This window comes from Manihot esculenta, chromosome 2 (assembly GCF_001659605.2).
Source record: "Manihot esculenta cultivar AM560-2 chromosome 2, M.esculenta_v8, whole genome shotgun sequence".
Classification (NCBI taxonomy): domain Eukaryota; kingdom Viridiplantae; phylum Streptophyta; class Magnoliopsida; order Malpighiales; family Euphorbiaceae; genus Manihot; species Manihot esculenta.
The window spans coordinates 12,887,666-13,008,500 of NC_035162.2; the positions used below are offsets into that span (position 1 = coordinate 12,887,666).

The window sequence follows — 120,835 nt, forward strand, 5'->3', positions numbered from 1 at the left end:
TCAATTTTCAAATCAAATACTTTAAGAATGAGGAAAAAAAGAGAAAAAAGAAAAAGGAATAAAAAAAAAGAGAAAGAGTACAACACTATCATCATTATATGAAGCGATATTTCAATGTAACTACATATTCTCACATCTTGAGAAGCCGATTTGACAGGGAAAGAAGAAGAAGCAGGAAAGCACTGGACAACCAAAACAGGTCCAAATAAAATCATGGACTCGAAATCTAGTGTTTAATCCAAAGAAGAAAATATTCATCTCCTCTCACAGGCCATTTATGGAAGCTCGGCCTGGCCTGGCCTCTATGAACATATAAATCTTTGCCTGCTTTGTTAGTACAAAAAAGAGAAAAGAAAGAAAAATGGGGATGGAACCTAAAATCTTTCGACTTGATTTGATTCTGGTGGGACCAAAATCAAAGCAAGATTTTGTAGAGAACTCGTGGGTTTCCACGCATGAAATTCTTGATAATCATGACCATTATGGGTTGGACTCTAATGTGAAAGAAACCAAAATCCACACCCAATTTAAAGCTACAATCCAAACACGCTTTGTTTTCTTTTCTTTTCTTTTCTTTTCTTTTCTTTCCCTTCCTTTTCACCTTTTGAACTTTTATTTTTTGTGCTCTTTTGATTTTTCACCGTTTGCCCATGTGGAAATTACTTTGCTTCCCTTTGGCTCCACTGATTTGGTCATCAGTAGTTGAATCTATGTAAATTTTTTAGAGTTTTATTAATTTATAAAAAAAACATTATTCTCCATAATATATCTTAGTTGTTTAGTAATTATAACTCGTAATATATCTTAGTTATTTAATAAATTATTTTTAATTATTTATGTATGAAAATATTCTTTTCTTATTAAAAATATTTTCTTTTTATTTGAATGTGATGGAGATTTGATATATAATAAGGTGGCCTAAGCTAAAATGAGACCCAATGATAAATACATTGACTACCAATTGAAGACTTTAAGTTGAAATTGATATATAAACTACAAGAGAGTCAACTATGATAATAAATATTTAAATACAAGTTGAAAGAAAATACGGTGAATGAATTGCAAAAATAAAAAATAGGAGTGGCCCTAAGCTAAGCCAAAAAGATCATGAAATTGCCCTTAATTAAGTAACATTCTTAGCAAGACCAACATTAGATGAAAGACAGAAATAGGACTCATCATTAATACACCTTCATTGTGGAGGGACCATATGTTCATGTCCTGTCCTATGAGCTTATGCCTTCTCAACCAAAAATAATTTATCCTCAAAAGAAATTTATGAATAGAGTTATTATAAGATATATAGACATACCCTCAAAGCCTAAGAAATTTTCTTGCACTTCTCTAAAGCCAATTTAAAAGCAAAGATTGGTAAGGAGACTTGAACAATTGAGTGGGGGCCAGTAGGCAGATCTAGTGAAATCTGACTTGATTTTGGGTGACCTTATTGAGGTAAAAATCAGTCAAGAAAATCTTTGATTTTGAGTGGAGGAAAGGGCCCACTTTGCTTCCCCAAGTCAATATTAACTAAAAACAGCCTTATATTATAACCATAATCTCAGAAACAAAATAGTATTAATTGAAAATAAAAAATTAATAGGGGGATGGGCTAAGAATGGCAAGCTTTGTTTTATTTTTATTTTGCTTGTTTTTTATTTTTTTTTAGGTCTTTGGTGATTTCTTTGAGAGGGATATTTTTCTTCAAATATGATTTTGAAGGTTGGTGATTTTGTTGTAGTTTTTAAGAAATCTTTCATTAATGTAATATGAGTGACTCGAAACTGTATTGATACGTATCAGTTTACACTTCTATAGATTGCGAACATTGAAATCTTATAGACTAATTATGGTTCGTGAGCTATATGGTTGTGGACTTACGGTCTTTCGAGATAAGTCATAGAGAGTAATATAAGTCGTAGTGGTCATCGTTGTAGAGTTAACTTTTTCAATTTGACTCAAACTTTTTTTAATTTAGTCTTTGGTCATGCAAAATGCTGTGAACTATATTGTATTGTTGAAAAAGGAATATGGAAAAAGTAAAATTATTTTTTTTTCAAATTGAAAATCCAATTGATTGTTTGAAAATATATATATATATTTTTTTTAGTTTGATAAAGTAGAATTAGATTGGTTAAATAATTAAATTATGAAAAGTCAGAACATATGTGTTAGTTTTTTATATAATCTAAAGACAAATAGTTGACTTACATTTCTCATACCATCAATAAAAAATTTAATGGAAAAGTCTTTATTTTGATAAAGTTGAAATAAAATGACTAAATTCTTTTAAATATTAAGCAATATATATTTTAATTTTGATATAATTAAAAATAAAAATAATTTATTAAAAAGAGATAGAAAAAATAATTCAATATATATATATATATATATATATCACATGAAAATTTTAATATGTTTGATCTCCATCTGCAAAATTAACATATTCAATTTATTTTAATATAATTGAATTACTTAATCAAGGGGCATTAAGTGGTAATTTAATATTTTTTTCATAAATAAGATTAAAAATTTATATTTTATATATATAATAAATATTCATTAAAAATAATTTATCCACGTAATAAGCCGAACAATTACAAATAAAAAAAAATTGAATGACTTAATTTTCAATAAAAATAAAAAGGAAACTTGATGAGTAATCAAATATGTCAAAATCTACTTTATTGTTAAGGGTGCAAAATCTATTTTCATCTTTTACTGTTTAACTGTTTTGGTAAAGTCCGAGACAAATTGGAATCATTATGTCGTTCAAAACTTTTAAGCTATGCTCTTCGGTTTTTTTCTTTTTTTCTTTTTAAGTGAAAAATGAATCTCAACATTGGCTCATATAAACCAACTATGTTAAGAGGTAATGATCTCATGATTTTTTTTTATACATGTAATAACTTATAAATATTTAGAGAAATTGATGGAATCGAAAGATATAATAGTACTGTGATTGGCTAAATTTATAAAAAAAGAATATAAGGTGATTGACGTCTATGACCGTTATTTCGATTCTCAAATCAATAAATTTAAAAATAGAGCGAGTATAAAAAATTGTTTAAAATTTAATAGTAATTGTATAAGAATTACATATTTTTATTTTTGTGATCATTATCTTTTATATTATAAGAAAATAAAGTTAATTATAGTATTCATTTGATAAAGTATTTTACTGGCTATTTGGTCGGAAATTCGTGAGTAAAGGGTCTTTAAAATTATAGCCGCTGATGATAATTTTTGTGAAAACTTGATATATTCAGGTGAGAATGAATTTTGATAAAGAGCTGAGTTAAGACCAATATATGTCACGGGGTCCCTCTCCCATCTCCCGAGCCCACATAGCCCAGAGCCTAAAGTCCGACCCTCCCGTGATTCATCCCATTGGCCTCACAACCGCCGGGCAGGATTTGTCCCATGACCACACGAGGCCAATGGGATTTGGCCTAATATTCCCCACATAGGAATATTAGGTCGCCTCCCCCACCACTCGTAACGCCGAACTCTTGTGTGGAGAGGTTTTGGGTTCGAGTGGTGGGGGAGGCAATCTAATATTCCTATGTGGGGAATATTAGGCCAAATCTCATTGGCCTCGTGTGGTCATGGGACAAATTCTGCCCGGCGGTTGTAAGGCCAATGGGATGAATCACGGGAGGGTCGGACTGGTATTTTGGAATCCAACATCACCTGATCAAATATTAACTATGTCGCGTTATTCTCGAGTGCCACTGCATAACTGTTTTGGGTTCTCATTGTGTAATATTAGAAATTTATTAATTAGTGATTATATGAAAAAATTTATTACTCAATTTTAAAAAATATATTAAAACGTTCGTAGTGGTATGAAAATCTACTAATTTATATAGAAAAATTAATTAGTAAATTTTTTAATAAATATAATAAACTAATTAATAAATTTTTTTAAATCATAAAAATTAAATAATAAAATATATATGAACTAATTAATAATTTTTTAAAATATTAAAAATATTTTATAAAATTAAAAAATAACTAATATATTTTTTTATAATATAATGATTAAATAATTTTTTTTCAACTATCTATTAATGTTAGTTTATAAATATTTGAAATTTTAATTAATTATATATTTAATTAAAGTGCTAGTTAGTATATTTAGTAGAAATTATCTTATAAGTATACTTATTGATAAATTTACTATAAATTCACTAAATTAACTTATAAGATATAATAAAATATTTGGTTAAATTAACTTATATGCATCAAAATAAAAATAATCTTAGTATATAACGTAAAGCAAATATTTAATAAATGCTTATAAAATTTCTGATTCATTTGGTTATAGGTTTTAGATTTTGTTCAATTAAAATAGTCTTAAAACTATGTAATTGGAGCTATAATAGTTTAGTCTTAAGTATTGAAATTAAATTATACTTTATTTTCTTAAAAATAATTATTATTTAATTTTTATGTAATATAATTTAATTATTAGTTTATATTATTTTGCTTGCATAAAAAATTTACTAATAAATTGATATTTGTGGCTGAATTATTCATAGAGTTATTAACAAATTTTAAATCGGTTAATAAATTTTATTTATAAATTATTGATAAATTTTAAAATTTATTTGTAATATTTTTATATTTTAAATTTAATGATATATAAAATTTTTTATATTTAGAATTATTAATAAATTTTATAATTTTTGAGCATATTCATTAATATTAGTAATGGATCAATATCTATTAATAAAATCTAGCAGTAATATGATGAATTTTTATAATGAAAATATATTGCACCGTAAAATAAATGCAATAGACTCTTTCTTTCTTCTCATTTCCGTTTCTAAAAAACAACCACCATCCATGATGCCGGTGACAATGAAGAGAAGCCAAACTATAATGGACACAAGCAAAAGACACAAAATCCTCATGTTCAGGAATTTGGGCTCACAAATCTCTACATGGTTTGCAATATGCCAAAGGACTTAGAATGGCACAATCATTGTTCATAAAGCCAAATGAATCTCATTCAAACATAAACGCAAACACTTACAAAGCAAATCTATCCGCCTTCAAATCCACATGATGGTCTTTTTGCACAATATATTTTCACATTTCAACTTTAATCTACAAGTTTTTTTTTCAAAATATCATATAAAGACAGTCTTCTGATTTCAGTGAACAATAGTATGAATTTTCTCAAATAATTAATAAAAAATCTTTAGTAGAATTCATTATAATTTTAAATATATTTAAATTTATACAACTGAGAATAAATAAGAATTACTCCCAGATCTATGGCCATCAAATTAAATTAAAATATATTTAATTAAATTAAAAATATAAAATGAAGAAAAGATATCACAAGGTAAAGTGAATGATTAAAAATCACATTATAATTTATTTGGATGACAAAAACGTGATCAAATTAAATTCTAAAATAATTATATTTACATATGAATGATCTAAATGACTATAATGCGTGTATGGAATGTTCAGTCACATTAGAAACATGATAAAATTATATTTAATTATTATACGATTCATAATTTGATAATTTTTTTAAAAAATATAAATATAATTACCATATGCATTTGAGTGGAAGAAATAAAAAGAAAAAACGAAGCAAGCAACATCATTGTAAGAAGACAGAGACGTGATCTGACGGTTCAAGTGCGTCCACGTCAGTTGCATTCTCACTGTACAGAAACAAATGGAGTAAGCAACACGTGGCAGACAAGAAGGGGGACCGACACTCAAGTGTAATAAAAGAGAGAAAAATAAATAAAATCATAGGAATATGAAAATGGTAAAACATAGTGAAAAGGGGACAAATTCGAAATTTGGATGGACACATCAGAGGAGAAGGGGAGAATGGGTCCCTCAAAAGATTGCAATAGGAGTGGGTCCCAGAAGGGGAAGATTTCTAACACATTAATAGTAATATATTTTTTTGGGGGGAGATCCAAGTGGGTCCCAAAAATGGAGCCCATATATTTATTTGATGTCCCCTTGAGTATTATTACAAGAGATTGGTCTGATTGGCTTAGATAGACATTCTACGCACAATGTGGTCCCTAAATTATCCCTTTTCAGTACTCAAAATCTTCATTATTATGTTGCTCTCCTCTGTTACTCTTTTTGCACAAAAAAGGTTCCCCATTTCTCTTATCACCTTTTTTTTTTTTAAATATTTTTGTTATTTTCAATGGCTCACCATACTTGAGTTTCAAGATTTCCTTCTCCTACCGCTTCTGCGACACCCACAGGAATTTTTTTAACTATAAAATAGATATTTATATTTCTTATATTATGAAATTGACAATTTTTTATTTTATTTTATTGTGGAAATCTGGGATAGATCAGTACTTTGAGGTTGGTGAATCTGTGAATGGATTTTACAGTCTTGCAAAGAAGCAGTGATGGACACTGGAATCCATAGCTGAAGACTGTTGGGCCACTTCAAGAATGAAATAAGCGATGGTGTCACAGTTACCGTTATCTGACGTGGCTTTTTATTTTTCTTTTTCTTATATAAAGAAAAAAAAGTATAATAGTAGTTAATGGAGGCATTCCTATTTTTGGATATTTTATTTAAAATATTCATATAATAATTGATAGCTCTCTATACATTTATTTTGTCATTACTGAATAATTTCTTCAATTTTTCGTAGATGTTGAATCTAAATTACTTTAGAATAAGATTATATTAATTATTAATTAATTAATGTTCATCTAGTAATTTTAGAATTATTAGAATGAGATTATACTAATTATGAATGAATAGTAATTTTAGAATTATTTCTAAAACGATAAGATTATGAATTTAAATTTTAATAAAAAATTATATAATAAAAACTTTGAAAAAAAAAATTGGGAAGAGGTCTTTCAAGCAGTCACATCTTACATACTGTTTGCAAGACTTAATTAGGATTGCATGCAAAAGCAAGAGTAATTTTCAAACAAAAATATATATTTAATTACAAATAAATTAATCTAATAATCATAATTAATTAGTAGTTAAATCAGTTAACTATCTTTTTATGTAAAATAATTTTTTAATTCCATTTCAACCAAAATCAACTACTTTTTACACTATCGTGACTAAATGGGAACAAAGATCTCCTCTGATTTTGCTTAGCAATCAAACAAAAAGCAAACCAGGAAAAACAAATAAAAAAGAAATAAGAAAAAGAAACAAAAAAAGAAAGAAAGAAAGAGAAAGAAAAAGAAAGATGAGTGGTTGTACCAACACGGTAGAGAGAATCTAGGGAGAGATCATACCAGGAAAAGAAAAGAAAAGAAAAGAAAAGAAAAGAAAACCCACAGGCACAATCACATCTCCCTTCTTTCCCTGCAATTTAAGCAAAAAAATAAAAATAAAAATCACATCTCTTCTTCTCCTTCTTCTCCTGTAAACCCACAGTTCCTTCTCACCTACTTCATAAAAACCCCACGGAATAACCCCACATCTCTTTCTCTCTCTCTCTCTCTCTCTCTCTCTCTCTCTGTGAATCTTCTGTATAAAAAGGGCTTCCGTGGGTGGTGGGATTAGCAGAAGCTGGTACTGATATATAATTGGGTGGCTCAGTTTTCTTTTTGACCAAATGGGGATGAAATCAGCTTCTGAAGATGAACTTCAACAGGAACAAGAGCAAGAAGAAGCACAGCAAGATCAGCAGCAGCAAGAGCAACATTTTCATGTCTTGGCTGTGGATGATAGTGTTCTTGATAGGAAGCTCTTAGAGAGGCTGCTTAGAGTTTCTTCTTATCAAGGTATATAAGACTTTTGATGTTTTAAGACATATAGTTTTCGAGGTTTCATGTTGTTGGAATCTATTTCTGTATGTTCTTTTATGTTTTTGTTGTTGCAGTGACTTGCGTGGATTCTGGGGATAAAGCTTTAGAATATCTGGGATTGCTTGGAAACCTAGATAATGCGTCTACAGCTTCATCATCATCCTCTTCTTCTTCTTCTTCTTCTTCTCAGTCAACACAACATGAGGTAAGGTCGTCTTCTTGAAACTCCTTTCTCTCTCTCTCTCTCTCTATATACATATATATATATATATCTCCATTTTCTTCTTCTTCTTCTTCTTCCTTCTCCTCTTTTCGCTGAAACCAATCTCTCTGCATGTACGAGTGATTTTCAGCTAACCCAATTTTGCAGATATATCAAAACCTCTAAATTTTCTGCATATGAAAAAGAAACTATGTTTTTATTAATTAAGCTTAAATATGAATCGTAAACTTCTTCCTCTAAACGTATATGAAAAAGAAAAGAAAAGAAAAGAAAAGAAAATTTCTCTAAAAAGATATATATGTTTATTGATGAATATTAAGTGAAAAATATCTGAATGTAGATGTCTTCATATATTAATTAATCCATTAATCTCTCTGGTTCATGGACCACTACACGTCCATTATTAATCTATCAGTGACATGAAGAGCTTCTACATGAAACCTAGATTGATTGAAGAAAGCCATACATATAAAAATTCACAAATTCAAAATTAAATTTTTATATATGGGATTTATTAATATTAACTATAGGAGAAGATTACACAAGTCATATGAAAAAAAGTCACATTTATATGTTAATGATGACGTTTCCCTTTAATCCTGCATATTTTATTTGTCTTGCAAAATATAAGCACAAATCTGAATTAAAGATTTTCCTTGGACCACATATACCCAAAAGTACATTTCTTGCAATTTTTTTTTTCTTACTGAAATTATAATTTATAAATAATATTTTACATTATTTTTTTGGTGCATTGGATAGTGATAAAACTAGGGCAAAAACCCAAAAAAGAGATGGATGCCAGATTTAATTACAACTGGAATTTCGGTTGCTTTATGTGTGGACCAGAAAGATGACTAGTATAGATCATAGTAAAGTGTGTTTATATATATGTTAATGCACATGGAGAGATCCATCTGTTCAAGTCTTTATGAGATTTTTTTTTTCTTGGGAAAATTTGGTTTCTTTCACACCCATAAATTAACATGTTCGACTTTTTGGGTAATGGAATTAAAGGTGAAATTAGATTAGATTACATTCCAAAGGTGCTTGCTTCCCTCTTGTCTTCATCTCTTTGTTACTTTTGTTTGGGAGTTGGTTTTCTTTTAGAGCTATCCACGTTTAATCTTGTGGTAGAAGCTGAGGATCTTTGGATATCAACTGTTCTACTTTTTTTTTTTCATGTCTTTTACCAATTAATTGTTTTTTTACCCTTCTTTTTTGCCCATATAGTATCCCTTAAACATGTCTATTCTTTAAAGATAAGATTTGTGTATAATGATTGAGTCTCGATCTCTTTTGACGTTAAGAGTTGAATATATTTTATTTTTAAGTGAATAATACGATATAAATATAATTTATAAAAAAATTATTTATGGGAATAGTGCAGCATTGTGTTCCCTCTCCAACACGTAATTGTATAGAAATTTTAATATTTTTTTTCTTTTAGCTTATAATTATTAATTAAGACTTCTTTACTTGTGAAATTTCAGGGTATGAAAGTCAATCTCATAATGACAGATTACTGCATGCCTGGAATGAGCGGCTATGATTTGCTCAAAAGAGTTAAGGTAATGTCTCTTGATTAGATATTATTTTTCTTTTGACATGTGCAATGCAAGAAATTAATTAAGAAGCTGGAATTTTCAACTTACAAGACCATCATATACTATTGGATCACATGCAGTGCAAATACTAGCAATTACAACCTCAAATTCTGATAACTCATCATGATTTCTCTTTAAAAAATATTAAATTCAGTTATGACATAGCAGTTATATACAAAATATAAAAATTGAAGGTTGCACAGTTAGACATGTTCCTGAATTCCAAAAACTGACAACAACAATATCATCACCTGGTATATTAATTAATGTATTGTAGAAAATGTTTCGAGGGGACCATAGGACTTGTTTGTCAGAAGAACAAGCCAGGCAAACTTACCTATGTAAAAGGGAGTGTCACAGCTAGATTTTCTCTTCTTTTTTTTTTCTTTTTTTTTTATTTGGATAAATATAACTGCATTTTAAAATCTTATAAATACCGATGAGATGCTTTGTGATTCCATATGTTCAGGGTTCATCTTGGAAAGACGTCCCAGTCGTAGTTATGTCATCAGAAAATATACCTTCTAGAATTAGCATGTAAGCTTCTGAATTAATTAGTTTCTTCCCATTCTTTTTTCATTTGAACCAGAAGAAATAATATGTTTGTGGTGTATAGGTGCTTGGAAGGAGGAGCTGAGGAGTTCCTGTTGAAGCCGCTTCAGTTATCAGACATGGAGAAGCTTCAGCCTCATCTTCTAAAATCCCTTGACCAGTCTTGTGAAGGAATGGACAACAGTGGAAGCACCGCCACCGCCACCGCAAAGAACAGCAGCAGTAATAATATTAGCAAGAGGAAGGCGATATCTCCAGAACCCCCATCAGAAAGAAGACCTAAAATGAAAGGACTAGCTGTTGTATAGATTTAGCTACATATATTTTCTAACTAATATATGCATGGCTTTATTATAAGCTCTGAGTGTGAGCTTTTCTCCCTTCATTTCATAAATATAACTTCTTTAGTACGTTTTCTTATATTATATTATATTATATATATTTTAATTTATTTTTAGAAACTTTTGATACAAATATTTTTTAATGATTGTAAAATTTATTTTCATATGAAATTAAACTTATATATATTAAATATACTCTAAAATAAATTGTTTAAAACAAAAATTAATAAGCAATAATAGATTATATATGTTCACAAGAAACTACTGCACGAACAGATTTAAAATAATAATAATAAATTATTATTTTATATACTTTAATTATAATTATAAATCTAATAATAATTTGAGAATGGTTACATTTCTTTTTCCTATTAATTATAAAACAGCGATTTAATTATTTTTTCATAATGAATAAAAAGTTTGACTATAATTATGATTTTATTAATATAAAATAAATTTTAAATTAAAGTATAGAGAGATTTACTATTCAGTTCCTTGATATTATCATTATTAACAAGGTAATTCTTATATTTTCAGAAATCCATTAAAACGTACTTATCATTTATCTTCGTCAACAAAATAGTCCTTACATTTTATTTTCTGTTAAAAATAGATAAAACAATGAGAGAAAAATTTTAAAATTCAATTTTATTTTCAAATAAAATTTTTTATTTAATCCATGGATATTGCCATTATTAATAAATCAGTCTCTATATTTTTCAAAATCTACTAAAATATTTTTATTTTTAAATTGAATAATACAGAAGAACTATTTCGTTAATTTATTGATAATGAAAATACTAAAAAACTAAATAATAAATCTCTTTAAAATATATTATTATACATATTAAAAAATAAAAATATATTATTATACATATTAAAAAATTAAATTTTTTTTCAGTTTTAAATTATTGTTAAATTGTTACCTTAATAGTATTAAGATAATAATTTTATAAACATCGTAAAAACACCATTGTTTAAACCTAAACTATCATAGTAATTAAATATAATAAAATTCTTTTAGATATGAGGCTCCATGATCGTCTCCTTCTATGTAAATGCATTGTACAAGACTAATTCACTACAATGGAGAGTGGAAACAAGCCAATTAGAAAGCGTTCTGTCATTTAAAAGAGATAAAGCTTTGTTGAATTAAATGATATTTTTCATAAATATTGTTAAACGAAAGTTCCATTATGATGTTTATGATAAAAAAAAAATGGAATACTTTTTGCAATATTTATGAAAAAAATGTCATTATAATTCTTTATAGTAACATTTGGCGTGACATTTTCATTATAATTTAAAATTATTACACCATCTTTTTTATTGTGTTACTAAAATATATAATGGGTATTAATAGATATTATTGCAATATTTTTATTTATTTTTTCATTTATTATAAATATTTTAATAAATTAATAATGGAGTTTCATTTGAGGTTTTGTTGGAGAAGCTTCTTGACAAGCTCACAAGAAATCTTGAATCTGATTGAGAGTATGGATGTTCATGAATTGGTTTTTTTATGAGTATATCATTTTATTTAACTTTTGAGAATATATAATTACGCTAGATTTAAATTATAAAAATAATATATATTTTTAGTTTGGATTAGTTTTAAATTTTATATATTTAATATCTGTTATTTGAATGTTTATATAAATAATTAATATATATTTTTTATATATTATTAAATAAATAAATTTTAAATATTTTATTATAATTTATTAAAATATAAATTTTATTCGAATTCGTAACCTTTCTGCTCCTTACCCATTAAAAATACAATAAGACAACTAAACTATCCGCTATTAGAAACTTAGTTTTAGAAAATACAATGGTTTATATTTTTCAAATATGCCATAAACACCATCAAAGCAATGAAATTACAATTGGGGTAATTTGGATGATGGGGTTAAGAGAAGAGAGAATTTCTTTCCAGTAATATTAGACCATAGAATTTTATTTAAAATTTCATATTTTGATTCTATTCATGTTTAGCTTCATAAAATTAAATTTGCGAAATTAAAATTCATTTTTTAATAGAATATATAGAATACAAGATTAAATATTTTAAAATATAAAAAAGAAAGAAAGAACCAGCAGACAAGGAGACCCTAACTATTTTCAAAGGAGAAAGGATGAGTGGAAAGAGAAGCAGCAGTCTTCTAGAAGTCCTTTTAAGAAAATATATATATATATATATATATGGCACTTGATGATTTGTGTTTTAAATACATTAATAATTTAATTCACGAATTTTTAAATAATGTTTGTCCTATTTAGTTTGTAATTGTAAATTATATATATTTTTTTGTCAGACTTGAAAACAATATTTGAGTTTTCATTTTTTTATTTTCTATTCAAAGAATAAAAAATGTTTTACTTTTTTTCGATAATTTCAATTATTGAATAGTATTACTGTTATAATTATTATTGGATAAATATTTTTGCATCAATTAAAATATACTAAAATTAATTCAATATATATACATACATTAAAATTCCAAGTGAAAACAGAATTTAATATCATCATGAAAATATCAAAGTAAAATATAAACATAAAATAATTTTGACCTACCAACCACAAATTCCTATAGGGACTCCCGGATGGGTGGTGAAAATCTCAAGTCTTCAATTGACAACCAAATACCATTAGCTTCTTGAGTTGGACATTTCGTCTTTCCCTTAAATTTTGGTTGAAAGTTTCCAATTGATTGGAGAAGAACACCCAACACCATCAACGGCCAGCCCCCAATATAATTTAGCTACTAGAAGAACGGGGCATCCAATCTTCCCATTCATTTTGGTGGAAACTTTGTGCCATTCCCATTCAATAAATTTTGCCCCAAAGACGGCCACAGGACGCCAGGGTAAGCATGATAGATGAAGAAATCAAAGAGCTAAAAAAACGCAGCGTATCAAATACGATGGTTTCAAGCACTGACTATCCACATAAAAAATGTCTGCTCAATCTGTAGATAGTACGAAATCAAGAAAATTCATGTAAAATCCAGTAATATTTTCGAGGAAAACTCGTTTAACTTTTACACGATTTACTGTTTATTTTCTTTTCCTAATCATTGCAGGGTCTAAGAAAGCTAATATTTTTTTTAATACTCTGACAAGTGTTTTTCGTACACTAAGCCCACAATTTGATACAAGCTTTAGAGCTCATCCTTTGCCTGTTCCTTCTCCGACTCTTCCTGGGAGATGTTATCCTTACTCCGATTCTTTTCAATGAAATCAATGATATCTTCTTTCGTCCTATTCCCGTCATACTGCACCACATTTCCACTTGCTGACCTGAAGTACACAGTGGGGTATCCCTTCACGTCGAAAGTATCATTTGGTACATCGTTTGCAGTTGCATCCTAAATAGTGTCAAAAAAAGGAAAAATGAAATGCTTGTCAGGCATGTATCTTTCATAAAGCAATATGAAGACATGAAAAACTTCATCCAAACTCTCATAGTGCAAATTTACATAACTGACAACATCACATACCGTGTATGCATTAGCCAAATCATAAAGAGCAAATCATGTTTAATTATGGACAACACAATGCAAACAAATCTTCGGCTGATAATATCAACTGCTATGAGTTAAAAGGAATATACATGCTTTATTAATTCCTTATGAGTCATATACCTAAACTTAAACCCCTAACCCCCAAAACCAAAGAGATAATCTCTACCTACAAGGAAAGACCCAGAACTTCATACCCAATCCTATCCTATCCATATGTACATTAATTTCAAGTGACCACCAAGAAAAAATGGCGTACCCAATTACCAATGTTAGTTTATACTCCAACTAATAACGGTTCACTTACTTTTCTTTTCCTTTTTTCATCAGTATCAAATTACATGCCACTTTCTCTTTTACAATATAGTTAAAAAGTTTGACTGCTTAAACAAGAACTAATTATCCATCACTAATTACCTCTCCCTCACACTTTTGATGTAAGAATACAACATAACACCTGTTTGACAATGCTAATTACAAAAGCATAATGCTGCTGTATGGCATATATACACGATAACTAGAAATAAAATCTCAGACATTAGAAACCTCACAAATGGGGGCAACATCAGCTAACTGTTACTGTTACAGATTTCACCAACTTTCCTTCTCAAATGAACATTTCATCCTTTACCTTTTTAGTTTTAACCCAAGTATACTTACCTTTCACACTATCATAGAACTATAACTTGAAATTGTCATCTAAAAAAGCTTATATTACTATTTGACGTTCAGTAAATCACTGTTGCTCAAGCAAGTCAAATCACCTTATACTTTTCTAAGGAAAAAAAATAATATAAATACTTCTTAACCAGGGAGAGGGAGAAAAACTCACAAACTTTGCAATGACAACATGGGGATCATTTTGGTAAGAGATAGCAACTTCTTCCAAGATTGGAGCCAGGTTTTTGCAGTGTCCACACCAGGGAGCATAGAACTCTAGAAGAACTGCAGATTAAGACATGTCAGCATAAGTAAATGAAATGCTGACAATCTATGCAAGCAAGGAATTCTGTGGATGCCAGCCTTATCACATGTATTAAGAAAGATACTTTTTTTTTATTAACTTTTTAATTATACCCGTCTCAAAAACAATAAATTTTATTAAATACTAATAGATGTTTTGAGAGGTTTCTTGGAATTAAGATAAAAATAAATAGAGTTATAATAATCAATTTATATGTTATTACATTGTAAAAAAAAAAGTGGACAATAATTTTAGGTCAATAAAAAAGGGAAAGATGGACAAAAATTATGAGATGGAGGGGATAAAATTTGAGTATTTAATGCCCAAGTGTTTAAACATGATGCTGAAAGCCATGAGAAACTGTTGGAAAGGTACGCAGGATATTCAGTCAAATTTAATGAGGACAAGTTAATTAATAAGCTACAAAATAATTGGTCATACAAACCATTTTTTCCAGAGTTCAAAACCATGTCCTGGAGACTATCAGCAACAACAACTTTCACAGGCTCATTATTAACTTCAGGGATAGGTTCAGATTTCTTGTATGGCAGCAATTTACCTTCCTGCATAGGTATAAGAATGTTCCAAATGAAAAGAAAAAAGTAAAAAAGTTAATCCATCCACCAATTTACCATTCAAAATTAATAGAGCAACCATCTGATAAAAATATCAGAATATTTTTACCTTGTATTCCTTAACCCAAGGAGCAATATGATCAGGCTCCAGGTTTGCCTTCAGGTACTTCTGTCCATCATTAGTTTGTATGACGATGAGAGGCACTTGGTCCTCTTTGAGTCCAAAATACTGCTCATCCAAACCAAACAGATACTTTATGAGTTAACATAAATTTTGAGCAACATGCTCCAAAATGAGCCAGCAAGCTGGAGATCTACTGACCTGGAAGGCACCTTGACTAGCCTCTACATCTCCCAACAAAAAGAGCATGCCATTCCCTCTGTATTGCTGGGCAGTTTCATGATACTTTATTTTGAAAGAATCTGAAGCTTCACTGCTGAAGTTCGTAAACAACATAGCCTGCAATTTCAAAGTAATTATTTCTTGATGATCCACAATATTTGCAGGCTAGATAAGTAAGGCAACACAAGCACTGATACTAGTGGCAACTAGGAAGCTTCTGGTCTAAGTAGCTATTAAATAAAACCTTCTGCACAAACTACTCCGAAGAATAAAAAAAGGTGGAAAGGGATGCAAAGCAAAATCTGGAGCGAAAGGAACAATGTAACCCCTTCCAAAAAAGTTTTCTCATACATTCATGTTTTACATTGCATACGATATAAATGTGCAGGAGACCACAGCCTTGTTATCTTTGAATGAAATTCATCAGATTCAAAGGAAGTATGAAACAGAAAATACCAATTCTGCATTTGGATAGCACACACAAAAATTAATGACATAATTTGCAGAAACATGGTTGCAAAACCAATCTCACTTGTCTACCTTAGCATCAGGACTGTTGAAAAATTTGATAACATAAGGATGATTACTGGGGTCAGTGTTAAAGATAGTGACAATGGGCAAGCTAGATTCTTCTACAAACTTTTCTAGCGCATCCACATTAAAGTCCTGCAAGCATGTAGAATTGTTAGAATAACTTATTCTAAATTGCCATAAAGAATAAACTAAAACTGTGGTACAAACACAAACACAGCCTCATCATAGCAGAAAAGTATTGTAATACCTGAAAATCAACAAACAGTTCATCGAATGGCTTGAACAGCCTAACAAGGGGTCCAGTGACAGATGAATCCCCACTAGGAAGGTGTTTAGCATCCAAGGTATGACCAAACTCATAGTCAGAGCGCAATTTATCTGCAACAGCCATAAAGTTTTCGAACTCCTGTCCAGAGAACTTAGGGAACAGCCCAACCTGCAACAAAGTTCACTAGATATAAACAACAGGAAAATTAGAGATTGTGGGTGAGATAGGGAGAGAGCTAGCACAATGTACATACAATAAATATCTTCTTGTCACCAATGAAACTACTAGCATCTTCTCTTGATTTTATTTCAGAAGAAGCAGGGCCACTTTGTTTCTTCAAATACTCAACAATGCCATCTGCTTCACGAGGGCCTTTGTACTCTTGAATTGACTTCCCTCCATTTCTCAAAATTTTGAGAGTTGGGAATCCCTTAATCTCATATTGTGTTGCAAGATCTTTATTCACCTCCTCATTTGCATCAATTTTGGCCAAAACAATTGGAGGGTCATGGCTATGCAGTATGGATGCAGCTTTTTCATACTGCAAATTGAAGTAATTGTGGTTGTCAGCATGCATGTATAAATAATAACTATCATCCCAGACTTAACTATGTTCAGATTCTAGTCAAAATTTTCATTACCTCAGGAGCTAGCTTCTTGCAGTGCCCACACCTGCAAGAAAAAAAAAATGAACAGAATTCATCCTCGGCTCACTTTTTCTATAGGAAATTAAATGCGCATCACATTTCAATGTATAACAGCCAAAATATAAAATTTTTGAAAAGGTTGTAACACAATGTTAAACATGCAATATTGACAAAAAAAAAACCTGCATTTAATGCATCAGACAATTCTTAAAAGTTTTTTTTTACAACTTTAGTATCATAGTTCATCTACTGCAATTTTCTTGATATATAATGTGACTGATAGTTGATTCGTGTAAATAATACATTTTTCCTGATAGTAAATTAATTGCTCTCAAGATGCTCCGACTAAAACTTAGACCAAATTGAGCTCATTTTGACTTTCAGAAAACGTTAAATAGCTATTATATCAATAGAACTTAATCACAGCAAGAAGATAACAATCAATATAACGTTGTCCCTTTTGTCCAATATTGTTAAAATAAAACAGACAAGTCAGCAACATTCCCATCACAACGTGTAGTGTTAGTCGTTGAGATGGTGGCAAGCACAGGGAGAGTAGCAAGGTACACTGTTGGTCCATAAGCAGGGTTAGTTACAATGGCGGGATATCGCTATTGAGTTTAAAATAACTAAGAAACTCGGACTGTATGGTTTGTCATGGATCAAAACCCTTTAAATATCCTACAGAAAAAGAGAATATTCCACATAAATAGCCTCAATCGATTCCTTTCGTTTGATTCATAGCATAACTTAAAGCTACTACAAAAAGCTTCATCTCCAGGTATAGATCGAAATTTCAGGATCCCAATCGACTGGCAAGTCAACATAGTAATATAATAAAAAATGTAATCGCTTGATGCGAATACAACATATAATCTACCAACTCTAGTTTCAAATATAGAACCAAAAAAAAAAAACAATTTTAATGCACAACCAGATGGAAACATACCAAGTAAGAGCTGAATAAGAAAAAAACTAAAATCAAACCAGGGGGGCCAAAAAAAAAGAAGAAGAGATATCACATAGGATTAAGTTCAATGGATCATATTATAATATTGAACTAATTTAAAAGATAAAACATAGAAAAAATATAAGATCGAAATTACATACCAAGGAGCGTAGAATTCGACGACGATGAAATCGTGCTTGCTAACAGTATCAGTGAAATTGGAGTGATCCAGTGTCAAAACGAACTCCTTCTCTTCACTCTCCCCAGCTGAGATCGCTGCAATTAGAGAACAAAATAACAAGCAAAACCAAACAGAACCCCTAGATGAAGCCATTGCTGTCGCAAACAAAAAAGAGAGAGAAGAGAGCGCGCTCTAATCTTATTCACTCTGATTTTGAATCTGAGAGTTTATGTTACATTGAGAGTGTGTCTCTTTATGGACAGATAAGAGTAGGGAGAAAACGAGACAAACATTGTTCTCACACGTGACGCCGCGTGGAGATAGTATTTCTAAGACACATCTTCTAAAGTAAGCTTACAACCTATATTTGCTCTACATGTGGTGGTAAATCCACGTGGAGTTTTTTCATTGGGTCAGTCTAGTCACGCGTGTTATTTTGGTAAATGGCAGTTTCTAAGGCAATAGTGACTTTCTGGGTTCTTTATCTTTCCACCTCCTAGAGTTTTGATGCGGCTGCGGCCGCTGGTTCTACAAAGAGCACGACATCGTAGTCGTGCGCAGAATATACTTGTGATGGAGAAACGAATCATATTTTGACACGTCAATATCAACTGCCACTTCATCGACATGAGGCTCTTTATTATCACCGTAAACACTTAAATTGTAATTAATTAAATGTATAAAAAATCATAATAATTAAATATAAATTAATTATAAGTAATTAAATATAAAAAATCTAAAAAATAATATAATATAATAATTTTGATAATAAATTTTGAAGTGGATAACAATATTATTATTTAAATTAATTGAATTTTGAGATATACAAAAAGACTAAAAAATAAAAAATTTGAGATATCATTAGAATAACACATTTAAATATTAAGTAATTCTTACAAGAATATAAAACAATAAATTAGATTTTATAAAGTTAATAGATAATAAATGATTTTAATTATTAACAAGTAAATTTAAAATTTAAATTAAATATTAGATAATTTTGAAAAATGATATAAATAATAATTTTGATAAACATAAAATTATTAGTTAAAGTGTGGTTCCTTTAATTATTAATTATGATATTTAATTTTAAAATAAAAAATATTTTTATTATTTAAATTAATTTAAAGTTACTAAATTAATATTTGAATTTTAATGTATGCATTAGTAGTAAAAATCAAATTTTGATATAAAATTATTAAAATAAATTCTAATTTTGACAATATTAAATTGCTAGAATAAAATGATAAAGTGATCGTATAGCTCGTTTATATGATAATGAAAATTCAATTTTTAATTAAAAAATTAACAGAATTGTCATAATATTAATTATACTATTAATAAGAAGTTTATTTATAATATTAGAAGTATAAGATAATAAAGTGATTATCAAAATTTTAACAATCAATTTATTTTTTAATGTTACCGATCTTAATATTATATACATATATATATATATATATATATATAAATTTAATAATTTTGGTGATATTAAATTATTATATAATAAACTTTTCTTTTAATTACTAACAATTATATAATTATAAAGTGCACTCATATAATAATGATAATTTAATTTTTAAATAAAAGTAATAAAATAATAAAATAATCGTCATAATTTTAAACTATTAGATAAGAAGTTCCAATTTATAAGACGATAAAGTAATTATCACAAATTTATAAATCTGCTAACAATTTCAATATTATTTAGCCATTTTATATATTTATATATATATTCGAGATAATTATTAAAAATTAATAATTTTATAATATTAAATTGTTAGATGTTAAATTTATTTTTTTTAAAATATAGAATAATGAAGTAATTATAATTACAAAACAAATAATTAAAAAAAATTAAAAGTGATTAAAAGTTTCACCTTTATTAAAGGTCAATTATAAAAAAAAGTAGTTTATATGAATAAAAAAGTTTATTTTTTCTACGTTATATTGAATTTCAATATACTCTCGTTTTAGTTTATTTATTATATTTTTGGTATGATAAAAAAAGAATTGAAAAAAATGATCAGCCATTACCCATGCTGCAAAAGATGAGATAGAAAAATTGAGGTGAATGATAATTTTGGCAGCTACTTCGATATTTAAGTCATTAAATTATCAGAGAAAGAGTGTGTGTATTTTAAATTTTTTATATACTTTATTTTTATATTTTAAGAAAATGGATTAGCCGGTAAATTTATTGTCCGACTAATACTAATTAGTGAATAAAAAATATGCGATTATAAACGTAATGAAAAATCAGTTGAATATTATCTTTTAATTACCTTAACGGTGATTTATATGTCAAAGAAGGTTATCAATTAATGAGAGAGTGAATTTTTTATAATTTTAAATACCGACTATTATGATAATCTTATTTATCCATACTACCTAATTCATGAATCTGACTTGAACGTCAGAGAATTTCCACCGGGGCATCCCCAGTAGAACCTTAACATCATATTTATATTGATATTTATATTTTATGAGCTTGTATTATATTTTAATACCTTTCATTAAAATACTTTAAAATACCTTTCCTTCTTTCAAAATATCACCTTTTTTTAATAAAAATAAACTCATTTTTTTTATTTTTTATGTGTAATAAATTATAAATAATTTGGATGTGGTAATTTATTTAATAATTTATCAATATATTTATATTTAATACATATAAAAATTAAAATTCATCCCTTTTAAAAATAATTTGATATTACAAGTGGAAGACACATTAAAAAAATAGTAATCAGAATTTATTGTTTTGTACTAATTATATTTTCTTAACCATACTCGCACAAAACGATTTTTGTAATTTTAGTGTAAATATGTAAAGATTGATTACATGCATTCTATTTATATGTAAAACGATATCTATCGTTTAATAATTTTTATTTATTTTTTATTATTTTAAAATTATTTATTTTTTATATTATAATAATATATAAATTAATTTTATATTATTTTCAAAATAATTTCTCATTATTTTTTAAAAAAAATTTAATATTCAAAATGTTTTTTAAAGTTTAATATATTTATAATTAATATAATTTAAAAATTAATAAAAATATTTTTCATATAAATAAAAAATTATAAAATGAAAAAAATATAATATATTAATAAATATCATTAAAACTATAAAAGTGAGACTAAAAAATTAACTTTTTATATAAATATTAAAATTTTAAATTAAATCGATTATTGAATAGTGCTTCCGGACGCTTTCGATGATTTCTATAGATGGCTAATTTAATCTTCTGTCTTCGGATATTCTTCTCCTTTGTATCTAAAAATAATATTATAATATGATAATAATGGACTATGATTAAAAATAAATAATGGACTGTTTGCCAAACTTTGGAGTTGTTAGATTTGAAGAAAGAAAAGTGAAATGTGTAGAAGAGTGAGTGATTTTGATCGCTATGTTTTGGCACTATCCTTTTTTTTTTTAAATAAAATTATTTGAAAGAAAAAAATTAATTGAATATTATATAATCATGCATTATATATTTTTATAATCTTTAAATAAAAAAAATTGAATTTCATTACAAACAGGAAAATTAAAAAAAAAATTGATTTATAAAATTTCATTACAATTTCTAATAAATTGACATGCTGGAATTAAATTTTTAGAAAAATATAAATGATTTATAAAATTAAAAAATTAAATATTTAAATTGATTATTTAACCAATATTAAGTAGACACATGGCATTTGATTGAATAAATTCATAATACAATATTGAAATATCTAATTCCAGTGATTGCATGCCACATGGCAATTAAAGAATTTATTTTAAGTAAATTATTTTATTTCTTTATCAATAAAAGCTTGCCATAAGAAAAATGTTTATCATCTACTAAGATTTGATATCCTATTTTAAAAATTAAAGCATTTAGTTTCCAAAATTTAATTTTCTTAAAATCAAAAGTCTGTCTATTAAATTAAAAATAATAACAAAAAGTTTTTCTCAAATTTAATTTGATAATAAATATATTTAAATAAATATAAAAAGTCTCAATCCTACTCACTTCATCCCCATTAAAAAAAAACAATCATAAGGATTAACATTTTCCTTGTTCCTCTTTCTATTTCCTTTCCCTCTTCCATTCCCAACACAATGAATTGCAACAACTTGAGTTCAGTGAATTTACATTTGAAATCTCATTCCTTCTTCTCTATCTTCTTCAACTAGTGCGACCCAAAGCTATTATTGACGACCCATTTGTGTAGAACAGCTAGGGAGCTTAAAGCAGAGCGATGTGGGCAATCTAGGAAGGATAGTGTTGCCAAAGATACAAGCAGAAACCCATTTTCCAAAACTAGAGGCAAGAGACGAGATTTATGTTGCGATGAATGAAAGATATAGGGACTTCTCATATTTGGGCCATGCGTTCTAGATTAGAGCTTAAAACCATATCTTAGCTCCAAAACTCTCTCCCAAATATAGTGTAAATACAGAGATTTTGTCATAGCAAAGGGACTTTATAGTCATATATCAGATGTCAACTGTGGCAAATATTTGATCTGAGGGGTGAAGGTAAGGCAACCAGGAGATCAAAATCAAAATTAAAGAACAAGTCAGGAAAATCACAGAAGAAGCTTCATGCAACTTCTCCTGCCTACACCCATTAATCAAGCTCAAACAGTAAACCAAAGAAACAAAACAGTCACCTTGTTTCTCCTTCATGCAATCCATTCTTTGAATATGGACAGAAAAGGCTCTCTGCCACTTATTGGAAGCCTGCTTCTTTCTCTCGTTACTTGGTTAGCTCCATGGAAACCTGAGCAAGTGGGTTTAGCTAGAAAAATCGGTGGGTTTTTTTTTTTTGGGTCGAAGATTAGATCCATTAAAAAATCGGTGGTTGAGTCTACTTACGATGGATTCATGGCTTACGAGCAGCTCTTGAAGACAGATGATATCGCTGGTGCTAGAGAAGTGAAATGCAAACCTTTCCCGGCTAGATGATTCTACAATTGCAGAGGCTTTCTTGTTTTCAAGGCTTGGCCATTTGTTTTGTGTTGTTTCTGTGCTTCTAGGCTTCATGCATGGATTTGCAGGAAAAGAAATTGTCAAATAAACGAAAGATGCAAAATATATGGAGGCCTCTCTATATCATTATCCAATACTTTGATTCAAAATTTGTTAGTTTCCTAAACTGATCAGTCTAAATAAACTCAGTTGAAATCCTCCTCCAAACTCAGTCCAGTTTACATCAAATACAACCATCACCCACCAATCAACCAATAAAAGAATTTCTGTACAAAATTCCTAATATCTACCCGGCTTATGGGAAAACCATATTACAAAGAAAAGCATATTTGAACTTGCCCACCACAGTTTGCATTCTTCATTGCTTCTTTAAGCAATTCCACTATCTCATCTCCTTAAAGCTGCTCTCCATTCTTTCTGATACTCGTTTCTATAGGCTTTTGATCCCATTTCATCTCTACTGAGCAACGCAGGGTCCTTCCAAGAATAGTTTCCCAGATAAACTCGTCAACTATAAGCCTCCAGCATTTTCAAGCCTAACTTGCTCATGAGCTTTCAAAACCTCTGAAGTGAAGTTGCCCAAAGCCTCAAAAATTGGGACCAAACCTTCTTGTAAACTACCTGAAGCTGCATCATGAACTAGTTTCTTAGCTTCCTTGTGCCTAGTTCTCTCTTCTTCTAATTTCTTCCTCATTGAATCCAAATCCACCTTCAGATCATCTAGGGGTGAAACCCCGCTTTCTGAAGGAACCTTTGACATAGCTTTATCTGACGATGCTTCCTGTTCCTGCATGATCCTTCCCCTCTCCATGCGTAAGGTCTTTAGACGTTTCTCAAAATCCTTTGTGAGGTACTCTGCTTTGATCCTCTGTCGCTGCTCCTCGTCTTGTCGTTCCCATAATTGATGTAAGCTTGAAGCAAAGTTGAGCATTGCATTTTCCACCCCCTTCTCGGAAATCCTAACCATTGCCTGATACCAATCATTGCAAACTACAAAAATAGCTGGTGCACCCATTCTGCTTGGGGAGAAAGGTGCAATTCCATCAGCAGTTTCTTCAGGTTCAATGATAAGGCACCTTAATAACCACTCGTTTAATGATTCCACGTATGACTTTTGGGTGTTAATCCAATTATTAAAGCAGGTGCACCAATTAATTAGCTCTGTTTCAAGTTCAAGAGTAGCTCTCAAACCAGAATCTCTTTGCAAACCAGTATTTGCCTTGAGCGAGCGAGCTTTGCTCTCCATGATAGCTTGGAACTGTTTCTGGTGACATCTGAGCATGGACTTCCACATTCTTATCAATCTGTAAATAAGAAGGGTATTGCTTTTATACCAAAAAAAAAGAAAAAAAGAAACAGGCTTTAAAAAAAAATTGACATTAAAAAGTTATACATGCTCCATTCACCATGTCAAATTAAAGAAACCTAAATCCTAGCAAGAATTGAACCATTCACTGGCTAGCATTTTGGGGAGAAAAGGGTTAGCTTAAAGCCCAACTAAGAAGAGTATATATTTTACAATCATTGGTGAAAGAATTCTCTAATCTTTGGATATCAAAATTACCAGAAGTCGGTTGAAGCACTAATGACGATGTCATGTCATTGTAGACAAGAATGATAAAAGGAATTTAAGCATGAAAACTATTCAATCACCAGAAAAACAATATTCAGTCACCAATTTCAATGCCACCATTGAAGCTAGAGAATGAAATTTTATTTAACCAAAGAACATGAGGGAACCGTGGTGCAGCAATGCTAATGATTCCTGATATAAGTGTCTCCATATAAATGCAGCTTTGAGCTTAAATTTACAATATTCAAGTCCCACAAAGCACCAATATTTGGAAAATGAGTAAAGAGGTCAAATTGCAAGAGGGAGGATGCAGCCTCCTGCAGGCCCTAAGAAAAATCTAGGTTTTTTCTAGCCAATGCAGAAAAAAATGCACTTATCGTTGTGTGCGCGGGGCAATTCTCTAGCGATATGCATGTCTTCTGAGACAGCAGATAATAATTGCATGATGTAAGTTGCAAAATCAAATAGCCAAACAGCTAACAGACCAAGGAACACAGCAGTTGCATACCCATGGATTAATTCAGAGATTTGAGGCTGCAATTCTTCATCTCTCAACTTGTGTATCTTGCTAGATATGGCATCAACAGTTCTTATAGTAACATTGATTTTTGTCAGCAACTTCCTTATTGAAGCCTGGGCAGCATCAATTTTACTAGATTCAGCTCCATGTTCATCTAAACTTCTTAACCTTTTGCACTGTTTTTCATAGTCAATTCGTAGCCTTTCTTCATCCTAAAATCAGCAGAAACACCTAGACATAGTAAGGAAGACGGTACAGGAATTAAAAGACATATAAAAGCACTTGAAATCTCAAACAATATTTTACCACATCGGAGGAAGCATAAAAATTAACCTTTCAGTCTTCTTTTGCACAAAAATTCATTTTTCCACTCTCAAATAGTCATAACAGCCATATGGAAAAGAAAAAAGTAAGCATCTCCAAATTCCAAAAACTTCACAAAAATTTCATGTTGAAAAGAACAGGAGCAAGGAAGTTGATATTTCCATATCAAATGTCTGAATAAGGAAATGTGTCCATCACATTTTTTAAGGAATCTTTTTTCCTTAGCAGGCACTGGCATTAACTTAATAACTAAATGAATATTAATGCACAAGAAAATAAGAAACTAAGACATTATTTTTAATGGTTTCATACCTTAACTTCCTTGTACAGCTTTTTCTCCCATGCATAAAGTTTATCTAGCGTAGATGATAGGTTTCTAGCCTTCATATCAAAATCATTTCCAGGATCCCCGGTGTATGCTTTTGCAATTTTCATTGCCCTAGGAGAGATTTGTACCGATGGCCTGGTTGGAGGATGTGATGACACCAGATACAGAATCCGGGAAAATATCACTGCACAGAGGCATTCCACTATTATTAATGTGGCAATACAAAATTTATTGTCGAAGAGGATGGAACTATCATAAAAATAAATGAAAAAAAAAATCCTATCGTCCTAATAACAAAGTTCTCCAGTAAAAGACCATCTTTTTTTGTTGGAAAGGAAATGTCAAGCTGACAAACTCAATATTTGAAGTTATTCAACATTGATAGATGAGTGATCTTCAAGGGAACAAGATATTGAGGAGCATTACGTGCTTCTTATTTTATTTGCATTCAATATCAAATTCATCAACAGAACTAGAATAACAAACCCCAAAAACACTTTTGAGGAAATAACTATGAAGCAGTCACGAAAATTTCTCAAAAATGATTATATAAGATGATAATGAGATAAAATAGTTAAGATGCTACCTCCTAGCAAGGTGGTTCTTCGCTGGTAAGGCAATCTGTCAACCTCAAGCAATGAGGCAACCTCCTTCCCATAACTAGAGGCAATCTCAAACTCGTCCCTGATTTCCTTCACCACTTCTTCGAGATCCCTAGTGCCATGAACGGACAATGTAGTTAAGCTACTAGGTTTTGAAGACTCAATATCCACTGTTGATGCCTCCTCAACTTCAAAGCTCACTCCTTTCTTTCTTACAGAGTCCTCTTCAGGACTCTTAGAAGAAATAATACTGTCAGGGCTACGAAATGTATCAGGACTAGTACTGCTCTTGATTTCTTTACCCTTAACTGAGTCCACACTCTCACTGCTGCTTCCAACTGGCACTGATTTAGAGGTACCTTCTCCATAATTCTTTTTACTCCCTTCCTCGTGTAACTTGAATTTGCCATTCACGTCCATGTGCTCTTTCGCTTTCTTCTTTTCTTTGTGAACCTCTTTTATCACTTCTTGCTCTGTTTCCTCTTCCAAATCTGGTATACCTTCCCTTTCTCTCACCTCCTTCGAATCCGGACTGCTCGTGGTCGAACCGTACCCGTACCTTCCCGCAGAGAAATAAGCTGGAAGCCCACCAGTATCGTTATCGTACGTGTCGAATACATTGAGAAAGTCCCAAGTCGACACTCTCGGCGGTGATGGGGGCGCCGGTGGCGGCCTCTCCGGACTTGGATCCTTCTGGGGAGAACCCATCACCGGGTACCCGAAATACCCGCCATTTCCATAATAACTCGAGTACCCATTTACCGTTGGATCCTCATACACCACCGTCTTCGCCGGAGTGGCAGACCTCTTCATGTAATACATGTTAGGATACGGATTGGAGAACGGATACGGGTATGGGTATGGATACGGATACGAATTATCATCAGGATAATTGTATCCCCAATTCCCTTGAGGAGGATAATCATTAAAATTGTAAGAAGTGGAAGGCACTTCTCGTTGCTGCAAAACTTCTTCCTCCTCAGGGGTATCGTGGATGTGGATGTGGCCCGAATCAGAGTTCAAGTCCGAACCAGATGATGATAAATGCAAATGTGAATCTTCAATCTCCGCATCCTCTTTGTTTTTGCCCTTATTATGAGTACTATCTTCCACAGAATGCGAAATCGATGTCGATGAGGAAGAGATTTTGGATTTTTGCTTCGATTTTCCTTCTCGGGACGGTAATGTCAGAACAGGAGACCCAGGAGACGAAGAAGAAGCAGTCACGAGTTCCTCATCAACAAATCTCCGAATTGCCTCACCAACATCCTTCAGCGAGTGAAAATACAAGACGTGAGCGGCAGCAAGAGCGTAGCGGTGGTCAGATGCGGCCCTGATAAGTTCTTTTCGCTCTCTGCAACGAGTTACCAGCGGCAAATCATCGACCTTGGATCCTCCACAGCCCATATCATAACCCTAAAGGAACCAAACAAGAAGAAGCCCAAAAGAGTCAACTGAAAGAGAAATGGCGTAGCTTTCATGGTGATGATGTTGGTTTGAACGCCTGAGAATACAAATTGAGAGGAAGAGCATCGTGAGTAACGACAGATCCAAGCGAAGATTATCTGTTGCAATAACGTGATGGGTATACGAAGAAATTGGTGAGAAGCAGAATTTTGAACTTAAATTAAATATTAGAGAACCTTGACATGACTAGAACAGAGTTATCATCATGCATGTAGTACAGAGCACAGGCAGGTGAAAAAATTGAACACGCATAGTAATAAAACAGAGAGAAGACAGAGAATTCGTGCATAAAAGAGAGAGGGGGAAAGAAATCTGACCGTTGAGATTGGTGAGATTGAGAGGGGACCGTCCATGCAAGGAGAGAGAGAGTGAAAATTTGATGAAACTGAGACGTGAGAATTCGAATTTATTGGCTAGCAGTATAATAATGGAGGGTGCATAGAGATGCGTGAAGGGGACGAAGATCTATGAGCAGAGAGAAGGGGGAGGGAGGGAGGAGTTGGGTTTCCTGAGACCTGACCTCTTCTTCTATGCAGAGAATTCAGAGTTTGCAGGGAAAGAAGGAAGGCTCGTGGAACCCCGCATCGGCGACGGACACTGTATTATTACTGCTGCTGGAAAATAAATCTCTTTTGGTAATAAGTCATAGCCGTAATGATAAGAAATTAATATATGTATTTATTGTACAGTCTAATATTAATTTATTTTCCAAATTTCATTTTAAAATAAATTTCGGTTTCATTTTACTGTGTTTTATTTATTTTCATCCTATGTCTAAAATTAATTTAATTTAAAATAAATATATATAAAAAATATTATGTAATTTTATTAATTTTACATTTAAATAAAATACTATTTTTAATATTACTAAATAGTATAATTTTTAAATGTTATTAAAAAATATTAACATAAAATTCATATTAAATAATAATACAAATTAAATTATATATTTTAAAATAAATAAATTATTTATTAATTATTTATATATTTTTTAAAATATTAATTAATAATTATATTTTATTAAGTATATTATTATTTTTAATAACATATAAAAATTATTATTATTTATAAATAGTGTATTATAATAAAATATTATTTTATAATATAAATTGAATTACAAATAATAAAGTGAGGTGAAAATTATAATTTTTTTTTATTTTTCCCTTAATTTAACAATATTATTTAGTAAATTATTTTTTCTGTTTACCTGTTACAAATTTTATCTCTTTTTTTTATAGTAATCTGTTTATTAGTTTAATTAATATATACTTTCATGTAAATTAAGGATTAAATTTTTAATTTTGAAAATAATTTAAAATATAAATTATTTAATATAAATATTATTGTAATACATAATAATAATAATTATTATAAATTTATTTTTATGAAATGGATAGGGATGAGCATTCGGTTAGTTCGGTTCAAATTCGAATCGAATTAAATAAATCGGAAATCGAAATGTTAGTATTTATGAAAATCGAACTGAATCAATTTTGGTAAAAAATCGAATTGAATCGAATCAGTTTAATTCATTTCGATTCGATTTGATCGATTTTGATTTTTAATAATTTTTTTATTTTTTACACTTTATTTTTAGTATTTTAAAATTTAATTAAAATATTTTAATTTTAATATAATTTAATTTCTTTATATTATTGAAAATAATATATTATTATCACTAATCGGTTCGGTTCGGTTCAATTTTTTTAATTTTTTTCTGATCAAAACTAAATCAAACTCAAATAATTAAAATTTCTAAAATTAAAAATCAAACCAAATCAAATTGAATAAAAAATCAAATTAAAATTTTAAATTAATTCAATTCGTTCCACTTTCTCAGTTTGAAGTTACGTGGTCTGTTATGTGAGTAATGCTAATTTCAGAGGTCTACATTATTGCTGTCATTCATTCAATTCATTTATATTTTCTTATTGCATCTCCTCATTTCATAAATTATTGCTTTTTTTTCCCCCTCATCATATGTTGCCACTTATCAAATACCCTCTCCTATCATATTTGTACAAACTTTTATTTTTTAAAAATTATTATTCTAGTTTATCTACTACTCCATTCATCTTTATCTTTTCTTTTTTTTATATATTATATATATATATATAAAAGATTAATAGCCTTTTTTTTCCCAGTGTTTGTATTAAATTTATTGAAAATAAAAAACTATAAAATAATCATGAATTAAATATTTAAATTTTGAATTAATACTAAAATGAGCACAAATTTCAATTAATATCCTTGCATGTGCTATGCATTAACTATAAAACACAGGTCTCAAGGTCAAGTGCCATTCTTATAATAATAATAATAATAATAAAAGAAAAGAAACATATGGAAGAAGGGTGGGTGGGTGGGTTGTTAATTGTCAAGCGAGAGGGACACTTTTTTGGGATAGACAAATCGCTCAACTTTCAACATATAGTCCAATTAAAAGATTTTCTATTTGTATTTCAAAAAATATTATTTTTTGAATTTTTTAAAATAATTATTATTAAAAAAATATTTAAAATAATTTGAAAAAGTTGTTCATTTTAACTTTTATATTTGGAATATATTAAATTTATTTTTATATTTTTTACATTATAATAAATATATTTAATATTGTTCTTATTCAATAATTTTTATTCATTTACTTTTTTTATATATATATTGAAAAATATGATGTTTTATTAACTTTTTAATTATATCTATTATAAATATATTAAATTTTATTAAATATAAAAAAATATTTTTAAAATTTTGTAAAAATAATATAAAATTAAATAAAATTATAATAATTTTAAGATAAATAAAAATTATAAAATGAAAAAAATTGAATTTCTTAACGTCTTCCATAATAATATTAAACAATACTGATATATCTTTATATTAGAGAAGTATAGTTTTTTCTCAGGCAATAAAACTCAATTTCACAATTGATTCAGCTAAATATTATAAAAACACAAAAAAAAAATAGATATTTTAACATTCTACAATTTATTTGAAAAAATATAAAAATTACAATTTAGTTTCTTCATTTCTGCGTTTTTAGCTATCCACTATTTATTATTTTTATTACTTAATCGATTTGCATTCATTTTTAGTATAAAAATAACCATCAATTCAATTTATCAATCAATCTTGTCATAAAACTAAATATTAAAATCAACAATACTAATAAAACATTCACCAATAAAATCATTTTCTCGAAAATAATTTAATATAACATACTACGTATCATATATTATTATTATATAATAAAATTATAATAATTCATATTTTTTAATTATTTAAATTTCACCCATAAAAAAAATCATAATAATCAATATTGAAATAAGATAAAACTCATCTTCATATATTTACTGTATCACTATCTAAAAAAGTTATTGAAAACTTATAGACTTCTTTATTAAATACTTAAAAAAAATATTTAAAAAATTAAATAATAATTTATACAAGGACTATATATAACTGTTCATCTAGAACTTTCGTTCTTCGCATTTCTGTTGTGCATTTTAAAATAAATTGATTCAATTTATTTATTTTGAATTTAATTTTTCATTTTATATTTTATTGTCGATAGCAGAAGCAATGGGCGGGGATGATTCTGACCAACCACTTGGCCATGCAGGATGAGTTCTCCAATTGCCAACCCAATCATCTTCACACACATGTATATAATTATTGTCTGCTTAATATATTTAATAAAAATTAATAGGAAAATATATATATATTTAAATGAAAAAATTGTCTCTATTGAAGCCTCTGAAATGCACCGTCAGAAGAAAGAACCATGGGCGAGAAGTGTTTGGGAGCATCCACCGAAACAATTGCCTACCAAACAGCGAGAAGAACCTCTTTACCAATATTACTGACCAAGCGAAATAAACTTTGATAAAACAGAGATGAATTCAGAGAGACGAAGAAACAATCCAAATATTTAAGAAGAATAGAAAGCAATAAACACAAATGTCTCCTATGAAAAACAACTAGAGCAATAGAATGAGCAATTGAGAATGTATACCGTAGCAGTCTTAATCTCCTGTAGTCATGGAAGGACTACATGATATTTTTAATTGTCATAATATTTTTAATTATAATAGCAAAACATGTAAATTTTATTTAAAATAAAATCTCCTTTTTTATGTATTTTTTTTTCAAATTTAGTTGTCATAAATGCAATGATAATTTTGATATTATTAAGCTAATCCTCTTACAAAGGCATATGGGGGATGTATACGAATATATTATATTAATTATTTCAAAGCTACTGCTTCTTATTTAAAAAATGCAAAGTTAATTAGATGAATTGACAATTTCAATATCAGCAGGAATGACTCATGACCACGTGCTGTCCCGTGCTCCGTCAAGCATCAGAATATTTCTCATGATTGCACCTACTTTCGATTGGGTTCCTCTGTCGGAAGGAATTTTTTTTTTTTTAATCTGCATAGTAATACATTGTAGGGCTGCAACCACATCAAGATTTATAAAATTGAGGTACTTCCGGAGGGCTAACTACAATCTAATCAGATTTTAAAATATTTTTTAAATACAATTTGATAATTATATCAGCCGTTTTATTGTCCATCCGATATCTAAATTTAAAATACAGATCACCTCATTGAAAATGTAAAAATCAAATAGCTGCAATAATAGTGGCGAAAAAATCACATTAATTAATGCTGTAAATATGATACCTGAGTCCATGACATAAATAATTGATCGAAAATATTGAGCTAAATCTAATAAAAAAGTTTCAAGGACCGCACAAGTCTCCGCAGCTAATGGAAAATCATTCCAAATACATATAGCTACTCCATCTATTAAAATATCATTACTATTGCGAATTACCATAGAAATAGTAGTCGGAGAAAATTAACTTTTCCAGACAGTATTAGTGTTATATTTCAAAGTTCCGTGAGGAGGAAGTAACCAAATTTCATTTTGAAATTGGTACGGAAAGTTGCGTGATAAAAAAGTAGCAAAAATTCTAAAAATGTTTAAGCTCCAAAATGCTAAGATTAATGCGAGATGGAGTAGTTAAAGGATCTAAAAATATAAATTCAAAAACTCCCTTATTTCGTACCTTCCATATATATCACAAAGTAAGAGAAAAAAGCTGCATAATAGCATTACAATATGACTTTGCCTTAAATTGATCCCGAAAGTTTTTCACCAAACAGAAAAACTCAAAAAACCGACAAGCACAGGTTTATAGGTACAAAGACTCAAAAACCATATAGCTCTAGCATGGGGGCAAAAAAAGAGAGTATGTTTTAGCGTTTCAATATGTGGAAGATAAAAGGGACACATAAGAGAAGTTTGAATGTCGTGTAAAACTAAATTATGTATTACAAAAACTATATTATGAAGTAAACACAAGATAAAAACTTTAAGTTTAGAATAAACCTACAGAATTCGTGTCTTTTTCCAAATCGACTTTAAAATGATAGTTGAAGAGGAAGGGAGCAAGATAGAAGCCAAGGTATACGATTATTTGGTAAGATACATGTAGTCTGATTTAACAGTATAATGTCCATTCTGCTTAAAGTGCCAAACCAAGAAATCTGAAGTGTCAGTGGAATTGGGAGAATAGCCCTAGCATGATATAAAGGAAAAAGGTGATGCACTAGCTGATGATTCCAGTCCAAACCACTCTGATCTACTAAATCTGCTAATAAATTAATATGAAGAGGGCAATGAAACGGCCTGACCATACGAAAATTAGGTACACCATGAATTTATGGATCTCACCAAATAAGGGTAATAAAACCATTTCTAATATTTATTCGGACGCCTTTCTTATGCACATCCCTACTAGCCAATATTTCTTGACAAATCTAAAAACATCGCTTCTTGACTCGTACATTCCATATAGAAGAGCGATAAAAGTATATACCTTTAAGAAGTTGAGCCCATAAGTTGGATGAACTTTGGAGTAAGTGTCAACATTGTTTAACTAGACATGCAAGATTAAAATTTTTAAAATTCTTGAATCCCATACCTCCATAAAATTTAGATAAACAAAATCGTTATCAGTTAAGTCAATGCATTTTCTGACTCTCTTCATTATCTCCCCACTAGAAGTTAGCTAAAATGCTATTTAATTTAGTACATAACTATTTACGGTATCTAAAAAGAGTCATAAAATATGAAAGGATAAATGTAAGAATTAATTGAATCAAAACAGCTCGACCAGCATGAAATAAAAGTTTTTATTTTTAAACTTGAGTTTTAGAACGAATATAATTCTCAATCCAATGCAAGGTCTATTATTCAGATCTGTCCAATCATTAGGTAAAGATTTAGTGACGGTAGGATGGGAAATTCTACGCTACATTCACCTAGGTATTTAGGACTGTTGTAAAAATAAAGCTACCTCGAAAGTTTCTCTTATCCCATATGTAGGATGGGAAATTCTACCCTATATTTGTAAAAAATAGAAAACTAAAAGCCACATATCAAACGTGCATCACCCTCTTCTTTTAACCCTATATTTGTGAATTTTTTTTATCAAAGATATAATTCATAAAAGAAACTTTCGAGGGCTAACACCAAAATTTATTAATTAATTTTGTTATGAATTTTAATAATTAAATATTATAAATAATTTTAAATACTTTTTATATGAAACGATTAATTGATGAAATTTTTTATAAAATTGATAAATTAATTAATGAATTTTTTAAATTATAAAAATTAAATAGTAAAATATTTAAAAATTAAAATTAATTAATTGATTTTTAAAAATTATTAAAATATTTTATTGTATTTTTGAATATTAACAAATTCATTAATGAGAGCATAGAAAGTAGCATTCTCATAGAAAGTAGTATATTTTCGTACTGTTATATACAGTTTTTCGGCAAGACAGACAGAGACCTCTTACGTAGGATCGACTTATCCGATCTGGCAGGAAGGCGAGAAACAATTAAATATTAGGACCCACCGTTGGCCGCCACGTCTTTTTCATGCCTGATCACGTCTAGTAATTTTGTTTTATAAATTTGTTTTACCTTTGCATATGGTTAGGAGCGGCCTGCTCAATCTAGAATCCACCAATGTATGGCTTTGCCATTTTAAAATGGAATATATATATATTAATCGATAATTTTATCAATTTTTCAATTTAAATATATACTTTATTACATATTTTTTAAATTTTTATATTAAAATAGCATTCATAATATAAATTTTAAGTTGGTACAGAATTTAAAAGTTATCATTATTTGTCAATGCATTAATTTTATATAAAATTAATTACATATTTTAAATTAAATTATAAAATTTAAAGTAAAAAATTAATAAAATTATAATATTTCTTTTTAAATTGAGATGGTTATGATCACTTTTTTTCATTGAATTGATGGCTGATTGGACCTAAAAATTTAATCCGATTTAAATTACAATTAAAAAAAAAAAGCAATTCCAGGTTAAAATTCCTTTTAGGTCATTATGTTTTTAGTTCTGATATAAATTAATTATTATAATATTAATTTCCACTTAGATTAAACCTCAGTATTATATAGAAAAATCTCGTTATGTAAATAAATTAAAAATTAAAAAAAAATCACAAAATGGAAAAAAAATAAAAATAATTTGAATAAAATACTTTATTTTATTGAAAAACAAAGGGAAATGAGATTATTATTGGTAAAACAACCGACATTTATTCCAAAATAAAAATATGTAATGAAAAATATTTAAAAAAATATTTGAATTTAAAAATCTCCTTTATATATAAATTTATTAATATATTTTATTTTTATTTTTAAATAATAAATAGTTTAATCTTTACATTCTCATTCTGATAATAAAATAATTATTATAATAAAATTTATCTTGTTTAAAAAATTATAACAAATTTTCTGTTAATTAATTATAAAGTAAAAAAATTCAAATTTAGATGACTAAATTATTCATAAGAGCAGGAGAAAACTACAAATTAATGACTGCTTTTTTTTTTAAAAAAAATAAAAGTATTTATTCTGTTAATAAATTAATCCTTTTCATAAATTTACGGTTGCTCAACCGTGAGATGGAGCGGTTAGTGGTGACGTTGACGTGGAAATTCTCCAGACATGGAATACCCACCAACCTAAAATTAACGCTACTTTCTTTTTTCTTTTTAATTATTTATTTAGTTATGTGATACAATGAATCAATTAGTTATTTTTTAAAAAATATATATATTAAAATATTTTTATAATTTTAAAAAATTTATTAAAGTCTCCTAATATTAATTTGCAACATTATTATTGTTATTACTTTTAGCATTAAAAGTTAGAAAAAAAATAAAACTGTAATTATGGAATTGAAATTAAAATTATAATAATTAATTATTTTTTTATTAAAATTAATTAAGAAGAAACTATAAATGGGTTTCGGGTTTGGTCTTCGGAAAGAAAAAAAAAACGACGGTAGGCAAAAGTTTGTGGTTGGTAGTAAGTTAATTTCTTGCGATTTGGATTTTCCTAGGAATCGTATAGCAGAAAATGTGGACAAATCTCAACCGCGTTGTCCAACCAGCAACACCTAAATCAAAAAGGCTAGTGGGAGCTTGACAAAGAAATTTTCCCAGGAAACAAACAAAAAGAGAAATGGTTCTAATAAATTAAACTCGTGTATGGAATTTCAAATTCGTTACGTATATATATTTTCTTAATTTGGAGATTGAAAATTGGGTTTGAAATTTTGATCCATGAAGAAACGCGTGGAAGATGGTTGCCCTTATTTTATTTTATTTATTGTGGTTTAGATAAGTTAAGATTTAAACAAATGTTGGAAGGCTTGTGTTTGTCAATGTCGGCTATTGGAACTCATTAAGACATGTTCCTACTTAGGATACAAAAGCTTGGAGGTGTGGGGATGCTTCACATTGAGACCTATTTATGCATTTTTTAATTAAAATAATAATAATAATAAGGGAAAATTACTTTTTAGTTCTAATATTTAACGTAATCAATACTTTTATCCCTCTATTTTGGCGACCCAACACTTAAGTCCCTCACTTTTTTTTCTGTCCAAATTCGTAGTCTTTCCGTCCAAAATAGCCGTTTGAGACACTTGAATTGATAAAATTAACCCTCACTAAAAATTCCGCTCTTCTTATTTTTCTTCCTACCCTTTCTGCAACTTTTTCTTCTTCTTATTCTTTGAAAACATGAAAGAGAAAAAAAATAGGAAGAGAAAAAAAATAGGAATTTCACATTTGGAAAAAATTATCACCTCTCACCTTTGACTTTTTGACCAAATGGTTTAAATGTACGGAAGGACTACGAATTTGGACGGAAGAGAAAACGAGAGATTTAAGTGTTGGGTCGCCAAAATAGAGAGACAGAAGTGTTAATTACGTTAAATTTCAGAGACTAAAAAGTAATTTTTCCTAATAATAATAATAATAATAATAATGTATTTTTTATCTATGAATCCCATTAGTTCAATATTGTGCATGTGCCTCAAGTTGAAGGTATTTTGAGGAAAAAAAATTACAAGATTGATACTCATTTTTTCTTTATTTTAAATTATCCACCACTTAATTTCTTTTTTAAATAATAATTAATTTATTTATTAAACTATTCATATAATCCTATTTAATATGCATTAAAAAGTAATTTCATTAATTCTAACAATAATTTTACAAGATTGATTGTTTAATTTTTTTAATAGAATAATATGAGTAGATAGCGTATAAGAAAAAAATTTAAATTTTTATTATTTTAATTGTATTTTTATTATTTATATGAAATAAGTAAATTTATTTTTTTTGGGCTAAGGTAGTAATGTAATTGTATATAATAATGAAAAGTGGTTAAATTTATTAAGGTGATCTGAATTTTAGGGAGGAAAGAAGCTATTCTTATTTTGTAATTTAAAATGTAAACGAGTTTTTCAATAAAGAAATTATTAAAAATTTCATTTTATAATTTTTATATGCATATGAAGAAAAATATATGTCTTTGTTAAGTATAGATTTTAAATTTTTAATATTTGTTTAATACTTTTATAAAATAAAAATATAAAATTTAAATAAACATAGTATAATTTGAGATGAATTTACCCAAATTTTACCATGAGCAATATTACTATTATTTTTCACTAGTGCAGTCCTTTAGAGAAAGTTGTATTTCCAAGTGCCTTTGGAAAAGTGATGGGGGATTTTGATCCTAATCCATCATGCTTTGAATTATGATAGCTTCCTTTCATCAAACAAATTTAATTAACTTTCAGCAAAAATGTCAAATTAAAAACATAAACTTTTTACCTTGCTCATCTATTGCTAGACAGTACCCTGTCTAAGCAAGATTTACAAAATTCTCCTCCTAACACTTTCTATTATTATTATTATTATTATTAAAAAAGCTTGAATTCAAACTTTAATTATCAAACACCTTTAAAATTTAAAAGAGAGTATTTTGTCCTTAATAAATTTATGGAATTCAAATTCGGCATATTGTATATAAAAAAAAGTTGATGGAATGTTTGAAGGCTATATTGAAATATTTAGAAAATTAAGGTTAATCTCTTTCCTACTGAAGTAGCCAGCTCATATAATGATGGAAGAAGAGGATGAACCCTATGCATATATCTAAAAGGAAATCTGATATTGCTTACATCAGAAAAAGGGTGATGATAAAAGAATAAAGAGATGAGCAGTAAGTATTATATAAATGTGATACATGAAACAAAAGGCTTCCAATGCAATGATGCTTCCATGGAAGCTATAATTAAGAAAGCAACACATGACCCATGTGCATCAAGAAATGGCAGCAGAATTATGATTGTCTTCTTTATTTCTTTTTCAGTTTAGGGGAAGCAAAGTTCAGAACTTTTCTAGCTCTTTTATGTCATCTTCTCAAGGAAATCTGCCCACTTTGACCAAGCTCTGTGGATTCTTCTTCTCACCCTCTTTATGGATTCAACAACCAAAGCAAACTTCTTACCCATATGGAGATGCTTTTACTGTTGCTCTTTTACTGATGTAAAAATGTGATCAAAATTTGTTCTTTTTTGTTTTGGAGTATAATTACATGTTTAATTAGCTTCAAACCTTTCATTTGGTAATTAAAATATTAATCTTTTGTATTCGAGATGTTTGCAATTAAGCAATCAAAGATAATTTGCTAACTTCAAATGGAAGTAATCTGTGTTGTATTTTTAGATAATCTGGCTCCATATACCTCCTATAAGTTTATGGATTTAGTATTAACGTTAATGATCGCGTATTATTAGTTCGCTTCTTTAATCATGATTTTCTCAATGTGATTGGTTCTTTTGCTTTCCATACTAGTTGCAATTAGTCTTTATCTTCTTTTTATTCGTCTTTATTTCAGTCTAAAAGTGGATTTGTCATTTGTTGATATGTAGATAGCAGAAATGTCAAAAGGTGCTTTTAGATATCCCCACAAAAACCTTAAAAAGTGCAGAGTTTCTTGGGTATTTTGGCACCGAGTGACATCAGAGGGAGGACCTAGGCGGCCACGCTTGTGGGTGCGGGGGCCCCAAGCACCCCCTCCCCCTCCCCGCATTTTTTGAAAGTTTAAATATTACCATCGACTTTAAAAGGGTCACGTAAATACATCCTTGCTTCTGTTTTCAACAAGATTGAAAATGCTGTTGCGTTTGGAAAGAAATAAGTCATTGATCCAGCGGACTTGTTTTTGAGGAATGCAAGTAATTGTCATTTGAAGATAATAGAAGGTGAAAGAAATCGTGCCAAGAAGCAGCTTAAGGGAAAAGTACGTTGAAGGATTGAATTAATCATCCTTCATGCAACATCTATGTGCACAGTTATAGAATTTTTTTTCTTAATCAATCTATGTTTAATTGTCAAAAGAAATAATATTTGTCGATGGTTACCAACCTAGGTTTAAAAATCTCTTTCCAACTTAGACTCTGTTTTTTTAAAATAATTTATACGAAAAATAAAATATTTTTCAATAATATATTTATTTTTTATTATCTAATTTTAATTTAAAAAATAAAATATATTGACCCATAGAGATTTTTATAAAATTTTTAAAATATAGAAAATGGCTTTTTTTTAAATGATTTTTTTTCCTGGAAAATATTTATTGTTGACTAATTTTTTTAATGCCCCAAATTTTTTTAACTGGAAGATAGACTCCAAAACTCTGCTAAAACTAATCCCGCCCAGCACATGTCCTACATATACTTGATGCTTATGCTAGAAAATAAGAAAAATTTTGCGGTCACAATGCCATCGGGAGTTAACTTACTATGACCACGCTACTCATATGAACATATTAATGCACTCCAACACCTAATGGAGTGCATAGGTATTACGTGCTGAATGCTAAATGGAAATGAAAATTACAGAATTGGGTTGTCCATCAACAAAGTAATATTTCTTCCTTCGACACATTCAGATCATATCAATAGGAACAATTAAGACATGCGACAATTTCATAACATCAAATAAAATTTTAGGAGTGGGACTCAAAGCTGTATCATTTTGGCTCATAGGTTCACCGTGAGCTGTACTGTTTGAGTAGTTTAACCCTCCAGGATAGGCAACAAAACTTTTTTCGAACAGGCAACAAGAAATGGAAAGAAATCAAACTTAACAAAGAAAAAAAAAAGAAGCAATCATGATGTTGTTGACCCAAAGGTTTCATTAACGGTACAACTTCCCAGAATACACAGGAAGTTTCAAAATGGAATATTTCAATCAATGGACAGTACAAAAAGATTTAGTTAGCCTGCAAACCTACTTTGAGAAGCGGCTATATTGTCCATGTAATTTAGCATAGATCAACAGCATTAGGTTAATTCAAGATCATGAAATTAATGCATAGCAGTTGCTATATGAGCCCAGATACCAATGGATTGATTCTATAGACGATTAAGATGGCTGCTGTTGCTTTCTAAATTTGAATGAGACCTTCCACTCATTCACATGCATTGGTGTTACTATTTGCTCACCATATTTTAACATATACATTAAAAAACACTGCTATTTCTTGATGATCTTCCAAGAAAATAGAAACTTAATTTCCAAGAAGGGATGTCAATAATGCCAAAACAGCAATCACTATCATGATATTTAGAAAATAGTTAGACTTTAAAGGCTTATCTGGGCTTCCACCAACCGCTTCATACTCTGCCCGGATCTTCTGCTTCATAGCCTCTGACAGTTCTCTCTGCAATTCAAACAGGCAATACTTATTGAATTTTTTTCCCTTTCTCCTTCAGTTAGAATTCCAAGGTTTAGATGTTAATAAATAGGTTTTGCATATAGCTTCATCCTATATTATTAAAGATAGGGCACTAGAAAACAAGATGCTTGTTTATTAATCCTGCAGCAAATCATGAAAAGTGGAAAAATGAACAATTTTTGTTAAAATGTAATTTCATCAATAAACATTTTCATGCAACCAAGAAAAGTAAGGAATTCTGATAATTAATGAGAAAAAAAATGAAACAGCTTATAGCTAACAACCTTTCCAGTTGAGTAGTTCGCTGCCACAAATTTCTCTCCTGCAACTCCATCTAACAAAATACCCTGATTATCAAATTCAGATACAAAAATTGTTAATTCAAGTAACCCACTTTTCCCCAATCTACAATCTTTGACAACTCAATATGCTAATGGAGTTTCCAATAAGTGAAATAAAAGGAAAGCCAAAATATAATAGGTTTGGGCATGTGTACAAACCTAAGCTATATGTAGTAAGGACCTGTTAGGCCAAAACCAACATAGAAAGAATAGCAAGGTATACACTGACAGGTACTATGTCATCAATCAAAGGCTACACAGCCTGAGAATTATTCGAATCAGCCATAATAATCTCACAATTTTTTAAGTACAAGAATTGGTGTTTTTTATAGTTGCGGTTCTCCAGGACCCTCCAAAAATTTCCAAGGCAATGGCATTAATCATCAGAAGATAAAGTCAGTCTGAACTATAGAGTTCCAAAAAAAAAATCTAGCATCAAAACACAAGTCATGATATGTATAACAGACCTGGGGAGGATCAAATTTGGCACCAAGGTTGCTGAGCTTGGCATGGGCTGCAGCGTAATCTTTGAAGAATGCTTCCTGATCATCAGCATATTTCTCAGCATATACCTGCAAATTTTCAATTGATTAGCTACAACCTTGTTCTACATCTCTCAGTCATCTTCCTTGCACACATATTTAATTGACCTTGAAAGAAGGATCTTCAAAGAGAACAGCATCAGTTGGCAACACAAGTAGATCTTCATCCTTTCTTTCTTTGATATCCTGTATGGAAAAATTAAATTCAAGACACAAGAATCTTACCATCACTTCTCATAAATTTCTTCTTACAATATAAAATGTGAGCTCTGAATTCAAACCCTGAAGTAGGAATTATCAAACTTCAGCCATTCTGCTGTCCAGGATTGTCCTCCTGGAGCTCCCGGTCCATTTTTCTGTCATGCAAGAAATGAAATGTGAATCTCTTACTCTTGTTGCTAACATTGAAATTTATTACTAGTTATTCATTTTTCATGCTATACTTGATACATTCCACAGCAAGAAACAAAAGGGCCTTGATAGGAATCGCAAAAGCAAACTGAAATATAGACATATAATTGTCCATGCACATAAATGTCAACAGACAGAGATGCTACAGATCATACACAGAAACACTTGAATCTAGAGTATAGAAGGGCAGCAAGTGTGTGCGCATGTGTAACAGGTAATTGAAGTGGTAAAAGAATTTTAGCATGTAAATTTGCAATTCACTTTTTTCTTATGATAATTACAACCAGTTATGTATTAGAAGAATTGCAGAAGCCAGATAGTTTAACATACACCAATAGTTTGACATACACCAATTCTTGGACTTCTCAAGGCATGGAAGTCAATCCAATAGTAAAGTTTTGACCACCTAAATCCTTAAGAAGTTACGCTTTCTAAATTTTTGGAGGTAGTGTTGCTCACTTTACCCAACAATCAGTCGTACAATAAAACAAAGAAGACAATTTTTATGGTTCTAGTGAGCCAAAAAGAAGAGTGTGCAAAAGCATGCTAGTACGCATCCGTCATTGAGAGACAAAGGAAGAGAAGAAGTGATTAGCTCTAATAGCTGCTAAGAGAATATTTTGTATATCATATGATAAATAAAACATAAAAGTTGCATATTGATTACTAACCATTTGCAAATACTCCAATCCTAGGTTGAAGATTTTTTACATCAATTTTGTTATGCATAATGGACAGACGAAATCCATTCTTCAACAAAGTCCAAATTTTGAAGAAGTCTATCAGCTAAGATTATATTTTATAACTATCAAAATGATCAGCAGATTGTGGCTCAGTACCGTATACTTTGTCTCTGGTTTTCCCCAACCACTGCGATCAGGTCTGGACCTTCCCAGCGTATGCGCACCAGATAATGCAACTATTTCCTAAAAATAAAAGAGTTCAATAAGCAGCAGATGCTTATCAAAATAGCGTCAGTAGTAAAGTGTGTGTGCAATTAAGGTTACCTGGTCATTTAAGCCCATTCTGTAGAAAATTTCTTGCAAATGATCTGCAGGGTTAGGGGGCCCAGCACCTGAGCATTATAATAATATTTCAAAATCAGTCACAAGTTTGAAACAGGAGTTATCCACAGGCAGCCTCTGATAAACAAGAGGAAACTAGCAAAAAGCAAAACCGTACTAATCTGAAAAAGATCATGAGATCCAATAGACTAAAATTTGTTTATTTCAAGTTTCAACTATGCAATTTTCATGATGAAATTCAAAAACTCTTGAGAAATCTACTAAGCAATGCAGTGGGTGCATGAGTGCAAATGTTTATCCTACAATAAGTGAAAAAGGAGCTACAGATACAAAAATAAACAAATAAAAATAGCACAACCTAATATTAGTACACAAAAAGCATACTTAACTGAGAAATGACTGGCTGCTAATAAGATGGCATAACTCTTATTTTAATTCTTCGATTACCAAATTGGCTTAATATTTCTAAAGAAAAATCGGCATCTAATGCCTTTGATTATTTACAAATATATCAAAGACGCTTCTTAGAGATACAAGGGACCATCCAGAACTCCAAAACAGAAAGCAGAACACATGCTAAAATAGTCCAATCAAGTATTTGCTGGAGTTTAGGCATTTCAGTCATAGAACGGAGATATCTTCCTCTGACTCTTCCTGCTTCCCCCCCCCCCCCCCCCGCCCCCCCAACTTTCTCTCTGGCTTGCTCTCTCTCTCTCTCTCTCTCTCTCTCTCTCTCTCTTCTCCCCATAATCCATATATATAGACAGTTAAAATAGTCCAATCATATATTTGCTGGAGTTCAAGCATTTCAATCACAGAATGCAAATATCTGCCTCTCAACTCTTTCTCTCTCTCTCTCTCTCTCTCTCGCCATATTTATAGATAGCTAGATATTTTATTTAGGTCATCAAGTGCACCAGCCAGATTTTACAAGTTTCTGCATCTTATAAAGAAGGCAACATGATTTTTTTGTTACACGAGTAACACAACAATGCAAAATTAATTCACTCACTAGGAAGCCTCCCCTCCTCAGGACACTCTTCAGGAGCTGAAACATCCACCCTTCCATACTTCATGGGGATTTTGGGGCCACCAGCTTCCTAAAATTGCAAGTGTAAAATCAATACATTATTTTGAAAATCTGAGTGAAACATCGTAACAGTTCCATATTAAGCAAAATAAAGACCTCTATAGCAGTAGCACTGGCCAACTGGAATAAATCTGCATATGTCACACCAGAGTACTTGTCTTTAATAGGCTGAAGAAGGTTCAATGCGTTCACCAAGCCTGAAATGCTAGTTCATTACAAACAAGCCTTATAAACTAAACCGACTTATGCATAATGGTAAAAAGAAATGACCTGCATTGGCTCCATGTTTCAACTCAATTTCAAATCTGAGACTTCCATTGGCTCCGCCTCTCTTTGGCCACTCCTCTATGTTCTTGTTATATGTACCAGCATCATGCCATCCCAGTCGAACCTATAATTGTAAAAAGAAAATAGTATTGATATCAGCGGACTGAGGTAACAAACTACAAATGAGCCAACTATACATAACTTCACCTACATTTGCATTATCAATACAAGGAAAACTTCACTTTCCAATCATCGCAAGTAAAATTGCAATTTTAACTGACATAAAGTAACATAATTATCAACAAGATTATAAGAGGCACATTCAACAAGCAGATCAAATCATTAGCTATTCTACAAACACAAGAAGGAAAAACGTAGAATTTAAGAGCATACCTATACACATAGTTACAAAAGAAAATACCAGAATAGGATGGCAAAACTTAGACTTGAGAAGCTCTTTGATATCCTCTCTCGCACTCTTCAGCTGAGCAAGATCCGACGCTGCAGCCACCGTGCTCATTGACGATGCCCTCTACACTTCACAACAAACCAAAAAACCACCGGATAAACAACCTCAACTAAAACCAAGCATAACATGTAAAAATAAACAGACAGAGGCTGGGACCTGATTTAAGAAGAAATGAGGTGCGAGAGGAGAAGTTAGAAGACATTTGAGAGGAGCAAATGAATAAGAAGAAGAAGAGGAGAGAGATAGAGGAGAGAGCGAGGAAGAAGATGCAGGTGAGGAAAGGGAGATTCGAGCTCTATAAGTGGAGGGGAAGAGACGAGAAGAGGCAGCGCCAGCGAGCGAAGCCATTGTTGGCGATGGCGTAAGCGTCAAGTGTGACGGGCAGCGTGCCATTTGTGATTTGCGATTGCACTTTTATTTTTTCCCTCTTGTTTCGGATTAGTGGCCCTCCCCCCGAGCAGCGGCACGCGCTCGCGTTGTTGCTTTTGTGTGTTTGCTTGTTTGGGAATTGGGTTGGGGTTATACATTTCCTGTTTCTGCTGCCTCTATCTTCCAAATGGCATCTTTTTTCTTGTTTTTTCCTTTCTCCTGTTTTGTGTCAAAAATTGAATGCCTTTGAGTTTGTTATTTTTTTTTTCCTGATGAATTGGATTTCTTCCAAACTTTTTTCTTTATAATTTATTTATTAGTTAATTATTACACAACTCATTAAAAATATATTGTATAAAATTACTTTTTCTTTAGAAGTGGTATGGCCATAAGCAATTGTTTTGAAACAATGTGAATTGGTTTGAAACTATGTGAATTGTTTTATAGTCTCCCATGTTGTACTTTATTTTTTCAATTACTATGAACAATCATGGAAACATTGAATTTCATTTAGAAAAATAAAAAAAATTACATTTTCAATTGCACCACTTATATATGGAACACACAATAAGCTTAACTAATCCTTGAGGTAAACGAACCAGCTCAGGACACGTGGCAAACTAGTGTAACCATTTAACTAACTTTGCCGCCAAGTTTATTCTCTGCTCTTCCTTGCTTAACATGCGCTTAACTAGTCCAGAAAATCTTTTATGCAAAACAAAAACAAAAACTTGATTCAGTTGTTTTCTAATACTAATTAAAATCCTTCTACATAAGTAGTAGTCTTGTACAAATAATTTAAAGGGCCATTTCACTGTATAGAAGTCCATTTTATGTTTAGCATGATATACAAATTAGTAGTAAGATTTATTTTTGATCAACACAGTTTAATTAATAATGTATAAATTTTAATATAAATATTTAATATCACTAATTTCAACCAACCTACTGAACGTTTTTATACTCGTGAATATATATATATATATATATATATATATATATTAAATTTGCACTCCAAAACTTAACCTGGTGGAAAGTGCATCCTAGCAGTACCTTGAGATCTAAGGTTCGACTCTCTACCCCTATTTCAAAAAAAAAAATATATATATATTAAATTTTAAATTATAATAAAAAATAATTGAAAGAATTTAAGTATAAATAATAATAAAAATTTTAAAATTTAAACCTGTTATGTGATATATTAATTTTAATTATTTAATATTTTAATGTTATTTTTAATAAATAAATAAATTTATTATTAAAATTATTTAAAATTTTATTATTATATTTAGTAAATTAGATAATATTGTAATTTATTTTTAATAAAGAGTAAATTATGATTCTAATGTTTATGAATTTTATTCAAATTTATTAAAATTAATTGAGAGGTAAAATAAATTATATATTTTTTAAATTAAAAATATTATCTAATAATTAAATATTATTAAAATTAAAATTTATTATTATAATAAAATTTAAAATTAATAATACAAGAAATTTATCTCACTTTTTAATATTATAAATATTCTTTACGTACTATTCACTTTTGTATCAATTCCTCATTAAAAATATTATTTTTTTATTATTTTTATATAATATATTAATTTGATAAATATTAAAATTTAATATTTTATTATTGTAATAAATTCTTACTAATTATTTTAAGAAAACCCATAAAAAAATAAAAAAATAAAAAATTTAATTTAATTTATTAGATAACATTTAAATTTATTTAAAAAATTATTTATTAATTTTCAATATAAATTTATAAATAAAATGCTGAATAAAATTATTCTCGACTATCACTAAAAAATAAAATAAAATTTTAATGATAATAATTAAAGTGATGAAAATATTCTGAACTGTGTCAATCTGTAAAGGAAAAAGAATGAGGTAATTTGGCATATATAGGCAGCCATTATGACGTTCAAGTCAGTAAACTATTAGAGAAGGCGAGTGTAATAAATTATTTTGAGTTTAGAATGAATGAGTGTGTAAGGATGCATACTTTGATCTCTGTACATATTTACTTTTATACTATAAAAAGATAGAGTTAATTATCGAATCTCCTGAAAATCCCATTGGTATCGGCTAGTAGATAAGAGATCCTGTGATTATAGGCATGATGAGGATCTGCTAGATTATATCCTCTAATAGTAACTTTGTTCCATAAAGGTTTTGACCAGCTCAGAAGGGAGAGAGTCTTGGCGGAGTACCGAATGTTACAGTGTTCTGGTCTTCAACTACATGTCAGCTTATCAGACTACGTAAACTGTTCTATGATGACAACTTATAGTTTACTTTGGACGATTGTTATGTCGTATCAGAGGTCCTCCCACTAATATTCAACTCTTCAAATTCGAAAATTAAACTTATCTTCATGATCTTAGACACGCGGCATGCTCGGATTGACTCTTCATACCCACGTCTCTTCACCTGTTTCTGGACATAAATGATGATTGTCTTGCTTCTTGAGCCGTATTTACACAAGCCGCCGAAACAACCTGTATAAAAACCATTCTTCTTCTCGGATTACCACTTTTACTCTCAACTACTCTTTGTTCTTTGAAAAAGACTCGATCACCTAGTCTCCTACTCTTGCATTCTCTTAAGGTAATTTCTATTTCTTTTCGACACTTCCTAAGATGAACATCTATTGTCATCCTTTTCTGGCGGAAGCTCCACTTTAGATTCCTCTTCCGATAGCCCCATCCACACACCTGCTTCTATCGTTCTGCTAAGGGCAATTCACGATAACGACAGTCTCTTGTGAACCATATTTCATCTGTGTTAATAGAAAAGGATGTAGATCGCCTATATTATCATTACCAGATTTCCCAAGAACTTTTCTAGTTCATGCTCTAAACCCGCGCATTTGTGTGGACGACCAAATCCTTGTGGAGGATACCATTATGGTTTATGAAGAGCAACTGAAGGCAAGTCTTCAATTTTCGATAGACCCATTTTTCATTGAAGCCTCTATTTTCATAAGTTTACAGTTGCCCAACTGCATCCCAATAGTTAGAGGATTCTGGTAGCTTTTTACTTCCTCTATTTCAATAACAATATTGAACCAAGTGTTGCGCTCTTCTCCCAATTGTACCAATAAGGTACCCGAAAGAATGAAGAATTCTTGTTCTTCAGCAGGAAAAAGCGCCAGACTCTTTTTGGTCGGATACACTCGTCCTTGAAACATTGAAAAAACAAGTTCTTTATTTTGTGCCACAGGGTATCCGGGGGTTTTAGGCGGCTCCAGACTGGCGAGAGTCTACATGTGAAGCTCAGGAAGGATGGGGTCCAGCCACGGCGGGACGAGGAAGAGGCTTTGGACTTTCTCCAGAGGATGGCCTCGACCTAGAGGGTAGACATCAACGTGGCGGTGAGGAACACCATTTTGTCTTGGCAAAGTCAATACCAGGCAGAACAAGCTCGAGCCCCTCAATTGCCCAATCTTGAAAACCCTCAGGAAAGTGCTCCCTACACTACCAAGCAGGGTATTTTTCCTTTCCAATTTTGTTATCCTTTAAACTATCTTACTTACTCACTTTGCTCTATGCAAGTATGGCTAGTAAAGGGAAGAACAAGTTCGCTGAAGCGGTACGTGCTGCTTGTAAAAGCAAAGCTGTTGCTAGAACATCTGGCCCACCTCCTATACGGGCTCGCCGAGTAGAGGAGATCATTAGGCTTCCTCCTCCCCCTCCACCTGCAACTGAGGAACCAGCCCCCCACTCAACCCGAGTTTTTTCAAGGGGAACTCCTTCTCTAGCCCCTATCCAAATTAAGCCCTTGCAAGAAGAGGCTGGAACTAAGGCCATATGGCCTCGGGGCATTCAAAACCTAGCGATGGCACTAACTTGGACAACCTTGCTTCTGAAGGAACCCCGACTGTCAATCCTCATAATTAAGAATGCCCTAAGGCTTGGATATCATCATCACTTGAACACGATTGAGACAGATGATCTCTACGACAACATCATCCACTCTGCAATGGAGAGTGCCTTGTGCGCATACATGGCCAAGGAAAGGGACAAGGCTTTGAGGCAAGAGTTTGGGGCACAGGAGATGGACAAAAACCACCTCTAAGAGGAGTGCTTGAGACTAAAGGTTCGGGCCACGGAGGTAGAGAGTATGATGAAAAAGACCTTAGAGTCTGGAGATAAACTCCAGGTAGACCTTGATGAGGCTCACGCTGCAAAAGCCACAGTTGAGGCTCGTGCCAAGACTGCTGAGGATCAAGTGGTCGATCTTCAACGGTAAGTCCAGGTGATGCAGTCTCAAGCTCAAGAAAACTGGGCCACTACAGACAGGGTAGCTGAACTAGAGGCTGAGATTCAGGAGATGGTGGCCCGGGGCAGGGAGATATTTGTCCAAGGTCAAGACTCTACAAAGAAGGAGCTTACCAGGCGATTTCCTGCGGAAGACTTCTCCTGGATTGACGACATCTTCCCAGATGAGGAGGAGGAAGATAAGGATGGGTAGGATGAAGAGAGCCCAGCTAAAGGGAATCCCTCTAACCCGACTTCCGATGAGAATGTAATAACTATAGCTGATACTGTAATAAAAGCTCGGGAGCATGCGACTGATGATGTCCCTCCTGCCTAGTAATATTTCTTTTTAATGAAAAAGTTTTTCTTCCATCTTGTCTTTATCTTTACCAAGTATTTGTAGAGTCATTACTTGACCAAGAATAAATATAACCAAAACTCTCTCCAGTTATTTTCACAGATCAATCTTCAAATAAAACTTAAATAACTTGGATAATTACATTAATAGGACTAATACCCAGTCATGATCCTGGCAGACACTCGCCTCGTGGAGGAGCTCAACAATGGGATGGATGAGTTTCGTGATAAAGTGCAAGGTGTCCTCAATGCCACCATGGATAAGTTGGCTAGTGAATTTAAGAAGCAATTCTACTAATCAGACCAAATTTAGATCCATTTATCATGTTGTTATTAATGTTAATTTACACATTTTCTGCCTAATTCTATGGTTTTAATCTTATTTTGTAGAAAACGGAGTAAAGAGGTAATTTGATGAAAATGCTCTTAAAACTGCCTAAAAGAGGATAAAGGAGAACAAGCATGGTTTGCCCAAACCAAGTTACAACTAAAGTGAAGATAAATAAAGAAAGTGCAGACAACAAAGTAATTTGAAATTCAAATTTTAAATCTTCAAGAAGTCTTTCCCTTATTAAAAATGTGAAGACACCTCAACATTCAATTTAGCTTATTCAAGAAGCAAAATCTCAAGAAGATGCACTTGCCTCCCAAGAATTCAAAATTCAAAATTCAAAAGAGGACATTTAAAATTCAAAATTCAAAAGCCATCACAAGGAAACCTAGGGCAACACTTTCAACTATAAAAGATCACAAGGAGCTGCACGCCATCCCTTTTTCTCCAAGCTTCGGATTGCAAGCTGCACGCCTCTCTAAAGTTAAGCCGACGGTTCCTCTTCTTCTTCTCTTTCTTTTATTTTGTGTTTTGTTTCAGTCATGAGTGGCTGATGTTAGGAAATCCCGAGATTATTGCAACCCAAAGGCGCAGCGAAAAAATAAAATTTCTCTGATTTCCTTTTCCAGAATCCGAGTGCTTCGTTTAATTCTAAAGATGGATATGAGACTAACCTGTTAATCTCGTTGAGAAGATACAATGTTGGACTGATGGTGCTGCTTTTTCAAACGAACACCCTCTATGGTATCCACACGAACGTCTTCTATTCTTCTAGAGTGCTAGCTCTCTCAAAGATGGATAGATTATGTGCTCCACAATCTGCAGCTATTAGACTGAGTTTTTTTTTTCAAAACATCGTCGTCAACCCCCATAATTCGTAGTAGGAGTATTTATATATTTCAGTCTTTTGTTTTCCACCAACTCTTTTCCTAAAAGAGTTGTGCTCAGAATCCACTATCACAATCTCGCAGATACTCAAATATCTTATGTGATAGAGTCCTTTATCTACAACACTTACAGATAGACTGCAGATCTTTTAAATATTATTATCTCATAATAATAAATAATTAATAATAATAGCACTTTATTATTATTATTAATTATATTAATGGGCTTTGGGCTTTTAGCCCATTAATATGACATAGCACATCAACAACGTTCTTTTGTGTGTGACCCAATAGGCTCACATTAATTGGCAATAGGCCCAGTCCCACAAGACCCATAAGTTATAAGTGGCCTCTAGCAAGACATTATGACTACCCAACTAATATGAGGATCAATAGTCCAATAAAGCCTAATAAATAGAACATGAATTAATCCCTTTGTCACACGATATCTAGTTTGAACATAAGTCATGGTCAATGTCAAACTTATAATGTTCAAACTTATGATTTCTCGATCTCTAAGTAGACTGATAAATTCAAATGATATTGATCACACTATCAATTCATTTGAGCACGGCCATGCATTTCTCAGTCTCACTTATCGAGGGGCCCAGAAGATATCTCTCTCATAGAGAGGGACAAATCCTATCTTGATTGTTCATTATCTTCTACATAATTTCTATTATGCTCAATCATAACTTTTATGATTGTCCAATTAAAGACATCGTTTGGTTATGTCAAAACATAATAGTCCTTACGTTGGAAACTATGACAATCTCAAGTCAAAGGATTAAGACATAACTACTTTGAGATTCACTTATGACAATGACCCATATAGTGATCTCAATGCGGGTCCATTCAATACTTTGTTCTCTAACAAGTATTTATGATTATTGAATTATATCAACATATACATAATCATCTCATGATTATCAATCAATAATCATACCAATTATATTTTATTATTATCAACATAATAATAAGTAACCAGGGATGATAATCATTATTATGTAACATGCAAACAAATAATAATGATAAAAATCTCTTTTATTAATAACCAAAATGACATACAAAAAGGTCCAAGATAATGGCTTAGGGCATATACACTAACAGCTGAAACCTCTTTTTTCTAGTTGAAGATTAGGTGAAACTTTGGTTGTTTTATGGATTGGGAGATATGAACATATTATGTTTATCCTTTGTTTATCAATATTTATGCAATTTCATGCTTAATTCCATTGTTGTTTTGTTATTTAGATCAATAGGGCCCATTGATTCTTGATTGCAAAGTAATAATTTGTTAGTTTGGATAGTTTTAAGTCCGTAATTGCTTGGATTATTCAAACACAAGTAACTCTTGGTGTAAAAACTAAGGAAATTGCATGATTTAGCAATATCACTATACGTTTGGGTAGCTAGAATTAGGTCTCTCTATTTCTTAATGCAATTAACAGTTGTTAGATGCCAAAGGTCCAAAGACGTTCCTTGGCAACTTGTTAATTAGTAATTAATTAGATGACGTTTCCTAATTGATTTATGCTTAAGGAGGGATACGGTGGTGAGAAGCGTCTTCCACCTCCATAACTAATTTATTGAATCAAATAAAGGAATCTTTGTGTCAATGATCAATCCCAACAACTGAAGTGGATCCAATTCTTCAACTAGAGCTTTTCTCATATTTGAATATTCTTTACTTTGATTATTTGCTTTCCTTTAGAGCTTTCAATTCTACTTCAATTCATCAATCTCAAAACCTCCATTTTATTTTACTTTCAGTTTCTTTACTTGGTCTTGATAAGGAAAATAGATAAGTATTAATTCACTGTGGATTCGATCCTTTTACCACTATGGAAGAGAAGACCATGGAGATTGAAGGTGCAAAGTTGTCTTGGATGCGCGATGAAGGCAACGTGAGATTGAGTGGGAGAGTGTGTTACCCTTTAATTTTGAGCTCTCGCAAGTCCAAAGGAAGTCATCTTTAAAGTTATCCTTGATCGAATGAAAAATAGAAAGTTAAAACCAATCGACTATTGTGGAGGCCAATAGGAGTATTGGATTTAGAAAATTTGGCAAGAAAAGTAAATTTATAGCAATTTGGCAAGAAAAGTAAATTTATAGCAATTAGGACTGGTGATATCATTTCCAAAATTGGTTGCGGGTATTGTTTTGAGTTTAAAAGTTTTATAAAATGATAATTTAGATATGATTTTTTAAAATAAAGTTGTTTCAAAAATAAAAATCCAAACGGAACCAATGCGCAAAAATTGAATCAAATTAAAATTAAAATATTAAATAATTAAATGGAAACCGCAAAATAAAATTGTCATTATTTATGCACATTCCATTTAGGGTGAAGAGAGCAAACAGTCTCCTCTGCCCTGTTCACAGAAACTAAAGGCCGGTTGGGCAGAGGGGAAAGCTGAAAAATAGAGAAAGGGAGGACTGAAAAATAGAGAAAAGGAAGAGGAGGTACAACAACCACATAAAAGTCCTTTTATTTCCCTCTCATTCAAATATAATATTATAAGTCTAAAACATATTCTCTCTTTTAAATTAAGGTTTTCGTACAATTTAATTGATTTATTTTTTAATAATTTATTTTATTTAAAATAAAAAATTTAATTCTTTTTATATTAAATGTTGCTGAAACCAAAATGATGATGCGGCTTGAATGGAACTCTGTTGTGATTGGTTAATCCTATAACGTAGAGGAAGCGAGGTGGTGTGTGCTCACGACAGTCACTTCAATATTCAAATCAGTAAACTGGAGAAAATAGTGATTGAAGAACTTGAGAGTATTTGCGCAAAAAAATTACGTATCTTTATTTCTGTAATCGTTTCCCATATACACTGTAAAAAAGTGAGGATAAATATAACATTTTCTTGATAATTTGACAATAATGTAGCCAACTCGTTGGTAAGGAATTTTTATCGACTAATTGATCGGGAATCCCATGATCATAGGAGTGAAGAGGATTTGCTGGATTGTAGCTGTTAACAATAACTTTTTTATGGAGTCTCGCCTGAAGTTGAGAGGGCAAGTCTGTTCAACCTGAGGTCGATCTGTCCTGAAACCGACTTGAAGTGCCCGGATCTTCCTTTCTACAGGTGGGATCATGCATTGGTTTATCAAATTCTTGCCATATGACACTGTCTTATGGTGACAGTTTACTGCTTATTTTGAGTGATTATTATATAACATTAGAGGTCCTCCTGCTGGTTTTCGATTCTTTAGATTCGAATGTGACATTTGTCTTCATAATCTGGAGCATGTGACTTGTTTGTCCGGGCTGAGCATATGATGTCCTTACTTTCTTCTTACTTGCCCTGTCGACCAATCAAATCCAAGATCTTGTCTAGGAAAAATTGATCCAAGTGATATAGTAATGCATTGACGAGTTTCTAGGCTCTCTCTAGCACCACCCAGCCTTGGGGATCATTCGGGCATTTTTCAGCCCTATCGATCTTTCGGGCATTCTTTGGCCTTAACGGACTTCCAGACATTTTCCAGCCCTTGCAAGCTCCTTGGCCTTTTCCAGCCCTAGCAGGCTTCCGTACATTTTACAACCCTGATGGGCTTCCAAATATTTTCTAGCCCTTGCGAGCTCCTTTCGCTTGAGCTTTCGGATATTTTTCTAGCCCTGACAAGCTTTCACGTATTTTTATGTTCTGATGAGCTTCTAATCATTTTCTAGTCCTTGCGAGCTCCTTGCCCTTTTCTAGTCCTACCGAGCTTCCGGGTATTTTTTTCGTCTTGATGAGTTTCTGAGCATTTTCTAGCCCTTGCGAGCTCCTTTCGCTCTAGCTTCTGCTCATTTTTTCAGCCCTGATGAGCTTTTACGCATTTTTCAGCCTTGACAAACTTCCGGGCATTTTTTTAGGCCTTGGGAGCTCTTTGGCCTTTTCCAGTCTTAACGGGCTTCCATGCATTTTTTTAGCCCTGACGAGAGCTTTCACACATTTTTAAGCCCTAATGAGCTTCCTGACATTTTCTAATCCTTGCGAGCTCTTTAACCTTTTCCAGCCCTATCGAGCTTCGGGATATTTTACAGCCTTGACAAGCTTTCAACCATTTTTCTAACCCTTAAGAGCTTCTTGGCCTTTTCTAGCCTTAACAGGCTTCTGTGCGTTTTTCTAGCCCGACCCTGAGTATTCTCTAGCCTGTGTGAGCTCCTTGGCTTTTTTCAATCCTAACGGGCTTTCAGTCGACCTGGTGTATTCCCACCTTTTGGCTTGGATATGAAATACCTTTAGAAATATCTTGTGAAGTGGGGCTAACACCCGGTCGGTCGGCTTGGTGCATTTTCGCCTTGTGGTCTAGCATGAAATGTCTTAGAATCTTTTTGTGAAGTGGGGCTAGCACACAGTGGTCAGCCTGGTATAACTTATCTTATGGCCTGTCATGAGATGCGTTGATTAGTGGGTCTAATACTCGGTCTTCTAGCCTGACAGATTCTCGACTTATGACTTTATTTTAATGGAACCTAGTGGATTCCTGACTTATGGCCTTGAAACCTTTGTTTAGTGGTCCAATGCTCAGATGGCTTGACAATTGCCTTATGACCTTTGTTTTAGTAGGTCTAACGCTCGAATGGTCTGGCGATTGCCTTATGGTCTTTTATGTGTTTATTTTTGTTTTCGCGGTCCAATGCCCAGATTATGACCTGGTCGAAGTTGTCTTTGGCTTAATATGAGATGTCTTGTTAAGTAGGACTAACACCCGAACATTCTTGTAGCCTTTTATGAATTTGTTTATGTTTTCACGTTTCAATGCCCGGATTATGGCCTGACTGAAGTTGCCTTATGGCCTAGCATGAGATATCTTATTATGCGGGACTAATGCCCGGATGACCTTATAGCCTTTTGTGAATTTGTTTATGTTTTCATGATCCAACGCTTGGATTACAGCCTGATTAAAGTTGCCTTGTGACCTGCAAATGAGATGCCTTATTATGCGGGACTAACGCTCGAATGGCTTTGTGGCCTTTTAGTGGGACTAACACTCGGATAGCCTAGCAGAACTCGTCTTGTGGCAATTGTTTTTATCTCCACACTTTCATCCATCCAACGTTTCTATTTTTTCTATCAAAAAAGAAACTTGAAGAATGCATCCTAATTTTATAATATTTCCATAAATCACAAACATTTTTCTAAGAATAAAATAAAAGGCTCGGTCATCTGACTTGATCAATTTCAAAACTCGGAGTTTGATCCAAAAGCTGAACATCTGTGACACTCTCCTTATTGCTATCCCTATTAACACTCGGTCCTCCTACAATTTCATGAATAATCCCCACAGGTTCACTGTCAGGGGTGGTTTCTGGAATTGTTATCTCGAGCTCAGACCTCCTATTTTTTCTACTCTTTCTGATGAACTTCCAAAGTGTGCCATTTCTTATTAATCTCTCGATCCCGTCTTTCAGCTGCCGACACTCCTTCGTTGTATGTCCGTAGTCTTCATAAAAATGATGATACTTGGTCTTATATCGCCTTTTAGCTTTTTTAGGATTGAGTTTAGGAGGCCATCTAACTTCCTTGTTATTTTTCCTGATCTATACCAAAATATCTGTCTGTGAGTCATTCAGTAGGTTATAATTCTTATACTTACCTCTGTCATTCCTTCATTGGGAGACTAAGTAACTTTTGTAGTCTCCCTCATATACTTACTTCTTCGGCTTTTGGCTCATCTTTTTATCTCCTTCTCGTCCTTCCTGGCACCTTTGAGCAATCCATTTCAGCTTCCAGCCAGAGTCCTTTGGAATATCGTCTGATAGCTCCTTTTTCTCGAACCTGTCCTTCCCTTCGGACTGCATCTAGATTACCTCTGTCCCAATTTTTGAAGTATCTTCGGAGACTTCCTTTTTATAACTAACTTGAAACACCCAGATCTTCCTTTTTATAAATAAGACTGTATATTAATTTATTAGATTTTTACTATATAATTTTGTGGACAATCCACTTTCTATTTTAAATAATTGTGGTGTTGTATTAATATTAAAAAAAACTTATTTAAGAAAAATTAAAATCTTGTATGTTTTTATAAAAAATATCTTAATTTTTTATTTTAAAATAATCATTGCCAAAAAAGATTATAAATTATTTTTATAGCAAGGCAAACATTATCCAAGTATCCGAAAAGGAGAACTGGAGTTGACTACTCCAATAGCTGTCGTTTGTATTAGCATCAGCATCGCGTGAAAAAGCTTTGCTATGTCTCGGAGACGTCAAAAGCACGAAAGTGCAAAACAGGTTACACCTGGCGTCGCTGATTGTAGCGTTGCACCGTTGCACGGCTGTACGTCGTTACATATGTGAGGACGACACTGCCCACCTCTCAGTTCCTTTCCCTTTCTTTCTCTAACGTCTATAGCGTTTTTCTCAATTCTGCCATTTCCCTTCCCTTCAAATCCATCCTATCTAATCACTCTAATCCATTTCTATCCAAACAGCTCCTTTTATCCAATGCTAAAAGGCCACTACACTACAAAACGTCCAGCCATCTAATCGAACGTACGCCAGCAACAAAAACACCATTTTCTCAATATCTCTCGCTCTCCCTCTCTCTGTATATATCTACAGTATACGGTTACAGTCGTTTTTATCGAATTTGAGGTAGTGAAATGGCTGGGAGCGAGGAGGAGAAGACTGTGTTCGATATGGAAGCAGCAAGTGCTTTGGTGAAGGAGCTGAGAGACACTTGTGCTTCGGGTAAGACTCGGAGCTATGAATGGAGAGTCACTCAGTTGAAATGTCTGGTAAAATTGTGTGACGAGAATGAAAAAGAGATCGCCGACGCGCTTCGCCAGGATCTTTCCAAGCCTGAATTCGAATCCATCGTTTATGAGGTCACTATCTCACCGATACTGCATATATACGTAGATTTTTGTTTTCTTCTTTTTAATATACGTTTTGAAATTCTCCTTCTTCTTCTAGCTATGCTGTGTAGTTGTTTTTGTTGGTCAATAGCTGTCAGGAGTGAAATATGATTGTATTTCAGTGACCAAGATGATTGATGTAAAGAATTTAACCTTTTTTTTTTAATTTCTTTTGGTGTTTAATTTGAGTACTGGAAATTGACTCTTTGTAGCTTAACAATTAATGAAAATCTTCGGCTGCCTGGTTTGGTTGGATTTCCAATCCTGTCGCCTCTGCTTGGTTATGACATAATTCCTTTACATTCTTTTAGTTTGATTTAATACGTTTACTTTTGAATTGGATAACATTTTGATCATCTTTTTGTTCAATTTCATGTGAATATTAATGTGTTCTGACGTGGTACTGTTGAGGAATAATTAAAATTGTGTTCTACGGGTGCTTGGTCGTCTCAAGTCTTCACTTGCAGAGGGTTGGGAGAAACAATACTGGCATTTATTAACTTGTCCAGGAATAGGCTTCGCTTCTGCCTCAGTGATTCTTGGTACATGTGGCCAAATAGTTGACATGCAGGTCCCTGGCGTTTTAGTTTATTGCCATAGCCAATGTCAATGCGTGGGGTATGTGTGGAAAATACATGAGCAAAGAATTTTCCCGTAGGAAACTTCAATTTTGCATGAATATGATAGGTCACTCTCCTACTATTCCAATCTTTGGTTTGGAAATCATTTTATAATTTAATTTCAAATGGGAATTTATATTTGCTGTAGTAAAATACTGATCATTAATTGTAAAGTTAATTTGTCAGATTGCATGAACAAGGCCAATCGTGTTTACTATTAAGGAAGGATCTGAAACTCTTTCCCTCTCCTTTTTACTATTACTATTTTAATCTCCTATTTAACTGGGTTACAATTCTCTAATTAGATGAATATCCTTTGTAACTCTTTTTCTTATCATGAACATGCTAACAAACTTGAAATTGAAATTTGCTGTGGAAGTTATTGAGACTTATTTGTAGCTGGTCAATGCATAATTTTGGAGCTAGTAACTAGGAAAGAGAATGTCTTTCTTTTTTCTTTTTTTGGTGATGGGAAAGTAATATATTTTTAAATAGTAATGCTAGTTAGTAGAATGACCTTAAAGGAAAGCCCTTATGGAAACATGGGGATTCCAGATATTCAAAATTGTAAAAAAAAAAAATAATTATGAAAAATAAGGGGTTACAGTGGGAGAAAAAACAGAGGAAATCGTTGATTTCTTTGAATTGGCGAAGAATTTAGTTTTAACACCTACCATATTCATCATGAACATAGAGTCAGTTGTTACATCTTTGAAAATTGAACGAATGTCTCAACCAGATGTTTGTGGTTTGCATTTGTTAATTGTAGAGGCTTGCACTTGGTTTGCTATTTACAAGTTCTCTTAGATTTTCTGATGTATTGACACCTTGTGCAATTCAATGTTGTTTCTTTTAGTTTATACAGTTGCAATCGCAATTAAATTTTGAGCTCGGTCCTAGGGTCCACTGTTACCAATTGAGATTGCAAAACTTACTGAACATTCTCAACTGGAGTATTTGATAACATGTAAGCTGGCGTTCAAGCACTCATGGTATATATTGGTAGGATAGCCATTCTTGTTTTCTGATATAATTCTTTGGTGAGCAAACTTAACTGATGTCGTGTAGTGTGCATGCATTCTTGTGTGCTTGCGTCTGTGTATGTTTTTATAAATTTGTTGTGCAGATAGCAATGCTGAAGAACTCATGCAGAGTGGCGCTTAAGGAACTGAAACATTGGATTGTGCCAGAAAAGGTAGAGCTTTTCTCGGTTCCCCATCATCCATATCCTCTTTAAATAGTTTCCCACTGTGAATACTGTCATTATGTTATCATCCTTACGGTCATTGCAGGCTTCAATTAAATTCTGGTTTTATTGTAGGCAAATACCCCATTGGCCGTTTTTCCTGCATCGGCTGGAATTTTGTCAGAACCTTTAGGTGTTGTATTGATAATTTCTGCATGGAATTATCCTTTTTGTACGTTGATATCCTGTGACTATTTTCTATATGTTATTTCCTCCATTCTTATAGATATATATATTTTATTAAAAGTTATAATACTGAAATCTCATTGTCGCTTTTGTAGTGTTGTCGCTTGATCCTCTTGTTGGAGCTATTGCAGCTGGTAATGCTATGGTCTTAAAACCATCAGAAATTGCTCCAGCCACATCCTCATTGCTTGCAAAATTAGTTATGAAATATTTGGATAACTCTTCCATAAGGGTTATTGAGGGGTCTGTTGCTGAAACTTCGGCCTTGCTGGAGCAAAAGTGGGACAAAATATTTTATACAGGTTCTTACTCATTAGTTTATTATTTTATACAGGTTCTTACTCGTTAATTTATTTATCTTACCATTGTGATATAATTCAAAGTCGTTGAATTATTATTTTATAGATAATAACATTCAAGAGCTTTTTTTTTTTCTAAATAGGTGAATTTGAGAAAAATATTTCCATACCAGAGGGCAGAGAAAAAATGTTACCCACGTGAGGGTGAGTTGGCCATGGTGGTAAGTCAAGGGCCAACTCGCCTTCAAAGAAAGCTACTTGGACAAAATTCTGCTCCTTACATGTATTTGGTGATAAAATTCATGACTTGTTGTTTGATAGAGTAAGGAATGTCAAACACACAAACAATCAAAAACACTTAAGAGAAAGCACCAGTGAAGGGAACCTTGTATTACTGATGACAATTGCTCAACAAGGTCAAGAGAAATATACTTTCTCCCCAGCAGAGAAAATACTCTGCTTCCTAATAAACAAAAAGTAATTACAGGTTTTTCTCATGGTCCCCTACCCTTCTCAGTTATATATATATATATATAAGAAGTTGAGGTGCCTTCTTCCCAGGTTTTCTGCATTCTGGTGTAATGGAATTCCTGCCAGCTCATGCAATTCCATTTTTGATCTTCTAGAAAATACTTTCCACATATCCTTGACTTTCTCTTCTGCACTCGGCCCTTTCTTGCTACCTGCTCCACGGCGCATGCTCTTATCAATATTTTTTGTTGGTCAGGTCCATGAATTTAAACGAGTATTATCTGATAATGATGCAGTCGGCTATTAAGCTCATAGCCGGAGCTGTTAAAGTTGTGGTTGGGAATATAATCCATGACTTGACTGCGTTAGGTAACCACTTGAAGAGGACCACCAGCACCAGAAGCACATTAACAAATGATGTTACTTAAAATAAATAATAAAAAAAAACACAAAAATAAATGAAGTAAAACAATGGGAAAAAAAAAGAAGAAGAAATGAGATTGGAGAGATGGGGGCGACTATCCAAAGGCAAAGCTTGAAATACGCAAAATTAGATGTCGTAAAATGTTATACTATACCCAAAAAAGGTATTGATAATGATCATAATCTTAGCTTAAGTAAGTGAGGTTTAAGCAGTTTGAGTGGAATTTGAGAGAATGATCGGAGTAACTGAACATGCAAACCATGGAAAACAAAGTAGAAAAACGTGAAAAACATTGCTGCCCTCACTTGCCTTTTATTTGCATTATTGACTTGACCGCGGTTACATTTACTTAGAAGTAAATAATAGTTGTTACCCTTACGTAATGGCCATTGCATTAGCGGCTAATTTCCTGCCTTTAAATAGTAGTGGTAAAGGTAATGGCTTTTGAGAAAACCTAAATATAATGGCTGTTGCTTGCATAGTAGTCGTTATTTAAGACCATGATATTGAACTTGTCTGATGGTTTTCTTACTTCAGCCTTCATTCAGTGAACAATTGAACAAATTTTACTTGACTTGCAGGCAATGGCAGAGTGGCACGTATCGTGATGACTGCTGCTGCAAAGCACTTGACACCAGTTCTTTTGGAGCTTGGGGGAAAATCTCCTGTTGTCATTGATGCAGGCATCAATATACAGGCAAGAGATCTTCTCTTTGTTCCATGCATGCATGTGCTTTGATCAATAATCAGCATCTTGTTATGTTCTTTTAATTATGGCACCATAACTAATTTTCATGTGTTTCTGAGACATTTTTAATCTTTATCTCCAAGGTTGCAACTAGGCGGATAATTGCAGGAAAGTGGGGATGTAACAATGGACAAGCATGCATTTCTCCTGATTACATTATAACAACAAAGGATTATGCTTCAAAACTCGTAAAGTGGATTGCCATTAAAATATCATTCCAATTTTTTTGCTTTTCATTTTCTCCCAAGTTTATGTTCAATTAGTTTATATTTAATTCCTTTTCTCATCCAGGTGGATACCCTTAAAATAGAATTGGAGAGGTTTTATGGGAAGAATCCGTTGGAATCAAAAGGCTTGTCCCGAATTGTGAATTCCAACCATTTTGCTCGATTGACTAAGCTCCTGGATGAGGATAAGGTTTCTGGTAAGATTGTCTACGGAGGTGAAAGAGACAAAGAAAACCTGTAAGTTCTATGGAGTATCTGGACATTTCTCGGTTCATGGTTTTGCTGGATGCAATGTTCTTCTCATCTATAAATGCTTCTTTCTCTCAATGGCAGGAAAATTGCTCCCACCATCTTGCTGGATGTCCCACTGGACTCTTTGATAATGAATGAGGAGATATTTGGTCCCTTGCTTCCTATTATCTTGGTAACAACCAATACATCCACTTCAGTTAACTTTCTGTGTCTGTGTTCTTTGTTGGGTTGCAATTATAGAGAAAATGATACTTGCTCCATTCTACAAAGATAGACCTATAGTTATTTTCACATGGATTAAAAAAATATATTTAATATATATAAAGCAATAAATTTTATATTAGAAAGCTAATCAATAAATTACTGTCTCAAAAAGAAAGTGATTTATAATTTGGGGTGAATGAAAAGGGGAAAAAAGCTTATTTTTGTGGGATAGAGGGAGCATTTAAACCAAAACTCCTGGAACTTTGGTGCAGTAGGTTCTCTTCACATCAGGCACAAGTGATGCCAAAATAATGGTACTTACAAAATCCTAAAAATAGAAGTATCATTTCATTTCAGGAATTTTCTGCTGCTATTTTTCTGGCAAGCAGTGATTATTTTTTTCATAGAAATTTGTTCCATGGCCTTTCACTGATTTCGTATATATGACAACGTATAGTTATGATTTTTTATTTATTTATTTATTTTTCTTTTGGTTTGGAACAGGTCAACAAAATCGAAGAGAGTTTTGATTTGATAAACGCAGGATCAAAGCCACTTGCAGCTTATTTATTCACCAATAACAAGAAACTCAAGGAACATTTTGTGATGTCCGTCTCTGCCGGGGGTATAGTCATCAATGACACTACAGTGCATGTAATTATTCGTTCTTGATCTTGTAGCAGCTAGCTGCACACATATGCATGCATGTATAACATTCATAATTTATATATGCACATTACATGGTTGTGGCTTACACAAAGTTGAGATAATACATATTACCATGATATAAATTTTGCGTACACGTTCTCATTTTGGCTGTTGAGTCATTATTCAAGTGCATTCAATGGTTTGATTGGGGTTCGGTGAATAATTTGTGCGGAAACTTGTTCTTAGTTTGGGAGTTCTTTGGGAAGATAAAACTATGCTGGTGGAAGCCTACAATACATTTTACTCGTTGTGGAAAAACAATGTCAGTGTAAAAAAACTGACTAGAATCACATGAATGCAAGAGCAGTAAGTGTCAGTGAGAGTAGTAGATGCCTTTGAGAAGGAAAATAGTTACTATCCAAAAAGTAAATTTTGAAAAATTAGGGTAATTTATTATTTAGTTCACATGTTATATTATAATTAACGCTTTGGTTATTATATTTTGGAGAATAGATTATTCAGTCTATTAGTTTTGCTTCCTCACACACTTAGGTACTTCCATCTATTTTAGCATTTACTATCTAGAGAAAAAAGATTGAGACTGTAAATAATCTCAAAACTGAGAAATGGAATTGTAAATAATTGCAATATCCATAGATTAAATAGTGATTACCTTGAGGAACTAAATCGTTTATTTCCCAAAATACTAATAGCCAAAATGGGCAGGAGTAAAGTGTATAACAGAAGCAAAAGCGAGGGACTAAATTATCTACTTCCCAAAATACATAGGACGAAGTGTTAATAATAGTTATGGAAACATGGATTGAAGTGTTAATAACGGAACATGGAGTAAATAGTAAATTACCCTGGAATAACATAGCATTCATTTTGCATTGATAGTGGTGGTAAGCAATACATGATTCTTATTCTAATCGACAAGCAGCTAGATTTCTTGTACTCAAACAGATGCCTTATTCCTACAAATTAAAGGCAGGAGATGAAATATTCTAAACATTTCCACATGCAATTGCTAGTTGCCTGATAACCTGAGTCAGCATTGTATAGCATATTGCCCCTTACTTATTGAAAGTTGTAATGGTTGAAGGTTTTATTGCAGATTTATGTACTTATTCATGTTGGGCTAACATGGACATTCATTTAGGTTTTTTCCCAAGCTCCATCTATCATGCTTTTATAGTCCAATACATACGTGCAATGTGTCCTTGTAATTTGCAGATTTAATACCACAAATTTTAATACTGGTTAATATCTGAACATAATATGTACTTGATGCAGCTTGCAGTTCATACCCTACCATTTGGAGGTGTTGGGGAGAGTGGAATGGGTGCATACCATGGAAAGTTTTCTTTTGATGCTTTTAGCCATAAGAAAGCAGTCTTATATCGAGGCTTTGCTGGTGATGTAGCTATAAGGTATCCGCCATATACCCCTGGGAAGCTAAGAATAATGAAGGCTTTAATAGTTAGTGGTAAACGGAACATTATCCGAGCAGTGCTTGGCTGGGGTAAGGTTTGAGAAGAATATGTACTTGTCCTTTATTTAAGTTTAAGATAATCAATGTGTGTAAATTATATTTCTTGTACAATTTACATCGGATCAAAGATTGATCAGCTGCAACAAGGGCAATGGAGTGGAATGTGGCGCAAGTATTTGATATCTTTGTGAGTGCTGGTTCTGTGTAGAAATTTGAGATTATATAGACCTATGTTATTTTGTTTTAGCTTTGAAATTGGATTCCCCATTGCCCAACATGGAAGAGAAATCCAAAGAAGGAGCATTTTGTGATTCATTCTGATAATACCTTGGGAATTATGCTTCTAATTATGCAGTAATGTTCTGTATTTGAGTGCTTTAAGTGCTATGAAAAGAGAATTGCAAGCACAAAACAGAGGAAATTCCTTCAGAAAACTGAAAAAAGGATTCAAGAAGAATCCTCTAAAATACTAAGAATATCAGATCGCTGTTCATCTGTTAGTTCTGTTGGGAAATCAACAAGGAAGGTGACTTTTAAATTTCCTCTCTTTCCGTGCTGTTTTGTAATTGGCATACCTTCTCCTTGGATGATCTTCTCATATCCAGGGTAAATAATATCATCAATCATCAAAGGCATGTTCTCACCACCCAGCAAAGGGATTGAAATTTCACAGCCTGTGAGAGCTTTGAATAAGGGGATTTCTATTATTATCTTCAAGTCATCTCCTTCTCTCCGAAATAGAGGATGCTTTTTCTCAGCAATAACAAAAGTTATGTCAGCTGGGCAAGTTCCAGGTCTCTCGTTTCCCATTCCTTCAAATGTGATCTTTGTTCTTTTTTTCCATCCTGGCTTCACTTCTATCATCAGTATTTCCTCTTCTTGGATTGTTTTCCTGTCAAAACCCCAAAAACACATGGCTTGATATTAAAAGAAAAGGCAAAGTTAAAAAAAAGTGCTATGTGGTTTCTAAGTTAAATTTATATCAAAGTGGTACGACACTACAATTTTCATCAGAAAATATAATATAATTGTATATAAAACTTAACATACAATTTTTTTTTTATTTTCACTTAGTATATGTGGTTCAATATACAACAGTCATCTTAAATTATTACTATTTATTAATGGTTTACAGTGCGATTACATTGAAATATACTTTTGATAAAAATTGAACCATTAAACTTAAAAATAAAAAATTATAAAATAAGAAATCAATGAAATCATGTACTTTCTTTATACTTTTCCCATAAAAAAACATTCTCAATTATTTCATACTTTTCTTATTTAGAACCAACAATTTTACAAAAATTTTATTCTATTGATGTTTTTCTTTTTCTTTTTTTTTTTTTTTTAATCAATTCTCATGTTTAGTATGAAATTTTTATTTTAATTCTATAACAAAACTTTGAATTCTTTTGTAACAAATGAATTTTTCGAAACGTACCCTGTTCTTGTGAGGACATCTCTCGTAACCTTGATCTTCTTGGTGCATCCATAACACAACTCCTCCAGGGTGCATTCGAGGTTCTTCTGAACTGCCGGAGGTTTCATCACCCCTCTTGAATTTGAAAACGTGATAGGCGTAGTGCTTCTCCTGTTTGGCTCTCTGAAAAGAGGTGAAGTGTAGCGATAATTGGACTCGCTCCTCGACTTGCTCCCGCTTTTGTATAGAAAAAATGGCGTTGGCGAGGGGCTCCTTCGGCTCCGATTTCTCGATAAAGGAGAAGACATACGAGGATTGCAGTTATCCATGGTTGATTGTATTCTTGTAAAATCCTCTAGGACATGCAGGGTCGTTGCCTCTCAAACTATCAGCATTGCATCTGAAGTTCTGACTCCATTAATCGTTTCCTCCTCTTCTTCCTCGCCAAGGTACTGCAAGATGGAGGTAAGTGTGTTTATATTTTTAAATTTCTAGAACTGGTCTCCTTGTGGTTATGACAAGTTCGAGATTCTTATCTCAGGAGTCTATGGGGCGATGTGATGATTTTCAAGGGGATTTTATTGCAACGCCATCTTCAGATTGCTGGAAGATAAAGTTTAGAGAAATATATAATGCTGAGAGTTTTATTCTTGTGCTCAGAAATGGAGGCACCAGTAGGTAAGCCGAGAAAGTGAGGATGATCTAGCATATGACAGAGAGAGAATAGATGATTTGAAGGAGCGACTATAACCACAAGAATTCATGGCAAGCCGAATATGGAGGGTTTGCTAACGTCTTTTATTAGCAGAATTCGTTACCAGAAGATGGAAGGATTAAAGTTAAACCTTATACTTAAGAACAGAACCAGGATTCGACATTGTCAAAAAAAAAGAGAACAAGGATTCAACACCTTTTACATTACTGAAAAATAACTTTTAAAAAAGTTACTTTTAAGTTTTGAATTATGTAAAATTAATACACGTCTTCTTAATTTTAGATCGTTTAGTTTCTGTATTTTAACTATTTTTTATCCAATTTCTCATTAATAATCTTTGTAAGGACTAAAATACTTTTTAAATATATTATTTTTAAATTTTTGATTTATATTAAAATTAATAATTATATCCTTCAACTTTCTAAAAATATATAATTTAGTTTCTGATATTTTAATTATATTAAATTGGAAAAAATAAACATTTTAAGGAGAAACTTTCAGTTTAACGTATTAAAATATAAAGTTTTAAAAATAAAAAATATACATGTTAATTTTAATATATTTTAAAAACTTAAAAAGTAATATTCTACAAAAAAAGAAAAGGAAAGTTTTAAAAATAAAAAATATACATGTTTATTTTAATATATTTTAAAAACTTAAAAGTAATATTCTAAAAAAAAAAAAAGAAAAAAACTGTTTCTCTCGCAATTTGATCGATCCAAAACTCTAAATGCTAATTTTTTTAATGAAGACCTTTTTATTTTTGGCTCAATTAAAATTAAATTAAAAAGTGACTCATTTAAAGAGCTCAAAATCAGAGTGTACGATATTACTCAGCTAATAAGATAAGGGTAATTTACGATTTAGTCCCTGGATATTACTATTATTAACAAGTCAGTCCCTGTATTTTTAGAAACCTATTAAAACGTCCTTATGTTTTATTTCCGTCAACGAAATAGTCCTTCCGTCCTATTTTCCGTTAAAATTAGATAAAGGAGGAGAGAGAAAATTTTTAAAATCCAATTTTACCCTCAAATAAAATCATTTATTTAGTCCTTGTATATTACAATTATTAACAAGTTAGTCCTTATATTTTCAAAAATCTATTAAAATATTTTTATCTTTTTTCATATCTATTAAAACGTCCTTATCGTTTTTTTATGTCAACTAAATAGTCCCTATCTTTTATCAGATCTATTAAAACGTCCTTATCGTTTCTTTTTGTCAACGAAATAGTCCCTATCTTTTCTTTTGTCCTCCGACGAAGAAGAAGAAGAAGAAGGAGAAGAAGAAGAAGAAGAAGAAGAAGAAGGAGAAGAAGAAGAAGAAGAAGAAGGAGGAGAAGAAGAAGAAGAAGAAGAAGAAGAAGAAGAAGAAGAAGAAGAAGGAGAAACTCAATAAAAATATAATGACCAAATTGTAAATAAATAAAGCTAAAGGAATTTTAAGGAGTGAAACTCTCCCTTACAAAGAGACTGATATTTTTGCATGGTGAAAATAATAGGAAGGTGATGGGTATTAATAGGCTACCATCACCTCCATGAATGTGCCTATTAATTTTTCTATAATTAAAATTACAAGAAAATTCGTAATATATATCTCAAAATTACAAGTTTCCCCAATGTCTATTTTTCACGTTAAAATTTGTCAAAAATTCATTTTTTTCAAAAATTGGTTGTCGGTGGGCATAACTATTGTGCTGGTAGGCCTACCATGGAGGTCTGCGCGCGCAGCGGTGTCCCTGATAGGCCTACTACAGAGGCCAACGCGCATGCCTGACAGCCACTCGATTCATGCACACGCACGTTCCCTGCACGTCCTAGCTCACTCGCGCATCTGTTGCACACCTCGTAGCCCAGCTGCCAAACGAGGTTCATCTAGGCCTCTTTGTAGGCCTGTCACGCCCCAACATCTACTTGCGTGTTAACCAGCCCCTTCTACCACAATTGCTACCACCGTGTGCCCAATTTTAATAGAATTGTTTGCCTCACAAAAAATTGTCAAGTCAAGCATCTCTCCTACAACCAGTATCTGAATTCGGTGAAATTGCTTTCGTCACAAAAATTATCACGTCCACCGTCTTTGTCAAGCACCCCTCCTATAACCAGTATCTAATTTCGGTGAAATTGCTTCCGTCACAAAAATTATCACGTTCACCGCCCTTGCAACCAGCTGTACTCATTTTCTGCAGAATTGCTTCTCTCACACAAAAAGTTGCTAAGTTCACCACTATTGCTACCGCCAACATTCGATTTCAGCAGTGTTGATTCCCTTTCAAAAATTTTCAAGATCCCAATTATCACTAACTGCTTTTCTTGTAAAAATTGCTAAGTCCACCATCCCTGCTTCTTTGAAAAAAAACTATTGAATGTAATTAATTTAAAATTTTAGTTTAATTTTTTATTTATTTCGATTTAATTTTTAATTTTAAAAATTTTAATTATTTCAATTTGATTTAATTTTGATAAAAAAATTAAATCGAACCGACAATAATAATATATTATTTTTTTATAATATAAAAAAATTAAATCATAATTAATGTTGAAATATTTTAATTAAATTTTAAAATAATGTAAAAAATAAAAAGTCTAATCAATTAAATTAAATTGTATCGAATTGAATCTGACTGATTTGATTCGGTTCAATTTTTTATTTAAAATCGATTCAATTTTTATAAATACTAAAATTTCAAATTTTAATTTATTCGATTTGATTTTAAACTGGACCGGTTGAATCCTCCCTCTGCCCTTCTACCTCCAATGCTCAATTTTAACAAAACTGCTTTCCTAATAAAAATTGCTAAATCATCCATTTTTGACGGAATTACTTAGCTCACAAAAATTACTGAGTCAATCACCCTTGCTAGCACAAGTCCACCACCTCCTCCTATCACATTTGCCAAAAAAATATATTTAAAGATATTTTGATAATTTTAAAAATTAGATAAAAGGATTTCCTTTTAATAGAGTTAAAATGTAATGATGAACCCACCGTTAAATAATTTATAACTATTCAGAAAACTCACTCCACTATTAAAATATCTATATTTATATGAAAGTTAAAATTAAAATTATTAAATCTTTACCTTTTACATAATAGGATTAGGTTGGCGTACACAGTAATTTACGTAATATTAATATTTTTTTTCTTTTCCCCAATCACATATGCACAAACTCTCCTCGTGTATGCACATATATATACACACATATTTCATTTTTCCCTCTATCTCATCTCGCTCCCCTCCCAGTCCTTCAGGTGAACTCCAGCACTATTTTTCTTTATTTCCTCTTTTTCTTTTTTTATAAATTTCTTTTATCTTTTTTAATTTTCGAAATTCCTTTTTTTTTTTTGGGTCGATTCTATTGTTATTGCTGCTGAATTCCATTCTGGTTTCTTGTTTCTCTGGTTTCTAAAGTAATAATTTTGTTTCGTAATCTGTCTTCATTTTCTTGGAGTAATTGCCTTCTCTTCATATACATTAATCGATTTTGTTTGTGTAATGGAAGATTAGTTTGTAATAATTCACATATACTGCAATCTTTCTCAAGTACTCCCTGACTCTTAAGTTGCTAGAGTCAAATAGAAGCCAAGATTTGATTTTGGCTAACAGAAGATTGTCTTTCTTGTAGATAATTAGAGTATTAGTTGTTAATTTTATGAAATCTCAATGCTTGTAGATATGAGAGACCAATGTGCATGCTAAGGTATTACAATAAAATGGAATGCTTGCCATTAGAGAGCTTGTAGTACTCCTGTTTTTATTGTTGCATCTCTTTCGTTATTGTGTCCATAACGAATGTTTTGGTTAAGGCATGTTCTATCTTCATTGACATTTTAAGTTTCATTGTGGGAAGAAGTGTTTCTTTAGAGGCAAAACCCATATGAAAGCTCAGTTTGATCCTTGCAAAATGATCCCTCTTCATTGCAGAATAGGTTGGTGATACAATGAGCCGGCCAACTACGGGCAGAAAAAATAAAAGATACAGACAAGGGGCAGTGTTAATTTTACTTCTGAAATAATGAGGTAACAACGCTTGTCTTTCTTGTAGATTAAATTTTTTTTTTTCTGCTTCATATGTATGCTCTCTTATGTATTATTTTGCTTTTCGTTGCCCTTTGTATAGGAAAATTCATGCAACTGGTGAAATAACCATTGATGATGTAAATTAATTGCACATGATCCTGAAGCCACTTGTCAAGGCTGCCGTGTGAACAATATAGATAATTTGTGAGTTGATTCCACCACTCAATGGTAGTTGGAGATCTGGATTATGGCAGAAAATTTCAGATATTGAGCAAGCCCTTGGTCCAGATCCATGCAAAGATCTTCATGATTCTGTTGATTCACCTGCTGGCCTCACAAATCTGGGAGCAACATGCTATACAGACAGCATGCTTCAATGTCTTTACATCATTAACTATTTCCGAGAAGGGGATCAGCTCACTTGGATTTTTGCACAGTTGCATTCTAGTAAAATGGTTTTATTGGTTCAGCTCCATTTATAAAGACACTGGAATTGGATAATGGACTTCAGCAGGATAGCCATGTCCTTGATGTTACTTCTTTCCTTGCTTGAACCTAAGCCATTCTAAAGTTTTCACAGTGAGAACTGTCATTTAAGATCTCTCCAATGCTAATACAACCCCCAATTTTCTCTCCTTGAGACCTTTAAACAAGAATTTTGCTGTTTGCTAGTAGTTCAGTTTTCTCATATCGACTGTCAACTTTGAATGTTCATTAGAAGATGCAGTCAAATATTAACTTAATTTGACTGGTGTTTCTAAATTCTGCTAGATCTGTGAATACTGCATAGGTGAACGAGAAAGTTGTAACTTGATGTAGAAACTTGCTAGTCCAATGAGGATATAAATGTATCTCTTATACATGTTAAGGAAGCTCCAAGATCAATCTAGAAGCATCTGAGACTGCTTCTGACCCTGATCAATGGGCCTCCAAACACTTTCGAAATACCGGCTATAGGACTTCATTAAAGTATTTCTGGTACTACATCAATATAGCAGCTAAAAATGAAGACATGGGAATCACTTGGGTATTCTACATTAAGCAAATGCATACTTAAATATCTTGATATTGATATTCAATGAATGATTATGTATAAATTAATGTGTGATTGCCATTGTTACATTCATCAGATATATCATGTAGCCTTCTGGAATTCTGTTCCTCCCCTGGTACCTGCAAGGAGGCTGTCTCTGTAGTTTGAATTCTTGACCTCTAGGTCACTGTGAAGGCAATATATTGTAGCCTTCAGGCCCTTGTTTAGCAATAATGCTATTTCTGCATGTGAATTCCTAGCTTCTAGGTGATAATGGTGTTACAATTGCACTGAGGTTCACACTCACCATACAAGAATGATGTGCAGCCTAAGTTCAATGAGCGTTTGAAATTCTCTTTGATAAGCTGCAGTTTCATTTGGATTTATGTCTGCATCTCCAAATGATATTTTGATATATTCTGTCATTGCATTTCCAAAATTAACTTTGTACCCTCCGGTGTTTAATGTCGGTCATCCTACTGATACTACAAAGGTTCTAGCTCTAGGATAATTGATCAGGAATTTGCTACTCGTCAGAATTTTTGGTAACCAAACATAAAAGAGCATTAAAATAAATGGTAATTTTTACTCAATATGCAAGCCATGGGATGTAGTTCTTAGACTAGCAATGGTTAAACGGCATTTTTAAGTGTCATTTAAATCTCAAGAACCTGAATAATTTCAGTTGAGTGTACCGTTAATTGTTGGAGATTTGCCCACCATGAAGGCATTAGTAGGCTGGTTGCTTAACCTGTCCTGTATTGGGAAGTCAATGAAATTTTGGAAAGCACGTGCTAGAATGATGGAATCCAAGAAAACACCCTATCATTTGTGCTCTCTCTCTCTCTCTATCTCTCCCTCTATCTCTCCCTTTTATCTCTGCATTTGTGTTTGATCCTGCATGTGTTTGTAAATCAGATGTGCGTGCATTCAACTTGACCAAGTGGCAGACATCTAAAATGTGGCTTTTACTTTCTGTTGGCATAATTTATGTAATACCCGGCTAGACTCCGGTATCGGAATTCCTACCGTCCGGTGGAATCCCGGATGTCGGAAACCTCTAGAAGGGTAAAAGTATGTTTTTATGATATGTTTTCATGTTTTTAATAATTTTAAGTATGTTTTTAAATGAATTTTTGCATGAAAAGTCCTTGGAGGAAAACTCAGGTTCGGCGCCGAAAGTCAAGTTCGGCCGCCGAACATGCATGCGTTTTGGAGGCACGTTAGGCCCCGAAAGCATGAGTGAGGGCAGTCCAGGTTCGGCCGCCGAATCTCAAGTTCGGCCGCCGAACATGGCATGCATGCGGAGGCAAGTTCGGCCCCCGAACGTGGTCTGGCCAGCCACTATAAAAGGGGCACTTAGCCGAAATGGGCGAGCTTTCTCCCATTTTCGGCCACAGCTAGCTTCCGACCTCCCTCTCCCAAATCTAGTGTTCTTCCTTCAAATCCCCACCATTTTTTTTGAGTTTTAAGCTTGCATTGAAGGTTTTGAACTTTTGAAACAAGTTTTGGAGCTTTGGGAACTCAGGAGCTCATTTTCGTGGATCTCCAAGTTTAGGTCGTCTCCCTCTCGATCTTCAAGAGGTAAGAGCCGATCTTAAGCTCCTTATATGTTTTAAGTAAGTTTTAAGTTGTTTTATGGGGTAGAAATGCATGTTAGGCTTTAAGTTGAGTTTATGGGTTTTGATGATGATTTGAGCAATGTATGTTAATTTTGTGTGTTTGAAGTGTTGTAGTTGGGGTATATGATAGTTTGAGACCCCTAGGTGTGATATATGGTGTTTATGCATGTTTTAGAACAAGTTTATGCATGATTTGAGGTTTTGGGAGGCAAGGGGTTCATGTGAACCAAGTTTCTGCCCTTCTGGCAGAAACCAGGTTCGGCCGCCGAAGGGAGTTTCGGCCGCCGAACCCCCTTGTGGAGGCAGCATTCGGCTGCCGAAGCTTGCCCCCGAAAGAAGACTTTCGGATCTGTCTGGGAGGTTCGGCCGCCGAAGGTGCCGCCGAACCTGCCTGACTTTCGGCTCTGGAGGGACTTTCGGCCGCCGAACCTGCCGCCGAAAGTGCCCTGTTCAGCCATTTCTTGCATGTTTTTATGTGATGATTTCATGATGTTATAGGGGGTTTTTGGGGAGTATATTAGAGTTATGTTTATGTATGTTTGGTCCCTCATTGGAGTCCACCTGTGTAGGTTCGGACCCGAGGAACCGAGGACCCCAGCAGTGAGCCAGCTGCTACAGAGTTTGTCAGAGCTAGCCAGAGGTGAGTGGAATAAACTTTAAGTTTTAAAATAAACGAAATATGAATTTTGAGCATGATCCATGCATCATGAATGCCATGAGATATAGTAGGTTGCTTGCATTAGTATTCACGAATATGTTGCATTGCATTTATGATGTTGATGTGGATTGGTTATTGGATGACCCTTTAGTCCTCATATGATATGATGATGCTACGGAATGAGATATGGTATGGAAGTCCAGGTTGTACCCATTCTACGTCCCTGGCACGATGTAAGAGGAAGTCCAGGTTGTACCCATTCTACGTCCCTGGCACAGTTGGACTGTATGATATGTTATGTTAAGAGAAAGACCGGTTGTACCCATTCTACGTCCCGGCACAGTTGGACTATGTAGAGGACTATTGGTGACAATACCATCCGAGATGTGATTTGTTGTGATGTGTTGCATTACATAATGGCATGAAATTTTAATATATGTTTTCTCTATTCTGCTCACTGGGCTTTGTAGCTCACCCCTCTCCCCTAACCCCAGATGTGCAGGTACAGGGTAGACCAGGAGGTTAGCCAGAGTTTTGAAGTATGTGTATGTAATAATTAGATGGTGGACATGACAATTGTAATATGATGTAATGTAAGAGATTTCAGTATATTATAGTTATATTATGTGTAATGATATTGATGATTAGATATTGTGCTTGACATTATGTATTGAGGTATCCCTTTTATTACATGATCAAAATGTTTTATAATGTTATGGAGCCAACTCATCTCATGATGTATTTGCCCATTGAGGCATTGTTGAGGTCCCACAGAGGGATCATAATTATGATTATGACTATGTACAGTATATGTTCAGGTTGAGTTGGATGTTTGAAAGAAAAGTTTTAAATTTTTATGTATTTTCTTGATCATGTAGGGGATTAAACAGGTTTACAGGTTATATGTCAGGCTTGCTACGGGTCCCGGCGGCCTTAAGTCGACCCGGATCCTAGCGTCGGTAGCGGTCCGATTTTTGGGTCGTTACAATTTATGTGCAAATGCTGTTAATGTGCATTTAGTTTGAAATTTTAGTAGCACGTTTTGATGAAGGGAAGGTGTAGGCTGGGGGTATTTCCTCTTGTACTGTTGGAGAACTTGGTCACTAGTCCTCTCAATAGTATTTCAAGTAAACTTCATAGAAGGTCTTCTTAGATAGACAGAGGATATGTTTCTCACAGCTTTTTTATACAGATTTATTTAAATCTGCACTGTTGGTACTGGATGCAATCTTTGTGATGTTCACAATGTTTTAGATTTATGGATTCTTTATCTTGTAATGGTTATTTTAGTATCTGATGTTGAGTGGTATCCATATTGGTGGTTCCCCACGCAATTTTTCTTCGTCCAAAAAGCAAAAACCATTTTTAAGGTTCCCTGCACTGAGGCAGCTGTTTATTTGTAATGATTTTTCTGATCTAAATGTTCAACAGATGAGCTTGCTGATCAGAAAATGACTGCACAGTATGCTGAGGAAGAGTTCCAGAGAACTCTTCTGACTGCAAATATTTTCTCACAAGTTGTTTAAGATGTATGCTGAAACTAGAAGTCTTCATCTCAGTTACCAGTTTGTACGGATTATGGGACAGGAAACAACTTCAATTGTTTGACCTGCCTATCGGAGGTAATTTATTTCATACGCCAAGTTCTATTATGTTATTTTAATTGACAGATAATGCTTTGGTCTTTAAATATGAAATGGTTTGCTAATTTATTTGACTATCAGTAAATATCTGGTTACTATAGTCATACTAGACGTGCTGGGGTAATGATTCAACTAAATGCTGAATCTGAGTCACCACTTTCTTTTGGAAAGTGATGTGCTCTATTGTAATTGCTACTTTCCTTTTTTCTTTTTACCCTTTATTATGAAAATAAAATTTTAAATTAATTCATGATAGTTTGAAAAATTATCTGCTGGATCATATGTCCAACTAAAATGCTGAATCTAAATCACCGCTTTCTTTTGGTAAGTGATGTAAGTCATTGTAATTGCTTTTTTCTTTTTATCCTTTTTACCCATTATTGTGAAAATAATACTTCAAATCAGTTCATGACAGTTTGAAAATTATGTGCTGGATCCTGTGTCCATTCTTTATTTTTTGTTTTTAAAAAGAAAATGTAGTTAGATTTCTGTCATAATAGTTGCTGTTGCTTAGCATGCTAGAAGGCCTTGCAGCTGTGCCTTTCTGCACATGTATAATCCATAGAAACACATGTATTTTTCTTTTTTGGTGAAAAAACACAAATATTTCACTGTACATGAAAAGGATAGGTCATCTGAAATGTTTTCCATTTGCATAGCATTTTCGTAGGCTATGCACCAAATATCCTTTCTCTTTAGGTGAACGGTGAAGAGTTTCTTCTTTCGTCATGCTAATTGCAATATAACTTAATGTTTGTAATAATCTTATTGTTGAAGATAAAATGGATGGTAGTCCCTGCAAATTATCAACCACTGTGATTGCATAACTTAAGTACTTGCTAAATCTTATTTTGTTTGCTATTTAAAGTATATACAGTCTCCACTTTCTCTTGATGTTCTTCGCTGCAAAACTTCTTAGGCATTTCATCGATGGGTATTTTATCATTTCCTTGTGCAGAACCAGCAGTTGGGCCTAGTGTTTTTGGCATTCTGCTTTGTGAAAGGGTGGTCCAGTACTAATGTAGTGCTCCCAAAGTATTTTATAACATTGGTGTTTAGATATGTATTGCCTCATTCTGCACTACTGCCCAACACTTAAAAAGGAAATGAAAAACACAGCATGAGCTGGTTCCATGCTGTGCCACATTTCAGTTGCCTAGTTCTTCTGTGGTCCTCGCTAGTTTTGCTAGAATCATGCCTAGGGACGTGTCGTCCATTTATTCATTGGATAATGGAGCGAAAATACTGTATTGCTTCGGATCTTGCCAAGGGTGATTAAAAAAAGCCTACGAATTTAATAAAGAAAAATCTCCCTCGGAGTTCCCAGCCCTCCAGGGACTTGGTACTGCGCATATGATTCAGGACCAGGTGAATTCGTAGAAGATCAACACCTGAAGTGGTAAATGCCTAGCTATTTGGTAATGGTTTTAAGCGATTTTTCCTGCCGACGATCAGTTATATTGAAATGACAAAGTGAAAGGACAGAAATTTATCATTATTACTGCAAAAACAAAAAAAAAATAAAGGAAAGAAAGAGATTTGTCATTATTTTATTGCAAAGATGATTTTGACCAAGAGCAAACTTTCTTTGTGAATGAGCCGACGACTGGGATGGGAGCTCAAATAAAGCGGCCGCTAGCCACCAATTCTGAAATTTGATCTAAAACTGCCAATTTATTGATTTTCGCGAAGTCAGAACTGAAGTACATAGCAGTCGAGTACAGCAATAATGAGCAAGTAGCATCTGCAATTTTGAGCAAAAAGGCTTAGAATTTTGCAAAAAGTTGGTTGGCTGCTGTACTCCTTATTTCCATCAGTACGTTGGATTGATAGTAATTGTTAATAATTGAAAGAAAGTTTCTTGGATTGGTTCTTGTTAGATCCAGCGTTTTCGGGAATTTTGAGCTCCCCTGAACCACCGATCCCAGCTGATATTCGTCGGTCCTTTGCTCCTACAAATCCAACACCACTCATCAAATTCCTCACCTGTAACCATAAAACAAATGCGTATTGATAAAACGAGTACGCTTACAGTGGAAGCAATGGATCCGGAATCGACTCAACGCTTGAAATGAGCCTGCAGAGCATATCGTATCACATCATATCAATATTCCTCGGCAAGAAAAAAATAAAACACACAGAAGGAGGCGAGGTTGAATTGCTCTACATTACTCACTCTTTACAGACAATGGAGGCTTCTCCTAACTCATCGAGTTGGTCAAGCTCCTCCTGCCAATTTCGATTAACACAACATTTTTTTAGTGATGGCTAATTGGCGCAAAATAGAAGAGGATGAAAATTAACCTGGAGAAAATTGATTTGGTTTTGGAGATTAGAGATTGCAGCTGCCATCCGATGCTTCCCTAAGAAACCGTTAGACTGTGTTTTAGGAAGAAGAGTTGATGGTGATGGCGTGTGCTGATCTTCCCGTCTTGGCTTAGCCGGCGACGATAGTGGATCATCCATTGGTGCTGAGTCTTGTTCCATGAAGAAGATGTCAAAGAACGGGAAAAGAGAAGAGGCAGTTATAGGTAAGCAGAAATGAATGAATGATTGAAGAGAGTGGACCAAGTGTAGAGAAATTATGAAGGGGTGGTGTGGGGAGAGGATTGGGCTGGGATTGTGTGTAAAGTGTAAACTATAAACGAAAAATGATAAAGAGAAGGACACAGTCAAAAGAGAGAAAACAACACATTAAAAGCAATGAATTGAATAGAATAGAATATAGGAGAGAAATAGAGAAGTGGACAAGACAGGCTGTGGGATTTGGGATAAAATAGGGACCCATCACCTTCTGCCCAATTCCGCCGCTCGCACTAAATGGTCCACTGCACATTCTCTGCCTCTGTTTTGTTGCATCCTTGTATGAGAGTAAAAAAAATTTAAGAAAAAAGAAGGATGAGAAATGATATATATATATATATATATATATATATATATATATATATATTAATTTGAAAAGACCGAACAGATGAAATGATACAAGTTATTTTTTATAGTTATAAATTTAAATATTGAATATAATATATTTTTAAAATTTAAAAGAGTTTTAATAGATTTTAATATAAATATAAATTAATCGAATTAATGCACTCTAAATATTATATGATTTAAAAAATTTATCCTTCATATTCAAACGAAATAGAAAAACAAATTATCATCCTTTATCTCCTTTCCTTTCTAATAAAGTTTCCAAATATAACACAAATTTTAGTACCATCATAAAGTGTTTTAATTCTTTTTTTTCATTTCCATGTCTACATTTATACCCTTCAAAATATTTTAATTCATTCTTTAAAATAATTTGACAAAAATATTAATAATCATAAAATTTATATATTAATAAATTATTTATTTGAAATTTAATTGATGAAATATACTTAAAAATATATAAATGAACTAAAACATTTAACAAAATCATAAAATTAACATTTTTATATATTTTTAAAATTATAAGCAGCAATTTATTAATAATGAAAAAAATTGAAATTCACCCATCCTAAAAGAGGCTTGAGGCATATGTAGTAGTGTTTTATGAATTTTTTTTAATACGTTTAAATATAGGTAAAATGTTTAAATAAGTGTCGAATTTTTTTCATAAAAATCTAAATAAGATTAATTTTACTTTTTTTTCTTTAAAAAAAAACTAAGTTGTACTTTAATTCCATATAAATTTTAGTCTAATTAACTAATATTTTTTAATTTTAAAGATTAAAAGTATTTACTATGTTCAAATAAAATAAATGCTAAAATAGAAGAACTAAATAAAAACAGTAAATAAATTTTAACATTTAAATTTTATTTAAAAATATTTTATTAGAGTGGCACTTATTTAGATTTCAGGATTTTCATTTTGAAATGTCAAATTGAACAAGTTGATTAGCTTATTTCGATTTTTCCTTTCAATGCATGGGAATGCTTTTGGAGTAAATTTCATTTTTGCCTTTTAATTTTGTTTACTGATGTTTAAGTTTTCGACGCACAAACGACTGATAAGCTTTGGTCACGTCTCAAATCATGTACTGAGACTTGGCCTCCATGCTGAAGTAACATGGGTTCTTTTTGGGCACATCATGGATACATAGCCTATCAAAAAAATTTCATTCTTTTAAGAATTAATTTTAATATTTAAAAATTATATAATAATATAACTATAATAAGGAACATAAAAAATATACATTATTATATTATTCTATAATATTAAAATAAATAATAATTTATTATTAAATAAATTATGTGCCCGGGCTAATTTGATTTAAATATCAAAATTTATGGGTGAGATGTGAGATTGGTCGAATTTTGTTGCATTTCTTAGTCAGGGAGTTTGGGCTTCAGTTAACATAAAAGGTTTAGGGGTTTGGGCTTGATGTGATCTTCTAGGAAGCCCAATAGTTTAGGGTTGAAAAACATCAAAATCCGATTTCGTAGTTTCGGGAATTGGATTGGGGAGGAGGATGAATGCTAGTATAGCAACCCCAAAATTGTGAAGGAGCAAATGGCGAAGCAAATGATGCGGTGTTTGATATCAATTCCACGCATTTCTAGAGCGCTGTCTCCTCCTCCTGCCGCTTACCTTACTCTCCGAGCTCAGAGAAGCTTAGCCACTGACACTGCTGATACTTTTAGCGATGGTCGTATGATGCAGAAGAAGAAGAAGCAGCAGAAGAGTGAGGAAAAGAAGAAAGCAGAGTTGCTGGCAGTAAAGAGGAAGAAGGAGAAGAGGAGAACTCGTTCTGAGAAAGAATTTGGCTCCACCATTTCCTTCGAGTTTCACAGTAATGAAAATCATATCCCTGTTATGCTTGGTGAAGTTGTTGACGTTTTTTCCTCAGTGTACCTCCGTTCTTTCGTGGATTGTACTCTTGGAGCTGCCGGCCATTCCTCCGCCGTCAGTACTTTTTCTCTGAAACCTGATAATAAAATTTTTATATTGCTTTGTACTAATTTGTGGGTTATGTTTTTGATACTCAAATGTCAATTAACAGATAATCCAGGCTCATCCTGAGTTGGAAAATTATGTGGGGATGGATGTTGATCCAGTTGCACATGCCAAGGCTCGAGCTTGCATTGATGCTCTTTTGCACTCTCATTCTCACTTGAAAGCACAAACATTTATCAGGAATTTCAAGCATATCAAATCTTTACTTGCTGATGTTGATCCACGTCTCTTGCATTCTGGGGTGGATGCCATCTTAATGGACCTTGGAATGTCATCCATGCAGGTGCTTTTTCTGCACTATTTTTTTTTCTGAGTTATATACCTTGTGGTTTGCTTCTTGGTGCAAAGTGCCAACTCCTTTCTATTTCTGTTTGCAGGTCAATAATCCTGAAAGAGGGTTCAGTGTTCTTGCTAATGGGCCTCTTGACATGCGCATGGATCCTCAGGTATTAGCTGGTATAAAACCCGAGCTGTGCCTATTATCTTCTACATTACTGGTTGTTTTCATCGAACTATATCAATTTGTTTATGCGTTGACGTCGCTGGAGTTTTTTGTGATGATATTTTCAAGTGCGTCATTGTCCAGAGATGGGAAATTTCATCTATTATTATTAGTCATTCCAATGTGGGAGTAGAGTTTATAAGTGATGAATAAATAAATAACAGTAACAGGAAGTGAAAAACGAAGAAAAACTGTAAGACCGGATGCCCTGAATCTGACATGTAGAGATTAACTTGATTTAGCATTCTTAATTCTCCATAACTGAATAGTGAGCTTGTAATATATCTGTGCTAAAGTCAAACGAGTGAGAAGACACTGATACACTTGGTCCCTTTCCCATTTTTCCCGTGTTTTTTACTCTTTACCCAGGTTCAAATTCTCCATGCATTGTTAGGCAATTTTTACCTTGTCATTTATCATTGATGCTTTAATATGCTTTCATTATGAGTTCTTATTATGTTAAGACTTGAGAGAGGAACTGGAAGTCTGGAACTCCTGGACCTAGTAATACTCAAGCTCCCTACATTTTCTCCATCTTTTTGTCTCTTTTTATCTCTACTTGTAATTCTCTTTGATCACAATTTTAGTTTATTTCAGAATCATAATTTTTATTTGTTTTACTGACTTCAACAGGCATATGACAGGCTACTCTGAAAGCAGAAGACATATTAAATTGCTGGCCTGATGCTGAAGTGGGTCGAGTCCTAAGGGAGTATGGGGAAGAAAGCAATTGGCGTTTGCTTCAGAATAAGATTGTTCAGGCTCGGGTACATGGTGGTTTGCATTCCACTGGTGATCTGGTAGATCTTGTCCGCAGTGCGACTCATGGGAGAGGTACAAGTTACATCCTATGACTGTTTCGTGATTTTGCTTTTTCTCTACTCCTTAAATTGGGAACCTTTGTCTCAACATGGTTAAACAAGTTAAATACTTGCATCCCCAACTCTGGCTTGTGCTTAAAAATTAATTCCAGCAATGGCAAGGCAATAAAGCAATGGAAATTGATCCATGTTATATATTGCTGAATGAATAAATTTGCTGCTACAGGCGGGAGGCAAGGTTGGATAAAGACAGCAACAAGGGTGTTTCAAGCTCTGAGGATAGCTGTTAACGATGAACTCAACACTCTGGAAAAATCTCTTAATGCTTGTTTTGAGAGCCTTGCACCTGGGGGAAGGCTTGCTGTGATCTCTTTCCACAGTTTGGAAGATAGAATTGTGAAACAAACATTTCTCAGCATGATCGAAATCGATAGAGGAGATGGAGATGTGGACGTTGAAGAGAGAGGTGAGAGAGATATAAGAAAGACCAAAGATGAGAATAATGCAAAGGAAACGTGGATTAGATCAATGGTACATGGTCGGAATGGAACAATCCTGACCAAGAGACCCATAACCCCATCAGAAGAGGAAGAAAAATTGAATGTCCGGAGCAGAAGTGCCAAACTCCGGGTGATTGAGAAAGTTTAATAATAGATTTGATTTGCAAAACTTCTAATTATTCATAGTCTCCTGCGTTTGTCTAATCATATTCCATGTTCATCTTTTTGTGGAAATTGCATTCTCTGATTATTATGGTGTCTAAACAATGCCAAGCTGAGATTAGATGATGCCATTCTTTTCTTCATCAGAGACAAGAGCATATAATATATCCTAATTTACTTGAATTTGGTGCATTAGTCTCAAAAACGCAATATTTTCTATTTTATTACTGAATTAATGGATCATAGGCAGGTATGATTTGTGTTTCAAAGTAGGCAAGTGCATCTCAACTTGCGGATTCAAATGTATTATTAGTAAATTGAAGTGTTATTTTCAGGAATTGCATGTTTAATTTTATTCTTAAAGTCAATGTACTCCTTGATAACTATGCTATGTAAATTAGAAACTTAACATTATTTGCATGCAACCATTTTAATTAATTTGTAAAATGCAATAAAAATATTAAACTTAAAAGTACTTACCATTTCCTTCGCTACAACAACAAGCTTAAAACCTTTAATAACATTTTTAATTTTTCAGTTCATGCAATTCATTTTGGTACTTTTCCTTAACATCAACACATCTTCATATGTTCTTCATATTCATAAGTTTAGAGCCATACGAGGTAAATAAGCCTGGGTAAGCATTCGGTTGGTTGGTGAATTTAGTTTAAAATTGAATCAAATTAAATAAATTAAAAATTAAAATTTTAATATTTATAAAAAATTGAATCGAATTGATTTTAATTAGAAATTGAATTAAATTAAATTGGTTTAGTTTAATTTAATTCGGTTCGATTCGATCGATTTGAATTTTTAATAAATTTTTTTATTTTTTATTTTATTTTTAATATTTTAAAATTTAATTGAAATATTTTAACTTTAATTCCTCCATATTATTAAAAGTATATATTATTATTATTAATGAATTTGATTTATTTTTTTAAATTTTTTTATCAAAATTGAATTAAATTAAAATAATTAAAATTTTAAAAATTAAAAATTAAATTCAATTATATATAAATAAAAAATTAAATTAAAATTTTAAATTAATTTAGTTCGAATGATTTTTTTAAACGCTAAACGAAGCCATTACGAAAGGAGAATTCAGCTACTGAAAATTTCGATTCCCCTTTCTTTGGGGCTTTCTTCTTTATATCTACGGATTTATTTATCTAATTTATTTTTTATATTAAAAAATAAATGTTTATATAATTTTTTAATTATATTTAAAAATATTAAATTTTATTAAATATTAAAAATTTAAAAATAAAATAAAATAAAATAAAATTCTAATAGTTAATTATATATTATTATAATATAAAAAATAAATAATAATTTTAAAATAATTAAAAAATAAAAATAAATAAAAATTATAAAAAGAAAAAAATATTATTTTTAAGTAATTTTAAAAAGATATATATATTAAAAATTAATATTTATATCATTTAAACTTTTTAAGCAGCGTGATTTAAATTTAAAAATGTAAATTAATAAGATATCCGTAAAAATTAAACAATTTGAGTTGGAATGTAATTTATATTAATAATATTTGAATTTATTTTAAATTTAATTAAAAATTAATTTAAACTATGTGAACGGTCTCAAACTTAATTATTATTGTTTGAATAAAATTTAAATTGTTTAGTCTTATATATTTTAATTAATAATTTATATAAAAAATGTTTTTTATTAATAATTTTTATTTAAAAAAATTAATATTTTTAAAAAATATTTAAATTTAAATTTTTAAATAAAAAATATAAAAAAATTTATAAATATTATTATAAAATATATTTTTTATATTAAATTAATTATTTATATAAAAAAAATTTATACCGTGTATGCCTATGCCGTATCGTCCACGATAGATATTATTAAAGTTGGGTCGAATCGGTACCGAAAATAGCCATTCGTTTGCCATCCCTTATTTAGATTTATAAAATTGTAAAGTGTCAGTTGAATAATTTTAAAATAGTGGTTAAATAATTAATTTTAATAAAATAAATAAACAATTCTATAATTTTTTTGTGGGGATGATTGAAAATGATGAGCCTAGAATTATGTCCTCTCAAACTGAAGCCATCTTGAAACACCTGAGCGTCACTCTTTCCTTTTCCTTCTGAGGCATTTTCTCTGTGTTCAGATGCTGTAATGGGTTTTTCTTTTCATGTTTATCAATTGCTCTTATGGTTTGATTACATCCATAATACTTCTAATCCAGAGGGGAAGCAGAAGTGACGACAATGGCGATGATGAGCAGCAGCACATGGAGATTAACAAGAGGCCAAGAAATCTTCTCTGTGTTCCCATCATTTGCCTTCCCTTTGCTCTCCACCTCCAGGTCTGTGTTTTCTCAATCTTTCTTTCTTTAACATGGCTGCCTCTGGTTTTTTTCTTTCTCTGATTGTTTTGTCTTCCAATGTGAATTGGGTCTTAGGAGGAGGATTGAAAGAGTGGGGGCATGCAAAACGAACATGTCAGAGCGCAAAACAAAGAAGGCAAATTTGAGAGCTGCGAAAAGGGAAAGGATTCTGCTGCCAATTTGCGATGATGGCTATCGTATTAGTGAATTTCTTAGTCACCCCTTTGGAATTCAAGCTATGTTAAACACTAAGACCCTGCAAAGTTTTGAATCCTTAGATGCCAACACATACAGGTGCTATTTGCCAAAGCTTCAACTGCTAAATTTTGAAGCAGCTCCTGTGATGGACTTGAGAGTGACCCCAACAGAAGAAGATTGTACTGTTGAGATGCTCTCTTGCAAGGTGAGCTTATTCTGCCCTCTGCTTTTGATATAGTGGTGAGTGTTTTTTTTCCAAGTTAGTGGAAGACCAAGAAGAAGGTAGTCAAGAGGAATTCTCACTATTTCACTTAATTATTAGTTCAGTATGAGCTTTATTTTGTAGCCCATGCTGTGGAATGAACATATAATATCATTTTACATAAGAAAATAGGTGATATCATAGAAGTATCTCATTACATGTATGAAAAGACATGAATGTAGATTTTTACAAGCGTCTTACTTCTCTTCAAGATACTATCTTCCTGAATGTTAATTGCTAATTTAATATGCAGTTTGAAGGTTCAGAGCTCATGGAGCGCCAAAATGACCATTTTTCAGGTACTTGCAGTGTGGATCTTGCAACTTCTACTAGACCTGGATAGCTGATAGAATAGCATACGGCAACAAAATTTTAATTTGCTTAATACTTGTAATAATATCTGACAACGTTGAGCTTTAGATATGCCAATCACCTATAGACTAATTATGCAATGATGCATCATTTATTTAGCTCTTCATTAGTAATGACTAAAAGGCCAATTCATGATATCTTAAAGGTTCTATTCAGATGTCATATTTTAAACAATGCAAATAGTGTTTGATTGAAAAGTCGAGGCCTATTCAAAACGGTTTATTTTGGTGATTCAACATGGTTTCTTTGGTATCCAAGAATGGCCTTTTGAAGTTATGCATACTATACAGTGGTAGTGTATTTTTTGGTCAATATGTTGTAATTTGTAATTATGAGCAGAATTTCTTTGAACTTTGTTGAACTTGCAGCTTTCATGGTGAATCGTGTGACATGGAACACAACTGATTCTGAACCCTTTTTAGAGGCCGACATGAAGTTGAATGTCATCCTTGAGGTTGCTAGTATTCCACCTTTAGATCATTGGTAGTTTCTAAGAAGTATTATGCCTTATTTCATAATTAATTTTGTGGGTTGGCTGCTTTTCAAATTTATTCCTAACTATTTATTTTGGACCAGTAGTTGATGCCTCGTGTAACAGTAGATTCTGTCATGAAAGGTAGGGGCTTAACACCAGCTATGTCACATAAAAATAGTCAATGAGTTTTTCAGATTACCTGGATCCTGTTTAGCAAAATCACGACTGGATATAACTCTTCTTTGCTGATCAGTTAAATATTTCAAATCTATTCTTGGGCATTAAAATAACTGGGAGAACGTGAGCACAGTATAAAAACTAGATTATAATTTCTCATGGGTTCAAACTGAGATATTGTATTAGCTGTTTCTGGCATCTTATTATTATGCTTCAGTGAAATTAACTTGTTGAATTTGCATTTCCTTTTTCCCAGTTGTTGACCAATTAACATCATATGAAATGGTCACTTGTCGTCTGCAGATTTTCACAGCACCGTTTACTTTGCTGCCAACTTCTGCTGTTGAGGGTCCTGGAAATTTGTGAGTTATCCTTGCTGAGTTTTCAATTATTATATAGTTTATGACTCAGCTGTCAGTTTTTCTTTCTTAAAGTTTACTTCTTTATGTGTTGATCTATGCATGCTTGGGGCACTACTCAGGCCTGTAACTAAGCCTCCCGTTTTACCACTGGAAACAAATCTCTTAACCTTTTGAGTGGAGTGAGTGGATCAAGATTATGTGGGCATCCATATCCACATAATCTTGTCATTCTGTCACCTCCATCCCTATATATGTATTAAGCTTCATAATATCTTATAAATCAACAAATATTTTCACTTTCAGTATCCCAAATAATCAGCTGGTAGATTGGATCCAGATGTTAGAATTTTGGATAAGGAAATTAAGTCATTCTAAAATTATCCCAACACTATTGAACTTTTGTCTGTCTTAGCATGATCTGAAATTTCCATAACAGAATTTGTAAAACACTAAGAATGCATGTAAATTATTCAAACAATTTAGAGCTTAATGTTATATTTGGCCAGAGCCATAAGAACCCCTGATAAACGGTGGAAGTGCAATGAAATACAGAATGATGCAGGCTTTAGTGGATAGGCTTGTAACGTTGCTTCTGCAGCAACTACTGCAAGAATATAACAAGTGGGAAAATCAACAATGGGAAAATGTTCCATGAATTTCTTCCTGAAGTTTGCATATCCAGGTAATTTCTTTTAACTTGTAAAACTATATTTCACTTTATCTTTTTTCTTCCCATCAAAGCAGATGAAAATCATTGGTCCTTTCTGTGTTTAAAATTGAATCTGACCAATTGATCCAATTGTTAGAGAACATCCAACGTCCTTTCTGGTTGATTTGAAAAATTAATAATGTCGTGATCCAATTCTTCATCTTGTTAGAATCACTCTCATGAACCTATTCTTTTCTCTGCAATAATTTTGCATGTTATTGATGTGTTTTGACAAATTATGATAGGAAGGAGCGTAGAATTTTGGAGCAAAGAAGAAGGGGTATGGCAGTATTACAATCCAAGTTTAGAAAGTATATTCATTCAACCAACAATTTCTGTGGTACAAGTAGGATCCCTTAAACCATAGGTGAACTCCTGGTTTAAAGAGCAAAACTTTTCTGTACTTGCCTCTACCTTGTTTTCCTGTGTAAATATGCTGTAGTGATTGCCTTGTTATGTGTCGAAATGAAATTTAACAGTTATCTATAAAATTTAGTTTAATAGTATTCGAATCATTTATTTCTAGATCAATATAATAATTGGTAAGAGAATCCAGAGCTGGATCTAACAGTAGCATATGCTGATGGTCAGTTCCCTTCTATAAGTCACAGTAAACAGTCAATGAACAGTATATACGTGAAACGTGATGAGGCGAAAGATGGGTGTTACCATTAAGTTTTGTTTCTGTCAAAATTGAAAGAGCCATATTTTGGAATATTTTGTCAATTTTGATGAAGAGAACAGTGCACCAAGATATGACATGCAAAAATAAATAGCTTGATGTCATTATACATAGCAGATACATACATTTGTCAATCACATATGTTTCGAAACGTTTGTTCTCCTTCACAATAGATGTATTGGGTTTATACCACATGCAAAGCATTTGTTACAAAGTTAATAGTGATGTCCTTGGTTCATTTCTGCGGCTAGTTTGCTAACGCATTTAAGATTAGAAGAAAAATAATGCTACTCCGTGATTGTAGCTTCTACTGAAAGTTGCATGAGAAGCTAGCATACATCAATTGGGTTACTTCTGTTACTGTACAATTTGATTACACCTGCATAACACCAAGCAGAGGTCAAACAGCAGAATTCATCACATTGGAATGAATACATTAACTTTTGATGTTTATGCATAATCAATTACAAGATTCTAGCAATGGTAAAAAATTTAAATTGCTCTTTTCTAGAATAATATGCTTAAAAATTGCCATGGATCACTCCAAGATTTTCAATGTCTCAGCGGCTGCCGTTTTCCATTGAATAAGCTCTTGGGAATAGAAGCGAATGAAGGAAATAATAATAATAATTCTTAAATTGAACAGGGAAAACCTAATCCTAACTTGAAGGAGAAGGGGATAAGTAAAAGCCAAGGGAAAGTATTTATCTAAATGGACATTATAATGCGATCCAAGAGATGATGGCTCTCCAAAAAAAATAGAAAAAATTAAATTGAATCAAATTGAATTGATTAGATTAAATCAAATCGAACCGAATCGATCAGTTCAGTTATTAGATCTATTCAATTTGCTTGATTATTGATATTTTTAAATATCAGTTTTCAATTAATTTGATTAAAAAATCACAATCAATAAGAAAAATTGAACCGAACCACCATATTCTTTTTCTCTCTTCCTCCCACTCTCAGCCTCTCTTCCCCCTCAATCCTAATGGAATCGCCCCCCTCACAACAAGACTGCTCATTTATTCCTCTTCTCCTTCTCTTTCTCTCTTTAAACATTTATCCGCAAATCTCAATCTCTCTAGTTTCTGTTTCTGTTTTGCACAGCGACATGAATATCTACCTCTGCACTTCGACGGCACGAGAAGAAATCATCGGCACATCGATGGTGTGAAGAAGAAATCATTGATGATGCTCCATGCCTTAGATATCTGCTTTGATTCTGGTTTCTGCTTTGATTATTGTTGATTGTCGTGTTGATCGTAACAGATTGTGACTTACTCTTGTAATCTATGCTTTTTTCTATTTTTTCCCCTTAATTTATTTAATTAAATCTTCAATATTTGATTATTGAAGAAATCTGTGTTATGGATTTATGCTTAATTTATTCTTGGATTAATATTAATTGTTAACAAGTCTGGGATTTAGCTAGATTTGATTTAACCATTTTCCTTCTTTCTTTTTTTCTATTATATTTCCTAGTTGTTTGCTGGTTTGAAATTGTTATCCATGAATGTTATTGTTGATGAAATTGTTAAATTGAGAGTGGCTTTGAGCATTACTCTGTAACTGTTGGAAGGATTGGAGAAGAGATGAGTTGAAAACACGTTTTTTGAGAAGAGACGGTTGAAAATGTATAAAATCGGTTCCTATCTGAACCACACCAAACCGGTTTGATTTTTAATTCAATTTTTTCTAGTTTCAGTTCGATTTCAGTTATATTTTTTATGAATTCAAAATTTCAAAATTTCAATTTCAATTCGGTTCAAACTGACTGATTGATCACCCGTACGGGACGCTTCCCTTTTTAGATGCTTTAGCCGGTTCTTGCCGAGCCATACCATAACATTCTTGAAAGCCTACTCTTCTCGACCATGAAGTCGAGGTTACCCACACTTCATATCCAAAAGAAAAGAGTTGCTTTTTTTTTCTCCCTAGGCTATTTTAGAAACAAAGTACTCGTCAATAAAACCAAAGAAGTTAATATTCTTGGAAAGAAAAAGACCAAGGGTCCCCCATGAGAAATGACCGGTTAACGTCTCTGAGAGGTAGCCCATGTTTTTTCGAGTCGCCTTGGTGGCAAAATGCCAATGTGTTATTATACTTCTGATCACATTCCTAGATAATAAGCCTAAGGGTTTTCTTACTCATGGTCAGTTTACCTAGCCCCTCTATACTCTAAAATGATGGCAAAAGAAGCAGGTCCTTAAAAGAAGTTTATGAAGAAAATCAAAGAGCAGTGGGTTGTAAACTGGAGAAATAAGATCAACGTGGCCAAAATGGCCAGTTACACCTCATTGTTACATCTGAAAAGCCACAACCACTATATTAACAGTTTAAACAAAAGCTATAGCCTTTTTCCATCTTCAAAGAGAGCAGGGGACACATTCATCCAGAACATTTCTGTTTGCACCAAGAAGTTCAGAAACTAAATACTATTTAGCTAAAACAAGGTAGGTCACCAAGTAAAACGCAACAATTTCAATATAGGGCAAAGCATTAGGTTGGTTTAGTTCCTAACAGAACCAAATAAGAAAAACCATAAAAGCAAATTACTTAAAAATCCAAACTGATGTTAATGAGTAACGGAACCAAAATGATAATAATCAGTTAGGTTTAGAGCAAACCAAACATACCAAACAATGTTATTCCAAGCTCCACTTCCCTCTTCCCAATTCTCAATTCCAACTCCCCACATACCCCAGAGAGTGCCTAGTAATCCAAACCCAGTCCCTCTGTCCACTTCCCATCAAATTCACCAGATTGCTCATGAAGCCAAAAGGAAAGAAGAAACAACAATCCAAGAAATTACAGAACTAGATGATAACAATAACAGGTTACTCATTAAGCCAAAAGATAAAGAAAACCCCAAATAACCATTTGATTGCTTTAACACATAATTGGAAAAAGAAAAAACACAAATAACAAGGGATTGAAGCCTATAATTAGTCAATCCAGCAGCATGGTGAAGGAACTGACCACCAATGAAGATACATTTATTACTTCAATTACATCATACACCATAGACATCTTTAACCATGTGTTCAATAGGCCCCTCACCAGTGGAACGAAAATTTCTTCCTCGTGAATTCTATATCATTTCTCTGCTTAGCTGAAGCCTCTCTCCCTCCATGGGCATAATCTCACCATAGTACTAATTTAGTGTTAGACCACTTACCCTTGACCATAATTTAATTAGGAACCACACTCAATTTAGAAATAATACCAAAATAAGAGTCGTATATAATATAAGAAATAATCCTCCATCCTATTTAGAAAAATTTCTCCCTCTATGTGGAAAAAGTATTTCCAAATCTTACTAGGGGTTATTAGTCACAAATCTAAAATTGTATTACATTTTAACCAAAAACACTCGTTTGCAAGTTGACAACAGAATCCTGTTGTTCAGGTAATGTTCATCCCATAGGGAATGTGCTATAATAGTGTGAAAGAATTAGTGCAATCAAAATGGGAGTTTTCTCCAGCATGCACATATCACACAAATCAGCTGATTTCTAGAGCAATTTGTCATTTTTCTGACCAAACCGGGGGATAACCTACTACAGTGAAAATAATTTGTTTGGCTTGCAAATTATCTTCATATTTCTCACTGACGAATATTCAGAATGACAAGATACCTATGCAGTAGTTACAGGCAAGATCTCTTAAGATTCCACAATTTACCAGTTTTACTCACAAACAGATCAATGCTCATTCTCCAGTGCCATAATACATCATGTGTCTAATGATGTTTGTTTGGCATAGGAGTAGATGGAAAATAGCAAATATCCCACCTTGCACATTGTAGAATTTGTACTATGATTGGCTTAATAAGAAAGCTGAGAAAGGCAATATGCTCAAACTGAATCTATTTATATTAAATCTATTTATATTAAAAGATAAAGTGAGCAATATCCTTAAAAATTGCCCATAATTCATAATGGAAAAAAGGATAGAAAACATCACAATTCAATGCTTAGTCGGGAAAAGGGGAAAAAATACGGATCAAGACTAACCTCAGAGGTCAGAAACTCCAATATGGCAAGATTCAACCCGCTAGGTTATTGAATGTTATAAGATATGATTTGCACACTGCACAATAAATAAACCACTTCAGAAGATTAATGTCAAGCACTAAAATAAAGCCCAAACATATTAGCTGTTTGCCAATGATGGTCAGAAAATATCACCAAATCAAATCATGTGACATTATTGAATCAAATGCTAAGAATAACTATTTTAATTTCCAACACAAATATTTCAACGATGGAGTGAAAAACCTATAAACATCATGCACAATTCATATCTTAATATCTTGTGCAGTTGTAAACTTTTAAGTAAAAAGATGCCTCATCCTAAGAAACATACTGAATAAGGAAATCACATGTTAAATAATCAAAAGTAAAAGAATGTTCAATACAACAACAAATAAGCCTTCACCACAAACTAGTTAAGGCTGGCTATGTGGATCTTTTTTTGCCATTTATCTCAAAAAAAAAATAATGTAGCATACCTTTGCATGAGAAATTTTTGTTATAGCCTCAATATGAAAATTCTGTAGTTGCTCAAGTGCTTTGACATCCAAACCATCAATATCTTCACCCTGACAGAAGTTTTACATTATTTTTTGTTAGTAATTCAAATTATTCTTCATTAGTCATTTGTTATTCTCTCTCTCATCTTTTTCTTCTCCCTTCATCTATTTTTGTTGCATTAACACAGGTGGGGAGTTCATGATGAATCTTAAACAGCATTGTATTTATCCCATATGCAATGACTAATGAGTCAAACAGCAGACTTATGGCATCAAATTCTTCATCAACTCTCAATAAAAGTAGAGCAAATTTATATTTAAAACAACTTGCACACTGGCTGCACTACTTTACACAAGCACAAAATTCTGATACAGTATCATGCACATAGAGGAGATAAGTCGCAACTGACAGCCAAGAAAACATAAAGGAACAAGAAAAGACAACCAACATAAGGCTAAAATATATTAACAAAGAAAAAAAGAAAGGAACCTTAATAGTTGGAGCAAGATCACCATGAAACATTTCAACCCAAGATAAGTTTCTTATCTAATACTGAGAGAAAATAAGCCTGACCAAATGACAATAAAGTAAGGGGTAAATTTCACCGGTTGTCCCTTAACTTAGACCCTTGTAATAGTAAAGTCCTTAAACTTAAATTTGTAACATAAAATCCCCTAAATACTTTCCAAATTATATATGTATAAAAACATTTTAAACTTTACTCATTTACCCTCAACCACCCATGCCTCTCTCATCTTTCTTCTTTCTTCTGCAATCTGCATTCTCTTCTAACCCAATTTCCTTTCTCCGTTCTTCTCTTTTCCACTCAAGCTCTTAATCCTATTCTCATTTTATTTTTCTGACTTGCAAACTCTTAATCGCATCTAATTCTCTCCCCATTGTCCTCATCAATGGACTGAAAACTAAATGCAAACTAGATGCATTTGTTTCAATTCTATCCAATGGAAAGCTAAGTGCAAAGTCTCCAAGTGTAAGATTAAAAATATACCCGCAAATCGGACTTGTAAAAAATAGAAACTTTGTACACATTGAAAAATAAATCATTAAGAGAAAGAAGCTCAAAAAGTTTTTTAAAAACACCAACCGCAACAAGGATTATATGTGAGAATATGATGAGAGAAAGATATAAAAAGAGAAGAGGGGAGGGGTGGGAGAGAATTGATTTTCAGAGAATACTTTTATGGATATGTACGTCATTTTGCTATGTTATTACTGGGAAACCCGTTATTACAGATAACAATGACTTCTATGTTAACTATATCAATGCTTACGAAGTTTTATACTACAAATTTAAGTTTAAGGACTTTATTATTACAAAGGTTTAAGTTGAGGGACAACCGGTGAAATTTACCCATAAAGTAAGACAAGATATGTGTGATTTTTCAAAGGTAAGTCAAGATGGATAACAACACATATTGTCTACTCTTGCTAGTCTTGCACTGGTTGAAGAGATCCGAATCCTACTACAGAATCCAATCAGGTAGCCAAAAAGTAGCATGAATTTGAAAATTAAATCAAATATTTTTTAAGTTATAAAATGGCATATGCTATGTAATTTTGATAAGCCTTTGTTAAAAATTGCATACCTTTAATCGTGAAATAATGCTTTCTAGTTCCTTGCATCTTCTTCGTTCTTTCTGGAAACTGAATTTTAACTCATCTAATGTGCTTATCTCATCCATGTTTTCAGATTTTTCAAATTTGGGTATTCTATTAGAATGACTATTATATGGAACACATCCATTTTTAAGTCCAGATTGAGAAGTGTGGGGTGCAAGGGCCCCTTCAGGTGATCTGTCCTCAGCATTGAAACTGGACATTCTCATCTTTGCAACCAGCACCCACATATTGGCAAGCTCATTTTCCAAATCTTCTTCATGCCGTTTTGCTTCACCAAGTCTTTCCCGTAGCTCACATTCCATTTTATCTTTCTCAGCTATAGCGGCTTCTAGAGCTGATTCTCTTTGATATCTCGCATCGAATTCTTTTTGTAAATCCTCAATTAGTAGACAATCCTCTTGTCTTCTTGCATGACCATCAGAATCAGATCTAGCACTAGACTTCTGTTTGCAATCATATGAAACAGACTTCTGAGAACAATTAGATCCCCAATGCACCTCTTTCACAGCAGCCATATCACCAGTCAGCTTCGCATTTTCATAAGAAAGCTTAGTTACTTCTTCAGCCAAGTTCCGGAGCTCAACTGCTGCAGTTGCAGCCAGATCTTTTGCGTATGCAGCTTCCTCTGCCAGTTTTTGACTTCGAATTTCAAGCCCATCCTTTTCTTCAGACAACTTCACATTCTCTTGCTTCAGATTCTCTATCTCAGCAGCCTAAGAAAATATGATGGAACATGTAAGCCAAACTGATTAAAAAAGAAAACTAAAGTCGGCACTAACTAATCAGCATATGCAATAATGTTAATAGCATTTTAAGCAAAAGAAAATCAACCTGCTTAAGAACTTGAGAATTCAAAGGAGAATTTCCATTGAATTCTCTGGAGTCCTCTTGGGAAAATATTCGATTCAAGCTGATGACACTTTTTGGAGTATTTTCATCGATGGGATTTTCTCCACATGGCCAAATCTCAGTGTTACCCCCTTGCTTCCTTAGTAGCTCTTTAGAACATGTTTTATGCATGTCGGATTCAGTAATTTGTGGTTGACTGTTACCCAATAATGAATTCAGCTGCTGCCTCAGAAGAAGAATTGTCTCTTGCATCTCATTATTTTCTGCTATCTGATACAGGAACCATTTTTTTTTTTATTAAAAAAAAAAAAAAGAAGACAAAGAAAGGAATTAAAGGGGCAAGAAGCTGATGCAATTCTGAAATTCTACCTTCATCTGCAATTGCTCCTGAAGTACCCTGTTATCTGCAGATTTAATCTTGAATCCCATTACATAACAAAGCAATCATCTTAGTAAAAGCAGTTTACCGCTTAATATTAAAAAATAATCGTCATGGCTAGCAAGTAAACAGGATAACAAACCTCAAGTTCAAAAGTTTTTTCATTCAGCTGCGATGTAAGCTTGGATAGAGCCTACAGGAGAGGGTAACAGTCACATTAGAAGACAAAAGTCACTCATCTAGCCACCAGGTACACATATCTTACCTTCCAACCTTCAACTTTTCCATATTTCTCCAGCATAGAAGTCTAAATATCATAATTTACTAACAATAGTTCCTCGCTTAGTTACTTGGAACATGGCACATCTCAGAGCATGGTAAAAAGTACACAGTAAGTCTCTTAGATATAGTGTATGCAGATGTAGACTTCGTACGGCAGTTCGATTTGGGGTACATTAATTACACTTAACTAGCATAATCTCTAACTATAGAAACACTAAATCAAATAATAATTTTTTTATACTTTTCATAGTTTTCTATTTTCTATAATATGAATTTTAGTAAAATAGGAGGTACTAAAAAATTATTTATTTTCTTTAATATATTAATAATATTTATCAGTTAAATTTAAACACAATAATATTTGAATATGGGCTTTTAATTGATACTTCAACATAATAATAAACTTACAACTCAAGCCCATATTATTGTTTCCTTAAGCCTTCATCCCAAGCCTAAGCTGCCTCAAGCCCATATTATTTTTTTCTTAAACCTTCGTCCCAAGCCTAAACTGCAACCCAGTCTCTCCAATGCGCCAAGACCCAAGACCGAAAGACCCTTATCCCTAATTCTCCTCTCAGTCTCTCCCTTTCTTGCCTCTCTTGTGCTATCCCTTGCCCCTCTGTTTCAACCATCCATTGTCCCTCCCTTCCCTGTGTCCCTCATTGCATCTTGTTATGTTCTAGCAAATTGACGCTGCTTGGGATGGCACCATTCAATCAGCTTCATCTCCATTACCAACCCAGTTTACTATCCCTAAACCCTTCATCTCATTTTAGTTTTTTTTTTTTTAATTTTCTTTGACTTTTTGTCAAGTGGTTGGAATTTGTCCGCTTCATTTGGTGATCCAGTCATCCAAATTTCATTCCCAAGCAATTTTGGAATCAAATGTTCCTCCAACTGGAATACCCAACCCCAGATCGAGTACCATGGGAAAAGGAGAGGGAGAAGAGAGGGTTGGGGGGGGGGGGGGGGGAGGGGTGTTGGTAGTTGAATCTTGTAACTGTGTTTTAAGAGTAACAAATACAACCTTATCCTGATATAATAGATCATAGACTAAAAAGCGATGCATGAGATCATATTTAAATAGTTTGGAATCTAAGGGTTTGAATTTGAGAATTTGTTTGCTTCAATTTCAAGATTCACATTGCATCCCCATTCCCCAAGCAATTTGGGATGCAAATGATCCCAGAATTGGAATGCGCAACCTAGATTATGGAATCAGAGGGGTAGATGAATCTGGCAACTACGATTCAAAGTAAAGAATACCACTGTATTCTGATGATAAAATCACACAATAAAAATCAATACACTGGATAATACTTGACTAGTAGTTTGGAGTCCAAGAGTTTGAATTAGCTTATGTTCCATAAACAGCTGCTTGCACTTGTAAAGGAGGAGGAGAAAAGCATTAACCTAAATTTGAAAAGTGCATTTGAAATGACAGCATCTTTGGTAACTCAAATTCAAAACTTTGAATAGTTTTCACTTTTTATATAGATCATCACGCATTTATAATCGAATTTATTAATTTAAAATCTCAAATCCAAAGCCTTTTCCACAAATCCATGACGCCAAATGCAACCTTGAATAATTTTTAGAATTTTGGACCAGAAAAAGAAAATTTGCAAGACAATTCACTTATTAAATATTTGTCTTTAAGAGTTCAGCTTTGCAAAGAAAAAAGAAATGATCTTGAGATTGCAGCACCTTCATTAATATAAAACTCCAGATTGAGGGGAAATCTCTTTAGTTTCATTACTTATTGTGCAGCTTAAAACCTTAACAAGATTCAACCATCCATGTTAAGCTATACTCATTCTCTTTTTTTTTTTTATATCTCTTTAGTTTCATTACTTATTGTGCAGCTTAAAACCTTAACAAGATTCAACCATCCATGTTAAGCTATACTCATTCTCTTTTTTTTTTTTTTATAAAAAAAAATTCTGCTTTCCTTCAGGAATTTTTTATTGCATATAGTCATTTTAGTTTTAAATTTCAGCTAAGATCTATCACTTCACAGACTTACCGGCGACAAACCAGTGCTGCTCGAGTAATGTGGAGTCATCTCAACTGATCCAATCATGCGTTGCTCCAGAACATGCATCTGACGCTTCTTTTCACTAATTTCATATTTTAACTTCTGCACTTGTTCCTATGTCCACCAATGTGAGAACCAAAAGGTACCCAATCAACACATCAACTTTGGAATGCCTTAACAGCGATTAAGGTATCTACAAATTAACACCAATCATATTTTGACATCTAAATGAAGTCAAGAAGACTGCATATGTCACCTTCAGTTGAGAATCTTCAGGATTGCTAGTAGCTTGCTCTGACAATCTTTTCAGAGAACTAGTACACAGTGCCACATCCCCAGCTAACATTTTCACCTGCTCACGAAGCAGGTCCATTTGATCGGTGATTGTTGTCCCAGTCTGCACAAAAGACAGTCAGTCCTGATTAACAGTTCAACTGCAACGCCCATAATGTATTCTCTTCTCTAGAAAGTTAAGATACAGAAGCAAATAAATGCCAAGTTTTAGCAACGTGACAACTGACCAAAAAATCCTCTAACCACATAACTTTCCCTGCAAACCACAGGACGACAAAAAAAAAAAAAAAGCTCTAGAACCAGCAGCCCAGATACATGAAAACATAAGCCAATACAACTGGGAAGACTGAATATAAACCAGGATTGTGATATCCCCAACTAAACTGATGTGGGAATATCAAATTAATATCCATATGCTATAAGAGGCTTGGTGTTTAATGAGTCTGTTGTAACTTTTACAATAACATATTTACCCTTGGTTCTGTAAATATTCTTAACCTTTTTTCTTCAATTTTTATTTCACATCACTTTGATTAGATTAATTTGGTTTTAGAAAGAAAAGGACAGGGATCATATGAAGTTCTTATATTATTAATAGGATTTATATAGTGTTTGGTTCAATCATATCTCACAAAATTTTATGAAATTCAATTGAATTCCAAATAGAATTCATTTGAAATGAATTGCATTGTTTGACTTAATATAACTTAAAATGCAAAATTCAATTAAATTCCATATAATTCATGTTTGGTTTAATTTCATAACTGAAATTCATTTGCTCTAATTTCCTAAATTACCCTCAAAAGTGAAATTAAAAAAACTACAAGTTTCTACTCTTATCAAAAAAATCTTATACATAAAAAATTTATAACAGTTAACATATAAATCCATTAAAAATATATTAATAAATATAAGATAAATTCACATGTCAATAATATAAGATATTCAAAATTAATTTTAATCATTACATAGAGAGAGAATTCAAATAGCTAGTTAGTGCAAGGCATGTGCTTGTTTAACTAGTTAATAAGAAAAGGAAAGCAGTTACCAGAAGCCAACTTAACACCAATACAAAGTTCATATTATGAGGCTCTTTAGCTTAAATGGCAAGAACACACCAAGGATACAATTTCTAGGCTATAATTAACTGCTCACTGAATTATGAAATAAACACTAACTAGTATATTAAAATGTTTAAGCACTAAGTAATAGCTAGAGTTTCTCTCACCGGAGGCAATTGACCGCCAACAGTGGCACTAAACAAATCTCCTGCTTGGGTTCTTTCCAGAAATGAGTCAATGAGGACAGAATCATCTCCTCTTCTGCTTATTGATCTTCTTCGTCCATCTTTTGAATCACTAAACATGGCTCTATTTTGTGATGATTTAGAACAAGAAGCTGGTGATCCACTTGCAGAGCTCTCGCTATCAGCACTTGGTGATGACCTAAGCAGATTTTCAGGCTTCTGTACAAGAGATGAGTTAACAGAGTTGTTGAAGGGACATTAGGAAGAAGTCAAGCCTGAGAATGAAGATTCACATTCTTTTACATAATGGAGTAACTATTACATCGAGTCGGTAATTATAGCGTCCTGCTATACCAACTGATCATATCAAATATTCTTTAGTTCAGAATAAATGCAGGGATTTTTCAACAGCCAACCAAAAAGAAAATGAGGAACAGCTAATAACTTGCCAAGAACTCAGAGTATGAGTAGAAAGTAGAAGCTGCTAGTCAATTTATGTAAAAGAAAATTAGAAAGGAAATCTAGCTTGAGGAAACTTGGAAAAAGTAAGTCTATAATAATACATAGAAAGAGTATACTAATACATCAATTGTGTAATATGATTCTTTCTCAGCAACCAATATAAGGCAAATGAACCAAGTCGAATCTCAAAAATCATGTCAATGCAACAAGCGCCTTATTAAGTATACAACTTACTCTTAGTTTAAACCAGCCAAGCATCCCTCGTCTCCTGTTTCTTTTGTAATCATTCACCAGCTCATCCAGATTGGTAATATCATCGCCCCTTTCAGCTGAAAGCTCAGAAGCATGGCTTCCAACATCTTCTTCTGTCATATATTCTCGTTTCCTATCTGGTAAATATGCCAGCTGCATCAACAACAGAATCAAGCATGAATACTTAAACTTCTACCTAAACTAGTGAACACCAGGGAATTACTTTCATCCAAAGTAAGCTTAGAACAATGAATTATAAACCTCATCTTCCCCAAAAGAATGTCTTCGTCTGTGACCAGGCCTTTCTGGAAGGCTTGATTGCATTGAATTCTTGGTGGAAACCAAGATAAGTTTTGTCAATCGTTGAATTCTTCCCATTAAAGCTGCCTTGGCTTGTTCCTCTTCTTCCAATCTTGACTGTAACTTGACCTGACCAGCTTCCAACTTTGACACCAGAAGAAATTAGATATTAGGGAGTGAAAAACTATCCAACAGCATCCACAAGAATTTAACAGGCATTTTGTTTATTGAATATTTGACATTTATATGTGACATCTTTGTTAGGGAAAAAATGGATTCTAAACATGAACCACAAGAAATAGCTGATTTCACTCAAAGCCATAGTAATGAAAAATAAGAGAGCATTCTAACTTCTAATGGTAATGATTAAATGCACCAACCTGAAGCTTCAAATTAACCAAATCTTCTTGGGTGGATGCAGCCATATAAGGATTTTCCATTATTCCACGCTTTAATTGCTGAAGTTCTAGCTTTAAGGAGGAAATTTCCTTCTGATACTTCTTTATGAGAGACTTCTCATCCATAATCTAAACAATACAAAATCTCAAGAAATTAAAAAAAATACAAAAAGGAAGCTTCTCAAATTAATAAAAATCCAAATAGTCTGTGAACAGAACATTCACCTTATTCTGAGAAGCCTTGATTTCCACATGCTTGCTTCTGTGTGCAAACTTCAATGTGTTGTGTGTCTCTTCACTATTGCTAGAGGCAGGTGTCACAGTGCAAATAAGCTGTGCATAAGATTGATTTTGAGAATGAAACTTAAAATAAATGCACAGTATGCAACTTCAATAATAATGACAAAAACAAAATAGTAACTGTAAGAAAACTACCCTAACAAAAAAGGAAAAAGAGTAAACACAATAATAACAACAACAACAACAACAACAACAAAAAAAGTAGAGTAGCAGATAAAAGCAACAATTATATCAATACCAAGAATCAAAAGCAGCCTATTTAACTTACAGAGATCCGCCCATGACCACTGAGGGATGACTGCAATAGACGTGTTAGTTTTGAATCCCGGTATGGAATATGAGTTGATTTTCCATCTGTTAGTTTAGAGATCACCTGCAAGGAGAAGCAGCAATAAGTCAAAATATCCAAAATTTTGTGATCACACTTGGCAACTATTAGAAATAATTGGCAAGATAAAAATCCCCAGCTCTAGAAAAGTCATTTACACACGCATAATCAAGAACATCAATTTCATGCCTGACAAGTTTTACAAATCTGGCCATGGGAAAACTAATTCAGTTTCAGTTTCCAAATTGGTTTTGGTATTCATAATCCTTTAAATGATTAGCAATGGCACAAAGCAACCATGTAATAAAGAACTTAAAACGATAAATTAAACATAAATAATTCCTGACAAATAGGATTCCATTCAAAGAACAAAAGCAAATATCCTATAAAAAGCTTAAAATGATTTCAGTCTATGTCACACATGAATTTGAAAGGCACAAAGATAAGCAAGGCAACATCTTACTGTGCCAAGAGTGAGTAAGCTTTTGTTTATGTATGAACCCTCTTTTCTCCGCAATCCAGTTGTTTCAGTTTTTGAACTTTCAGATCCAGCAAGATCAATTAAGTTCTGCGAGGAATTTAAGTTGTATGGTTCAGCATCAGATTGCAACAAACTGGAAAATTGTATTCAAAAATAAAACAAAAAAAAAAAGAGAAATAAAATTACCAACTGAGACAAGGTTACATCTTCTTCCCCTTGATTTTCTCCACGTGGACTGCTTTCAATAGTCTAATATACAATAATACATTTAGCATAGCAGAAAACAAGTTACAAAGAACTAAAAAGTGATAGAGAGAAGCCCAATTATTTCAAGTTTGTACTGGCCTTAGCATACTAAAAGTCACAAATAGAATCATGATTTTTCAGACCATCAATTCTGAAAATAGAAAATACAAACCAAGGTGAATATAGTGTGGCTGCGACTGCTGAGGAGATTGAAATTATTAGAACCAACATGCCTATGCTCTGCAACAATATCAGAACAAAAATGTTGTGAGGCACACAAATGCTCAAACAGGAATGTCTGGCAAACAGCAAACTGTGTTGGGGTTAGACAAAATAAAATAAGGATTGATGCATATGCATAATAATTCCTCATATTGCTAATAATTTTAGGGATTCTTAAAAGAGGGTTAAACAATTATAAGCTCAACTTCAAATGAGAATGAGCTTAACCACCCCCCTGTATCAAACAATTAGGGATTCTGAATTGTGTCATATTGTATTTGCAGTTGGATTCATGCATTTATCAAACACATTTTAATTAATTTTTCAGAAATCTTGATGAAAATATTGATCTTATGATCATAGAACTCGTTTTTATATGCGGTTATCCAAAGAAAAAGAAGAAGAAAAAAGGAGTATGTGCATGCATACAAACATGTAGATAGCAGATGCACAAGGCCACAGTTCAAGAATGATAGGAAGTGCACTTTGTTAAATGGTACAGTGAATGTGCAAACAGACTTTAGTGTACCCAACAAGTGTTTCTATATATAAATGCATGAGAAAATATATACCTTCTCCAGATGCTATCAAAGAAAGAGCATGTGCAGGTGATAAAACAACTTCTTCTTTGATTCCCTCAACGTAAGTTCCCTGCAAATACAATATGACACAATTCAGATAAAAACATTTCAAATACTTAGCAACTCGAGGTCACTTTGTTGTCAAGAGTCTAACATTGCAAATGCCCCAAATAATGCTCAATGCTAAAATATAACAACCATCCCCTATCAGCAATATTTAAATACAGTTCTACTTCAAGAGCATATTTATCCCTACAGTACAATTCTGTTTGCAATCTTGTCTTCGCTTCGCTATGTTTGAAGATGTAAGCAACTATCCTTCAGCCATCCCAAACACCACCAGCCATTTAGGCATATGCAACCTTATGCTCCAACATTGGAAACTTCACATATAGCTCTCAAGTCAAACCTTGAAGCATTGAATATGGTGAAAATGGAAAAAATTATCATACTATCCTAACTCTTAAAAATAAGCACCTGTGTGTCCTCTCGTATTCTTAGGTTTTGACCAGTTGGATCAAGTAAATCATTGATGACCTGGAGCAGAAACAAAAAACATAGAAGTCATTAACAGCAGATACCACTGATAATGACGCAAATAGTTTATATTGATTATTGGAGCTTCAGATTTACATTTCACTGAGATAGTTGTAATGAAAAAAAAAAAAGAAAAAGAACCATCTGCCCAAGTTAAACTACTGACATGACACCACTTCCATGGGTAAAATAAGCAATAAAAATAATTCATAGAAAATTATATTCATGCCTTTCAACCAGTAATAGCAAAAAGTACTATTGATACACAGACGGATAGGGCAATAAAGTGAAAGCAAGCATATGAAAGAGACAAGCACCGCCATAGAAAGTCAGATGCACTTTTACAGGTATCATCAAGCACACACATAGGAAACTAAAATTAGAAGTGAAATTATGCACCAAGATACCAAAGTAAAAGCACCAATACCATTCTTCCTATTTTAGTAAACATTAAGAGAGAAAGATCTTGTGAATGCCAGGAAGGACAAGTGAATCAATAATTGCCTACTTGTGTTTATGCTGCCCATAGGTCCATGGTAAACAAGGTCAAACTATCTCAAGTACCATCCCTCAATTTGTCCTTATTGGTACTACCTCCATCCTCCAACAATTACACCTCAAATTTTATCCATTTCGTTCTTGCATTTCCACATATAGATAATGTTCTTCCTCTAGCAATACACTTTTTTATGAACAATGTTTTCCATTTCCAATGCTCATTCCACAAAGCAAGAGAGTTGGCAGAAGTTTTGTAAAAGTTACCTATTAGTATGATGGTCCTTCATGATCACTTAAAAATTGAATGACACTATCCAATCCAATCATTGTGCTACGTTCTATGGCAATATCCTCTTCAATATTACTAATGTCCTGAGATCCAATAAAGTATGGGTTCAAAGCATATTTTGATAAGCTTAGTATAGTGTATCTCCCCCTTACTTCCTTTATTCCTTTTCCTTTTTGTCCTCTAGTGACGCGTAACCGCCGTCCTACGTTCGTACCCTCCTGCCACAGTCACGCTAGTCGTACGTACAAACATACTATATCCTTTCCCATCATTAGACGTCCATTTAATTCCATCTTGTGCCATGTGGACACGATCTCGAGCGTCATAGGATTTGTTGTCTCACGAGGCCAGAGGGATAAATAGGGCCATGCCTCCAATGCATATGCTCGAGCCCGGTCCGGCTCATCAAAACAAGTTCTAGGCTTATACGTGAGGCAGACCTAATTATTGGACCTTAATGGGGTTGAGGCTTTGCTGAGCAAGTCTGCCTCTTCATTCTCTTCTCAATATATTCTCTAGTATTTGAGAATGACTCCTTGCTCACCAAGTTCGCTTTCAGAGCTTGTACTTTGATATCTCTGCATGACGGGATCCTTCGCCTAGTACACTCCTGTTACTTGGTTCACTACTAGTTGAGAGTCACTGTTTATTCTGATGCTGGTTGTCCCCACTCTCGAAGCTATCTGCATTCCATTCAAAAGAGCTTCCTATTCTGCCATGTTATTAGACGCCAAGAACCCAAAGCGCAAAGAATAGCATACATTAAACTCATCCAGCCCTTTCAGCAGAATTCCTACCCCACTACTTGTGGAGCTTGATGCCCTATCTACAAACAAATTCCACATGAATTCATACTAGTGCTACTCCCCTCCCCTTTTTCCATTAACCTCGACAACGCATTATTTTTCTCTTTCTTATCCGAACTGAAGGAGCATTCAGCTATAAATCAGCTAAGACTCGGGCTCTGATTGCAGTCCGGGGTCGGTAGATGAGGCAGTACGGTCTGATTTCTACTAACTATGCTAGCATCCGTCCTCAAGTTTCAGGCTTGTGTAAGATATTTTTCAAGAGCTGGTCAGTCATTACTACCCCCTGGTGACCTTCGAAATACATCCTGAATTTCCTCATTGTCAATAACAAAACAAATGCTAGTTTCTCGATATTCATATACCTGATCTCGGCATCCTTAAGTACCTTATTGACATAGAAGACGGGTTTTTGGATCCCCGCCTCTTCTCTCATTAGTGCGATGCTTACTGCCTGTTCGGATGCAGCCAAGTAGATCAACAGCTCTTCTCCTGCCAACGGACTACTGAGCACATGTGGAGAGCTAAGACATTCCTTAAGACTTTTGAAGGCCTCTTAACAGTCCTTCAACCATTCAAAGTTCGGGACTTTCCGTAGCTTCTTGAAAAAGGGTAAACATCTCTCTGCTGACTTCGAAATGAACCTGTTAAGTGCTACCACTCTTCCCGTGAGTCTCTGTACATCCCTTACACAAGTCGGCTCTGGCATACTCAGAATGGCCTCTTTTCGGGTTAAGCTCTATGCCTCTCCCACTGACCATGTAGCCCAAGAATTTCCCACCTCTAATAAAGAAAGTCATTTTGTTGGATTTAACCTCATTCTGTATTGCTATTCTAACTTCTCTACCTCTTCCCTCGTAGTCTGCTGCTTCTCCTTTCCAAAGACTCTTTTTTTGTTTTACTAGCCTAACTCCGAGGAGGATGTTCAACTTGTGGGTCATTACTTCTAGATCAATCCCTATCATATCCGAGGGCTTCCGAGTAAAACTTAAGGCGTGCTCCCGGATTAAGGCCATTGCGGCTTCCTTCTGGCTTTCTTCTAGGTTTGAATTGATGCTGAAGACCTTATCGCTTTCTTCTCTGGATAATGGGAAGGTCTCCAGCTTGTCCATAGGTTCAGTCCTGGTCTCCTTTTCATCTCGGATCTCCATAACTTTAGGGTTTATTTCTTCTGGCTGGGCATATTATTCCTCTACCGTGGTCAAGTATACAGCTCTAGCCTCCTCCTATCTTCCCTGGACAACTCCGACCCTTGCCTCCGTTGAAAACTTCATGATCAAATACCGAATGTTGGCCACTACTTCAAAATCATATAGCATTTGTCTTCCTAGAATGGTGTTGTAGCTCAGGGGCAACTTCAACACCAAAAATACTGCGTAGTGAGTCCGTGACAAGGGCGATTCCCCTAGGGTAAAGGCTACCTTTACTTTTCCTTCCACTTTTACCGGGTTCCCTCTATCCCCTTGACCAGAGCTTGATCCCTAATCAACTGTTCTTTAAGCATCTTCATCTGCTGGATGACCCTGTAAAGCAGTAGATTCACTTTACTGTCGTTGTTTACTAACACTTTCAGAACTCTTAAATTATGAATGACGGCCTCGATAACCAAGGCATCATCATGAGACATTTGCACTCTCTGCACATCCTCCAGGGAAAAAGAGATGGTTATTGGAGAGTGCTCAGTGACCTGCATCACTTCAGCACCACTTTCGTCTTTGTTTCTACTTCTCTTCTTCCCCCTCCTACTCATGCATCTTCTCCCTCCTACTCATGCGACCCCAGTTCCTCCTACAATCATGTTGATGGTCCCACAGGAGCCATCGTTCACTGATGCCCCAATCTGTCTCCTAGACCTCTCCCCAACCGTATTCTATTGCTGCCTCTGGCCCTCTAGCTTCTTCACGAAATTTCAGAGGCGGCCTCTTTTGATTAGTCTTTCTATCTTGTTTATCAGCTGGTAATAGTCATTTGTGTCATAGCCATGAGTCTTGTGATATTGGCAATATTGGTCTGAGTCTCTTCTATTTGCTTCTGCTTTCATGAGCTTGGACCATTGTATGAAGCCCTTGTCTTAGATTGCCACGAGTACTTCGGCTCTAGACACGTTCAGGAGAGTGATTTCGGCGGGAACTGGGGTTGATAGGGTCTTTGCTCCCTTCTCTCCCACCAGTGTTTATTCAATGCCTACGGTCCCTGATCTTGCCTCCTCTCTGGCCTGTCTTGTCTTTTGTCCTCCCCAGCCCTTCCTCGGTCTCTATCATCCTTAGCAAACCTGCTTGTAGTTAAAGCATTATCCTGCCTTATGTACTTCTCTGCTCTTTTCATCAGCTCTGTCAGAGTGGTAAGGGACTTTCTGCATAATGGCCCGAAGAATTCTGGAGAGGTAGTGAAGAATTTTGGAAAGAATTTTTTATTCTATTTCAATTAAATTGATCTTTACAAGGTTTGAGTATTTATACACGAAAAATCAACTTAAATTAGGAATATTTACAATAAGAATAAAATTCCTTAACTCAAGCCTAATTAGGATCCCAAATATTTGAATCCTCCTAATTAGAAACCTTCTATGCTGGTCAACACTCCCCCTTAAGTTGATGCATAGATATCACACATGTCCAACTTGCAAACCAAGATATGATAGGTCTTGCTGCTGAGCACTTTGCTAAACACATCAGCTAGCTGTTCATTGGAAGTCACATGATCCAATCTCAAAACACCATTTATTAACTTCTCTTTAATGAAGTGTCGATCATTCTTTATGTCCTTCGTTCAATCATGTTGAACCGGATTGTAATACCCGGCTAGACCCCGACATCGGAATTCCTACTTTCCGGCGGAATCTCGGATGTCGGAACCCTCTAGAAGGGTAAACTATGTTTTTATAAAATGTTTACATGTTTTTATGGTTTTAATGAAGAAAGAAATTGAGTTTTGAAAGAAAAGACTAAGGAAGGAAAACCCAGGCTCGGCCGCCAAACCTCAAGCTCGGCCGCCGAACATGGGGAGCTTGCGGAAGCACCTTTGGCCCCCGAAGGTGGTCTGGCCAGCCACCTATAAAAGGCCCCTTGTCCGAAAATGGGCGAGTTTTCTCTCTCTATTTTCGGGCATAGGTGAGATTTCGCCCTTCCTTGGTCGATTTGTTGTTTTCCTTCAATCTCTTCAAGTTTTGATGAGCTTTTACCTTGTTTTGAAGATTTTTAAGCTAAGATCAAAGTTTTGAAGCTTGGAGACCCCCGGAGCTCGAATCCTCCATACCTCCAAGTTTGGGATCGCATCTCCTCTCGATCTTCAAGAGGTAAGTGTAGATCCTCATCTTCTTTTATGTTTTAAGTTTTGAGGGGTTTTATGGGTGTTTGATGCATGTTTAGGTTAGTTGTAAAATGTTAGGGTTTATGTTAGTTTTATGCTAAATGTATGTAAATGTTGATGTTTGTTGGGGTTTAGGCTAGTTTTAAGCTCTTATATGCTTGAAAATGTGTTTATGCATGCTTTTGAGTGTTGAGTATGAGTTTGGAGGGTCTTGGGAGGCAAGATGGGGATGGCAGAATCGGGTTCTGCCACCCAGAAGGATCCAGGTTCGGCCGCCGAAACAAGGTTCGATCGCCGAACCTGCCAGAGGAGGCAGTTTAGGCCGCCTAAATCTCCCCTGAAAGTTTGGACTTTCGGCTCTGGAGGGGAGTTTCGGCCGCCGAACCTGCCCCCAAAGGTTGTGACTTTCGGCTCTGGAAGGACCTTCGGCCGCCGAACCCTACCTCCGAAAGTGTCTGACTTTCGGCTCTGGAGGGACTTTCGGCCGCCGAACCTGCCGCCGAAAGTCCCCTGTTCAGCCTTTCTTTGCCTGTTTTTCCATGCATGTTTATGATGTTTTAGGGGGTTTTTGGAGAGTTGTTTAGAGTCATGTTAGTGTATGTTTGGTCCCTCATTTGAGTCCACCTGTGTAGGATCGGACTCGAGGAACCGAGGAGGTCAGCAGTGAGATAGCTGCTTCAGAGTTAGTTCAGAGTCAGCCAGAGGTGAGTAGAACAGAACTATCTTTATTCTTAAAAACAATCAAACTTTTAAGCATGTTCATGCATCACGATTGCTATGTTTATAGGTTGTTGCATTAGAATTCACAAATATGATGCATTGCATAAATTGTTGTTGATGTGGATGGACATTGGATGACCCACTAGCCCTCGATATGATATGTTATGTTATGATGTGGAAGTCCAGGTGTGGCCTGCACTACACCCCTGGCACTATGTAAGAGAAAGTCCGGGTGTGGCCTGCACTACGCCCCCGGCTCAGTTGAATATGTTATGATATGTTATATGTAAGAGAAAGACCAGGTGTGGCCTGCTCTACGCCCCTGGCACAATTGGATTATGTAGAGAGTTAATGGTGACAAATTCATCCTTGATATGATTTGTTTGTGATGTGATGCATTTCATGATGGCATATGTTTAATGAATTGTTTTATTGTTCTGCGCACTGGGCTTTAGTGGCTCACCCCCTTTCCCCTAACCCCAGGGTTGCAGGTTCAGGATAGACCGGGAAGTCGTCAAGGTTGAAGGTTGTATTAAGTGTAATAGTCTAGTAGTGGACATGATATGTAAAATGATAATATGTAAAATGATGATATGTAAAATGATGATATGTAAAATGGTATAATGTAATGTAATGTAGAGAAATGTTTCATGGTTTAGTATTGTGCTTGGCCCTAATGTATGGTTAATCCCTTTTTGTACATGATCTATATGAAATGTTTTAATGATGAGACATGTTGAACCAAGCTTGATGTATGTTATGTTGACCTACTAGAGCATTTAATGAGGCCTCTAGTGTGGGGTTTTATGTTTACAGTTATGGTGCATGCACAGGTCAAGCTTGGTGCACGAAAAGTTTAAAGTTTTTATGCAAATGTATGATCATGTATGGGATTTTATCAGGTAGGACAGGATGTATGTTAGGCTTGCTACGGGTCCCGGCGACCTTAAGTCGATCTGGATCCTAGCGCCGGTAGCAGTCCGGTTTCGGGTCGTTACACGGATTGTGAGCTATATTGATTGCAGCTTTGTTGTCACAATATAAGAGGAGTTTGTCCCTCTTCAATAGTTTCAATTCCTCCAACAATCTCTGCAACCATAGGAGTTCACAAACACCTTGTGCCATCACTCTATATTCTCCCTCAGCACTTGATCGAGTAACAACACTTTTGCTTTTTGCTTCTCCAAGTGACAAGATTTCCTCCCACAAATGTACAGTACCGACTAGTCAACCTTCTATCATCAAAGAATCCAGCCCAATCTGCATTTATGAATAAATATATGTGAAGATGACCGTGTTTAGAGAATAGAAGACCTTTTCCAGGGGTAGACTTCAAGTATAGCAAAATGCAAAAAACAGCTTACATGTGAGACTCACGAGGATCATGCATAAACTGATTGACTAATCTGACTCCATATGCTATGTCTGGTCGAGTATGCGAAAAATAAATCAGTCTGCCTACCAACATATGATATCTGCCTATATCCACTAATTCATCAATCTCTGCTTGTAGCTTGTGATTTCTCTTAATGGGAGTTTCTACTAGTTTGCAATCTAACATACCAATTTCTTCTAAAAAATCCAAAATGTATTTTCTCTAAAAAATAAAGATTCCCTTCCTTGACCTGGCAACCTCAATTCCCAGAAAATATTGCAGTTTTCCTAAATCTTTCGAACTCCTGAGCCAAAAGTTTTTCAGTTGAGTCATCTCTTAAATGTCATCCCCTGTCATTACTATGTCATCAACATAGACCATAAGAGTAATTTTACCCTTGTGATGTCTGATAAATAGGATATGGCCAGCATTGCTCTGTTGATAGCCAAAGGAAACCATAACTCTACTAAATCGATCAAACCAAGTTTTGGATGACTGCTTCAACCCATAGAAAGTCTTCTTTAGCCTGCACACCGTTCCTTTTGTTTTTTCATCAGTAAATCTAGGAGGAATCTCCATATACACTTCCTCCTCTAAGTCTCCGCGGAGAAATGCATTTTTCACATCAAATTATTGTAGATCCCAATAAAGGTTGACAACACAAGATAGCAACACTCTAATTGAGTTCATTTTAGCAATAGGAGCAAATGTCTCCTGATAATCTACTCTATAGGTTTCAGTGTATCCCTTGGCCACTAGTCTAGCATTGAATCTTTCAATTGATCTATTTGCTTTCTGTTTCACAATAAATACTCATTTACAGCCAACAAGTTTCTTCCCAGTTGGGAGAGTGAAAAGCTCCCAGGTCTCATTTTTGGCTAGTGCTTTCATCTCTTCAATCATTGCTCCCTTTCATTCAGAATTTGCAAGAGCTTCCTTCCAATTCTGTGAAATAGACATAGAGGAAATAGACAAAACAAAGGCTCTATAGAATGGAGACAAAGAATCATAAGAGAAAGTCAGAAATAGAGTGTTTTGTGCAAGATCTAACCCCTTTTCTTAGAGCAATTGGTTTATTTAGATCATCAAATGGCTCAAGGTTTAGGAATGACTCACCAGATGGAGAAGAGAAAGATTCATAACATTGAGTAGACTGCACAATGACTTTTTCTGCTTCTGTTTTATCTCTTCTTGAGTATCTCCTTAAATCTGATTTATCCAAATGCCTAATTTGGTCACTAATAGTCTCCCCCTTATAATAGTCTCCTAATCACCAATAGTCTCCCCCGTATAGTAGTCTCCTCTACAGTAAAACGTTCTAGAGTTATAAGACTAGGAATCATTTCTTTTCTCTCATTGTCCTCCCCCTAAATAGGTAATGAGGTAGTACTGAAGTAAGGTTCAATCTCTCTAAATGTAACATCCATACTGACAAAGTATTTTCCCGATGGAGGATGATAACACTTGTAACCCTTCTGTGTAGGAGAGTACCTAACAAACACACATTTAATAGCTCTCGGATCAAGCTTGCTTCCCACCTGACTTAGCATGAACAAAACATGTGCATCCAAACATCTTTGGTGGAATAATATAAGCATTTTTCTCTTGTAGCACCTCTAAAGGGCTTTTAAAGGTAAGAGCTTTAAGAGGCATTCTATTAATGAGATAAGCTACGGCTAAGACTGTATCTCCCAAATAGGTTTTTGGAAGGTTCATGGTGAAAAGGAGAGATCAGGCTACTTCCAACAATTGTCTAATTTTTTCTTTCAGCAACACCATTTTGAACACTAGTGTAAGGACAACTAGTTTGATATAGTATTTTATTAGACTCCAGATAAGTAGAAAAACGGTCATCCATGTACTCTATACCATTATCAGTTCTCAAAACTTTTATCCTAGCATCAAATTGAGTATAAATCATCTTGTGAAAAGATTGAAAGCAAGAAATCACATCACTCTTTGCCTTTATTAAATAAATCTAAGTCATGCGAGTGCAGAAGTAACAAACCAACGATTATCAGATAGTGAGACCGTGTGAGTATGTCCCCAAACATCAGAATGGATAGTCACAAAAGGGATCGTACTCCTATTGTTACTGGAGGATAAATCGTTTTTCTCTGCTTAGTATACTCACAAGCATCACAAACTAAAGAACCACATTGAGCCTTAAAAAATAAATCAGGATAAAATTTCTCTAAAACAAAGAAAGATGAGTGTCCTAACCGTCAATGCCACTGTATAATTTCCTTGCTGACATCCTGATTTCTTCCAAAAAGAGCCTGAGATGAATTCAAACTCAGATTCCCTTCTAACATACATAAGCTATCGTGCAATCTACCATTGTCAATCCTCTTTCCAGTTTGAAGGTCTGAATAATATAATGGTCAGAAAAAAATTTTAATTTTACAGTTAAGTGCTTTGGTGAGAGCACTAACATATAAAAGATTAACAGGAAAATAAGGAACATGAAGAACAGAGGATAGCTTAATATTTGGATTACAAATAATAGAACCGGTTCCAGATATAGGAGTTGAAGAACCATCTGCGATTCTGACAGTATCTTTTTGTAGACATGAAAGATAATTAAGAAGCCTTCAGAGGAGCCCGTCATACGTCTATTTGTTCAACGGCCAAAAAGGTACGGGTCCAGCACATCAAAAGCGTGACTTGAAGGCGAGTCTGCCGAAAATGATTGCCATCGAAAAAGACCACTAGAAAATGTCACACGAGCCGACGCATGGGAAAGACGCAGAATCTTGCAAGGGCGCGTGAGCCTCACAAACGTGGCTTTCCGACTTTAGAACTGGACGGCTGGCCGACGACAGTCCGGTGACCCTGCTGGTAGCGGCGGAGAGATGAAAAAAAAGATTCCTAGATAAGATAGTACCAAAAAGGTAGATCTAGGGTTTTAGAAATCCTAAAAGAAAATTTGAATTTAAACCCTAAAATCAAGAAAAAAAGCTCTGATACAATGGAAAATTTTGAAAGAAATAATTTATTCTATTCCAATTGAATTGATCTTTATAAGGTTTGAGTATTTATACACAAAGAATCAACCAAAATTAAGAATATTTACAATAAAAATAAAATCCCTTAGCTCAAGCCTAATTAGGATCCCAAAGATTTGAATCCTCTTAATTAGGAATCTTCTATACTGGTCAACAGGGAGTGTCCTTCTGCATAGCTTCTACAGCTCTTCCTTCATCAAGCTCTGATATCCGTAGAGCCTCAGGTTGAACCTGGCCACGTACTCCCTTAAAGACTCATTCCTCCTCTATCGACCGGTCTCTAAATAGCTTGGCTTTCTCCGTGCAGGGACCCCGGCGATGAATCCGTTGATGAACACGCTAGCCAGATTGATGAAGCTCTTAATACTTTACGTCTCCAAGTTGTTAAACCATATCCGGGCTGGTCCTGTCAAGGTGGTAGTAAAAACCTTGTACATCAAGGCATCCGAGTGAGTCTACAGTTTCATGAATGTCTTGTAATTCAAGACGTGCTCCCTGGGGTTTCCCCTCTCATCATAAGCCGTCATCATTGGCATCATGAACTTCTAAGGAATAGTTTCTTGCTAAACCCATCTCACAAACGGTGATCACAAATGGTGATGAGGTTAGTAACAGGGGACTGTTGTTGTCTCATGCTCCTAACTTCGTTAGTAGTTGTTCTTTCAGCCTTTCTAACTTTTAATCCACGTCTACGTCCTCCCTCCTGGACCTCTTCTACAGGCGGTAGTTTCTTTCTAACTTTTCACTCTCCGATCTTTCAGCTGGCTCAGAGGAATAGCTCTCAACCCCATCATTCTTAATGAGCTCTCTCACTACCTTGCCTCTTGTTCTAGCTATCGGCTCGTTTCTCTGACTGGTCTCTCCATCTTCGTCGTCTGTTCTCCTACTGTTCTGCTGAGGAGCTTGGTAGTTTAATGTGGGTTGGGGTGAGGAGCTTGGTAGTTTAATGTGGGTTGGGGTTCATTGACGTTGAACCCCTTAGCGGCAAGTGGTACCCTCAACAGGGTGTTGAGCCCTCTCTATTACAACATCTGGCCTAGCCATTGAGCAGTGTTTTGTAATTAAAAAGCCATAGTTTGCAGCTCTTGGTCAGATAAGGTAGTTCGAGGCACGGTTCCGGCCGAGCTTGGTGAAGGGCTGAACAATATGGGATGTTGGTTTAATGGGGTAGTTTGGCTAGAAAATGAGAACTGTGGTCCTTCCTGAGTTGAACTCAGGTCGTTCAAGGTGTTTCCAATATGGTTTTCGTCGTGGTTGGCTATGTAGATATCAATGGATAAAATGAGAATGAGAACTCCGGTGATGAAAAGATCTCCTTCCTTACTAGAGATGGCGCCAATTGATGTCCTGAGATTCAGTAAAAGATGGGCTCAAGGCATATTTCGGTAAGCTTAGTCTAGTGTGTCTCCTCCTTGCTTCCTTTATTCCTTTTCCTTTTTGTTCTCTAGTGAAGTGTAACCGCCATCCTGCATTCGTACCCTCCTACCACCATCACGCTGGCCATACGTACCGACATATTGTGTCCTTTTCCATCGTCAAACGGCCATTTAATTCCATTCGGCGCTATGTGGATGCGATCCCGAGCGTCACAGAGTTTATTGTCTCATGGGGCAGAGGGATAAGCAGAATAGGCTCAAGGCGTATTTTGGTAAGCTTAGTCTGGTGTGTCTTCTCCTTGCTTCCTTTATTCCTTTTCGTGTACTCAAGGTGTATTTTGAGAAGCTTAGTCTAGTGTGTCTCCCCCTTGCTTCCTTTATTCCTTTTCCTTTTCGTCCTCTAGTGACGCGTAAACCGCCGTCCTGCGTTTGTACTCTCTTGCTACAGTCACGATGGCCGTACGTACGGACGTACTATATTCTTTCCCATCATCATACGGCCATTTAATTCCATCCGACGCCATGTGGACATGATCCTAGGCGTCACAAGGTTTGTTATCTCACGGGGCCAGAGGAATAAGCAGGGTCAGGCATCCTGTGTGTAAGCTTGAACCCGTCCGGCTCATCAAAGCGAGTTCTGGGCTTATACGTGAGGTATACCTAACTGTTGGGCCTTAATGGGGTTGAGGCTTGGACTTTCCAGCACGGGCCCAACCTGAGTCAAAGTGTCCAGGGTCCGGTTATCATCGATTACCGTCTTCATCATAAAACTAAATTTCAGAAGCAAGTATTTGATGTACAAAAAAGACTTTGTTTCTCTTTAAACATAGGTATGTAAGGTCATATTATAATTAGACCCAACAACAATGTCTCAGACCTTTCTAAAACGAATATTTCCACTCATAGTGTTCACCACTGATGGGAATAAAATAGGTATGAAATCCATAGAAGCGGTAGCAAGTGTTACTCACCTCATTATAGATTTCTAAATATGAAACACGAAGAAGAAATTCCCGTCCAGGTGTCTGAAATATCACTCCCAAGGTCAGTCCTTACTAAAATATTTGTTTAAATTATAATCAAAAACAGCATACAAAGCCACTACCTCTTGTATAATTCCAAACACATCTTTTACTGCCAATGGAATAATCCCAGGTGACTTTTGCTCTCCCTGAAATACAGAAATGAAAAGGTTCAAGCATGCACCTGGATATTTCGCAAATATTGAAGGAACATAAATAATTGATCAAAGCCTACATAAAAAGATAGATGAACCAATTATGTGGTCCATAGCCTTATTAGATGGTATCTTGTATTGCCAGGTCAACATGATTTCACATAGACATCCAAATGGATTGTCTATTTTCAGAAATTTCTTTTAGGATTTGTTACAAGTATAGCAGGCAAAAGTTAGAAAATAATGCAGGACTCGACTTCATTGTCCCAAAGGTACCAAACGTCAACCTCTGAGAGCTAGCCATCAGCAATGCTCATCAGCACTAAATCATATTTTTGCGAGACAATTACCATAATACCAGAGCAAGCAAGATAGCTGCAGCTTGCAAATTTCAAACAGATGATCTCCATTTACTTACATGCATTGTATGAGTTTTCCCACTACTAGTGACACCATATGCAAACACAGTACCTGCATTATAAAAATATTATTAAGAATTGGGAGAAAGGGAGAAAATATTGCATGTATATTTAATCATGCATCACAAATGAGCATTTAATATTAGATGCTAAAATAAAATGCTGAATATACATGCATAAATCTCGATACCTTAGTAACAGAAGCAACAAGCAATTGTAAAGTCAAGTAACTAGAATTGACTAAATCATCATACCAGTTTACCATGCAATATGCTATGCGATAACCGGTAACATTTCCATATTTCCTATCTAATCTCAAAATTGAATTGAAAAAACAGCAATATTAAAAAGTGAAATAGGAACACACCTTCTCACATAAACAAATAAATTATCATCATATAACCAACTCAATTTCATTTGCTAGCTGAAGTTCAAAGACCATTTCAAGGATCCATAGTTCTCTACTCATTTAAAATTCCTAGAATATATAGAAAGTATAATTATGAAAAAGAAAAACTGTAATTACCATTGATCCCTTGCATGGCACCACTAACAACATGCTGTGCAGCAACATCATAAACATGACGAGTTGTAGTAGCAGGACCAAACACTCTATCTGCAATGGAAAAAAGACATTTCCATGACCAATTTAGTAGATAAGCCCATACAATGTGCCAAAGCAATTTGTAAAATATCTTTCAATCATTAAAAAAAAAGCCTTCAATTATATTTGTCACAGTGTGAATTTTATGTGAAATCAAATCGTTTCATTTCCAAGCTTTACAACCAATATTATATAGTATCTGGTAAAACACAAATACCTACGAATATTGACAACTCTACGGACTACTGAAAATAGAACTGAAAGGCTATTTTTGAAAAATGTAGAAAATAAATATTAACCACTTGCTTTAGCCATACGCCATTATGATCTGAAACAGTATATCTATTTTAACAGCTCCTCTCTCTTAGTCTTCCTAAAATGCAGTTTCAAGGCGAACCATTGTTGCATTATTATTATCATATTCATTAATAAAGGGGCAAAAGCTCCAGAACTGAGCATGACATGAAGCAAATAGCTCAACAACCCGTGGTACCTCCTAAAATGAGAGTTTCAAGGCAAGAGCATTTATGTAAGCAAACAAAAAGGCTCGTGAACCATTTTTTAAGGCAAACAAAGACTAAACACTGGAAAGAAACTAATAAATACACTCTTAAACTTATTAACCAGCAACTTAAGGGCAATGAACTAGCACGCACAAAGGCACATTTTAAAACATATATTCAGTGCTAACCAAAACCGTAAGCAATTGAAGCATTGTACTCGTTCCTCACTGTATAATCCCCATCTGCATACCACGCAATCTCGTCCCCTTTATTTATCTCCCTAGCACTGTCCACACACAAACATCATTACTCCATCGTCAACAACAGCTAAACGAGTCAAACCAAACCGAAAATACAAATTAAGTGAACTGTATGTTTTCACATTACCTCAGTGGACGGAACCTGACAGTTACAGTCACATTTTCCTTAGACTTGCTGGTTTCAGGGCGATCGAGGGCCTGAGCCGTCGGGCTTGGACCTGCACTAACAGGAATGCCCGAAAGCCTCGAGGGAGGCCTAGACGTCGTCGTTGACGAAGGAGTTGACGGCCGACCCGTGGATTTCGGGGCTGCTGGAGGCGGCGGCTGCGCAGGTGACTTGCGGGAGCGAAACGGCGAGATTGCCGATGACCGGTGGGACCTACTAGAAGTAGAAAACATAGAGGAAGAGCTGGATGCGGGCTTCAGCTCGAGGCAGAGAGGGTTTGGGTTTGGTTAGAGAGAGAAATTGGTGAGGTCAGGTGGAAGTCACATGGCCGGCCAGGGGAGGGTGTGTTGTTTTGTATGTTATGTGCCGCCTTTTGGACTTTGTTTGGCGCCCTCTCTCAAAAACGATGCTTGCTTTTTTTATTTAAATTTTTTATTATTTGCTACTGTTTGGTTGTTTATTTGAAATTGGGTGGGGCCCGTTTTTGGTTTTGCTTAGGACAAAAAGGTCTTTAGCTTTCGTGAACAATCACGTTTTTGCAACATATGTTCGCTGTCCAAATTTTGCTGAATTGACTACTAAGATTAAGATGCCTCCTTGGATTTGTGGAATGGGTTGTCTGTTTATTCTATAATATCCTTTGACTTATTACTAATCAAATCTCATCACTTATAATTAAGTTGACAAATAATGATAATTATTCGCATTTTTTAAATAATTATTAATTATATTAAAATATTATTTTTTAATACTGATCAGAATGATATATAATATTTTATTAAATTTAATAGTAAAATATAAGTAAATTGGATGATTAATTTAGAATATATTAATTAATTATTATAATTTAAAATATATTCGTTATAATGCGAATAATTTAAAAAAATTTTGTTATTATACTTTAATTATATATATATATATATATGAATCTGTTAATTATTAATTATTTTATAAATCGTAAAAATAAACAGAAGCGATTTTAAAATTATAAAATTTAAATAATAGTGTATTGGAATTATATAAACTAATTTAGCATAAATTATATCTTATTTGTTTTACTTATTACTAACAGTTTAAATAAATGAAAGCACTGCATGATTGAAAGTATACAAAAATTCAAATAATTAAATGTTCAAAAAATATCAATGAATTAATATGTTTCCGAAAATAGAAAATTAAATAATGAATAATCTTCTCTTCAAAAATTAATAAAGCTCGGATCAAGTGGATCACAGCCCACCTAAGATTTTTTGTTTTTTTCAAGGCCCACCCGAGATTCTAGAATTAGCAAAGCATCTCTAAGCTTAACCTCTTATTTTCAAAATCACAGGGGATTTTTTTTTCAGGCAAGCTTTCTATATTATTACATAATAGATTATTGTATTTGCTCTTCTGAAGTTTTTTTGTTTGAAGAATGAAAGATGCATAACTTTACATATAATTCCACTTTGTTGATCCTACAAGCATGCTGTTTTCTTGTAACGATTGGACTTGCATGACTTTGATTGGAACGTGGTTAAAGAAGAAAGAGAGGGACGAGGGGGGGGCTGTGGACATTGGCATCGTATTTGCAGGGAGTCAAACTGGGTTTGCCTTATGGTGTCACTTCCGTTGAATCATTTTGAAGAGCTAATGTGAATGATAAAGGAAATACTAGCTTGCCTTAAAGAAATGGCGACTCTTGTATTCATAAATTGCAATTTGAAGAGCGCAGCTGATTCAACCTTGTGAGGTTATTTGGCTTCCCCATATCTTAATAGTGTTTTCAGTTAATAGGTGAGTAGATGGAGAT

General features: G+C 33.5%; 10 protein-coding genes and 1 long non-coding RNA gene across 29 annotated transcripts; 5 read left to right on the forward strand and 6 right to left on the reverse strand.

Annotated features, from left to right (window-relative positions):
- The first annotated feature begins 7,187 nt into the window (after positions 1-7,187).
- Positions 7,188-10,618, forward strand: LOC110608506 (two-component response regulator ORR9). Its single transcript, XM_021747751.2, has 5 exons — positions 7,188-7,761; positions 7,860-7,990; positions 9,502-9,579; positions 10,085-10,152; positions 10,232-10,618. Exons 1-5 carry the CDS (start codon positions 7,593-7,595, stop codon positions 10,473-10,475), a joined length of 690 nt encoding a protein of 229 aa, XP_021603443.1. The 5' UTR covers positions 7,188-7,592; the 3' UTR covers positions 10,476-10,618.
- A 2,872-nt stretch (positions 10,619-13,490) lies between these two features.
- LOC110609395 (protein disulfide-isomerase) lies at positions 13,491-18,813 on the reverse strand. The gene is made up of 10 exons (XM_021748947.2): positions 18,477-18,813; positions 17,361-17,391; positions 16,973-17,260; positions 16,699-16,887; positions 16,458-16,583; positions 15,897-16,034; positions 15,684-15,803; positions 15,445-15,562; positions 14,868-14,980; positions 13,491-13,882 (listed from the first exon to the last, which is right to left on the reverse strand). The coding sequence occupies exons 1-10, from the start codon at positions 18,647-18,649 to the stop codon at positions 13,676-13,678; spliced, it is 1,503 nt and encodes a 500-aa protein (XP_021604639.1). The 5' UTR covers positions 18,650-18,813; the 3' UTR covers positions 13,491-13,675.
- A 4,772-nt stretch (positions 18,814-23,585) lies between these two features.
- On the reverse strand, positions 23,586-28,922 carry LOC110609027 (protein ALTERED PHOSPHATE STARVATION RESPONSE 1). 3 transcript variants are annotated; one of them, XM_021748335.2, is made up of 5 exons: positions 28,618-28,922; positions 26,818-28,337; positions 26,216-26,415; positions 25,568-25,791; positions 23,586-24,811 (listed from the first exon to the last, which is right to left on the reverse strand). In XM_021748335.2, exons 2-5 carry the CDS (start codon positions 28,238-28,240, stop codon positions 23,998-24,000), a joined length of 2,661 nt encoding a protein of 886 aa, XP_021604027.1. In that variant the 5' UTR covers positions 28,241-28,337; positions 28,618-28,922; the 3' UTR covers positions 23,586-23,997. The 3 variants fall into 3 exon arrangements, with proteins under 3 accessions (XP_021604027.1, XP_021604026.1, XP_021604029.1); XM_021748334.2 differs by having other exon boundaries at positions 26,818-28,398; XM_021748337.2 differs by having other exon boundaries at positions 23,586-24,790; positions 26,818-28,920.
- Positions 28,923-41,123: 12,201 nt separating this feature from the next.
- On the reverse strand, positions 41,124-46,037 carry LOC110606939 (probable L-ascorbate peroxidase 6, chloroplastic/mitochondrial). Of its 2 annotated transcripts, none has more exons than XM_043952675.1 (12): positions 45,774-46,036; positions 45,570-45,680; positions 45,152-45,272; positions 44,978-45,078; positions 44,804-44,891; positions 43,774-43,841; positions 43,606-43,692; positions 42,637-42,711; positions 42,464-42,541; positions 42,281-42,385; positions 41,757-41,819; positions 41,124-41,457 (listed from the first exon to the last, which is right to left on the reverse strand). In XM_043952675.1, the coding sequence occupies exons 1-12, from the start codon at positions 46,008-46,010 to the stop codon at positions 41,305-41,307; spliced, it is 1,287 nt and encodes a 428-aa protein (XP_043808610.1). In that variant the 5' UTR covers positions 46,011-46,036; the 3' UTR covers positions 41,124-41,304. The 2 variants fall into 2 exon arrangements, with proteins under 2 accessions (XP_043808610.1, XP_043808614.1); XM_043952679.1 differs by lacking the exon at positions 41,124-41,457 and adding an exon at positions 41,481-41,613 and having other exon boundaries at positions 45,774-46,037.
- Positions 46,038-57,967: 11,930 nt separating this feature from the next.
- On the forward strand, positions 57,968-65,840 carry LOC110606016 (aldehyde dehydrogenase family 3 member H1). Of its 4 annotated transcripts, none has more exons than XM_021744731.2 (10): positions 57,968-58,668; positions 60,445-60,513; positions 60,640-60,736; positions 60,846-61,052; positions 62,526-62,641; positions 62,776-62,880; positions 62,984-63,156; positions 63,253-63,343; positions 63,880-64,029; positions 65,320-65,840. In XM_021744731.2, the coding sequence occupies exons 1-10, from the start codon at positions 58,444-58,446 to the stop codon at positions 65,557-65,559; spliced, it is 1,473 nt and encodes a 490-aa protein (XP_021600423.1). In that variant the 5' UTR covers positions 57,968-58,443; the 3' UTR covers positions 65,560-65,840. The 4 variants fall into 4 exon arrangements, with proteins under 4 accessions (XP_021600423.1, XP_021600431.1, XP_043808689.1 ...); XM_021744739.2 differs by having other exon boundaries at positions 60,640-60,697; XM_043952754.1 differs by having other exon boundaries at positions 58,526-60,285.
- On the reverse strand, positions 65,827-67,581 carry LOC110606055 (dnaJ homolog subfamily B member 13). The gene is made up of 2 exons (XM_021744792.2): positions 66,963-67,581; positions 65,827-66,410 (listed from the first exon to the last, which is right to left on the reverse strand). The coding sequence occupies exons 1-2, from the start codon at positions 67,268-67,270 to the stop codon at positions 65,966-65,968; spliced, it is 753 nt and encodes a 250-aa protein (XP_021600484.1). The 5' UTR covers positions 67,271-67,581; the 3' UTR covers positions 65,827-65,965.
- A 3,238-nt stretch (positions 67,582-70,819) lies between these two features.
- Positions 70,820-78,146, forward strand: LOC110610001. 3 transcript variants are annotated; one of them, XR_002487127.2, is made up of 4 exons: positions 70,961-71,680; positions 71,781-72,707; positions 76,425-76,615; positions 77,595-78,146. It is a non-coding gene; the product is annotated as an uncharacterized LOC110610001 (long non-coding RNA). The 3 variants fall into 3 exon arrangements; XR_006350069.1 differs by lacking the exons at positions 76,425-76,615; positions 77,595-78,146 and adding an exon at positions 70,820-70,911 and having other exon boundaries at positions 71,585-71,680; positions 71,781-73,818; XR_006350068.1 differs by lacking the exons at positions 76,425-76,615; positions 77,595-78,146 and adding an exon at positions 74,905-74,957 and having other exon boundaries at positions 70,968-71,680.
- A 144-nt stretch (positions 78,147-78,290) lies between these two features.
- Positions 78,291-79,325, reverse strand: LOC110610000 (guanine nucleotide-binding protein subunit gamma 2). Its single transcript, XM_021749856.2, has 4 exons — positions 78,941-79,325; positions 78,813-78,865; positions 78,669-78,713; positions 78,291-78,588 (listed from the first exon to the last, which is right to left on the reverse strand). Exons 1-4 carry the CDS (start codon positions 79,121-79,123, stop codon positions 78,513-78,515), a joined length of 357 nt encoding a protein of 118 aa, XP_021605548.1. The 5' UTR covers positions 79,124-79,325; the 3' UTR covers positions 78,291-78,512.
- A 1,736-nt stretch (positions 79,326-81,061) lies between these two features.
- LOC110603564 (ribosomal RNA small subunit methyltransferase H) lies at positions 81,062-83,743 on the forward strand. The gene is made up of 5 exons (XM_021741324.2): positions 81,062-81,524; positions 81,622-81,858; positions 81,953-82,021; positions 82,722-82,911; positions 83,125-83,743. The coding sequence occupies exons 1-5, from the start codon at positions 81,132-81,134 to the stop codon at positions 83,544-83,546; spliced, it is 1,311 nt and encodes a 436-aa protein (XP_021597016.1). The 5' UTR covers positions 81,062-81,131; the 3' UTR covers positions 83,547-83,743.
- A 1,820-nt stretch (positions 83,744-85,563) lies between these two features.
- On the forward strand, positions 85,564-90,608 carry LOC110608464. 9 transcript variants are annotated; one of them, XM_021747690.2, is made up of 8 exons: positions 85,564-85,684; positions 85,782-85,901; positions 85,998-86,325; positions 86,636-86,681; positions 87,123-87,208; positions 87,710-87,768; positions 88,321-88,450; positions 88,723-88,992. In XM_021747690.2, exons 2-7 carry the CDS (start codon positions 85,804-85,806, stop codon positions 88,421-88,423), a joined length of 720 nt encoding a protein of 239 aa, XP_021603382.1. In that variant the 5' UTR covers positions 85,564-85,684; positions 85,782-85,803; the 3' UTR covers positions 88,424-88,450; positions 88,723-88,992. The 9 variants fall into 9 exon arrangements, 4 of the variants coding, with proteins under 4 accessions (XP_021603382.1, XP_043810209.1, XP_043810208.1 ...); XR_006350038.1 differs by adding an exon at positions 90,270-90,608 and having other exon boundaries at positions 85,579-85,901; positions 88,723-88,844; XR_006350040.1 differs by lacking the exon at positions 88,723-88,992 and adding an exon at positions 90,270-90,608 and having other exon boundaries at positions 85,579-85,901; positions 88,275-88,450.
- Positions 87,120-119,449, reverse strand: LOC110608463 (kinesin-like protein KIN-7C, mitochondrial). Of its 3 annotated transcripts, XR_002486867.2 has the most exons (26): positions 119,005-119,448; positions 118,806-118,903; positions 118,037-118,126; positions 117,510-117,562; positions 117,020-117,085; positions 116,886-116,939; positions 104,474-104,533; positions 103,988-104,066; positions 103,366-103,433; positions 103,134-103,196; positions 102,930-103,034; positions 102,407-102,511; positions 102,064-102,171; positions 101,821-101,967; positions 101,402-101,584; positions 101,123-101,293; positions 100,409-100,645; positions 99,143-99,283; positions 98,875-99,000; positions 96,709-96,759; positions 96,557-96,604; positions 96,170-96,457; positions 95,305-96,051; positions 93,676-93,765; positions 93,179-93,254; positions 87,120-89,538 (listed from the first exon to the last, which is right to left on the reverse strand). XR_002486867.2 is itself a non-coding variant. In XM_021747687.2 (25 exons), exons 1-25 carry the CDS (start codon positions 119,274-119,276, stop codon positions 89,533-89,535), a joined length of 3,456 nt encoding a protein of 1,151 aa, XP_021603379.1. In that variant the 5' UTR covers positions 119,277-119,449; the 3' UTR covers positions 87,120-89,532. The 3 variants fall into 3 exon arrangements, 1 of the variants encoding a protein (XP_021603379.1); XR_002486868.2 differs by lacking the exon at positions 116,886-116,939 and having other exon boundaries at positions 119,005-119,449; XM_021747687.2 differs by lacking the exon at positions 93,179-93,254 and having other exon boundaries at positions 119,005-119,449.
- Between the last annotated feature and the right edge of the window lie 1,386 nt (positions 119,450-120,835).

Excerpts from the sequence above, each read along its gene's own strand:
- LOC110608506 (XM_021747751.2), top strand. The coding sequence starts at position 7,593 with ATGGGGATGAAATCAGCTTCTGAAGATGAACTTCAACAGGAACAAGAG. Across the intron at positions 7,762-7,859 it reads TAGAGTTTCTTCTTATCAAG|TGACTTGCGTGGATTCTGGG; the intron begins GTATATAAGACT and ends TTGTTGTTGCAG. Across the intron at positions 7,991-9,501 it reads CTCAGTCAACACAACATGAG|GGTATGAAAGTCAATCTCAT; the intron begins GTAAGGTCGTCT and ends GTGAAATTTCAG.
- LOC110609395 (XM_021748947.2), bottom strand. The coding sequence starts at position 18,649 with ATGGCTTCATCTAGGGGTTCTGTTTGGTTTTGCTTGTTATTTTGTTCT. Across the intron at positions 14,981-15,444 it reads TTTGAACTCTGGAAAAAATG|TTCTTCTAGAGTTCTATGCT; the intron begins GTTTGTATGACC and ends CTTAATCTGCAG. Across the intron at positions 13,883-14,867 it reads ATGTTGTCATTGCAAAGTTT|GATGCAACTGCAAACGATGT; the intron begins GTGAGTTTTTCT and ends GACACTATTTAG.
- LOC110609027 (XM_021748335.2), bottom strand. The coding sequence starts at position 28,240 with ATGGGCTGTGGAGGATCCAAGGTCGATGATTTGCCGCTGGTAACTCGT. Across the intron at positions 25,792-26,215 it reads AGCTGTACAAGGAAGTTAAG|GATGAAGAAAGGCTACGAAT; the intron begins GTATGAAACCAT and ends TGCTGATTTTAG. Across the intron at positions 24,812-25,567 it reads ATCTCTGAATTAATCCATGG|CAATACCCTTCTTATTTACA; the intron begins GTATGCAACTGC and ends TTGGTATAAAAG.
- LOC110606939 (XM_043952675.1), bottom strand. The coding sequence starts at position 46,010 with ATGGCACGCTGCCCGTCACACTTGACGCTTACGCCATCGCCAACAATG. Across the intron at positions 45,273-45,569 it reads AGTTTTGCCATCCTATTCTG|GTTCGACTGGGATGGCATGA; the intron begins GTATTTTCTTTT and ends TTACAATTATAG. Across the intron at positions 42,712-43,605 it reads AACCAGAGACAAAGTATACG|AAAAATGGACCGGGAGCTCC; the intron begins GTACTGAGCCAC and ends CTTGCATGACAG.
- LOC110606016 (XM_021744731.2), top strand. The coding sequence starts at position 58,444 with ATGGCTGGGAGCGAGGAGGAGAAGACTGTGTTCGATATGGAAGCAGCA. Across the intron at positions 63,157-63,252 it reads GAAAGAGACAAAGAAAACCT|GAAAATTGCTCCCACCATCT; the intron begins GTAAGTTCTATG and ends TCTCAATGGCAG. Across the intron at positions 63,344-63,879 it reads CCTTGCTTCCTATTATCTTG|GTCAACAAAATCGAAGAGAG; the intron begins GTAACAACCAAT and ends GGTTTGGAACAG.
- LOC110606055 (XM_021744792.2), bottom strand. The coding sequence starts at position 67,270 with ATGGATAACTGCAATCCTCGTATGTCTTCTCCTTTATCGAGAAATCGG. Across the intron at positions 66,411-66,962 it reads GATGTCCTCACAAGAACAGG|GAAAACAATCCAAGAAGAGG; the intron begins GTACGTTTCGAA and ends GGGTTTTGACAG.
- LOC110610000 (XM_021749856.2), bottom strand. The coding sequence starts at position 79,123 with ATGGAACAAGACTCAGCACCAATGGATGATCCACTATCGTCGCCGGCT. Across the intron at positions 78,866-78,940 it reads ACCAAATCAATTTTCTCCAG|GAGGAGCTTGACCAACTCGA; the intron begins GTTAATTTTCAT and ends CGAAATTGGCAG. Across the intron at positions 78,714-78,812 it reads GCCTCCATTGTCTGTAAAGA|GCTCATTTCAAGCGTTGAGT; the intron begins GTGAGTAATGTA and ends TATGCTCTGCAG.
- LOC110603564 (XM_021741324.2), top strand. The coding sequence starts at position 81,132 with ATGGCGAAGCAAATGATGCGGTGTTTGATATCAATTCCACGCATTTCT. Across the intron at positions 81,859-81,952 it reads TTGGAATGTCATCCATGCAG|GTCAATAATCCTGAAAGAGG; the intron begins GTGCTTTTTCTG and ends TTCTGTTTGCAG. Across the intron at positions 82,912-83,124 it reads CAGTGCGACTCATGGGAGAG|GCGGGAGGCAAGGTTGGATA; the intron begins GTACAAGTTACA and ends TTGCTGCTACAG.
- LOC110608464 (XM_021747690.2), top strand. The coding sequence starts at position 85,804 with ATGGCGATGATGAGCAGCAGCACATGGAGATTAACAAGAGGCCAAGAA. Across the intron at positions 85,902-85,997 it reads CCTTTGCTCTCCACCTCCAG|GAGGAGGATTGAAAGAGTGG; the intron begins GTCTGTGTTTTC and ends ATTGGGTCTTAG. Across the intron at positions 87,769-88,320 it reads GTTGAGGGTCCTGGAAATTT|AATGATGCAGGCTTTAGTGG; the intron begins GTGAGTTATCCT and ends AATGAAATACAG.
- LOC110608463 (XM_021747687.2), bottom strand. The coding sequence starts at position 119,276 with ATGTTTTCTACTTCTAGTAGGTCCCACCGGTCATCGGCAATCTCGCCG. Across the intron at positions 103,197-103,365 it reads GCCACACTATATTCACCTTG|ACTATTGAAAGCAGTCCACG; the intron begins GTTTGTATTTTC and ends ATTGTATATTAG. Across the intron at positions 101,968-102,063 it reads TCAAGGCTTCTCAGAATAAG|ATTATGGATGAGAAGTCTCT; the intron begins GTGAATGTTCTG and ends TGTATTGTTTAG.